General features: G+C 40.1%; 1 protein-coding gene across 4 annotated transcripts; it reads right to left on the minus strand.

Moving 5' to 3' along the window:
- Positions 1–9140: 9140 nt before the first annotated feature.
- On the minus strand, positions 9141–121552 carry RAD18 (RAD18 E3 ubiquitin protein ligase). Of its 4 annotated transcripts, XM_036267266.1 has the most exons (14): positions 121474–121552; positions 115875–115956; positions 107575–107636; positions 106192–106262; positions 96199–96536; positions 93558–93657; positions 89180–89364; positions 71262–71338; positions 69930–69990; positions 59628–59765; positions 50388–50396; positions 50222–50234; positions 23506–23568; positions 9141–9657 (listed from the first exon to the last, which is right to left on the minus strand). In XM_036267266.1, exons 1-14 carry the CDS (start codon positions 121522–121524, stop codon positions 9558–9560), a joined length of 1350 nt encoding a protein of 449 aa, XP_036123159.1. In that variant the 5' UTR covers positions 121525–121552; the 3' UTR covers positions 9141–9557. The 4 variants fall into 4 exon arrangements, with proteins under 4 accessions (XP_036123159.1, XP_036123156.1, XP_036123160.1 ...); XM_036267263.1 differs by having other exon boundaries at positions 9144–9657; positions 50222–50396; XM_036267267.1 differs by lacking the exon at positions 9141–9657 and having other exon boundaries at positions 23533–23568; positions 50222–50278.
- Between the last annotated feature and the right edge of the window lie 14072 nt (positions 121553–135624).

Genomic DNA, 135624 nt, shown 5'->3' on the forward strand with positions numbered 1-135624 from the left:
ATGTACAAACAGAAACTCAAATGTGAAAAACTATACGATTAACTCTTACAATTCAATAATAAAAAGATAACCCAATTTAAAAGATAAAATAATAAATAAAAGAGAACCCATGGCTGCCTGGGACGGGGTGGGGTGGGTATCCTAGAACCAGGAGTGGAGGCGGGGGCAGGGGTGTGGTCCTCAACATGCCCAACACCCAGAGAGAGGAGCCACAGTACTTTTAGGAAATGAAGGGCTGACACACAAGAGCCGTGGTGGAAATGAGCAGCTGGGCAAAGATCTCACTTTAGCTCTACGGAAACCATGGGAGGACAATTCCCTTGAGCTGGAGTCTTACCCACTTGGCTACCTGGAGTCTCCCAGGCAAGCACCTAGCCCGTGGGTGACAGAAGCAGCAATGCCAGGCACGCAGGAGTGATGGAGAGCACTTGCTCCTGCACACCTCCCCGTCCGAGGGCTATGTAGGCAGCAGGATTCTGGCCACCACCTCCTCCCGGGAGCTCAGCAGGAAGTCAGGGGCTGGTCACCCTCAGATGCCAGGACACACCACGGAGGGCCAGGTCCTCCACCTCCTAACCAACATCAGGGTCTCCCGTGCTTAGGGAAGTGACACTGTTGTCACCAGGATGCAAGTCACCCCAGAGCCGCTGGCACCAACCTCGGAGCCCCACAGTCACAGTGGGTCCTCTCTTAGGATTCAGGACTCTCCTCACCTTTGAGCTGCAGTCTCAGAGGCTGTTATTTTCTATTCTGCCTCCGAAGCATCTGGAGCCGGCCTGCCCTTCCCTGCTGACAGCTGTGTGGGAGGGAGCCCTCTGCGCTGCACCCCAGGGGCACATCATCCTTGATCACCATGTCCGAACACACTGTTCGTGAACAGCCATCGGATGACATTCATTTCCCTGACCAAGTGGGGATGTTGATGGAAATGAGGTGAGGAAGAGCTCGGGCAGACCAGGGCGGCCTGTGGTGGTGTTTCTGAAGGGGAAGGCCACGCCAAGCCGCAGGGAGGAGGCACTAGTCGGAGCAATGGCGGGGAGAAGGGAGAGCACCGAATGCCAACTTCTGCACAGCTGGCCCCCAGTTCTCTCCAGATCCCCCCTGAAATGGGGGGGCACACATGGAAGTTTTACTAAGGCATTCATTCTCCCTAATACAAATCGTATCCCTTCTTAGAAGCAAGTCTAAACAAACCCTATTTCTCGTAACAGGTTTTCACTAGTTGATGTGAAATGAAGGGGAAAAAAAGTATGGCTAATTTGTTATAATCATTGTTATATTTAATTAGCTTTGCCTGGAATTTCTCCCTCCCTTTTTACTTTCTGTGTGATTGTTTCTTGTGAACTGCATAAAGCTAGATTGTTCATTTTCTTAAAAAACCAACTTGAGACGCTCCCTCATGCATACTGTGTATTCTTAGAAAATGTCTTATAAATTTCTGTCTGTTTCCTTATCCGTGTAAAATACTATAAAGGGTTTCTAGCCATCCATTGCTCTCAGAGATCCTAAATGCAATCAAATTAGAACACCCAAAGCACTTTTGATTTTTGTTTGCTAATAACCCTACACAACTCTTTCCTCAGCCCCATTCAATTTTAAACGGCTGGTTTTAACACAAGCAAAAAGCTTTTTCCACTGAAGAGTCGCAATAAATTTCTTAACGACCATTATTTAAAAATCCAAGGAACAATGTTCCTTCACTCAGCAGCGGTTCTCAACCTGTGGGTCAGGATCCCTCTGGGGGTCGAACGACCCTTTCATAGGGGTCACCTAAGACATAACAGTAGTAAAATTAGTTATGAGGTAGCAATAAAAATAATTTTATGGTTGGTGGTCACCACAACATGAGGAACTGTATTACAGGGTTGTGGCATTAGGAAGGTTGAGAACCACTGCTTTAGAGTTTAATATCCTGGTGCCTTCTATTTTAAAAACCTGTTCCTGGAGTACTATGCAGCTGTAAGAAAGAAAGATCTTATCTTTTGAGAGGACATGGAGGGACCTGGAAAGTATTATCCTAAGTGAAACAAGCCAAGCAGAAAAAGACAAATACCACATGATCTCACTTATTTGTGGAATATAATGAACATAACAGTCTGACGAATAGGGTAGACCGAGAAACATGAAGTAGGGTACAGACTGACAACCCTCAGAAGAGGGGATGGTGGGGGGAGGGAAGAGATAAACCACAGAACTTATATGCATGTACGCATAACCAATGGACACGGACAACAAAGCTGGGGTTGGGCGGGGGTGATGGGTAGGAGGGTGTCAATGGGGTAAAAAAGGAGAAACATCTGTAACAAAAATAAAAAATAAAAAAAAAACATATAATATTCATTATACAAAAAAAAAGATTAGATATGGACGATGGTTGCACAATATTGAAAAGAACTAAAACCCACTGAAGTGTGTCTTTTAAAATTGTGAATTTTATATTATGTGAATTTTATCTCAATTTTTAAGTTATTGTATAGTTCCTACTAAAAACAATGGGAATTTTAAGCTCTGGGGTGCCATAATAAATACAACTGTAGTATGTTTTATTGGGAAGTGACCAAGTTCTCCAGAATGGGTCTCTCCTAAACACAGACACGCATACACACAAACCCCAAACGTCTTTTCTTTCCTACTATTTCCTTTCTTTCAATTGTGAAAGTAGACAGTTTAAACAAAAAATAACAAAAAGAACTTTCACATAGAAAAGGTTCTGTGGTTAGTGCTTGTTCCAACTGTCCGTGATCAGTTTAGTCTGACAACCTCATGGTCATCTGTCTATTCCTTTCCCCAGACACTAGCTAAATTTTAAGTTGGAGTCATGCATCAACTGGTTTCTCTAAAGCAATTAGGATTGAAAATGACTTAAGATTTTTAACATCATCCCTGCTGGACATGTAAGGTTAGCCACCAGTAGAGTCTAATTCATTTTCCTGTTTCATGAATGTGAGCCAATGAGAATTTTTCTCAGCTCTTCTCTTACCATCACTAAATTCAAGATGATCCCTAAGAAGGGGCTATGCTCTTTTAAATGTCTTTTTTCCTGATTATTAAATATGGTGTATTCAGTTTAAAGATGATCCTGGCCCTGGCCAGTTTGGCTCAGCGGTTAGAGCGTCGGCCTGCGGTCCGGAGAGACCCGGGTTCGGTTCCCGCTAAGAGCACGTACTTCGGTTGCAGTTTGTCCCCGGCCCTGGTCGGTTGTGCGGGTGGCAGCCACTCGATGTGTCCCTTCACGTCAATGTTTCTCACTCTCTCTCCCTTCCTCTCTCTCTCTCCCACTCTATCTGTACAACAACAACAAAAAAAAGATCCTGAATTTAATATTATTTTAGTCATTTCCTTATCATTAAATCCTGAAAAGTTCACAACGTTCTGATTTTAGAAAGGTATCCTTATACAGAAATGTTTGAGGAACTGCTTAGGGGGGATGGCTTTTCTAAACTCCTTTCTGTGTGTGTGTGTGTGTGTGTGTGTGTGTGTGTGTGTGTGTGACACACATAGGTAGCACCCTCAGAGATGCCCTCACAGACACTGATAGATGGATACATCCTACATACACACACAGACACATAGATCCGTATATAGGTGGGCATCCAAAAAAAAACAAAAAACCTGCTCATATATTTTATTAAGAGATTATGTTCCAACAATTCCATTTCTGTGAACTTAACCTAAGGATTATGTTAGGTCTTATTATGTAAAACTGGACAGAAATTGAAAGTGACAAATATCCAAGAACAGCATGATTGCGCTCTTGTGGTACACGATCCAGATGGATCGGTGATGCGGTCATTAACGAGTACTGTGAAAGTACTAGTGATGAATGATGAAAGCACACTGCGCATTTAGTGTGGAGTTGGTCCTGGCAAAGCCATATGAAATTCTGACTTGTGCAGGTTGTCTGACACCTATTTGCATGAGTTGACTTCCACGAGCATTTTATTGTTTGTATTTTGGACCAAAGGAGTCAGGTACATGCACAGGTTCCTGGGGATGGGGACACAGAGGACATGGAGAGAATATGGTTACTAACATTACCACCTTGGACCGACCTTCAAGCTCCCTAGAGTGTACAGGCAAAAACAAAACCCTCCACCGCGCGTCTTCACAGGGCCATGTACCTCCGCTCTGTTGCACTTGTCACAACTGTGATACGTGTGATTATCCGATTCGTGTGTGTCTCCCTTTCTGGTCCACAAGTTCCGTGAGGACAAGGTTTATCTTAGTCTTGCACACTGCTTGACATGGAGTCATGACACTGAGGGAGGCAAGGAAGGGAGGGAGGCAAGGACGGGTGAGGGGGAAGGATGAAAGGGGTAAGGAGAGAGGGGGAGAAGTCCATTTTTATGAGGGACACTGTGGGTCCAGGTGACAGCACACTATCCGTCTGGGAAGTCAGTCTCACTGTTCATACAAGGAGCACTGTAAGCCAGACAGTGAAACCAGCTGAAGGTGCGGACGCCCAGGCACCTGGAGGTCGGTCCCTCGGGGCTACATCCGGAGCCGGCGGCCCAGGCAAGGCGGAATTATCCGGCAGGACAGCAGTGGTGTGTGTGACAGATCACTGGCCAGGGTGGCAGAGCCCGGCAGGGTCTGTCAGGAAAGCAGCAACATAATTCCAGCAAGGACTTATTCCTGTATTCTCAATAGTCTGAGGCCGGGGGTACCGGACACACCAGGACCTGTTTGTAGACTCAGGTGGTTATCGCTAAAGACATGTGAAAACACCCCAAGACTAAAACCAAACACAAGTTATCAAAATGGTAATGAACTTAATGGCTGTGACATTTCCCCCTCTAAATTCATAATTAAATGCACATAACAGGAAAAATGTGTCTCATTTAGAAAAGTATTATTTTCTTCTATCAGATGCTGAGATCTTCTCATCTACTGTTTCTGCCTTCTCCCCGGTTCTAAGAACTCGAGGGCCGTGTTCACCCACAGCAGTTTCAGTGTAGTGGTCTAGACAGCTGCTTTCTCCTCGTTCTGCAGGGCCAAGGGCCACAGGAAAAACAAAATCCTCTACTCACAATCTTGTCTACCTCTGTTGACATGAATCTTTACAAGTTCATTTTCTTCTTTTAAGATAGAGTGGGAGGAAGAGAAACATCAATGTGAGACACATTGACCAGCTTCCCCCTGCACAACTCTGACCAGGGCCAGGGACCGAGCTGTAACTGAGGTTCGTGTCCTTGACCAGAATCGAACCTGCGACTCTGGTCTGCAGGCTGAAACCCTAATCAGCCAGGGCACAAGTTCGTTTTTAAATGCACACCACCCTTCCTATATTACCCACATTGTCTTGTGCGTGTGAATTCCTTTTTCAACAAGACCAGGGATTTTGGGTTTTGTTTTTTTGTTAATCCTCACCTGAGGATATTTTTCCATTTATCTTCAAATAGAGTGGGAAGGAGGGAGGGAGGGAGAGAAAGAAACATTGATGTGACAGAGACAGAGTGATTGGTTGCCTCCCGGACGACCCTGACCAGGGCTGGGGATGAACCACAACCGAGGTATGTGCTCTTGGCCAGAATGGAACCCAAGACTCTTTGGTTCGCGGGCCAACACTCTAACCAGCTGAGCCAACCAGCCAGGGCTAGACCAGGGATTCTCCACGAGGGGCATAAAGAAGAGAGAAGGGATTAGGTGAAAGGATGACCCCGCTGGTGTGGCTCAGTGGCCTGGGCATCGTCCCATGGACGGAGAAGTCCTGGTTCGATTCCAGTCAGGGCACATGTTTGGGTTGTGAGCTCCATCCCCAGTAGGAGGCAGCCAATCAATATTCCTCTCTCTCCCCAAAATAATTAAAAACACATTTTAAAAAAGATGAAAGGATGCCCCGGCCGGTTTTGCTCAGCGGTTAGAGCATCGGCCTGCGGTCCTGAGAGACCCAGGTTCGGTTCCCGCTAAGGGCATGTACCTCGGTTGCAGTTTGACCCCGGCCCTGGTTGATCGTGCAGGTGGAAGCCACTCGATGTGTCCCTTCACATCGATGTTTCTCTCTCTCTCTGTTCCTCTCTCTCCCTCCCACTCTACCTGAACAAAAAATGGAAAAATGTCCTCGGGTGAGGATTGAAAAAAAAAAAAAGATGAAAGGATGGCTCACACCTCAGAACCACCTTCCTAAACGACACAGGGCAGCTTACCTGTGCCCTCTCAGACCATGAGCGGCACGGTCATCGTGAGGTGATATACCCACGGTAGCTGTTACACCCCGGAGGGGAGTTAGGAGGCAATGAGAATTAATAACTAGTGATAAAGATCATATTTTCACTAAAAGGTGAAGTTTGGAATCAGAAGCTTGTCAGTATCAATCCTGGATCTAACAATTACCTTAAATTCCTTATTCTCAAATAAATCTTTAGGCCTTACTTTCCAAGTAGACGCAGGAGTTCCTTCACAGTGTGGGGTTTCTCAACCTCGGCACCAATGACATTTCGAACTAGATCATTCGTTTAAAAAACTTTTTTATTATAGTTGATATTTAATATTATTTTACATTAGCTTCAGATATACAGCATACTGGTTAGACAATTATATAACTTACAAAGTAATCCCCCTGATAATCCAAGTACCAACCTGGCACCATACGTAGTTATTACAATATTATTGACTATATTCCCTATGCTGTACTTTACATCCCTGTGACCATTTTGTAACTGCCAATTTGTACTTCTTAATCCCGTCACCCTTTTTCTTGTTAATCCTCACCCGAGGATATTTTTCCACTGATTTTTAGATAGAGCGAAAGGAGGGAAAGAGAAAGAGAAACACAGATGGGAGAGAGATGCATCGATAGGTTCCTTCCTGCACAACCCCAACTGGGGCCAGGGGTCGAACCTGCAACCCAGGTATGTGCCCTTGACTGGGAATCAAACCCTCAACCCTTTGGTCCGAGGGCCGATGCTCTAACTGCTGAGCCAAGCCGGCCAGGACTCCCTTCACCTTTTCCATCTAGCTCCCCTCCCCCCCGCCCCCCCGGCAACCATCAGTTTGTCCTCTGCATCTATGAGTATGTTTGTTTTGTTTGTTCTTTTATTTAGTTATTTAGATACCACATAAGTGAAATCATATGGTATTTGTCTTTCTCTGTCTGGCTTATTTAACTTAGCATAACACTCTCAAGGTCCATCCATGTTGTTGCAAATGGTAAGATTTCATTCTTTTCTTATGGCTGAGTAATATTCCATTGTATATATGCACCACAACTTTTTAATAAACTGCCTAATTCTTTACTGTGGGGTGTTATGCGCTAAGATGTGGGTCCCCCCAACACCACTCATATGAAGTCCTAACCCACAGCACCTCAGATGTGAATGTGTTTGAACACAGGGTCTTTAAAGTGGTAACTGGGAGAAAGTGAGGCCATGTGGATGGGCCCTGATCCAGTGTGACTGGTGTCCCTATAAAAGGAGATCAGGGCGCAGATGTGAGAACAGAGAGGACACAGTGAGAGGGTGGCCGACCGCAAGCCAAGGGGAGAGCTCTCAGAAGAAACCAGCCCTACCGACGACGTGACCTTGGACTGCTACCCTCCACAACTGTGAGGGGGAAATGTCTCGTTTAAGCCACGCAGCCTGTGGCACTTTGTTGGGGCAGCCCAGCAAACACTTCGTTGGGGTCGTACCCACTGATACCTGTGGAACTCTCCCAGCTGGGGTGGTGACAGCCAAAATGTCTCCATGATATTGCCAAATGTCCCCCAAGGAGCAAAATCTTCCTGCCCTCCCCACCGAGAACCAGTGTTTCGGATGGCCTCTGTCACAGCAGCATTGCCTGTGCTCAGCACGGTGACTGCTACTTAACTAGGTAGATAATCAAATATTACCTGAATGAATTCATTTGCCTGGCTCCCTGTTTTGGGTCTTGCTCCCTTGCAAACTCCTTTTGCTGCAATCATAGTAGTAATTACTTCCAGTTTAATTTATAGCGGACTGTGTACTTCTAAATGAAACAAGCAGTCTTCATTTTAGCATCATTTCTGGAAACTCAAGACGTAAACATCACATCGATGTTAAACCCTGCGTTGACACTGCTCACTCACTGCCCCCCAGACCCTCTGACACATTCAGTGGGTGCTGCTGCTTTGAGTTTCCCTGATGCACCACCCACGGTGTTAGATGACATGACTATGACAGATTCTTATATAACCATTTGAAACTCAGGGAATTCATAAAGAAAACAAATGGCCATTTAAGTGTTAAAGTGCTTAACTATAAGACTCCACACATTGCCCAGAAACCCGAGAGCGGACCAAAATGCCAAAGTGCAAGCAGACACTCTCTGGAAAGCAGAAGTCACAAACATCCTGGCACATTCATAAATTCACTGTCTTAACATCGCTGCATTTGCGATCGTTATTGGAAAGCTGATGTGTTTGGGATGGGTGGTGGCAGGGTGAAGACTGGCTCTGAAATGCCAAAGAGAGGCATGAGGAACTCTGGGAGGAACTGGGGCTGGTGCACATTTCACACAGAAATCATTGCTGACCAACCCTTCAGATAATTTGTAGCTTATACTCAACCATTCACAAGATACTGTTTCAAGCACATGATTTTAAATTGATACAGAGTCTATTCATTTACAAAATCTATTTATTGCAGCATTCTTTTTTTGTTGTTGTTAATCCTCACCCAACGACACTTTTTCCACTGATTTTTAGAGTGGGAGGGAGGGAGAGAAATACTGATGTGAGAGAGACACATCAATTGATTGCTTCCCACTAGCACACCAACTGGGGCCGGGGATCAAAAGTGCAACCCAGGTATGAGCCCTTAACTGAGAATTGAACCCATGACCCTTTAGTGCACGAGCCAACTCTCTAACCATTGAGCAACACTGGCTAGGGTACAAAGTTCTTTTTTAGGGGATTCAAAGTATTATCTGCTTTACCGAAGTGAAAAGACTAACAATAATCATTTTCCATTGCCATCTCTGAAGACTATGCCCAATGTTTTTAATTTACTGTTTGTGACTTTACATTACAATACTAACATCTAAGTAACAAGTGACTACTTTAAACTTGGGCAGCAGCCATCACTAGCTATATGACAGGCATGTTGGCATTCAGGCTCACACGCGCACACTGCACACACGCACACACACGGAGGAGGTGACACACACCAAGGATGTGAGCTACGCCATACTGCTCTTCTAAAAGAGAGGACTTCACTCCTCCACTGCTCCTGTGGTAAGAGGCTGAAAACCCTTTCTGACGTTGGTTTCTCCATGGAAGAGAAGGAGGACAGCTTAAGGACACTCTAAAATTTAAACAAAATCAAACAAAAAACCTTTGTGAGAAAGTCTGTGTACTGTACAAAGCTGGTAGACACACGAAGTCAGTATTTTCAGAGAGATTTCCTAGAGGCAGAAGGTAACTGACCAAATGAGGATGTTTTGTTACTTTTTTCCCAAAGGCAGAAAAGAATGAAAAGTCAGTTTAAAATAATATTTAGAATTGAACACCCTTATTTGGGCATTTATGAGTATGAAATCTATACGGCAACTAGAAGGACTGCACTCGGATCGCTGCACTGGAAAGGGCCCCAAAGCCCACGCTAATTCCTATTCCGCTTATTTCTCGGCTCCGGCTCAGCACTTGCTGGTCTTGTGCGGCGGTTCTGTCTTGGACTTATGTCTGTGTCTTGAAGATCGTTTCTGAAAACAGTAAACAAGAATTAGCACAGAAAGGAACGGTCATTATTATTCCGCAGCAGTTTCTAGTTCACAAGTGCTTTCACAGGCATTTTCACATAAACCCCCAAACGGCCCTCCACTCCACTGACAAACCTGTTAAAATCATGTCATCATTATCGTCCTCCTCATCATCACCCCACTTTACAACCAAGAAAACTGATTAGCAAAGATCAGACGTAGTTGAGCCAGGAATTGAACCCCTTTCTTCTGAATCAAAATCTAACAGTTTGATGCTTCTACTTGACATGTAGAAAGCTGGACAACAACAACAACAAAAAACTGCTCCCATCCTAATAACAAGACAAAGCCAGAGAGTCTAAAATAATCACAACTTTTCTTGATCCTATCAGAGAGCTGAGGCTGTAAGGCAAACCAAAAAAACAAATTTCCGAAGAAAGATAAGCCCCTCCAGAGAGATGGGCCGCACGAATTCGTTCACTGTTGGCAGAGCACTGGAGAAGGAGGCGGCTGTCAACATTTCTTTCCTTTTTACTGAATGTGTTGGGGTGACACTGGTTAACAAAATTATACAGGTTTCAGGTACACGATTCTGCAACGCATCATCTGCACACTGCACTGTGTTGTCACCACCCCCCCCCCCCCCCCCCCCCGGTCGAGTCTCCTCCCATCACCTGTATCCGCCCACACCCTCCTCCCCCAGCAAGCCCCCCACCCCCGGCAGCTGGCAGCCTCCGGCAGCCTGCTCTCTGAGTCTGTCACTATGTTGCTGTTGGTCCAGTTTCATGAGCATGACCAGTGACGAAGGCCCTGCCACAGGGGAGTCCACGAGCACTTGCGAGCATTTTCCAGACACTTCCATCAGGTGCTCGGGAGAAAAACAGGGAGCAAGGCAGGAAGACTGAAGAGAGCCCACTTTGGTGGCACAGGTATAAACAGGCGACTGGAGGTGACGGGACAGGTAGGAAGCCTGCCTCTTCCCGGGCCCTGTCTACTAGGAACCAAAGCTTTACACTGCTGAGGGACGAGCAGGCCCAGACCCACGCCTCTGGGGAGGGAGCACAGGTCAAGTCTGCCTGCCTGAGAGGGAAGGACAGGACACTATTTGCAAGAACACAGTCAGAGAGTCATTACTGCTGGGCAAATAGTCGGAACAAAAACCTCTACCTCTGGAGGAGGGGCACAAAACCACCTTGGGCCAATGTCCTTGCACAACATCGACAGGGGGCTGGTGGCGGCAGTCTGACTACTGGGAGGAGGGGACAGTGCTGGGAAAGCCCTATCCATGAGACCAGGCACACAGGGGCTGGCCAAGACAACAGAGAACCTCCATCGCCCGGGCCCAGCACCAAGGAATGAGCAGGAGCAGTGAACAACCAGCGGAGAGGTGCAGACATGGAGAAGAGATGCCCCTCTGGGCTGCTGGCATGCAGAGATGACTGAGAAGTACACGGGAGCAAAATCAGTGAGCAAAACCCTCCGACAATCCTGCACAATAAGCACAAGGCAAAAGCAGCCCATGCTAAGAGGAACTGGATGCCCCCGATGCACTGAAGGTCAAGTTGGTAACAAGAAAACTCTGACCTGGGTCAACTCCCCCCACAATGGCCTGACAGAACAGCATGCCTGTTCCCAGGTGTAAACACCACTGACCTCATTCCCTCTGCTCCTTCACAGTATGTCTAGCATTCAAGCAAAATGTATATGATACACAAACAAACAAACAAACATACAGAATCCATTGTCAAAAAGACAGACAGAATGACCTACATGTTAGAACAGCAAGACCAGGACCTTAAGCAGCTATGATTAGGCTACTAGAAGCTTGCAGGGTGGTTCTGAAAGACGAAGATAATTCCCATCCCTCTCTCCACACCTCTCAGAGTTGAGAGGTTCCCTCCCCAGCTGTCGGCATTGGCCTTTCTTAACCTCCAGAAAAGCAGTGTGTTCTCTTCCATTAGCAATCACTTTACCTTGTGTTTCAATCATCCTCTACTCACATCCAGTCCTTTGACTCAGAAGGGTCAAGTGCAAGAGGAATAAGGGCATTTTTACAAAACTTACAAAGACTCATGTTCCCCACTTTGACCCATCTGGGCCATGGCCAGTGAGCAGTGTACACAGACGCGTGGTCATTAGCCTTTTGATCTAGGGCAGGCGTTGGCAAAGGGCCAGATATTTGGGGTGTTGAGGGCCATGCAGTGCCTGTCGCAACTATTCAGTTCTGCTGCTATAACATAAAAGAAGACACAGACACAGACAAACAAAGGTGTATGGCTGTGTTCCAATAAAACTATTAATAAAAACAGACCAGATTTGGCCCAGGGGCCCTAGTTGGCCAACCATGTCAATCCAACAAGAAAACCCAGGTGGCTAAACCAGAATTAAATTTGATTCTTCTAGGACCCGCCTAAGCTAAGCTGCCAGTTGGAGTGTACCAATCTGGACACGACAGTTGGTTGCTATTATGAGAAAGAAAGAAGCATAATGCTCAGCAATAGTCATGAAGGAATCCTGAGTTTTTTTAAAAGGTCAATATAACCCCAGCACCCTTTTTGTCCCAATCATTCCCCAGAAAGTGACCAAAAGGAGATGATCCCTTTCTGGGGACAGCAGCATTCAGTAACCAAACTGCCTTACTAAGGTGTGTAACCAGGAGGTGAGGGAGTTGATTTTTTCAAAGAGGTCATTCTTTAAAATGACCGGTAATACTAGATGCCTGTTGACTGTAGGGAGGGTAAAGAATAAAAAGTCCATCAAATCCCTTGGCCATCAGCCCTCTGTTGGTAGCAGTCAATCTCTTTGGATAATGGACCTTACTACCGGTATCTACACGAGTGACCCAAATGGTCTGATCAGCACTCTAGGTTAACAGACCCACACTGGGCGGGGGGCTGAATCTGCCAATGGTGACCTTTCTGAACACTCTTATGACCTAATTTAACCATATTCACCTCCTTAAAGACCATGTCTCCAAATACAGTCAGATTTGGGGTTAGAGTTTCAATATAAGAATTTTATGGGAACACATTTCAGTCCATTACAGACTCCATGATTCAGGCATTCAGTTTTGACAAAAGCCTAGTAGCAAACTAACAGCTGTCATTCAAAAGGGGTATACTTGGTAGCTATGCTAGAATGGAGACAAGTCTAAAACCTCATAGAGTGCTTCCCTTCATAGAGGCCCCAATCAGGAACATCATTAGTCATAAATACTTCTAGCTCAAATGGGTCATCAGGGTGTGGGAACTCAAAGGTATTAGCACTTTTCTATGGGTGGCGCGTCCCTATCAGAAAACTGGCACCTATGGATGGGGAATTGTAAGTATATAACATGCCAATTTCTACACACACTCAGATGTAGGAGCATACAGTACACTAAATTAGCCCAAAAGGTCCCACCTACAAGTTTCCCCTTCCCACTGTGAACCCTGCCCAAACCCCATAAAATCAATTCACGTGCTTCCTCACCACATAGGACAGGGTGGGACGGCAAATCGAATACCTATATCCAACAGAACCATGAAAGTCTGAGTCCCTCCCTTCCCAAAGTTCAATAGCAGGCCCAGACTGTGCAGATAGCCTTTCATAGCCCGTAGGAACAGAGACCTCGGCTACACACCAAGCAACAAAGCTAGACTACCCAAAACAATTCTGCAAAAGAAAAATTTACACTGATAACATCCAATGCTGGTGAGGATGGGGAGCAAGAAAAACTCTCACTCACTGCTGGTGGGAATGCAAAATAATGGTGCAGCCACTGTGGAAGGAAGTTTGTTTCTTACAAAACTAAATGTGCTCTTACACGATTCAGCAATTGCACCCCTTGGTGTTTACCTAAATTAATGGAGAATTTATATCCATACATACCCTGCATTTTGTTCATAATTATAATAATATATATATAGCACTTTATTCATAATTGCCAAAACTTGGAAGCAGCCAAGATATCCTTCAATAGGAGAATGGATAAATGAACTGAACTAATTCATACAATGAAATATATATAGCACTAAAACAATGCTGTATTTGGGGCAACCTCAAAAGAATATTACTAAGGGGAAGAAGCCAATCTGAAGAGACTGCATACTGTATAATTCCAACATTCTGAAAAAGGCAAAACTATGGAGACAGGGAGGGGTGAAGAGGCGGAACGCAAAGGATTTTTAGGATAGAGAAACTATTCTATATGATACTATAATAGTGGATACATTATATATTTGCCCAAACCCATAAAATACACAACACAAAGAGTAAACCCTAACATTAACTGAAAAAGAAAAGTCAGAAGCCTCACACCAGCTGATTTCAAGACTTGTTATAAACCTGTAGTAATCAAGACAATGTGTTATTAGTGAAAAGACAGACATTCGGTATCAATGGAATAGAACAGTGATTCCAGAATAGACCCCTACACATGTATTCAGGCAATCTTCGGTCAGGGTACCGAGGCAGAGAGGACATTTCCTTCCATAAACAGTGCCTGAACAACTGGAGACCCGTATGTAGAACAGAAAAAAATGAACCTCAATCCACATCTTGCACCATTTACAAAAATTAACTTCAAATAGGTCACAGACCTAAATGTAAAACCTAAAATTTCTAGAACATAAGAGAAAATCTTTGTGACCTTGGATTAGGTAAACACTTCCTAGGTAGGTCACAAAAAGCACAAACTACAAAAGAAAAAACTGATGTTAGATTTCATTAAAATTAAAAACTGCTCTTAGAAAAATACTATCAAGAAAATAAAAAGACAAGTCACTGAGTGGAAGAAAATATCTGCAAAACACATAGCTGAACTCTCAAATCTCTATAATAAAAAACCTCAATTTACAAAAATGGCAAAAGATTTGAGGAGGCATTTCATCAAAAGACCTAAGGATGGCAAAATATGCACATGAAAGGAAGTTCAACATCACTAATCCTTAAGGAGATGCAAATTAAAATGACAATAAAATACTACTATATATCTATTAGAATGGTTTAAAAAGACAACAATAACCAAGAACTGGCCAGGATATGAAGCAACAGGAACTCTCATTGCTGGTGGAACACAATTTGGCAGTTTCTTATACAATCCTGTGATGAATGCCACTCCTAGGTATTTATCCAAGAGAAATGAAAACTTATGCCCATGCAAGTTCACAACCCCCCAAACCTGGAAACAACCCAAATGACCACCAACTGTTGAGTGGATAAGCAAATTGTGGCACGTTCATACAACAGAATACCAGTCAGCAATAAAGAGGAGCAGACTACTGACCCATGCAGTAACACGGATGACTCACAAAAGCATTATGCTAACAACTGAAGGAAGGTAGACATAAGAGGCTACATTCTCGAATGATTCCATTTATATAACATTCTGGAAAATAAAACACCACAGGGATAAAAAACAAATCCGTGGTTGCCAAGACTGGTTGTGGGAGAAGATTGATTACAAAATGGGCACCAGACAACTTTTCAGTGTGATAAAAATATTCTATGTATTAATTGTAACTGTGGTTACATTACTGTATGTTTATAGAAATTCACGAAACATCTAAAACGGGTGCTTGTCACTATCAAACCTCAATATATCAAACCTGACATAAAAAGAAACATCTATACCATAGTTTTAAGACATAAATATAGCTATTAAGTTTGCATTCTTTTCATCTTAATCTGTACATTTTATATACTTGCCTTTATGAGATAATTAAAATTTAGAACTTTCTCTCCAATCTATTACAATGATAGTTATAAATGGACTTTTTGTTGTTTCTCTACCAAAGTTTGCAAGGACACTTATTTTTCTCTTAAAAGCAGACTGCAATACAAGCTACATTACACATAAGGTGAGTTTATTTGAGGGATGCTTTACTGCAAGTACACAAACACAGCAATAAAATGCAGCATGTTCTGGTCATCCCACCAAGTCAGGATGGACCCCACCCAAAATTTGGTTTGGTTGTTGAGAATAACAGGATGCACACATCAAGAGGTTATGTGTGATACTGTAATTTAAATAAGAAATATGACCCCGTCGGTGTGGCTCAGTGGTTGAGCATCAACACATGCACCAAGAGATTGCTGACTGATTCCCAATCAGGGCACATGCCCAGGTTGTGGGCCAATCCCAGTAGGGGGAGCTGGACATGCAGGAGGCAGCCAACAGGTGTTCTCTCTCACTGATGTTTCCATCTCTCTCTCCCTCTCCTTTCCTCTCTCTCTAAAATCAATTATAAAAAAAAGAATTAAAAGAAAAAGAAATATGTATTTGGTCCCCCCCTTTCTGACACAGAGCTCCTGTGATAAGAGGGATAAAGGTGTCTTTGTATGTTTATGCGGTGATTTTTGGAAAGCAGCTGAGGATGAGGGCTGGGTGCCAGAGAAACCAACCATGTGATCCAAGGGTTAGAACTTTCAGCCCTCTCTCAGGGAGGGAAGGGGAGCTAGACACAGAGTTCAGTCATCAATGGCCAATGATTTAGTCAGTCGGCCTATGGAATGAAGCCTCCACGAAAACCCAAAGGACTGCTCAGAGCTTCTGTGCTAGTCAACATGTGGAGATTTAAGGAGCGGCACACCTGCAGAGAGCATGGAAACTCAGACCCTTCCCACGCCATGCCCCATGCATCTCCTTCATCTGGCTGTTCCTGAGTTGTATGTCGCTTTATGTTTATAATAAACGAGTGATTTGGTAAGTAAAATATTTCACTGAGTGCTGAGCCGCTATAGCAAATTAACTGAACCCAAGGAGGGGGTAGTTGGAGCCTCCAATCTATACCTGGCAGGTCAGAAGCACAGGTGACAATCTAACTCATGATTGGCATATGAGGGGGTGGAGTTAGTCTTGTAGGACTGAGCTCTGAATCTGTGGAATGTAATGCTGTCTCCCCACAGACAGTGTCAAAATTGAGTTGAATTACAGGACATCCAGCTAGTAAATTAGAATTGCTTGCTGGTTTGGAAAAACATCGCCTCCCTTTAAATCAGAACTGATACTAGAATCACAGTCTGAAAAGTTTACTACTCACACAAAGAGGCTTTTCTGAGGAGATCAGGGCAGGCTTCCTAAGTTAGCCTGAAAATGGAAACTGGCTTGGGTTCTTTCCGGTGGTGGATGGGTGGGGTCAGAGTAAGGGTTCCCATGCACAGATAGGGGTTTGTAAGGTTTGCCAAGGCCAAAGTGGGGAGCACCCTGGATTTCCTATCAGCTTGCCCAGAGGGTGAGTTAAGACCTAAAAGCTGTCAGCAGCACTGGCTGGTTTGGTTCAGCAGTTGGAGTGTCGGCCTGCGGACCGGAGAGGCCCAGGTTCGGTTCCCACTTCAGTGGTTCTCAACCTTCCTGATGCCGCGACCCTTTAACACAGTTCCTCAGGTTGTGGTGACCCCCAACCATAAAATTATTTTTGTTGCTACTTCATAACTGTCATTTTGCTACTGTCAGGTCTTAGGCGACCCCTGTGAAAGGGTCGTTCGACCCCCAAAGAGGTCGCAACCCACAGGTTGAGAACCGCTGCCCAAGGGCACGTACCTCTGTTGCAGTTTGTCCCCGGCCCCGGTTGGGGTCATGTGGGTGGTGACCACTCGATGTGTCTCTCTCTCTCTCTTTTCCCCCCTCTCTCCCTCCCGCTCTATCTCAAGATGAATGCAAAAAATGTCCTCGGGTGAGGATAAAAATAAAATAAATAGATAAATAAATAAATAAAGGCTGTCAGCAAACAACAAAATAATGTAATCAGACTCCTTGTCACAGGGTGTAAACTGATGAAGAACCAGTCCAGAGAATTACTTCCTGGTGCTAGTTCACAGCTGTGGCACAGTGGGGAAGCACTAGACTTGTGCTTTTCCATCTCTCTGGCTCAGATTTCTCATAAAACACAGTGAATCAAGTGTCTTCTCTACCATGCAATCACAGGGATTAAATAATAAAATGAAAATGTAAGTACCTACTTAGATGACTAGCACATATTAGGAATTTCAAAGATATTAATTAAATGATATTTGTCTTCTCTAATAGCCAGCAGTAATTTTTGCTCATTTTATTAGTATTTACTTTCTAGAAAATAATGGCACAAAGAAAAGGCAAACACATCAGGCAACATGCAGCCTTCCTTGGGATAAACCTATTTCTGTCTCTAGATAAAGATCTATTCAGAAGGATGGGTCTCTTTGGTTTTGTCATCAAATGATAAACTCTTTGGTTTCTTTCTATTTAAACAGAAGGGAGAATCAATTTGTGCTATGACAGAACTGGTATCCAAAAAGTTCTTCACAGACAAGAGGCATGAACTGAATCTTAGAAGAGGAAAAGTAGGAAGGATAATAAACGTGTCCCTAGATCATTTCCCAGACCCAGGATGGGAAGCCATAGTTTAATGGCAGTGGAGGGATACTGGGTTCAAAAGGAATGGACTGTGAGAGATGGTTAATAAGCAAACAGATTAAATGTAAGATTTTGTGAAGTGAAATAAGTGACTTGAAGACAAAATTGTAACATTTACTGCATATAGTTCTTGGCACAAAACACTCTAAAAAGGAACATGAACAGACTGGAGCCTGCATAACATGCCTGAGTCTTGCAGAGCCAGGGAGCTCTCCAGGTTCCTTTGTCCCAAGGATTCATCCTTCTTTCCACTGAAGGCCAGGCCACTGATGAATAAGATCATTGTCTGCAGGCAAGCCCACAGGCCCATGCTGCGTTTGGTCTGCCTGGCTCTAAAACCACGAAAGGGAGGGGCCAGGCCCACCATCAATAATTTTTTGATGGACTTTAGCTCCTTGTTTCCCATTCCATCATTTTTCTCATCTAATTTTTAAGGGTTACTTGGGGTTTGTTTACACTGTTTAGGGCTCTGTTGTGAGGAACATATATGCTTATAATTACTGTATCTTCTTAATGGATTGATCGTTTTATCATTATAAAATATATTTGTCTTTACTTTTTTTTTTGTCTTAAAGTCTATTTTCTTTGGTATTAATATAGCCATGTCAGCTCTCTTTGGGTTATTGCTGCATGGCATATCTTTTTCTATCTTTTTACTTTCAACTTATTTGTCTTTGAATCTCTTGCAGAAAGCATGCAGTTGAATCATGCTTGTTAAAAAAAAAAATCCATTCTGCCAATCTCTGCCTTTTAATAGAGTGTTTAATCCATTCATACTTAATGTATTTACTGATAAGGCAGGATTTATGAGTGTCACTTGTTATTTGTTTTCTATAGTGCTTATATCAATTTGGGGGGGGGGGTCCTCTATTAACTGCCTTTTTTGGTGTTAAATATTTTCCAGTGTACCACTTTAATTCCCATTGTCATTTCTTTTACTGTATTTTAAATTTTATTTCCTTAGTGGTTTCCCTGAAGAATTAACATTTATAAATAATCTAGTTCAGATTAACACCAACTTAATTTCAATAGTATATAAAAACATTGTTCTTAACTTGCTTTGCTCCTTTGTCCTTTCTTTTTATTGTCATATAAATTATATCTTTATGTATTGTATGGTCATAAACACAGATTTATAATTTTATAATTATTGTTTTGTGTAAAAGTTGTCTTTTACATCTGATACAGCGTGAGGAGAGTTACAATAAAAAATACATCTATAATGTTTTTTGTCTTTACCTATACTTTTATATTATCTTTACTGGTATTCTTTATTTCTCCATGTGGATTCAAGTTACTGTCTACTGTCCTTTCATTTCAGCCTGAAAGGCTCCCTTTAGTATTTCTTATAGGACAGATTTCTTAGTAACCAAGTCTCCATTTTTTTCCTCTGGAAAGGTCTTAATTTCTCCTTCTTCTTTTTTGTTAATCCTCACCTGAGAATATTTTTCCATTGATTTTTAGATAGATTAGAAGGGGTGGGGGTGGGGGGGGGAGAAATACCAACGTGAGAGGGACACATAGATTAGTTGCCTCCAGCATGACCCTGACCAGGGTGGGGAATCAAACCTGCAACCCAAGCAAGAGCCCTTGACCGAGAATTAAACCCATGGCCCTTTGGTCCACAGGCTGACTCCAACTGCTGAGCCAAACTTGCCAGGGCTCTCCTTCATTTTTGAATACAGTTTTCTAGATACAGAATTCTTGGTTGACAGTATTTTTTTCTTTTAGCATTTTGAAATGTCATCCTGCTGCCTCTGGCCAGCACCTATGGTTTCTAATGAGAAATCACCAGACCTCAGGTAAATGATGAGTTGTTTGTCTCATGCTTCTTTCAAAATTTTCTCTGTCTTTGACCGAGTCTATTGAGCATCTTGCATGGGAAGATTAATGTTTTTCATCAACTTTAGGAAGTTTTCAGGTACTATTCCCTTACATATTCTTTCTATTTCTTTCTCTTTCTCCTCTCCTCATGGGACTTCCATTATATAGACAATGGTATGCTTGCTGATGTCCCACAGGTCTGAGGCTGTTCATTACTCTTCATCCTTTTATCTTTCTGTTCTTCAGACTAAATAATTTCAATTGATCTACCTTCAAATTCACTGCTTCTTTTTCCACCTGCTCAAATCAGGTATTGAGCCTCTCAGTGAATTTTTCATTTCAGCTATTATGCTTTTCAACTCCGAAATTTGCTTTTTCCCCACTGATTTCTGTTTTTTTAATCATTATTCTCTATTTGAAAGACATTGTTCTCACAATTCCCTTTAGCTCTTTAGATAAGGTTTCCTTTAGTTCTTTGAACATATTTAAAACAGCTGATTGTCTGTCTAGTAATGCAATGTCTGAGCTTCCTCTGGGCTATTTTTATTGCCCTGACCCCTCCCCCAACCCTGTGTATGTGTCATATAGAATCTCATTTCTTTGTAAGTCTTATAATTTTTTTGTTGTTGAAAACGAGACATTTGTAACAATATACTGTGGCAACTCTAGAAATCAGATTCTCCTACTTCCCTAGGGTTTGTTGATGTTGCTGTTTGCTGCTGTTGTTTAGTGATTTTCTCAAGTAACCCTGTAAATATGCATTTTTGTTGTATGTTGCCACTGAAGTGTCTGCTTGTTCAGCTTAGTGATCAGCTAATGATTGGATATGTTTCCTTAATCACCTGGAACCAATATAACACAGGACCCCTTGCAAAACCAGTCTTTGCCAAGGGCTATGTGTGTATGCCAGGGCAGGCATTAAATACCCGGTTGACAGTTCTGTCCCAGACCATCCAGACACCTCTGGATGAAGAAGCCACAACTGTGGCTGACCGAGAGCTGGTGCCGTGGGAAAGCAATGGGAGCCGGGGGTCAGCGTGCTCTGCAGGACCGGACACTGAAGAAGTGACGCCTCAGGGGCCTGGCCAGTGAGCTCACGGCAACCAAGAGGCAGAACCTCTTCCCCTTACAATGTTTTCCCAGTGCCCTCCAATAATAAAGCTTGACATCAAGAGAGCTGGCCAAAGAATGATATTTAAAGGGCCCAATTCAATTTTCACAGAGCAGGCAAAAAAAATAAATTTGGAGCTGAGAGGCAATAAACTGAAAATTGTTACTGGAGCCCTGAAACTTCATACAGGAAATCCAGTTATCCTGCTGAAAAAACCATATGGAGAGAAGCCATGTGAAGAACAGACTCCCAGACTACATGGAAAAGTAGAGAAGTCCAGATAGCTCAGCAGAACATGGGCCCCAGTCCCCTGCCTGCGGCCTACATGCCACATAAATGACCAGCAGTCTGAGGCCAGCACGGACTGAGGAATCATCAGGAAATAAAATGGTTGTGGTTTAAGCTCCTAAGGTTTAGGGTGATTTGTTACACATGAACAGAAACTGTTTTGGTTATCTATTGCTGCTTGCCAAACCATTCTCAAATTTAAAAGGCAAAAAACAAAACAATCGTGGATTGGGTCGTGATTCTAGATCTGGGCAGGGCTCAGAAGAGACAGCTTAACTGGGTCTGGAGCCTACTTTCAAGAAGGCTCGCCCTGGCCAGTTTGGCTCAGTGGTTAGAATGTTGGCCTGTCGTCCAGAGAGACCTGGGTTCGGTTCCCACTAAGGGCAGGTACCTCGGGTGTAGTCTGTCCCCGGCCCTGGTTGGGTCATGTGGGTGGCAGCCACTTGACATGTCCCTGTAACATCGATGTTTCTCTCTCTCTCTCTCTCCCTTCTACTCTATCTGAACAAAAAATGGGAAAATGTCCTTGGGTGAAGATAAAAATCTTAAAAAAAAAGAAGGCTCACTTACATGACTGGTAATCTGCCCTGGCTGTTGGCTGGGAGCTCAGCGAGGGAAGGGCTGAGCCTTGGTTCTCCTCCATTTGGCCTTATCCCATGCCTAGACTGGGCTTCTCACAGCGGAGGGGCTGGGCGGAGGGGCTGTTTCAGGAAGAAGCGTCCCAATGAGAGTGTTCCAAACGGACAAAAACCACTGTGCAGGCCCTGGCCGGGTAGCTCAGCTGGTTAGAGCATCGTCCTGATATGACAAGGTTGTGGGCTGGATCTCCAGTCAGGGCACATATAAGAAGCAACCAATGAATGCACAAATGAGTGGAACAACAAACTGATGTTTCTCTGTCTGTCTCTCTCTAAAAAAAAAATTAAAAAAAAAAAAAAAGGCCCACTGTGCAAACGCTCATCAAGCTTCTCATCGCATCCCATGGCCAGGCCCAGAATCAGGGAGGGCTTCACGTGTGAACCCGGAGGGATGGTTCATGGGGGAGGTGGGTGGGAGGGCAGCACCGAAGTAACCCTAACCCAGGTGTATTCAGTTATGAAATTCATCCAGCTGTACACCTAACATCTGTCCACTTTAATGTATATATGCTAAACTTCAATCAAGTTATGCCCCCAAAGAAAGGCAGCCAAATTATTAATAGCCCTCCATTAGAAAATACGACAGGCTTATAAGACATGCAAATGACTTCTCATGTTAGGATAAAATGCAGATCATCAACAGAGAAAATAACTCTTCCTTTTCTGATTTTATAAGAATACTAGAGAAAGCAATTTCCTTTTTAAGGCACTATGAGATAAAAAATTTAAAATAAATGGTAATCTTTATCCACTCACAGGTTCTTGGAGCCATGTAAGCCACATCACGAATGCCTGGAACCTAACAGTGAGCTCACACTGCCTGACACGCATGCACTCAGACACGTGCTGAGTGCCCACGTGGGCTACCCAGGCACTGTGTGTGCTGGATGCCAAGGAGTCGAGGTCCAAAGAACATACTCTCTGGAAAGGGAGTCAGGGTTAAGTGCAGAGGGCTGCAGGAGCAAACAGGGCCTTCTGAACGGAGCTGTGAAGGAATGACAAGTCCTAGCTAGAGGAAGAAAGGGGGGAAGGCAATTCGAGCAAAGCAGCAGCCAGTGTGGCAGCACGGAGACAACGCGGCAGACTCTCGGAGGTGACTGAGAGTCAGTAGTTCAGCTTGGCTGCAACGGAATGGCGGGGTGGTTTCATGCATAAGGAATGACATTCCATGAGACAGCTGATAGCCTAGGGCCACAACAGGGGGGGCCTGGATGCTGGGGAGTCCAAGAAGGACTGGTTGATGAGTGGTACAGGAGAAGTGAAATTGCATATATTCTACACTAAACAAAACTTATGACTAGAAACATCTAGAAAAGGGTTAAACGTTTTCTAAAGACTCTGGAGCCAGTGCTTAAAACCAAACTATTAATCACCCATTGGAACAATTTGTCTTTAGAAAAACTTCTGACAAGGATTCAGAGTTATTACACTGGAGTTCCATTTCTAAGCAGAAATATACAGAAACAATTAGTAAACTGGAAATCTTTACCTTGATGTGTGTGAATTATTACTTTCTTAAATCAGAAAGCACAAATATTACTTTGAAAATCAACTAGATAGAATTATAATTTCTCAGGTCAAAAGCACATGCTTACTTTTCGATGATGAGAACTTACTTATGTGCTGCTTCCCAGGCTTCCTCTTCTTCCAGAAGATCTCTTATGATGTCCGAACTGGAACTAAAAAACATACATCACTATTGCCAGACAATAAAAAGACGGTATGGTTCCATTAATATAAAATTCTAGAAAAGGCACACTAATCTAGCGACAGAAAGCAAACCAGCAGACCAGCGGTTACCTGGGAGGCCGGGGGCGGGGGGGGGGGGGTTGGTTACACAGTGGCAACAGGAAATTCTGGGAGTGAGGGGTAGGCTCACCATCTTGATTGTGGGGATGGTTTCTACATCAAAACTCATCCAACTGTGTGCTTTAAATATCTGAGGTTTATTATACAGCAATTTCAATAAAGCTATTTTTTTTTTCATAAAAGAACCTGTATAAGTTAGCAATAATGAAAAACATTACAAAAGCTTAAGTAAATTGCTAAACATAAAACCTGGATTCAAATGAAATACAATCATGGGCCTTTTCTTTTTTTTGTTTTTATCCTCACCCGAGGACATTTTTTTTCTTTGGCATTTATCTTGAGAGAGAGCAGGAGGGAGAGGGGGAGGAAGAGAGAGAGAGAGAAACAGCGATATGAGTGAGAGAGACATATCAAGTAGTTGCCACCCATACGACTCAAACCCAGGGACAAACTGCAACCGCGGTACGTGCCCTTAGCGAACAGAACCCAGGCCTCTCTGGTCCACAGGCCGATGCTCTAACCACTGAGCAAAACTGGCCAGGGCAGTCACGGGCCTTTTCAATTTCCTGTGGCAACCTGAGATCAAATTGTGCTGGGGTTTTTGTTTTGTTTTTAGAGAGAGAGAAACATCAATGCCAGAGAGAACTATCCATCAGTTGCCTCCCATATGTGCCAGGGATCGAACATGCAACCTTAAGTATATGCCCCGACCAGGAATCAAATCCACAACCTTTTGGTGCTCCAACCAACTGAGCCACCTAGCCAGGGCTCAAATTGTGTTTTAAAAATTGCACTCTAGTTATGAGATCCACAGGAGATATTAAGTTTTGAAGTGGCTTTTAGCCCCTCTGTAAGTAAAATAAAGTAAAATTCAACTAATTTGAACTGTGCTAAAAATGGAATTTGTTATCATGCAACCTGGCTTAAAGTACTGTGTATTTCTGGCTTATCTGTTCAGAGTAAAGAAAATTATAGAAGGCATATTTTATTTCCTTGCAAGAAAAAGGGGATTTAAGGTTTTAGCATCTTGCTCTTACCCAAATAGATTCCTACCAAATAAGGTTTTTTTTAAGGACATATGCATCTATATCAAAGAAGCATTTCTTTAGACATCCAGAGTCACAGAATGTCACAGGCACTGTGGGAATAACTCAGAAGTGGTAGTCACTATCCCAAGGTTGAAAGGCTAAAACAAAGGACTCATTCTCAGGTGAGAAAAAAAAAAGGTTTGGAAATGTTAGTGTCAATCCTATTTCTTTTTAAAAAATTTATCTTTATTGTTGAAAGCATTACAGATGTCCCTCCTTCTCCCCCATTCCTTCACTGTTGTCTGTGTCCATTGATTATGCCTATATGCATACAAGTTCTTTGGTTAATCTCTTCCTGCCCCCGCCCCCCTTCCTCTGAGATTTGCAAATCTGTTCTATGCTTCCATGACACCATATCTATTTTGTTCATTGGATTCCACATATAAACAAGATCATGTGATACTTGTCTTTCTCTGACTGGCTTATTTCACCTAGCACAATACTCTCCAGCTCCCTCCATGCCGTCTCAAAGGGCAGGCGATCCTTCTTCTTTTTTTTCTTTACAGCTGCATAGTATTCCACTGTGTAAATGTACCACAGCACTACTGTTTTCAAAATGTGTGTAGGTGCTGCTATAATGAATAAAATATAAACAAAGTATTACTGAATTTATAATGCTTCATTATTATTATGCATTTTGTCAAGCCACAAATACTAAAAATATTATTACCATATGAGAATCCTTGTTCTGAAAAGCCTGAGAACTACTGTTCTCACAGGGTCACCATACTGAGGTGTGATGGGAATCCCCACACACAGGCCATTATACACATGGACCACAGTCAGAAGGGGCCCCCACAAAGAACTCCTTGATAGTTTCAGGAATTTGGGTGGAAATCCCTTGAGTAAAACATTTGGTACAGAACTGTATTTATTGACTGGTATCGCCCTTTTTTCCAGACACCATAGGCAAACATTGCTTCAAAGTGATTTGTCAGAAGTGGTTGAGAATGATTCATTAACACTTTAAATCTTCATATATTGTAAACCCTTTTATCTGTTAGAATATCATTAGAAATAGAATAGACATCCATGTCAGAGAGAAACATCCATCATTGCCTCCTGCATGCATTCCGACCAGGGATCAAACCCACAACCTGAGTATGTGCCCTGACCAGGAATCAAACCCGCGACCCTTGGGTACACAGGATGATGCTCCAACCAACTGAGCCACATCAGCCAGGGCTACAGTTTTGTTTTTTTTGTTTTTTGGAACAGGAAGGTTACAAAGCCTACTATTCCAGCTAAGTAAGCAGAATGGCAGAGCCTGTCAACTAACTTGGTAATCTGTGATCAATTTACCTAGCGGCTTTCAAATCACCAGTACAAATCACTGGATTGTTAAAAGAAAATATTTGCAGTACATTTATGACATAAATCTAAGAGGTTTCTGCTCTGCTACCTCAGTGAAAACAGATGGTACAGGAGGTTGACAAAAAACGCACTCTCAAAAGTTGCCTGCAATCTCGTCTTCCTGAGATTTCAATCCCATAGACCAGCCAGACTACGCAGCTCCATGACTGGCTCAATTCCTGTTACCCTTCCTTCTGCTCCAGCTCAGTCTCTAACCTAAATAATACAAAGTTTGGGAAGTGTGAAGTTTACCCAAAATGAAGTTTCAGGACTATCTGCTGTATCTGCTGCTTCAATTCTCGTCACCACTGAGAAGCGAAGCGTTGATACTAACACAATTAAAATACCAGACTGAACTGCTCATTCCTTTTTAAAGTTGTGTACTTACTATATTCTACTTAAAATCCACATTCCGGAAATTAAATATCATTTCACAAATAGGATTTTACAGAGAGACTTAGACTACAGGGCATAACAGTCAGTGGAACTAAAAGTATCACGCTCAGATCTCTTCCCTGTGAACAGAAGTAATTAATATCTTTGAAGTCTTTGTCATTTTAATATGCCTTGGAGATAAAATAATTTCTTTAATATACTTACAAAACATCTAAGAAGACCTCCACAGAAGAAAATAACTCTGGTCTACCTAGGGTCAGAGCATGCACAAACCTACACAGCTACAGCTTTTAATTCTTGGACCATGAATGTTTTCAGAGTAAACTGTAGCTTCTCTTTTGGTTTGGAACATACCGGTAAACCAGGTTTTAAGAAGCAAGACGAGCCCTGGCCGGTTTGGCTCAGCGGTTAGAGCATCGGCCCGTGGACCAAAGAGTCAAGGGTACGTACCTCGGTTGCGATTCGTCCCTGGCCCTGGTTGGGATCATATGGGAGGCAACCAATTGATATGTCTCTCTCACATGGATGCTTCTCTCTCTCTCTCCCTCCCACTCTGTCTGAAAATAAATGGAAAACTATCCTCGGGTGAGGATTAAAAAAAAAAAAGTAGCAGCAAGATGAATATGAGGCCTGGTACATGAAAGTTACAGCTCCCTACGGAAGGGTGTTCAGTGTTCATACTGAGCCTCCGTGGACTGGAGTGAATATTATTATACAGATTAAACACATGTGAGAAAGACTCATTGGCAAAAAAAAAAAAATGTGAATCTTGAAGTCCATAAAATTCCCAACCTCTGCTCAGGAAGATTCTATACATCAACCACACTTAATATTTCATACCATTTAGACCTTATTTTCCACTCGAGGTTTCAGAAGCATAAGCTATACTGGTTTTTGTTGGCTGGTTAATTGGTTAGTCTTTGGCCTCATTGGTCTTCCTAAAAGATTTTACTTTGTCATTCTGACCAAAAGTATAGTACATCTTATTGGGCAAAGGAAAACACTATATTTACATATTTCTTTTGTAGCATCTCATTTCATTCCATTAGTCAAGATTTTACCAACAAAGTGGAAACAGCATGCCAAATACCTCTGGCAAAGGTATGACTGGTAACACTATCCAGAGGAAGAAAGCACAAATTCTAGCATCAAAGTTTCAGTCCTGTTTCTGTTTTATTTTATAACCTTGGGCAAGTTGCTTAATCTTTCCAAGTTTCAACAGCCTCACCTATAAAGTCAGGATAACAACACACGTAGTTCACAGGAATACTTTTAAGACTAGTCAGTAGAACACACAGAATGTTTAGCATTAGAGCTCAGCATATAATAAGTGTTCAATAAATGTCAGCTCCATTTTTATCACACACATTTGGGTCTGAATTACCTGAACAATTGCCTCAGCACTAAGCTTCGATTTGGCCTAGGAAACCTGATCACTATTGAGCTCTATTTTAATTTTGATTTCCACTGTTTCTATGGTACCAGGGTGCAAATTCATCAGCACTTGTTTATCCAGCATGGTAGGTACACAGAGTACTGTGCCGTAGGAAAATGCAAGCATCTGCTATAAAAATCCTGTGGGTTAAAGATTACTCACAAGTGAAATTTTTCTGGTATCTAGTAGTTGTTTCCCCCTTCTCTTCTCAGAGTTGCGGCATTAATCTGAAAACACTCCTGCAGGACAGCTCACGGAGCACTGAGGGGTGCGCACAATGCCCACCAATGATACTTGAATGCTGTTGGCTACCATGAATCCTTCCTTGAACCCCCATTTATAGTATCTGTTCTGTGGGGTGAGCAAGAGCTTATATGCCAAAATTTTAGTAGTAGGCTGACAATAACGTACTAGGGTAGTAAACATCCTAGGTTCAAAAAATATGTATATATCACTTGATGACAACAGAAATGATCAATTTGTGAGCAACTACTTCCACAAACTGTGATAATCAGCTATATACACTATCGTTACTTCATGTAAAGACCCTAGGTTCTATCCCCATTATACAGGTGAACAAATGCTTGGAGAAATTTAGTTAAAAACCAGGGAAGTGAATGCAAAGCTCGTCTTCTTTCTACTACATCATGGTGCTTCAACTAGTGCTGGCAGAAAATGCTATTAATCTGCAACCGTTAAGAATAACACCTCCTCTTATGTACTCATTAGTAAGGTTATGTCAGGCACCATCAACAAGTTCAGGATAAAGCAAAGCTAAGAGTTTTCCTGCTCTCCATTAGATTTAGAAAAATCAAATGAAACAATCTTCAAATATGAGAAAAAGGCAATACCAGAAAACTTATTTATCAAGTAATACATGCAAAGCCCTTAAAAAGAGATGAAACCAAAAAACCAACTTAGTTTATATTCTATTCATTAACAATAGTGATTACATCTCATTTGCTTTTCAGAATCACCCAGGAAGGTTATAGGGCAAAAAAACAAACAAACAAAACTCTTTGTATTTTATCAACAAAGAAACTGCAGCCCAAGGAAACTACTTCCACAAAGCAGCACAGCGCATGGCTGAGCTGAACTCCCCAAGTGGAACAAAGCTGACCGACTGCGAGGCGTGCGGATCTCATGGACACACACTATTTCGAGGACTTGATGTCACAGTATCTTACGTGAAGATACATTCCCCCAAAACTGCCCCATTCATGCAAAATACCACTCAGCTGAAGCTCTTTTGAAAATGCAGAAGATATGGAAGAACTATTCCATGTTCCCACATTTTCTCTAAAGAAATGTCAACAAATTTACCACCCGAAACAAGAGTAATCTTAAATTCATAAATGTTTCCAGACAAAAGGCTATAATAATGTTCGTAGAAAACAGTATGTGTATTAGTAGAAAAAGGTTTTGTGGCAACATTAAACTCATTAAATGTTACATTCTTAACAGTTTAAAAACTGAGTATAATGTGTCAACCTTCCTAAAGCAATTATAAAGATTTTTTAAAATTACAAAACTATCACTGAATTATAGAAAGATACTTACAACTTAGGTTACTGGTTCAGTTACTTTGATGTTTTCTTTAGATACTGTTTTCTTTTCATTTGACCAGAAACATAAACACTTACTTAGCAATTTTTCTGATACAGTCAATGCCCCCTACATTTTAAAATCCCATTAATATATTTGTCTTGCCTTACTGCCTGCATCACTAAACTTTATTAACCAATTTATAACAATGACACTGATAAGGATAGTGATGATTTCCAAAACATTATTTTAAAGCACCTCTTCTTTTGTTTAAAGTAGAGTAATACATTTACATGGTTCAAAATCAAAATGACATAAAAAGATGTACACTGAGAAGTGTCACTTCTTCCTCTGTCCCCAGCCAACCTGTTGCCCCTTGTCTCCAATAAATAATCACTTATTAGTTTGTTTATTCTTCTGGTGTTTCTTTATGCAAAACAAATATAAGTATACACCATTTCCTCCTCCTTGAGAAAAACAAAAAAGAATGCTCTCTACGCTGTTCTCAATTTTGGTCTTCTCACTTACAAGCAAATCCTGAAAATCTCTAAATATCAGAAATTTTGCTATTTTAACAATCACATAGTATTTCATTGTGTGGATATACTGTAGTTTAATCAACCAGCCCCTGATAATGAAAACTTGAGTAGTTTCCAGTCTTATGCTGTTATAAACAATGACTTGATGAACAGCCCTATTATATAGGTCATTTTTGTGTGTGTGCAGGGCAGGTGTACCTGTAGGACAAATTCATCAAAATACTGGGTAAAAGACAAAACAACAGTACTTTCAGTTGATCTCATCAGATTTCTCTCTTTAGGGAATGTATCATGTAGCACTCCAACCAGCAATCAATGAGTGTTTCCCAATGGCCTTATGGCAGAGTATATTAGCAAATGTCAAGATTTTTGCCAACCTCAACAAGTGAGAAATGAACTTAATTTGCACTTCTCTTTCAGCAAACTGTTCATGACTTTGCCCATTTTTCTACTGAGTTTGTGGGCCTCTTCTTTCTCAGACTAGGTACACAAAAAGAATATCTAATCTCCGATGTTTTTAAAAGGATCTATTAAACTGCTATAAAGGATAAGAAAATGTATTAGTGTCTTCTATCATTGTCAAACATTTGTAGTAAGTTATATCTGAAACTTAAACATTTTTTAAAGCTACATGTTTGAAATTTTTCTCAGTTGATGAAAAAGAATTCCTAAGCAAGCATCTATTACACTTATCTTAATTTTAATTCTGGTTAACCCAAAATCAAATTTGTCTGATTCTTTCTAGTATCCCACACGATCTCCCATAATCAATGCAGGAACCTTGGCCAACCCCAATCAACTACCTATTCTGAGCTGTACACCAGCAACTAGGGGGGGAAAAAAACATTTATTTATCTGACTTCATCTGCAGACTAATCTCATCTAAAATTCTTGATGGAAAATCTCAAAAGGGCAACTCTCACTACCAGATGATCCTACAACACTTCTCTGGAATGATCTGTTTCTCACTCTCAAAAAGACTCTCAAATTGCCTACCTGCCATCCTCCCCCCACCCTCGGCTGATGAACCAGCCTTAACTACATTAAGGAAATAAAAGCAACCCGGCAGGAACTTGCTGGTCATGCCTGGATCAGATCTCTCACCCTCACATGCTCCCAGTTCCTTTGCCTTCCTTGCTGTTACTAGGGATGAATCAACCCTGCTGCTAGCAAAGGCCAATTCTTCCCCTTGACCCACTTGGTGCCTTATCAGAACTTCATTCATTCGGTTACCTCCCCACCCTGATCAGTTTCCCCATCTAATTCCTCCCTTAGTCCTGTGTACCCCCAGACATGGTCCCAATCTCCACCATCCTACATTCTTCACAGCAAAAGTTACTGAGAGTCATTAGTAGCTGTTCTCTCTCCTCCCTTAACACTCTCCCTTCAACTGATACTAGTCAGTCTTCTACCCGAAACCCACTGGAGACCACACCTGCTAAGACCTGTTTATTGCCTAAATCCATAGTCCCTTCTCTAGCCTTACCTTATTTGACCTCTCCATCTGTTTTTCTTTGTTAGCTTTCATGATTTTGCAATGCCTTGGTTTCCCTCATCCTGCAGTAGTTTATTCTTGCTCGGTCTTTCTAAATGTTGGAGTAAGAGAGGGTACAATCCCAGATGCCTCCTTCTTCTTCTACACTCCTATGCTACATAATCTCTGCCAACACCATGCCTTAATGGGTATCTCTAGCCCTAATTTATCCCTTTACTTCCACCTCCACCTCCTTATTTGACATCTCTATTTGTTTATCTCATAGACCCAAAGCAGACCCCTGATTACCAGTATGACCCACCCCCAACCCCTGGCCAAACTTTCTGCTGTCCTCAAATTTCCCCATCTTACTACTTAGTAAGCAGTACCACCACTTACCCAGTTACTAAAGCCGAAATTTAGGATTCATCCTTGAAGTTGAACTTTTCCTTGTTCACCATATCCAAACCATCTGCAAGGTCTGCCAATCCTATTTCCAAAATATATCCAAACCCCCTCCCCCCTCTATCTTCACTATCACCCTGACCACTCCACCACAAGCCCTGGTTTGGGTCACCACAAAAGCCCGACGAGCCTCACTGCTTCCACTCTTACTTCACCCTCTAGCCTCCATCCACTGTTCAGAGCACCTAAACCCATCATTTTAAAACATTTAAACCAGACCACAATGAATGAATTGACAAGTCAGTTGATCCCCAAATTGGTCTATAAATTCAATGTAATTGCAACCAAAATTCCAGCAGACATTTTATTTTTAGCAACTGGCAAGCTGATTTTAAAGTTACAACAGATGTAGAATAGCCACAACAATTCTGAAGCCCGTGGCCAGCACCTCTGGCTTCACCATCATCTCTTTATGACACACAGATACGACTGTTTTCTATGTGCCAAGGAAAAGAACTGGGAAATACTGTATTAAAGAGAAGCACACCTTTTGGGTCAATCACTTTAAATTCTTGTAAAAAATGAAGAAAAGTACTGTGTGTTTTTTTAAGAAAGAGGAGGAAAAAAGGGGGACATTAGGTGAATTTCAAACACCACAGTCCTCTTGGCTCTCTGGAAAATTTCAATTTTAAGATATAATTAAACATTTGTGCTTATGTTTAACTGACATATTTGAGAAACAAAAGACATCAACTCCGAGAGTGTAATGAAAGGAAATTTTATTTTAATTAGCAAAATTTTCACTGCTAAAACTAGATACTGAATCAAATTCTCAAGTTAAATGGGGAGGGGAATAAAATCATGATGCTTCAGTTTGTTTTATTCTTTAGACTGTTAGCAGTATAAATAATTGATACAAATAAAACCCAAATATTAAAAGAAATGAGAGCATATTAACAGGTTACAATATGCAGCCCATAACAAAAAATGAATTAAGAGACAAGAAACATCTCAGTGATGAAAATTTCCTGAGAATTCACATTCAACTCTGCAGATGTGGGATGCTGGCCAAAACCAACACCCAAATCACAGAAACCGAGCACCAAGTCAGAGTTCAGAACACAAAACTTGAGTCTTATGACCTGTTCACGAAGAATTTTTTTTTTAATCCTCACCCTAGGACCTTTTTTTTGCATTTATCTTCAGAGCAGGAGGGAGAGAGGGAGGAAAAGAGAGAGAGAAACATTGATGTGTGACACATCAAGTGATTGCCACCCACACGACCCCAACTGGGGCCGAGGACAAACTGCAACCGAGGTACGTGCCTTCAGCAGGAACTGAACCTGGGACTCTCTGGTCTGCAGGCTCCAACCGCTGAACCAAACTGGCCAGGGCTCAAGAAGAATTTTTAAACCACCTTATATTGCTGGATTTTAGCCAGTGGGCACTGAACCTCCCTGTGATTCAACTTGCACATAAAATGAAGTGTCTGACTAAATGCTCTAGTGTATAAGAAATAATTATTCCCTCCCAAACTATATTTACTCCAACTTTTAATGTTCTGATACATATATTTAACTTTTTATTTGTGCTATTACCCATACAGGTTATAAATGGATAATAAAATGTACTTACTAGGGCAAGAGAAGCATACTTAAGCACACATTAATGAAATCTTAAAGGCTTCTACAACTGACTGCTGCAAAATTACTTTTAAAAAAATCACTTTTTAATGCTTGAATCTCTCTGAGGTCCAAGAACAGTGTATACTACGATATGTGAAATCAATAGAAGAAAGCAAAGTCAGTGATTTTAATATGTACCCATGTTCCAGAATGTGACTATTTGTGTGGGAGTAAAGAGAACAGAGAAGATGTTCAAATTAATTAATAAGCAAATTAATACTGCTTGTCCTTCTAGCAAGGCAACCATAAAATCATCTAAACCCAGGCTCTCTGGAGAGAAATACAGGGTGCTATCAATAATGATGCCAACACAAAAAAACAAAAACCAGCCTATCTCAGGGAAACCAGAACATATGGTAATTCCATGTCTAATCGATATTTTGAACAATTCCATTAAAATGCTGCTAATAAGAAAGCAATGATGCCTAATACAAAAATTCTAATGTAACTCATGCTGCAGTAGGGAAAAACCTGGGCTGAGATCTATTGGTTTCAGCTCTATTCATTGAATGACTTAAGTCACATCACCTCTCTAGGCCTCCACTTCCTTACCTGTGATATGAAGTTACTATATTTAATGACTTCTTGAGGTACCTTCTAACTTGAAAATGTATGTATCCTAAAATGCCTTTTCCCCAAATTCTAAAGGTCTCCAAGGAGACCTCATAATATCTTTTCCTAATTTAAAAGCAAAGTTTGCACAAAATGAGAAGGCAGAAAAAAAGCTCCGATTTTAACTCCCAAGGTGACTATAACAAATTATAAAAACAAAAAGTTCCAAAGGTATGATATATAAATTATTTATCATTTCTATTTCATTCACCAGAAAAAAGCCAAAAGAATTCTGGGTTTGGCCTTAAAACAAACAAACTAAAATAAAACTAGAGAAAGCTCATAACTGGCTGCCCACATTTGGGGGCCTGGGAGTATTGATCCAAAATAACTACTGATTTTTTTACGTCTAACATTTAGAAGGAACTGGTAGTTCCTTCAAGGTCTCATACTTACTCTTCTCAAAGCATTCCTCTTCTCAAAAATATACTCTTGGCTATTCTTTTTTTTAATAAAGCACTGAATCCTGAACCACTCAAGATTACATCTCAGTTTTATGAATCAAACCAAATATATGCAGAAGCATACGGAACAAGAAATCCTATGTAGTTTGCAAAATGTCTGAAAACTAAAAAGGGAAAACACAGTTTAAAAACCTCAACCTTAAGCAAGGCAACCATAACCATGTCAACCATGTTGTGCCAACCCAAATTCCCAACACTACGGTCATCCTGATACCCTCTTTCCTGATACAGAAAATCGAAGGCTCAAAGTACTTACACAGAGGATCTTTACATCATGGCAGTTCATGAACTTGGTAAAAACAATAACATTTGCCATCTAGGATTGACTCAGGATGGAGAAAAATCAAGAATTATAAAACAACAACAAAAAGCTATTATAAAGATCATCAGATTACCTAACATAAGGCATAAAAAAAACACCCCAAAGGTGCCAACGTGAACTGCCTAAGTGAGAAAGAAAATCTTATTATTTAACAACAAATACTCTTTGGCAATGAGTGCTGGAGAAAAAATAAAACTCTTTGTACTTTCACAGTGCTCTTGGAAGATCACTATTCAAATTACTTTTGCAAGTATTTATATTCACTAATAAAAACATGCTAACGGAAGAGGGTGAGGCGTACTATAAACTGTCTCTTAGAATGAAACGTAAAGGCTAGGTCACATCCTCTGAGGTGAAATCATTCTATAAAGTAAAAATATTAGCAAAGAAAGTAAAACTTATTAAAAAAATAAAAAGGAGGAAAATAAAATTCTTCCCTCATGCTATATATTTAAATTAAATTTTAACACGTATAAGATAATGCATTTTATAGAATGCATTAAAATGAGGCTTATTAAATAATCTGTGACTAAAATGTAACATCTAATATTAAATAAAAAGAAAAAAATTTAATAACTAAACTCCCTACAACCCATAAACAGTGTCCAATGTTAAGAAAATAACATTTTGATGATTTTGGTTTTCCAACATTCAACACACTCTTTTAATACTTTCACACTAATATCCCTTTGTTGTGATATTGTAATATATTTTTTAAAAAGAAAAATACAGAAAAGTGGCAAAAATACTACAGAAAGTGCCCATATGCCCCACACTCAGTTTCTTCCATTGGTGACATCCTATATCAGACTAATAATGTCTGACACATTAGTTACAAGCAATAAAGCAGCAGTAATACATTATCGTCAACTAAATGTCACACTTTATTTGTATTTCTTCAGTCTTTACTTAATGTCCCTTTTCTGTCTCAGGATCCCATTCAGGATACATTACATTTAGTTGTCATATCTCCTCAGGTTCCTCTAGACTGTGTCAGTTTCTCAGACATTCCTCGTTTTTGATGACCCTGACAGTTCTGAGAAGTGCTGGTCAGGTATTTTGTGGAATGACCCTCACTGGACTTTGATGTTTTTTTCACAATTTGACTGAGGTTACTGAGTTTGGGGGAGGAAAACCACAGAGTTAAAATGTCATTCCTATCGGAGCACATCGAGAAAACATGCCATCAATACAGCAGTGCTGTTGATGTTATCTACTGGCTGAGGTGGTGGCTGTCAGGTTTCTATTTTCTCTTTTTCCTTCCTTTCCCTAATTCTTTCCCCTTCCCTTCCTCCTCCCCTTTCTCGTTCTTACTTTTTCTAGCACTTCCTTGCGTCCTGCCCCAGCCGTGGAGTCAGCCATTTCTCCAACAAGCACTGCCCCTCATACTGGAGAAGCTGCCAGAAACCGAGCTCAGAGCGCCAGGTGTGCTCGGTGCAACTGGGGTGCCCCTGCTGCTCGGCCGCGGCAGCTGACAGAGTAAGGAAATGTGTACACTAGCTGACTTACACACACAGGTCTATCAGTATTTCTATATGTATCCATCTGAATCTCTATTAAGCTAAACACCAGTTCCTATGAAAGTCTCCAATCTAGTACCACACACATAGCTTTAGCCTTCTTGTCTGTAATCTCCAACTCCAACTGTGAGAAACTGGATTCTTCCTTGCCAGACTGAACACACAACTAACATGACAGAAGAAGTTATGCTAAGCTACAGACATATAGGAATAGAGAAAAGTCATCTGAAATAAGTCAGTGAGAAACTTCAGCAAATATAAATTAGATAAATATTTAAGGTCCACACATCAGTACAATCAAAAGTATAGATAAATACACTTTAAAATACTACTTTCTAATTCTTAAGCTTAAAGAAGCAATTATGTGTAAATCAAAAAGCTAAATGCATATATGCATTATCCATGGGCACAGACAACAGGGTGGTGAAGGCCTGGGGTGGAACAGGACCCGGGAGGAGGGGGACAATGGGAGAAAGGGGGGGGGAGGAGGGCGCCTGTAATACTCTCAACAATAAAGATTAAAAAATAAAAATAAAAATAATTACCATTAGATGTGCCAAATAGAAGGTTGGCTTTTTAAAATGACGTCCAAGGAGGGTAAGAGTCACACAATGCTGTCACCTATTAATAAGGTACTTCTAAAGTCTTTCCAAAAACCAAGACCAGCAGGCTTATTCTACCACACCCAGCAGAGTAACTCCAGAAGTAGGAGAGGATGTCTACATACACAAGGCCCATTAATAGTGCTCTTATCTCTGTTAAGAGAAACAAAGCAAGATAATAAAAATACATTACTGGCAATCAAAGAACTATGGGTAGATCTATGCTTGTGATTTTCTGCCCAAGGCCAAGATATTTTTATTTAGTAAGTCGATAAACTTCAGTTTGATGATGAATTATATCACACTTTGGTTTATTATCACACAAGTTGAAAAAGTAAACTGTATCTCATCAACAGCACATTTTCTCTCATCAGTTTGTGGACTCATTTGTCTCAGAGGTTTCTGGATAATCTGTCCCTTTCTCCCTCCACCCCACCACGACATTTGCTTGTCTACCACTTCTTCAACAGCCCCAGACATCGTTATCTTCTCCCTCCCTGCCAGCAACAGGCAGTGTGCTTGGCAAGCAGGTGCACAGAGGTGCAAGGAGCTCTGGAATGCCCGCATACATTCCTGCATTCTCTTGGGCTACAGAGAGAAGCAAAAGCCTAAAGCACCGCATCTGTATTAACAAAGCATATAAAACCAAACCATTTTCCTATCTTCAGCTGGAATCACTGTCTTGGCAGATCCCACTGGTGCCCTGCCCCTATCCCCTTGTCCTTACACCTTCAGCAGATCAGGCTTGACTTCCAACTGTCAGTGCCTTTTTCTGAGGTGTCCTTTCCTGCCAGAGTCTGCTCTGCTGTCAGCACGGGAAGCTGGAAGCAGCAGAGAGCAGCTCCCAACCAAATGACTGATCCTTTTGCCCCTTGACCCTTGGGTGAAATAATGCAGGTGCATGTTTTAAACCAGCTCCCAATTCCCAGAAGAATTAAACTCCAACTGCTCACAGTGACATCTGATTTGAAAACATGCCCCTTAAATGCTGTCTCCCCTTTCCTGTCCCCACCCCTCCAGTGGTTCCTTCACCTTCCAAATTAACCACTTTCACTCAACTCCTTGTCTCCGGGTCTGCTTCCGAGGAAACCAAACCATTTCAAGAACTGCCTATTTCTACTCTTTCAAGAATGTCAGAGCAAGCCAGCTTGGCCATAGCATCATTATCAGTCAGGAGAATGAACTTGGGCTCTGAGGTTCAAAACAGAACTAGATCTGGGTTCAAATCCTTGTACTGCCACATACAATGCAACTTATTTAACTCCTTTGACCTTTTACTTCACCTTTCTAAAATGAGCTTTGCCTGTGGACTGAATGGCCTAACACATGTAGCACGCTTAGCACTCCAACAGCATTTGTAGAAAACACGCACCATACTGCCTACAATAGCAAGATGTTACCACCCACTGTTGCATCAATGTAGCTTTACTAATCCAGGATACTCTTACAGGAAGATAACTGTTGAGTCAAAAACTTCCTGAAAGATCCATCAGCTTTTTCAAGAGAAACCATCAAGGGACATACCTACAGGACTCTGACTCCCTCATCTCAAAATTCTCATCTCGTTGTGCCCACCAATTCTGAACTATTAGGCTTACCCAGTCCTAACCAAGACCTGTGCTAAAAGACCTGTCTGAAACCAAACTTCAAAATTGCAACGCACATGTCAACTTTGCTCTTCTGGCACTAGGAGGCTACTCTGATGATAAGGTAGTGCTTCCCCATTCCTTCAATAAGTGATACATTCAGCTTGGTCTTATCAACAGGTGATGGTTCCAGTACCTCAATATTTCTTAAGACGAACGTAACAATGGCACTTTTTCTCTTAAGATTTTCTCATCATTCATCAATTTTCTCAGAACTTAGGAAAGGCTAAAATTTAACTACTTAAATTTTCCGACAAATAGTAATAAGATTTCTTCATGTTTTGTTTTTTTGCTCTCTTGCTCTTAAGAATTCTGGACAGAGAGCTCTTCCAAAAATACTAATAGTGAAGAAAAAATTGTACCAAAACATATCGAATGCATGGCCAGTGGTTAACTAGCCTTTTTGTCCAAGTGCCTGGTATTATGTGCCTGTTCTCATGTTAGACTTCCTATACATGATACTAACTTAGCATCTGAGAAGAGGTAATTGTTTATGCTAGGAATTGTGAAAAGTTAAAATGTATTCATTCACACCTTATCTGACTCAGGTTCTTTTATGACCAACACCTGGCATCTGCAAGAAGGTTCATGATTACCAAGCAATGAAATTATCAGGTTTTTGTTTGAATAGTGAACTCACAGGCCCCATTTCATGAGCCTATTTTCCCCAACACACCAAAGTAGAGATAACTATGTTGGCTCTGTCTTGAACTGATTGACTGAAATAAATGAAAACCATATTCCCGAAACCATGTACACCTCTGGCTACCACTTTTTTTGGTCAGTAAATCATAAGTCTAAATTTTTCCTTTAGAAAATGTCCTAGTATAAACAAACTCCTTTGATTATGACAATGATTCTTTTCAATAAATTTTTAAATTTTAACGTCAAATCTACAAAAAATGACTCTTATCATTCACTCGGATTTTCCAAACGCTATCATATTGTCACATTTTCTATGTGTGTGTGTGTTATAACACACATCGAGAGAGAGTTGACTCACATGCACGTTATACTTTTAACCACTGAAAGGAAGTTGCAGTCATCATGCCCCTTGAACCCTTCAATGTGCATTTCTTTTTCTTTTTTAAATTGATTTTAGAGAGAAAGGAAAGGAGAGAGAGAGGGATAGAAACATCGATGAGAAAGAACATCAATTGGCCACCTCCTGCACGCCCCCTACTGGGGACCAGGCCCACAACCTGGGCATCTCTTGGTGCTAGGGTCGACGCTCAACCATTGAGCCACACCGGCCAGGCGCAGTGTGCATTTCTTAAAAGTACATTCACTCATATGACCATGATAAAATTATCAAAATCAGTAATAATATAAAAACATTATCTAATCTAAGAACCTTATTCAAATTTCTCCAGTTATGCCAAAAAAACAACGTCCCTTTTTAACTTCTTTTGCCTAGAACTAAAGTGCACAAATATTTTTAAAAAATAATAATGATGATGATCTAAAGGTTCTTCCAGGGAAAAGCATAACTATTATTTATCTCTGCATGAAGATAAAGCTTCCTCTCTATGGTCATAATCAAAAGCATCTTTTCTTACAAACTTAACACGCAATAAAATGGAGTTTTTTCTGCTTGCCAAAACTCAGGGAACAAAAGCTCTCTCTTCTTGATTAATAAGAACAATAATTTAATTTACAGAAATTTGGACAAGCCTCTTGGAAATTATCTAGCAAGAAATGGTACAAAAATCTAAAATTCTCATCAATTTGTTAGTAATTCAAATTCTAAAAGAAGTACTTCCTTAAAAGTTAAAAATCAAGTTAGCAACAAAACAATTTCATTCTAATAATTATTTGAATTGGATATTCCTATTACTGGATCTTAAAATAAGATTACTCTTAGTTGTCAGCCTGCCATATTATGTAAGTTTGAATACTGCCTTAAAGAAAACCAACATCTTTATTCAGCAATGTAATAGTAAGATGTATATTCAATATTGCAGTATGACTGCATGAATTAAAAAAAATAATTCACAATAAATCTGTACTCACATTAGACCTAAAACAGCATGACATTTCTCTTAAAAAGAGAAAGGCATAAAAAAAAAAAAAAAAAAGATAAAACACTATGGCCATTCTGTTTAAAAAATGTTCATTTATCTATCCATCCATCCTATCTCCAGAAGGATGTACATATGAATGTGTTAACATGAAGTTATTTCTGATTGATACAATTACAAAATTTTATTTTTTTATTTACTTAAATTTTATATTTTTTTCAAAATAAACATGCATATATTTAAATTTAAAAGTACTTTTGAAAACTTAGGGCTTTACAATGAAACCAACACTTAAAAACTTTTAGAAAACATTTATAGCTCTGGCCAGTTTGGCTCAGTGGTTAGAGAGTCAACCTGCGGTCCAGAGAGACCCGGGTTTGGTTCCCACTAAGGGCATGTACCTCGGTTGCAGTTTGTCCCCGACCAACCGGCCCTGGTTGGTTGTGTGGGAGGCAGCCACTCAATGTGTCCCTTTCACGTTGATGTTTCTCTTTCTCTCTCTCTCTCTCTCTCTTCCTCTCCCTCCCTCCCACTCTATCTGAACAAAAAATGGAAAAATGTCCTTGGGTGAGGATTAAAAAAAAAAAAAAAATTTATAAAAATAAAGGGGATAAAGATAGAACTACTTCAATATACGAGAAATAAACATACTTTTAGAAGGTTGACTGATGATCTGCAGTGACAAGTGGTAAAATAACACAAAAACTTACCAATTATTACACTTGTCAAAAATAACAGGATTACAGAATTTCAGAGTTGGAAAGATCTGAACAAAGCCACTTAGTGTAGTGGCCCATCTCCCTTCCACTGCATGCCCAAATATTATGAAAAATAAGTTGGACCAGATAAATAAAGACAACTTTTCTCTGATATGTTGATTCTACTAAAAGCATTTGGTTGTGATGAGTACCCCCTTCACTTTAAATTCTCTTTCTGATTTCTATATCAATTACCCTAATCAAGTGGGTATCTCTTTTGCCTATTTAGGTTTTAGAGCCATGAAATAACACTGTCACACTAACCAATGATTGCTATACTTTGTGACAGGCTTCTGCCAGGTTAGCATCAACCAGTGTTATAACCTACTTTATACATTTTTAACTAGGGGATGAAATTATGTTTGTAAGGACTTCCTTCATATTCAGATAACTGCATTTCAAAAATTTTAAATAATAATGATGGCAAAATGAACCACTGTTTTATGTCACTAAGAGAGAAAAAAATTGAGGTTAACTATAATATTTCCTTTTTGCTCAGAATCTTTCATTTTAACATATCTATAAAGTTCTTTTAAACGTACATAAATATAGGCTTTTGGCATACACCACTGTTGTACATCTACAAAAGAGAATTTAAATAAATTGGTTCAAGTATTCCTGAAACGTCTATATTCAAAGCCCAACTCTTCGTTGTGTTTTGACTCAATATCTATAATGTCTGAGTTTTCCTTCACAAAGTGCTCATCTAAACCACTGAGAGCACTGGAGATACAGCATTTCCCAAAGGTACTCGGCCACTGTCTCCAGAAATTTCATCTAAGGTACTGACAACTATTTGGCAAACTGCACTCATAATTTTCTTTCCTCAATCACATTGCAAGTGACTGGAAGATAAGCAGCAAGTACCTGACAGACTGATGTGTGACACCCTAACCATAGTCTTTTGCAAGAGGTGAGCCGGTCCTGCTGCTATTACTTAGAAATTTCTTTCATCTCTTCCATTTCTTCAGTCAATTGCATAACAAATAGGCAATCCTGTGCACATAGCTCAGTAATGAAATGTAATGTATCTCCAGATACTTGTAAGTATCTTTCTTATAAATCCCTTGATTGTTTTGCAAGAAAATGTGGAATTGTGGTCATCCCTGCTGCACTTTCTGTGACTCTTTCATACACAATAACTTTTTTGTTTCATGATTTTGTTGAATACACTTTAAATGACAAACGAATGTAATGCTAACAATACATGTAATTCAAATGAAATGATGACAGTGTGGACAGCCATAATGTGCACACACAGGCAAGTACATCACAACACCTGGTTGAGAGCAACTATATGACAAATAGACTATAGTTGTGATTATATTTCTCTTATTGACTATAGGACACATCAAACTTTCAGACATTAAAATGTAAAACAGAAAATGTAGAATCAAAAACTCATGCATCTAATTAAAGTCTTGTAATAAATGTTTGGCAGATTTTAAAAACAATGACTGACAGACTCCATTCTTAAGGGCTGTGATAAATAATAGGAATGACAAAGATAGTCAAATAACTATAATACAAGATAGGATTTGATTTAGATAAACTGCTTTGGAATTCAGGTACACTGCTATAGGAGCTCACAGAGGAAGTGGAAATTACTTTCTGCTTAGTGGGAAGAATAAGAGAAGACAGAGACCAGAGAAAGGGCTGAGAGAAAGGAGCCAACCAAGAGCAAACCTCAGGAATGATTACGACTGACAGAGCAATGTCTTGGAGGAGAATGAGTCAGTCTTAAGAAACAATGTCTTTATCTCATTATGGACAGGAGAGAAGAGTCTTTAGAAATGTCTTAAGAAATACGTCTTTCTCTTGCCCTGGCCGGTTTGGCTCAGTGGTTAGAGCGTCGGCCTGCGGTCTGGAGAGACCCGGGTTCGGTTCCCGCTAGGGGCATGTACCTCGGTTGCGGTTTGTCCCCGGCCCTGGTTGGTCGTGCGGGTGGCAGCCACTCGATGTGTCCCTTTCACGTCGATGTTTCTCTCTGTTCCTCTCTCTCCCTCCCACTCTACCTGAACAAAAATGGAAAAATGTCCTCGGGTGAGGATTGAAAAAAAAAAAAAGAAATACGTCTTTCTCTTACAGTTAAGAGGAAAGAAGAGGTTGGAAATTACAAGAAACTTTAGGATGGGAAGACAGACAGACTTGGAGAAAGGTTGGATTAGCTGGACTTGGTGAACTGGGATGGGAGACAAGATGTCCACTGAAAGAGAGGAAACAGACATAGACAGCTGGTTTGGGATAGGTACGGGAACTGCAACAGGGAGTTAAGCAGAAGACTGTGCCGCAGTAGTAAGCACCCAGCTGAGGCCAAATGAAAAGAATTTTGAATGGAACTAATCAACCAAGGCTCATAACTTTCTCTGGCAAAGTTCAGAATAGAAGTAGGCAACAAAAGATTAACTGTGGGAAATACTCTATAATACAGCTTAATGATTAGAATGAAGGAATGGAGGACTGTAAAGCATTTCTGAAATGTCCAGCCATAAAATCCCAAGTCTTGCAGCATTACTGAAGAAAATGGAATTGATTTGATCTTTATAAATGTAGACTAATAATCCTATATTTATAGAAGATTCTCATATCTATGATCTCATTTCCCCTTTCTAACAGATCTGAGATATTTTCATATGGAAAAAGGCTTCCAAAGACTGAACCCCAAATCACCTAGGAGATTCTGACTTGAAGTCATTCAACTGTGAATCTACTACGATTCCTGTTGCATGGTTCCTGCTACACCAGAGCTGCTTCCTGCTGCATAAACTCCTTGACAGCTCAAATCAGTTGCCAAAGGCTCAAATGCTAGTTAAAGCTCATTTCTTTTTCTTTTTTTTTCTTTATTCCTCACCAAAGGATATTCCTCCATTTATCTTCAGATAGAGAAAGAGAGAGAAAGGGAGAGAGAGAGAAACACTGATGTGAGAGGGACACATCAACCAGTTGCCTCCCGCACGACCCTGACCAGGGTTGGGGATGAACTGCAACTGAGGCACGTGCCCTTGACCGGAATCAAACCCACAGCTCATTTGTCTGCGTGCCTACACTCCAACCACTGAGCCAAACTGGCCAGCGCCAGTTAAGGCTTGTTTCATTCCCACTCTCCCTTTAGCCTAGTTTTTAGGTCGTATATAAGGAAGAGAGTCGCCCTGGCCGGTTTGGCTCAGCGGTTAGAGTGTCAGCCTGCGGTCCTGAGAGACCCGGGTTCGGTTCCCGCTAAGGGCGCATACCTCGGTTGCAGTTTGTCCCCGGCCCTGGTCGGTTGTGCGGGTGGCAGCCACTCGATGTGTCCCTTTCATATCGATGTTTCTCTCTCTCTCTCTGTTCCTCTCTCTCCCTCCCACTCTACCTGAACAAAAAAATGGAAAAATGTCCTCGGGTGAGGATAAAAATAAATAAAAAAAAAAAAAAAAAGGAAGAGAGTCTACCTTTAATTAATTAATTTTTTTTAATCGCCACCCAAGGACATTTTTGCATTTATCTTCAGATAGAGCGGAAGGGAGAGAGGGAGGAAGAGAGAAAGAGACACATCGACGTGAGAGAGACACATCGACTGGCTGCCACCCACACAACCCCAACTGGGCCAGGGACAAACTGCAACCGAGGTACATGCCCTTAGTGGGAACCGAACCCGGGAATCTCTGGTCCGCAGGCCGACACTCTAACCGCTGAGCCAAACCAGTCAGAGCTAATTAATTTATTTTTTATTCCTCACCTGAGAATATTTTTCTACTTATCATCACATAGAGTGAGAAGGAGGGAGAGAGACAGAGAAACATCAATGTGATAGAGCTACATCGACTGGTTGCCTCCCGCATGACCCCACCAGGGCCAGGGACTAACCGCAACCAAGGTATGTGCCCTTGACTGGAATTGAACCCGTGACTCATTGGTCTGTAGACCGACACTCTAACCGCTGAGCCAAACTGACCAGGGCGAGAGTCTCCCTTTTAAACTTAAAAATCTCAGAATGACAAAATAACAGGATAGTAAAAAGGGGAGTATAAAAAAGAACACAAACAAAATAAACAATTTAAAGATTAACATTTAATATTTACAATTTTAAAGGGAAGGAAATGAGGAATGACTGGTAATTTTGGGGTGACGAAAATGTTCTAAAATGGTGATGATGGCAATACAATTCTATGAACATACTAAAAACCATGGAATTGTACACTTAAATGACTGAATCGTACAGTATGTGAATTATCTGAAATTAGTAGGTACTTATACTAATCATGGGTGCATGGGTGTGTGGGTTATAAACATGCACGTATGCATAACTAATTAAAATGTGAAATAAAATTAAAAGCTTATGTTTAAAAAATTTTAATGGTTTAATAATCCTCTCACAGTTCGGTGCTGTCAACAGGTCTGTCTGAAGCCAAGACCTCCTCCAAACTCATCCTGTTTCCAGAGATAAACATCCTGGCTGCCATGTGTTTCCCTTTTAACTCTCCTCCATTCCCACACCAAGTCCATCAAAATGTCCTGTTTCACCCCAGCATTAGAAACGTTCAGGCATCCTGTGACTATGGTTAAAAACTCTTACTCTCTCTACACTCTGGTATTCCTTCACTTTAACCCTGTCATCCTGTAAGTCTTGTGTTTAAAAATACATACTATCCACTGGACATGCAAGAATGGCCTTACCTAGAATAGCTGTGTGGCAGCATGACCACACTCCTAGAGAATACTCAGGCTACCACATGTTTTTCCCTTACTCAACTTGAGATACAGTATAATATTTTGACCTTGAAAACATTAGGGGTGAGGAGAGAAGATATTCCTTTCCTAATACTTGATTCTGGTTCTAGAAACCCTAGGAAGGAAGACAGTCTTTGGGTATGCTCCTCTTATAAAAAAAAAAATGTCTCCTTGTCCTGGCTGGTTTGGCTCAGCGGTTAGAGTGTCAGCCCACAGACCAATGAGTTGCGGGTTCGATTCCGGTCAAGGGCACGTACCTTGGTTGCGGTTTGCCCGCCGCCCTGGTCAGGGTCATGCATTAGGCAACCGGTCAATGTGTACCTCTCACGTCGATGTTTCTCTCTCTCTTCCTCCCTCCCACTCTATCTGAAGATAAATGGAAAAACATCCTCAGGTGAGGATTAAAATAAAAGTCTTCTTTATTTGATGATTCAGATTAGACATAATCTATCATGCTAGAGCAGAGATTTTCAACCAGTGTGTTGTAGTAATTTTTAAAACATGCAATATCTGACCAGTTGGGGGCACTGACCTCTTCTCCCTTGGACTGCAGCACATCCTCTCCCATGCACTGCCTCGCTGTCATTCTGAAAGTGAGTGCAGTAAAAGGGGACTGAAAGGGAAGCCTGAGGAACTGCATCATGCTTAAAAGTTATCTTCTAATTATTTGTGCCTGTCCATCTTAGCTTGCACAGGAAACAGACATTTAAAATTACTACTACGATCTGAGAGGGAAGTTCATAGCACTACAGGCCTACCTCAAAAAAGAAGAAAAATTTCTAATAGACTATCTAACCTCACAACTTAAAGAACTAGAGAGCAAACAAAAAGAAAACCCCAGAGCAAGTAGAAGGAAGGAAATAGGAAAGATCAGAGCAGAAATAAATGACATAGAGACCAAAAAAACAATTCAAAGAATCAATAAAACAAAGAGCTGGTTTTTCAAAAAGATAAACAAGATTGATGGACCCTTAGCTAGACTCACCAGGAAACAAAGAGAGAGAACCCAAATACACAGAATCAGGAATGAAAGAGGAGAGATAACAACTGACACCACAGAAATACAAAAGATTGTTAACAACTACTATGAACAACTATATGGCAACAAATTTGACAATCTAAGCGAAATGGACAAATTTATAGAAACACATAGTCTCCCAAAACTAGATCAGGAAGAGATAGAAAACTTGAACAGACCAATAACAACAGAAGAAATTGAAGATGTAATCAAGACTCTCCCAGCAAATAAAAGCCCAGGCCCAGATGGCTTCATGGGGGAGTTTTACCGAATATTCAAAGAAGAACTAATACCCATTCTCCTCAAACTATTTCAAAAAACTCAAAAAGAAGGAAGATTTCCAAACTCGTTTTATGAAGCCAGCATAATTCTAATTCCAAACCAGAAAAAGACACAACAAAGAAAGAAAACTACAGGCCAATATCCCCGATGAACATAGATGCCAAAATCCTGAACAAAATATTAGCAAATCGGATCCAATAATACACCAAAAAAATTATCCACCATGACCAAGTGGGATTCATCCCAGGGATGCAAGGCTGGTACAATATTCTCAAATCCATAAACGTGATACACCACATAAATAAAATGAAGAATAAAAACCACATGATAATATCAATAGATGCTGAAAAAGCCTTCGACAAAATCCAGCATCCATTTCTGATAAAAACGCTCAGCAGTGTGGAAATAGAGGGATCATATCTAGACATAATAAAGGCCATATATGAAAGACCTACAGCCAACATCATACTCAATGGGCAAAAACTAAAAGCATTTCCCTTAAGAACAGGAACAAGGCAAGGATGCCCACTTTCGCCGCTACTATTTAACATAGTACTGGAAGTCTTAGCTACAGCAATCAGACAGGAAGAAAAAATAAAAGGGATCCAAATTGGAAAGGAGGAAGTGAAATTGTCATTATTTGCAGATGACATGATACTATACATAGAAAACCCCAAAGACTCCATCAAAAGTTTACTAGACTTAATAAATGAATTTGGCAAAGTAGCAGGATACAAAATTAATGTCAAGAAATCGATGGCATTCTTATACACCAATGATGAACTCACAGAAAGAGAAACTAAGCAAAAAATCCCATTTACCATTGCGGAAAAAAAATTAAGATACCTACAAATAAACTTAACCAAAGAAATAAAGGACCTATTGGCAGAAAACTACAGGTCATTGAAAAAAGAAATAGAGGAAGACATAAAAAAGTAGAAGCACAAACCCTGTTCATGGATTGGGAGAATTAACATCATTAAAATGTCCGTATTACCCAAAGCAATCTATAGATTCAACGCAATCCCCATCAAAATACCAACGGCATACTTCACAGAATTAGAACAATTATTTCAAAAGTTCACATGGAACCAAAAAAGGCCTCGAATAGCCACAGCAATCTTAAAAAGGAAGAACAAAGTTGGAGGGATCACAATACCAGATTTCAGGTTATACTACAAAGCCACTGTAATCAAAACAGCCTGGTACTGGCACAAGAACAGACAGATACACCACTGGAACAGAACAGAGAACCCAGAAATGGACCCAAGGCAATATGCTCAATTAATATTTGACAAAGGTGGCAAGAGCATACAGTGGAGTAAGGACAGCCTCTTTAATAAATGGTGCTGGGAAAATTGGACAGCTACTTGGAGAAAAATGAAACTAGACCATCAACTTGCACCATACACAAGAATAAACTCAAAATGGATAAAAGACTTAAATGTAACTCATGAATCCATAAAAATCCTAGAAGAGACTGTAGGCAACAAAATTTCAGACATCATACGCAGCAGAATTTTTACTGATACATCACCTAAGGCAATAGAAACAAAGGAGAAAATGAACACATGGGACTACATCAAACTAAAAAGCTTCTGCACAGCGAAAGATACAATCATCAAAACGGAAAGGCTACCCACTGTATGGGAGAACATCATTGCCAATGATATATCAGATAAGGGGTTAATTTCCAATAAATATAGAGTGCTCATACAACTCCACAAAAGGAAGACAAAGAATCCAATTAAAAAATGGGCAGAGGAACTAAATAGACACCTCTCCAAACAGGACATACAAATGGCTAAGAGACATATGAAGAAATGCTCATCATCACTAATCATCAGAGAGATGCAAATTAAAACAACAATGAGGTATCACCTCACACCTGTCAGAATGGCCGCCATCAACAAATCATCAAACAACAAGTGTTGGCGAGGGTGTGGAGAAAAGGGGATTCTAGTACACTGCTGGTGGGAATGTACACTGGTGCAGCCACTATAAAAAAACAACATGGTGTTACCTCAGAAAGTTAAAAATTGAACTTCCATTTGACCCAGTGATCCATTTTAGGAATATACCCTAAGAAGCCTGAAACACCAATCAGAAAGAATATATGTACCCCCATGTTTGTAGCAGCACTATTTACAATAGCTAAGATCTGGAAACAGCCCAAGTATCCATCAGTAGACGAATGGATAAAAAAGCTGTGGTACATATACACAATGGAGTACTATGCAGCGGTAAGAAAGAAAGATCTCTTATCCTTTGAGGTGACATGGAGGGACCTGGAAAGTATCATCCTAAGTGAAACAATCCAAACAGAGAAAGACAAGTTTCATATGATCTCCCTTATTTGTGGAATATAATGAACATAACAGTCTGAGAAAGGGGGTAGTCCCAGAGATGTGGAAGTGGGATACAGACTGACAGTCCCCTAAATAGGGGGGGTGGTGGGGAAGAGATAAACCGCAGAACTTATATGCATGTATGCATGAACAGTGGACATGGACAACAAACTGGGGAAAGGGCAGGAGGGAGGAGGAGGGGGGAATCAGTGGGGGAAAATGAAGAAACATCTGTAACAAAAATTAATTAATAAATAAATAAATAAACTAAAAAAAAAAAAATTACTACTACGAGTTTCTTACCTATTGCACGAATCTGATTCGGATGAAGAAAGAGCGTCTTCTTGAATATCAGTAGAACTAGAAGAATCATCAGGTCTATCAGGCTCTAATATCCCTGGGGAGCCCAGCTTTGATTGGGGGAAGTGGTTTATTACCAAGGGCATATCTGGGAATTTCATTTGATTACCTTCCTGTTCTAAAATGAAAAAAAATAAGGAAAACAGGAAACAAGTAAGAGTACAGTACCTTAAAACCTACAACCTCTGTATATTTATTATTAACACAACATTTACTATTTGTACTTAGTAAAATAAAAATTTATTTAACTGGTTCTAAAACTCTACTGACAGCCAGAGAATCAGAATCAACATTACAATGGTGCCATCTAATTATATTATCCACCCCATGTATTTCCAGTTCAATTATTTTAAAACAAAATTTCTTTTGAACCAGGAGTGGGGAGAACCTTATAATTCTAAAAATTTTTGTTTGTTTTTTTTTTGAGAGAGAGAGAGAAACATCGATGAGAGAGAACATCAATTGGCCACCTCCTGCATGCCCCTCCACTGGGGACTGGGCCCACAACCTGGGCATGTGCCTTGACCAGGAACTGAACCAGTGACCTCTTGATGCATGGTTTGATGCTCAACCACTGAGTCCTATTGCCCAGGCAAGAACCTTATAATTCTAATGTAGTTTCTATTTACAGTATTGGTAAAGAATTCCTGCATATCCATAGGGCAGAATACACTGATAAACATAGGAAGCATAACAAAAAAGGATTAAAAATTCAACTAATAAAACAATCACAATATTTGTCACTGACTACTGTATGGTAGTGAATCTATCTGGACATTTTTCTAAATCTGTTACAATGAATTTAGTATTCGCTATGAGAAAGAAAAACGAATCACTTGTCACATTTCTATGCATCTCTTTTGATATTCTCGATTTCTGAGCTCTCTTCTTTCAGATAAAGACACAAGGTTTGCAACAATGTCCTATGCAGGTAGAACCACATATCTGCAGATGTGAGTGCAGAAAATATTCCCCGTGAAGACTTCAGTGCTCAGAACTCTCCCTCACACCTGTTTCGGAACTCCGCTGGGATTTCAGTTGTGCTGTCTTCTCGACTCAGGATCTGAGTCAGTACTGTACTTAACATGCAAGCCATAAGTACTACCAGTATGAGCCCCTTTCATGAGTCTCAGAGAAGCAGATTCCACACAGAGGCAAGTGACTTAACAAAGGACAATCAAAAGAACTGTCGAGGTTTGTTAAAAAGAGGAAAATTGTAGAAAAAGAGGAAGAGAAAAAAACTTTCAAAGTCCATATAGTCAGGATTTTTCCAGAAATAATTATATAAGATTTTGTTGTACTGGAGAACAGCATATATCACAATAGAACAATGTCTAAAACTAAGCTCCTAATGTTGTCTAGCTCCTGCCCCCCATTTTCCTTTTGATTTTTAGAGGTTTTATTTTTATTATTTAAATACTTTCATATTGCTTTTAAGAATTATGTATATATACTGAAAATATTAATCCATGGTTACACATGCTATTTATTACTCTCTAATATTCACCTGGGAAAAGGAAGAAAGACGCTAACCAGGAAAACCACCGGGATCTCCTCTTGTAAAGAGACACCCAGGATCATGTTACGAGGACTCAATCACCCACTAAACTCAGTAAATCCAAGCAACTCTATCACTCAACAGGTCACCCAACTCACAATGTCAACCAAGGAACAGAATTCTATTCAACTTAAAACTATCTTTTATTTCTGGCCCTGGCCAGTTTGGCTCAGCGGTTAGAGCGTCGGCCTGCGGTCCAGAGAGACCCGAGTTCGGTTCCCGCTAAGGGCATGTACTTCGGTTGCAGTTTGTCCCCGGCCCTGGTTGGTCGTGCGGGTGGCAGCCACTCGATGTGTCCCTTCACATCGATGTTTTTCTCTCTCTCTCTCCCTTCCTCTCTCTCCCTCCCACTCTATCTGTATAAAAAAATGAAAAAATATCCTCGGGTGAGGATAAAAAAAAACAAAAAAACTATCTTTTATTTCTGCACCTGTTTTACAATCTTCTCTTACTTCTTCCCCTCTTTAATAAGCTTTTATTAGATAAATTCCCTCTTGGGGACAAACATCATACAATTTGTGGGCAATGCAAGTCAGTTATCTATCCTATCTGTCCACAGATGTCAGAAGAGGACTTCAAATTAGAGTCCCAAAACATGAGGCTCTAACATCAAACTTCCCCAAAGACAAGCAACAAAATAAATGAAGGTTTTACTTCACAGAACACACAACTTTTAAAATTTATATTGGCACTTCAATGAGCAAGTTTATTCTAAAGAACAAAAATTACACAGTACATACATGTGTATGATGCCATACAAAATGCAATCTCTCAGTCAGTCTGTGAGTCTGTCTTCCTCCCACACTCCCCACCTCTCCCACACATGTGCATTCATGCACAGCAGTCTATTAGCAGCACTTATCTGCGAACCACAGGGAGAGCAGTATTTATGTGCAATAAACAGACAGGTGGGGCAAAAGTAGGTTTACAGTTATTTATATGGAGAATAGTACAATAATTAATAAAAACTAATATAAGAACAAACTGTTTCATGCACTTACAACTGTAAACCTACTTTTGCCCCACCCTGTATAATACAAAATCCCTGAGTATAAGCAATCAATCATTTTCAAGAGATTCAACCAATAAACAAAAATGTTGTCCTAATCTGAGATAATAAACCAGATTTTCTCAGGAGCTAACTACTTTCTAAGACTATCCTTTAACAACCATATGAACAAATCCAAGTTGTTCACAAAGACCAGCAACCTACTTACTATATGACACCAGAATTCAGGACAAATAAAATACTTAGGAATATATCTAAGGAGGTAAAAGACTTGCATGCTGAAAAATATAAAACATTGTTGAAAGAAATTAAAGAACAGATACATAAATGAATGATGATCCTGCATTCATGACTGGAAAAAAGCTGTTAAGATGTCAAAACTATGTTCTTTACAAGAGATCCACCTCACAACAAAAGACTCACATAGGTTGAAAATGAAGGGATGGAAGAAAATCTTCCAAGCAAATGGAAAGTAAAAAAAAGCTGAAATAGCAATACTCATATCAATAAAATAGATTTCAAAATGAAGGCCATAACCAGAGACAAAGAAGGACACTACATACTATTGAAAGGATCTATCCAACAGGAAGATATAACCATGGTAAACATATATGCACCCAATACAGGAGCACCAAAATATATTAAAAATCTTCTGGAGGACTTCAAAGAAGAAACTGACAGCAATACAATCATAGCAGGGGATATCAACACCTTGCTGACATCACTGGATAGATCCTCTAGACAAAAAATTAGCAAGGAAACAGAGACTCTAAATGAAGCACTAGACCAAATGGATTTAACAGATATCTACAGAGAATTATACCCAAAACTACAGAATTCACATTCTTCTCAAGTGCACATGGGACATTCTCAAAGACAGACCACATGTTAGGACACAAACTAAGTCTCTACAAGTTAAGACTGAAATCATATCAAGCATCTTCTCAGATTACATGGTATGAAACTAGAAATCAATTGCAACAAGAACATGCAAAGACATTTGAACACATGGAGGCTAAATAGCATGTTATTAAACAACGAATGGGTTATCGAAAAGATCAAGAAAGAGATTAAAAACTTCCTGGAAACCAATGAAAATGAACACACAACACAAAATCTAGCAGCAAAAGCAGTTTTGAGAGGGAAGTTCGTAGCACTACAGGCCTACCTCAAGAAACAAAAAAAAATTTCTAATTGACTATCTAACCTTACAACTTAAAGAACTAGAAAGCAAACAAAAAGAAAACCCCAGAGCAAGTAGAAGGAAGGAAATAGTGAAGATCAGAGCAGAAATAAATGACATAGAGACCAAAAAAACAAGTCAAATGATCAATGAAACAAAGAGCTAGTTTTCTGAAAAGATAAACAAGATTGATGGACCCTTAGCTAGACTCATCAAGACAACAAAGAGAGAGAACCCAAATACACAAAATCAGAAATAAAAGAGAAGTAACAACTGACACCACAGAAACACAAAGGATTGTTAACAAATACTATGAACAATTATGGCAACAAATTCGACAATCTAAGCAAAATGGACAAATTTCTAGAAACACAGTCTCCCAAAACTGGACTGGGAATAAATGATAAACTTGAAAAAAAAAAACAATAAAAACTAAGGAAATTGAAGATGTAATCAAGACTCTCCCAGCAAATAAAAGCCCAGGCCCAGATGGCTTCATGGGGGAGTTGTACCAAACATTCAAAGAAAAACTAACATCACAATCTAAGTGAAAAGGACAAATTTCTAGAAACACATAGTCTCCCAAAACTGGACTGGGAATAAATGGGAAACTTGAACAAACCAATAAAAACTAAGAAAATTGAAGATATAATCAAGACTCTCCCAGCAAATAAAAGCCCAGGTCCAGATGGCTTCATGGGGGAGTTGTACCAAACATTCAAAGAAAAACTAATATCCATTCTCCTCAAACTATTCCAAAAATTTCAAGAAGAAGGAAGACTTCCAAACTCGTTTTATGAGGACAGCATAATTCTAATTCCAGAACCAGAAAAAGACACTACAAAGAAAGAAAACTACAGGCCAATATCCCTGATGAACACAGATGCCAAAATCCTTAACAAAATACTAGCAAATCGGATCCAGCAATACATCAAAAAAATTACTCACCATGACCTAGTGGAATTTATCCCAGGGATGCAAGGATGGTACAATATTTGCAAATCGATAAATATGATGCACCACATAAACAAAATGAAAGACAAAAACCACATGATCATATTAATAAATGCTGAAAAAGTATTCGACAAAATCCAGCACCCATGTCTGATAAAAAACACTCAGCAATGTGGAAACAGAGGGATCATATCTTGACATAATAAAGCCCATATATGAAAGACTTACAGCTAACATCATACTCAATGAAGAGAAACTAAAAGCATTTCCCTTAAGAACAGGAACAAGACAGGGATGCCCTCCTTTGCCACTCTTATTTAACATAGTATGGAAGTCTTAGCCACAGCAATCAGAAAGGAAGAAAAAATAAAAGGGATCCAAATTGGAAAGGAGGAAGTGAAACTGTCATTATTCGCAAATGACATATTATACATAGAAAACCCTAAAGACTCCATCAAAAATCTACTAGACTTAATAAATGAATTTGGCAAAGTAGCAGGATACAAAATTAACGTCAAGAAATTGACGGCATTCTTATGCACCAATGATGAAATCACAAAAAAAAGAGAAACTAAAAAAAAAATCCCATTTACCATTGCTGCAAAAAATTTAAGATACCTAGGAATAAACTTAACCAAAGAAGTAAAGGACCTATCTGCCAAAAACTACAGGACATTGGAAAAAAAAAAACAGCCCTGGCCGGTTTGGCTCAGCAGTTAGAGCGTCGACCTGCGGTCCTGAGAGACCCGGGTTCGGTTCCCGCTAAGGGCATGTACCTTGGTTGCAGTTTGTCCCCGGCCCTGGTTGGTTGTGTGGGTGGCAACCACTCGATGTGTCCCTTTCACATCGATGTTTCTCTCTCTCTCTGTTCCTCTCTCTCTCCCTCCCACTCTACCTGAACAAAAAAATGGAGAAATGTCCTCGGTGAGGATGATAAAAAAAAAAAAAAAAAAAAAAAAAAACAGAGGAAGATATAAAAAAGTGGAAGCACATACCTTGTTCATAGATGAGAAGAATTAACATCATTAAAATGTCCATATTACCCAAAGCAATCTATAGATTCAATGCAATCCCCATCAAAACACCAAAGACATATTTCACAGAATTAGAACAAATACTTCAAAAGTTCATATGGAACCAAAACAGACCTCGAATACCCACAGCAATCTTAAAAAAGAAGTACAAAGTGGGTGGGATCACAATACAGAATATCAGGTTACACTATAAAGCTACTATAATCAAAACAGCCTGGTACTGGCACAAGAACAGGCATCTAGGCCAGTAGAACAGAACAGAGAACCCGGAAATTGACCCAAGACATTATGCTCAATAAGTATTTGACAAAGGAGGCAAAAGCATACGATGGAGTAAAGACAGCCTCTTTAATAAATGGTGTTGGGAAAATTGGACAGCTACATGCAAAAAAATGAAACTAGACCATCAACTTACACCATACACAAGAATAAACTCAAAATGGATGAAAGATTTAAATGTGACTCATGAATCCATAAAAATCCTAGAAGAAAATGTAGGCAATAAAATTTCAAACAACATACGCAGCAGAATTTTCACTGATACATCACCTAAGGCAACAGAAACAAAGGAAAAAATGAACACATGGGACACATCAAACTAAAAAGCTTCTGCACAACAAAAGATACAACCATCAAAATGGAAAGGCAACCCACTGTAGGGAGAACATCATTGCCAATGATATATCAGATAAGGGGTTAATTTCTAAAATATATAGAGTACTCATACAACACAACCAAAGGAAGACAAAGAACCCGATTAAAAAATGGGCAGAGGAACTAAATAGACACCTCTCCAAACAGGACATACAAATGGCTAAAAGACATATGAAGAAATGCTCAACATCACTAATCATCAGAGAGATGCAAATTAAAACAACAATGAGTTATCACCTCACACCTGTCAGAATGGCCGCCATCAACAAATCATCAAACAACAAGTGTTGGCGAGGGTGTGGAGAAAAGGGGACTCTAGTACACTGCTGGTGGGAATGCAGACTGGTGCAGCCACTATGGAAAACAATATGGTGTTACCTCAAAAAATTAAAAATTGAATTGCCATTTGACCCAGTGATGCCACTTCTAGGAATATACCCTAAGAAGCCTAAAACACCAATCAGAAAGAATATATGTACCCCCATGTTCATAGCAGCACTATTTACAATAGCTGAGATCTGGAAACAGCCCAAGTGCTCATCAGTAGACAAATGGATAAAAAAGCTTATCTTATCTTTTGAGAGGACATGGAGGGACCTGGAGAGTATTATCCTAAGGGAGACAAGCCGAGCAGAGAAAGACAAATATCACATGATCTCACTTATTTGTGGAATATAATGAACATAACAGTCTGAGGAATAGGGTAGACCCAGAGTCGTGGAAGGTACAGACTGACAAACTTCAGAAAAGGGGGTGAGGGGAAGGGAAGAGATAAACCACAGAACTTATATGCATGTACACATAACCAATGGACATGGACAACAAAGCTGGGGACGGGGTTGAGGGGATGGGGAGGAGGGTGTCAATGGGGAAAAAAGGAGAAACATCTGTAACAAACAAACAAACAAACAAAGATGTCAAAACTAACCACAGCAATCTACAGATTTAATGGAGTCCCTATGACACTTTTTGCAGAAATAGAAAAATCCATCCTAAAATTCACATGGAATCTCAAGGGACCCAAATAGCCAAAATAATCTTGAAAAGGAAGAATAAAGCTGGAGGACTCATATCAATTTCAAAATTCATTACAAAGCTACAATAATTAAAACAGTATACTACTGGCATAATGACAAACAGACCAATAGAATTGAGAGTACAGAAATAAACCCTCACGGATATAATTAACTGATTTTCAACAAGGATGTCAAGAGCATTCAATGGGGAAAGGATGGTTTGTTTTTTTTTAATCCTCACCCGAGGACATTTTTGCATTTATCTTCAGATAGAGTGGGAAGGAGAGAGGGAGGAAGAGAGAGAGAGACACATCGATGTGAGAGAGACACATCAACTGGCTGCCACCCACACAACTCCATGGGGCTGGGGACAAACAACCGAGAATCGCACCCCTAGCGGGAACCAAACCCGGAACTCTGATCCGTGGGCCAATGCTCTAACCGCTGAGCCAAACTGGCCAGGGAGAAAGGACAGTCTTTTAACAAATGGTGCTCAGACTGAATTATCTACATCTGAAAGAATGAACCTGAACCCCTTACATTACACCATATGTAAAAATTAACTCATAGAAAAAATATAAAGGAAAATCTTCATGACACTGACTTGGCAGCAACTTCATCATATAACACCAAAAGTATAAGCAAGAAAAGAAAAATGTGATAAATTGGATTTCATAAAAATCAAGCACACATATGGATCAAAAGATACTATCAAGAAAGCAAAAAGACTACCATGAAAATGTTTACAAACAAAACAACCCAATTTAAAAAATGGACAAGGGAAGGACTTAAGAGACATTCTCCAAAGAAGGCAATAACCATATGAAAAGATGTTCAACGTCACTAGGCAACAAGAAAATGCAAATCAAAACCAAAATGAGATACTACTTCATACCTACCACCGTGGCCATGTACAAAAAGACAAATATTGATGAGGATATAAAGAATCTGAAGTCGTCAAGCATTGCTGGTGGGAATTTAAATGATGCAGCCACTACTGAAAATGATTTGGTGGTTTTTCAAAAGGTAAACACAAAATTACCATATGAACCAGAAATTCCATTCCTATGTATATATTCAAGAGAATGGAAAGCAGAGACTTGAAAAAAAATGTAAAAAGCAATGTTTATAGCAGTATTATTCACAAATGCCAAAAGGTGAAAATAACCCATTATAGATGAATGGTTAAAATGTGGTATATACATACAATGCAATATTATTCAGCCAAAAAAGTAATGAAATTTTAACATATGCTACCACTTAAGGACCTTGAAAACATCATGCTTAATGAAATAAGCTGACACAGAAGAACAAATATTATATGATTCCACCCATATGAGGTACCTAAAATAGCATATTCATAGACACAGAAAGCAGAATTACCAGGGGCTGGAGGAAGTGGGGAGGGGACAGAGTTATTATTATGGGCACAGAGTTTTCAGTGGAGATGAGAAAAAAGGTTTGGGTACAGATAGTGGTGATGGTTACACAACATTATGAATGTATTTAATGCCAGTGAAGTGTACATTTAGGAAAGGTTAAAATAATAAATCTTATGCTGCACCGGCTGGTGAGGCTCAGTTGGCTGGAGCATCACCTTGTACATTAAAAGATGGCAGGTTTGCCCAGCTGGTGGTATACCTCAGTGGCTGAGAATCGACCCATGCACCATGAGGTTACCAGTTTGATTCCTGGTCAGGGCACATGCCCAGCTGTGGGCCAATTCCCCAGTTAGAGCGGCATGCAGGAGGCAGCCAATCAATGTTCTCTCTCCCTCTCCCTTCCTCTCTAAAAAAAAAAAAAAATTGCTCTATGTCTAAAACTATATTTTCCTATTTCAAATATCTACTACATACAAGGTAATTCCTTTGGTTTAACATTTTATATTAAGATGAACAGTGAAATTCAACATAATTTCTGTTTTTAATTAAAGTCTCTTACCCATGCACACAGAGAATAGCTTTTCTGTAGATTCAGCTTCTTTTTTCGTTACTTTTTTTTTGGACATTTCAACAGTTTTCTTGTATCCTTTTTTGGCCTGATCCACCAGAAGCTGAAATTCATTCTGATGCTTTTGACCTGAAATTGAAAAAATCTTCTCAGTAAAGCAAAGACTATAGAAGTTACAGGTCTATAACCAACAAACAGTGAGTACCAAGAAGTGTACAAGCTCGCTCAAGAATACCACCCTAGGGAATCACTTGCAATACATGAACAAGCCGGCAAGCACTAGAATACAAGGGACTGGGAGATTATGGAAACCTTTCCTTTTTATCTTCTCCCTTCCTCAGACACAAACATGGAAACATGACATTCCTAGTTTGTTATTATAGCTCTCTTCCCAAACCCTATACTCTAGAAAGGGTTTTGGTAGAGCATGAAAGATACTACTTTCTTAAATATATCAAAAGACACTTTCTAATTTCTAAGACACCATTCTATAGCAGCACTATTTACAATAGCTAAGATATGGAAACAACCCAAGAGCCCATTAGTAGATGAGTGGATAAAAAAGTTGTGGCATATTTACACAATGGAATACTCTGTAGCTGTAAAAAAGAAGGGTCTCCTACTCTTTGAGACAGCATAGAGGGGCCTGGAGATTATTATGCTAAGCAAAATAAGCCAGTTGGAGAAAGACAAGTATCACATGATCTCACTTATATGTAGAATCTAATGAACCAAGTAAATTAATGAACAAAATAGATCCAGAAATATGGACGCATGGAACAGACCAGTGAATCTCAGAAGGAAGGGGGTGGGGGGGTGGGAAAGAGATTAACCACAGTCACAGACAATAACCCACAGACACAGATAATAGTGTGGTAAAGGCTTTGGGGGGGAGGGAGGGCAGGAGCAGGGTTGAAGGGGGTCAAAGAGGGGAAAAAAGGGGGACATCTGTAACAGTTGCAACAATAAAGAAATTTTTAAAATAATATTAAAATAAAAAGTCATTAGCCCTGGCCGGTTTGGCTCAGCAGTTAGAGCGTCAGCCTGCGGTCCGGAGAGACCCGGGTTCGGTTCCCGCTAAGGGCATGAACCTCGGTTGCAGTTTGTCCCCGCCCCTGGTTGGTTGTGTGGGTGGCAGCCACTCGATGTGTCTCTTTCATGTCGATGTTTCTCTCTCTCTCTCTCTCTCTCTTCCTCTCTCTCCCTCCCACTCTGTCTGAACAAAAGATGGAAAAATGTCCTCGGGTGAGGATTAAAAAAAAAAAAAAAAGAATCACACAAGAAACTTGCTACAGTAATCTCATTAACAGTTAAGGAGGTTTATCGACTTCATCTTCTGAAGTAATAAAATCCCAGGATTAAAACAGATTTTCTTTTTAAAATCTAATTACTCCTCCACCTAGGCTGGAAACCAAAAAATAAATGGCAGCCACTGCTCTGGCTTTGACCCAAGAATTCTAATAATCCCTGCTCAAAAAACAATTTCATAAGATATATAAATGTTGAATCACTAGATTGTACACCTGAAACTAATATAATACTATATGTCCACTATACTTTAAAAAGGAAAAAAGAACAATGCCAAGAGATGACTAATAAACCTGTTCACACTCATCTCTTCACCTCATTTTAGGAGTTCTGCCATTTGGCAAGGAGTACTTCAGAGTTTAAAATCTCAGTTCTGCTGGTTAGATGCCCTGAATTTACCTCTTAAAAGTTTTAAGTGGCTCAGATAGTTGTGGGAGCTGATGAATACGCCCACGTTCAATCAACTCATTTTTTTTTCAAGATTTTTTAATACTTGAATCTGCCTCTCCAAACTGAAATATCTTAATATTTCTAGTACCAAGGCATGCCCTTCACTCTCTGACCACCTTAACTACTCTTTTTTAGACCAACTTTTACAGCCAGAGCATTTCTGGGTCTGCCCATAAACCCAGGGGTATACAAGACCAAAACCAAGCTCTCCCAGGAGTGAACAGACTCACCCCCTCTACCAGGACACCACTGGGATACTGATGCACCCACCACTGAGGGCCTGACAGACTCCCAGTACTTTTCTGATAAGATGAGTGGTGACATTAAGGAATGCTATTTTGTAGAATTATAACATATAAATAAAATATGCAAACATTTGGACCTCAATGAACCAATATTTTCCAAATAACTAACAAATGATATAACAAATTCACAGATAAAAGGTCCATTCAAGTATATGACAGTGTATTTTAATGTAATAAAGTACAAAAAGTTCACTAATATCATTTCAAATTCTACTGTAATTAACCTTTCTGAAACAACACCGCCATATTTTAGTGTAGTAGCAAAAAATATTCACAATTTTCTAAAAAGAACTATTGAAACATTCTTCCTCTTTTTAATTACCTCTCTCACAGGTTGAATATTTTTCATATACTTTAACCAAAATAACACAGGGTGACAGTTTAACTACAGAAGTGGGTGTAAGATCAAGATGTCTTTTATTGAGCAAGACATTAAAGAGATTTGCAAAACTAGAAAAGAATGCCACTCTCCCTAAATTTTTCTTTTTTTTTCCCTCCTCACTTGAGGACATTTTTGCATTTATCTTCAGATAGAGCAGGAGGGAGAAAGGGAGAAAGAAAGAGAAAGAAACATCGATGTGAGAGAGACACATCGACTGGTTGCCACCCACACAACCCCAACTGGGGCCTGGGACAAACTGCAACCAAGGTACATGCCCTTAGCGGGAACCGAACCCGGGTCCCTCTGGTCTGCGGGGGCCACGATCTAACTGCTGAGCCAAACTGACCAAGGCTTCTTCCTAAATTTTTAAAATCAGACTTATTGAGAAATAATTTACACAAAAAATTAATCAATTTTAAGTGAACACTTTGATGTGTGTTTTTTTTTTAATGTATAGTTGTGTAACTACCAACAGAATCATGAAACAAAAGATTTAAGTCACCCAAAAGAGTTTCTTCATGACCCTTTGTGATTAATTCCCCACTCCTCCTTTTTCCATCTACAGCCCCTGGCAGTACCAATCTGCTCTCTGTTCTATATTTTTGTCTTTTCTAGAACTTTCTATAAATGGAATCATAAAGTATTCTCCGTTTTAGTTTGGTTTTCTCTTAGCATAATGTTTCTGAGATTCATCCATGTTGTTTCATGTCAGGAGTTAATCCTTTTATATTGCTAAGTACTGTTCCATTATATATGGATATATCACAATGTGTTTATGAACATGCAGGTTGTTTTCAGGTTAGGATAATATGAATAAACTGCTGTAACATTTGTCTATAACACTCCTTCAACTGTTAATTTAAAACGCATGAATTTTATTTTTGTAAATTACGTCTCAATAAATATGATCTTAAAAGTCTTCATGGACATATGCTTTCAGTTCTCCTGGGTAAATAGCTGGGAACAGAATGTATGGTGGCGGTATGCCTGACTGTATAACAAACTGCTAAACTGTTTACCCAAGCATATGTGTCATTTTGCATTATCACCAGCAATGTATGAGAGTTCCATCTGCTATATATCCTGTCAGCACTTAGCATTTTTTTTTCCTTTTTCTTGTTTTGTTAATCCTCATCTGAGAATATTTTTTCCATGGATTTTTAGAGAATGAAAGGGAGGGAAAGAAACACTGACATGAAAGACACATCAATTTGTTCCCTCCCACATGTCCCTGACTGGGGCAAGGGACTGAACCTGCAAACCAGGTATGTGCCCTTAACCAGGAATCGAACCCAAGACCCTTTGGTACATGGGCTGACTCTCTAACCAGTGAACCACACCATCCAAGGCTGGTTTGTTTGTTTTTTCAATTAAAGTAAGTGTCTAGTATTATTTCACTGTCATCTTAATTTATATTTTCCTAAAAACTAATGACTAATAAGACTAACCGTATCTTCTCATGTAGTTATTTAGTATCTGAGCATCTCCTTTGCTGAAGAATCTGTTTAAATATTTACCCTTTTAAAAAAATATGGCATATGTGTTATTATTGAATTGTAGGAGTTCTTTATATAAATGTCAGTACTGTGTCAAATGTAATTTTTACATTTTCTCACAATCTGTGCCTTGCTTTTTCATTTTCATATTTGTCTTCTGAAGAGGCAAGTATTTTTTATTTTAACAAAATAATTTATCACATCTTCTTTCATCTTTTTCTTTTATGATTCATACTATTTGTGAAAGATGACCATGTCAACTGTGAATAAAAGGTTTTATTTCTTCCTTTAAAACTATATATATATATTTTTTTTTTCTTACCTTATCACAGGCTAGGACTTATAGTACAATATTGAATAAAGTGGTAAGAATGAACATCTCTACTTTCTTCCAAGTTAGAGGAAACCATTCAATATTTCACCATAAATATGATGTTAACTGTAGGTTTTTCATAAATATACTTTATCAGATTGAAGAAATTCTAGTTTAGTGAGAGTTTTATTATTAGTGGGTGCTCAATTTTATCAAATGCTTATTCTGAATCTACTTAGAGAATCACATACTATTTTTTAGTATGTTAACAAAGTATTATTTTTCTTACATTAGGCCCATCTTACATTCTTAGGATAAACACCACTTGTTTATGATGTATTACCCTTTCTATGAATTGCTAGTTTCCATTTACTAAAATTCTGTCAAGGAATTTTGCATCTATGTTCATGAGGAATATTGATTAGAAATTTTATTATATTGTTTTCGTCTGGTTTAGTTTCACGAAAACTCTGGCCTATTAAAATGAAGTAGAAAGTATTCCTTCCTTTTCATTTCCTAGAAGAATTTGTGTAGAATTGGTATTAATTCTTTCCTTACATGTTTCACTGAATTCACCAGTGAAGCCCTTTGGGCCTGGAGCTTCTTCCTAAGAAAACAAATTCAACTTACTTAATAGATACAGGATATAGGGCTATCAGCTTATCTATGTCTTCATAAGTAAGATTCGGTATTTTGTATCTTTCAAGAAATTCCTCCTTTTCATGTATGTTCTCAAATTTAATGGCAAAAGGTTATTCATAATATTCCCTTATTATTCCTTTAATATCAGTAGGATACTTAGTAGTTTCCCCTCTTTTATTGATGATATTGGTAATTTGTATTTTCTGTTTTTGTTCTGAACAGGCTTGCTAGAGGTTTTTCAATTTTATCAATCTTCACAAAGAATCAGCTTTTGGTTTCGTGGACTTCATCATTTTTCTGTCTTTACTTTCACTAATTTCTGCTCTTACCTTTAATATTACCTTTCTTTTGCTTACTTTGGGTGGAATCTGCTATTTATCTAGTTTCTTAAGGTGAAAGCATAGATGACTAATTTAAAATCTCTTTTCTTTTCTAATACAAGTATTTAATGTTATAAATTTCCCTCTACGCACTGCTTTAGCTGCATCCTACACTGATATGAAGTATTTTCTTTCAGTTATGTCTATATATCTATATCTATATTACATATATATCTTAATCTGTTTTTACTTCATCCAGTGTATATTTTAATTCAGGTATGTTTGTCATATAAGGAATTCCATTTAAGTCTTTTTTATACCATCCATTTCTCACCTCAGCAAACCACATTTTATTCTTCCTTCTTGACAAAAGCAGCATATTTGTACATGCTGTTTTAACATTTTGTCTACTAGTTTCATCATCTCTGTCATTCCTGGGTTTGACTCTATTAATTATTTTTTTTCCTTTCCATGGATCGTATTTTTCGGCTTCTTTGAAGTCCTGGTAATTTCAATAGGATACTAAATACTATTAATTTTATCATCTTGGTTGCTAGATTTTGTTCTATCCTTAATATTGTATTTTGTTCTGAAGGATATCAAGCTACTTGGAATCAACTGAATCATTCCAAAGCTTGCTTTCAAGTTTTAATAGTGCAGATTATGAAGATAATGAGAAGACAAGCCACAGACCAGGAGAAAATATTTACAAAAGACATATCTGATAAAGGACAATTATCCAAAATATACAAAGAACTTCTAAAAATCAAGAAAAAAATGAATGACCCAATTAAAAAATGGGCAAAATTTCCGAACAGATACTTCATGGAAAAAGATATACAAATGGCAAATAACCATATCAACATCATGTCATTAGGTAATTGTGCATTAAAAATATAAAAAAGAAGATACCACTATACACATATTAGAATGGCAGAAATCAAAATCATTAACAAGACATATGCCAGTGAGGATGAAAAGCAACAAGAATTCTTATTCATTGCTGGTGGGAATGCAAAATGGTACAGAGATTTTAAAAGACAATTTCTTTAAAAACTAAAGATACCTTATTATCTAGCCCTCGCACTTCTTAGTATTTATCCAAATAAAATGAAAAGATATTCATACCAAAACCTGCACATGAACATAAAGTAACTTTTTTCATAATTGCCAAAATAAGCAACCAAGGTGTTCTTCACTAGGTAAATTGATAAATGAACTATGGTACACACAGAAAACAGAATATTGTTCAAGACTAAAAAGAAATGAGCTATTCAGCCATGAAAAAACATAGGGGAACCTGAAATGCATATTACTGAAAAAGAAGACAATCTGAAAAGGCCACGTACCGTATAATTCCAATTACATGACATTCTAGAAAAGAAAAAAACTATAAAGGCAGCAAAAAGATAAGTGGTTGTCAGGGGTTAGGGAGAAAGGAGGGATCAATAAATAAAGCACAGCTCTGGGTGGTGCGACTAAGTGGTTAGAGCGTCAGCCTATGCACCAAAGAATCTCAGGCTCGCCCAGCCGGTGTGACTCAGTGACTGAGCATCGACTCATGCACCAAAAGATCGCTGATTCTATTCCCGGTCAGGGCGCATGCCCAGGTTGTGGGCCCAATCCCCAGTGGGAGGCATGAAGGAGGCAGCCAATCTATGTTCTCTCTCATCAATGATTCTCTCTCTTCCTCTCCTTTTTTCTCTCTCTAAAATCAGTGGAAAAAATATCCTCAGGAGAGGATTAACCAAAAATAAATAAATAAGTAAATAAATAAAGCACAGAGGACTTTTAAGGCAGTGACTATTCTGTATGATATGATACTGGTATACATGTCATTATATATTTGTTAAAACCCACAGAATATATAACACCAAGAATGAACCTTAGTGTAAACTACAGACTTTGTGATAATGATGTGTCAGTGTGCTACTCTGGTGAGAGATGTTAACAGCAGGAGAAACAGCGCATCTGTGGATCACGAAAGATATAGGAACTCTGTATTTTCCACTAAATTTTGCTACAAACTTGAAAGTACTCTAAAAAGTCTCTTTTAAAAAAAAAATCCTCTTGAGGGTATGTTTTCCATTAATTTTTTTTAGAGAGAGTGGAAGGGGGAGAGGGGGAAAGAGAAAGAAACATCGATATGAGAGAGACTCATCAGTTGGTTGCCTCCCACATGCACACCAACCAATGCCAGGGATAGAACCTGCAACCCAGGCATGTGCCCTTGACCAGAAATCGAACCTGCAACCCTTTGGTCCACAGATAGACACTCTAACCACTGAACCACACCAGCCAGGGAGTAAAGTCTATTCTTTAAAAATCTTTTCATTAGAGAAAATTAGTACGAGCATTAGTCTAAAGAGGTTAGCAAGCAACAGCCCAAAGGCCAAATTCAACATATAACCAGAGCTCTGCTACTCTTCATAAGTATAGTATATACGTTGCCTCGTTCAACCATAAACAAAGTATCTAACTGAATATTAAATTTATAAAATAATTTGACAATAATCAGAGGATGGAAGGGAGGCAAAGGTAGGCAGTCAGAATGTATAAAAGAGCTAAATCTTCATTTTTCGTATTGTGACATCAATCAATAGCTAATGTGAAAAACTGAAACACTTCAAGAAGTAGCAGAAAGAACAATCTATCCATAAGTTGTTATCTCCAGAGAAAGGGAATGAAGAAGACAGGTTAGTGGTGGAGAAAGCAGGTGAGTTTTTTTTTAATAATAAGCCTTGCAGACATATGTAATTTTTTTTTTCTTTATTGGCTTTAGAGAGAGAGGAAGGGAGAGGGAGAGAGACAGAAACATCGATGAGAGAGAACATCGACCAGCTGCCTCCTGCATGACCTCCACTGGGGATTTGGCCCACAACCTGAGCATGTGCCTCCAACCAGGAATCAAACCGGTGACCCCTTGGTACATGGGTCGATGCTCAACCACTGAGCCACACCAGCTGGACAGAAATATGTGATTTTTAAAAAGAAAACTACATGCAGGTAGCCCTGGCCAGTGTGGCTCAGCTGGTTGGAGCACTGTCCCATACACCGAAAGGTCACAAGTTTGCTCCCCAGTCAGGGCACATACCCAGGTTGTGGGTCCAATCCCCCAGTAGGGGTGTGTGTATGACGGGAAAACAATGGATCTATCTCACATCCATGGGTCTCTCTCTCCCTTCCTTCCTCTTTAAAATCAATTAAAAAAAAAAAAAAAAAAAAACTACATGCATGTAAAGCATTAATAAAAATGTTTAAAAGAAAAGAATCAATGGTATATTTGGAATCCAACACTAAATCAAAATGTCTGACTAAACTATAAAGCTAAGCACTTAAAAGCTTTAGAAGTGACTGAAATTTTTGTGTGTGTGTGTTTGTTCTTAAGTACATACTGAGGTTTTGTTTTAGGGCTAAATTAATTTTGTTAAAATGACCTATTTAGTAAAGTTAAGCTTTTCTTAGATATTTAGATATCTGTATATTGTCTTGCCTGCATCTAATCCATTCTTCCTTAGTCTGGCCATATTTGTTAGACACCATTCTTTTAATGATTTAAATTACTTTTTCTCCATGCAAATTGTCTGTTTTCCTACTGTTACAGGCCTCAGTTTTGGCAATCCAGTGGTCATCTGCCTATCTCTATCTCCTGCTCAAGAAAAATCACTTTGACTTCCCAAAGTTGTTTAGAAAAGTCACACCATACTTATCTTTCTAGCAAGAGATGTGATTTTTGATGTTCCACCTATGGTCCGTGAACAGTCTAGGCTCCTGTTCCTTCTCTGTAAGACTCAGGCCATCACACCTACATCTAGTGCCTGTGTACTCCTTCATCCTCCCTCCCCAAATAGATCACTGCTGAATCTGCCCCTTCAAAGCTTAAGAACTGAAAAAAGAAGAAAAATTCTCTTAGCACAATTAAAACATTTCATGTGTGGTATATTCATCCAACAAATATTTATTATCTACCATTTGCCAAGCACTTAAATTTAAATTTAAACTAAAAACAAACCAAAGAATAACAGTATCTCACTAACAAAACAGTAGTGTGCTAGCCCTGGGATATATACAAGGCCATTTAAGCAAAAGAAGTGATAAAGTTAGGAAGTTGTTAATACCTACTAAAATGAAAACTCTTTTTGGCACAAATTTGCAAGCTGTAAGTGCTAGAATTCTTTTTTTTTTTTAATTTTTTTTTTAATCCTCACCGGAGGACATTTTTCCATTTTTTGCACAGATAGAGTGGGAGGGAGAGAGCGGAAGAGAGAGAGAGAGGGAACCATCGATGTGAAAGGGAAACATCGAGTGGCCGCCACCTGCACGACCAACCAGGGCCGGGGACAAACCGCAACCGAGGTACGTGCCCTTAGCGGGAACCGAACCCGGGTCTCTCCGGACCGCAGGCCGACGCTCTAACAGCTGAGCCAAACCGGCCAGGGCTGGAATTCTTTATAGTATTGTTCAGTGGCTTGAGGAGAAGATGGAAAGAAACATTTTTATTTTATTTATTTTATTTTTTTATCCTCACTCGAGGACATTTTTACAGAGAGCTAGAGGGAGAGAGAAAGGAAGAGAGAGAGAGAGAAAAAGAGAAACATCAGTGTGAGAGAGACACATCGAGTGGCTGCCACCCACACGACCCCAACCGGGGAGGGGCCAAACTGCAACCGAGGTATGCGCCCCTAGCGGGAACCGAACCAAACCAAACCTGAGTCTCTCAGGACCGCAGGCCGATGCTCCAAATGCTGAGCCAAACGGGCCAGGGTAGAAACATTTCCATTTTAATCCCATTTTCTTCTCACAGAGATGCTTTGAGAGCAACTAATTAATATTTACAAAGTGCTTAGTGATAAGCTCAAAGCAGAACGTCAGTCACAAATCAAAAAGCAGGCACACTGACCTATAAAAAAGGTCACTGTCTGAGTAAACATAACTAAAATTCAGTCTCTTAAGTAATATTAACAAGATAAGTTTGTACCAAACATTAATATAAAAAAATTTATTTTAAACTTTACTTAAGATAAAAAAAACTACAACCCAAATTCTTTGTGAATAAAGAAAACATCACACAACTTACGATATTTACTGTGAATTTCGTCTATTTCCTTTTCTGTTTGGTCCTTTGTAAAAACCATTATCTAAAATAATCCAAAAATTCTTAATTAAAAATTCAATAAATGACAAAAATAGAAATCAGTACCATAAACTTCAGAATATCTAATGAGGGTATTTAAAATAGAGTAAAATAATCTCTCATCTGTTTCACATAGACCTAGGAAAAATAACTCCTGTGTACTTCCCTTTAAATAGCATAATTAGTATACATTTTATTAATTACTTATTTCTCATCAATAGAAAATACAACATGGATTCCATTAGAATATATAAAGTATTAATACAACAATCAATTAAATTTCCTATTTTCAATATTTAATTTTGCACATTAATACAACAGGTGACACTTTAAACTACAAGACTGGAGACATTTAGTTGATCATTAATAAGACAGATTTTCTCGTTTGCCTTCTATCTTTTCCAACCTAACTTCCACAAATCTATAAGAAATGTAATATATATAAGAAAAAAATAATACTTATATTAAATTTCTAGTTCCACTTTTTAAAATCTTGGACTTAAAAGATCAGAAGCGTACTTACATTCTTCATTACAGTCTCCATCTTACAGTAAGCACAAAGGTAGTAATAAAATCAATGCAGATCTCATTTTTTTCTACTACAGATTATATAAGCTCACTTCCCTAAGGTCGTAGTTTTCCTTACGAACACATTACGGGTGGTCCAGGGAAAAAAGTCTACTTGGGTGAGCCCAAAACACACCTCCAGTGTCATAAGACACATGACTATTTTCTTTGGCATCTTTTCCACAAGTTTTGGGCCATCAAGCTAGAGGAAGGCAGCAGTGAAAAAATTTAGGTCCCTGATTCCCTCAATAAGCTCAATAGATATTCAATTCTCACAAATTCCTACAATTACTTAATTTCTCAATCAGTATACTCATAAAATTGCTGAATGCCAACGCCTGAAGGAGATCTTAGAGATCACAGAGTTCAGCCCCTGAGCTTTACAGGTGAAGATGGTAAGGGCTGCAGAGGTTAAACAGCTTATCAAATGCAACCGACAGAGAAAGGACCAATACAAAGGCTTCCTGATACACAGGCACATGCTTTTTCTAAGGACTATAACTCATTAATATACTCTACTTTAGATTGCATTTTGTGCTAGAAAACTGCTAAATATGATTGAGTTTTGTGCTAAAAATGAGCTGCGAGTAGGTCATAATATATTAAATGGAAATGTGTTCTAGTATTCTGGCTTGCTTTAATTTTAGTAGGCGTTCAACTTTTCTTTCCTTTATTTCTACCCAGACACTGAAATAGATTATAACATACTCTTTCACTGAGTTTACTAGCTTCAAGACGCATCCTGGTCTTCTCCATATTTTCAATTTCTTGAACTATTTCAGCAGCTGTTAAAATAAAGACATATAGCCAATGTTAATTACATGGTTTTGTTCATTGTACTATGGTCATGTAAGTTGTTAAAAATGAATCTGGGTGATGGGTATATGTAAACTCCCTGTCCCATTTTTATTATTTTTCTGTAAGTCTAAAGTTATTACAAGTTAAAAGGTTAAAAATTTTGACTTAAAACACTGAACTCTTATATATGCAAACAGTTTAAAATATAACAAGAAAAATACAATAAACTCACTGTGCTCTTTCCTTTGAGTATATAGGTATAAATAGCAGTCTCAAAGGAATATAAAAATTAATTTATTAGTGTGAATTCAATTCTTAGGGGATATCCACTCAAACTCCAAAACATTAAACATGGTACAATAGGCCACTTTTCAGGGAGAGACAAAGGTCTACAAACACGAGGGAGAAAACGGCCTCGCCTCCATAACTTCTGTTAGCAGGTGTAGTTACGAATCACAAACATCAGAGATCTGGAATATACTGTCACATAAATGCCCTGGAAAAAATTTTAAATCATATGGTATAGAATAAAACTCTACAATCCCCTACACATATTTTTACACAAAAAGATATTATGTCTACAATTTGCTTCAAAAGAATCCATGGGAAGGAGAAATGTAAGTAACAGAGGACACACACTAGGCAGGGGTCAATAAGCTGGATACTAAGTATATGAGGGGAATCACACTCTGTAGCCTACTTTTATGTAAATTTGATATAATGCCCATTTAAAAGTTTTTCACAAACCCCACAGTACCCAAGAGGATCATTTAAGAATGAAATTACCGCCCTGGCCGGTTTGGCTCAGCGGTTAGAGCGTCGGCCTGCGGTCCTGAGAGGCCCGGGTTCGGTTCCCGCTAAGGGCACGTACCTCGGTTGCAGTTTGTCCCCGGCCCTGGTCGGTTGTGCGGGTGGCAGCCACTCGATGTGTCCCTTTCACATCGATGTTTATCTCTCTCTCTGTTCCTCTCTCTCCCTCCCGCTCTACCTGAACAAAAAACAAAAAAATGTCCTCGGGTGAGGATTAAAAAAAAAAAAAAGAATGAAATTACCTCAATTTAAAGTTAAGTAAAAGGCACACTGGGAGGTACCTTTTGCCTCCCTAATATTATACAACTGGTAGAAACAATGTAAACAATATACCTCCATGAACAGGAACAGCTAACATAAATTTAGTGGATCATAGTACAAGAGAAGAAAGGGAACACTTGTGTTCTACCCAATCCACTAACACAAGTATCATTCAAAGACAGGGAACATCTGGTATACTCTCTTCTAAAGTATTAAGAAAATCATATTAGGAATGGATACCATTTAGGGGCTTAAAATCTTTCAGGTAGACTTCTGATACTCTTTATGACATAGAAAGCTGGATATAATATCACTCCCACCCTAACAAGAAAACACTGGGTAATCTTGAAACTGTAACTTTTCTTGAATCTAACAGAGCTAAGTCACAGGGTAACCAACCAGCTTGAGATCTAAGGAAAGACAAGTGCCTTAGAAAACAGAACAGGTTGTAAAAACTGGCTGACTTAAGTCTGCACAGGAGAAAGACTTACCTACCTCTGGGTAAGATTTCATCTTAACCTTTTTTTTTTTTTTAATAATTTTTTTTCTTTACTGATTGTTAGAAAGAGAGGAAGGGAGAGGGAGACATAGAAACATCAATGAAAGAGAACATCAATTGGCCACCTCCTGTATGCCCCCCATTGGGGATCAGGCCCACAACCTGGGCATGTGCCCTGTCCGAAAATCAAACCGACAACCTCTTGATGCATGGGTCAACGCTCAACCACTGAGCTACACTGGCCGGGCTCATCTCAACTTTTTGATGAATTACTGAAATCCAAGGGTGAACCACCATAAAAGTATAGAAATCTTGGGAAGCTTAAGACTCAAGGGGAATCACATGTATTCCAAAGCTATTGTCTACAGATTTTACTGAATACTCAGATCTACTGGGGGAAGGGCAGGAATTAGAAAAGTGACCCTCCAGATCCTGGGAAAAGAGAAGAGCCCCCACTGAAAGAAACACACGAAGCCCGACCAGATCTTTAACCCAGAAGAAACAAAGCATTATGCCACTGAGCGATGGTCAGCATCATTGTAGTCCCAATGTTATTGGAGAAATACACATATGGTCTTTCTCCATTGTTAGTGGGAGTGGAGTCCTTACACGATCTCGAGAAAAAGAATAGTCTGAGACTCGTATGGGAGGATGAGTGATTTTTATTTGTGTGGAATTACATCCTTGGGTTTGCCAAATCCCATTTCCCTTACTCCAGCCCTGGAAGATCTGTAGCTGGGGATTCAATAGAGCTAAAAGCAAAGCCAGTGTCCAAAGTTTCCATTCCATGATAGAGCTGGATCTGGAGTAGCATCGGGCTAGTTGTAGTCCATTAGTCCACTGTGTGTGGAGTCCACATGGCCATAGGCTATGTGGGCAAATGCACGAGTGTGAGAGTCCTGCAAGCCAGGAGCACAAATCAAGAGACAAGAGGGAGAACCAAGAGGCAAGAGAGCAAACTCCTTTGTTTAGGAGCTCAAGTATGTCAAATCTTACCACTTGCAGTGGCCATGCCTACTCTAGCCAATGACCTGTTCCCAAGTGTGACTGAAAGGCAAGTACCTTCCCCATTTCACCCAGACTTTACTGGGCATGCTTCTAATATTTGGCTTTCCCTTTGCTCCTTTCCTCTTATTAATAATCAGGTTTGTTACAATGGTATCACCCAGAGCACAGGTCCATGACCCACTGTTGCTGGTGGAAGGAAACAAAACCTGCAGGAGATTCAGGAAACCACACAGGCCCAGACCACCAGGGGAGAGACTGGATCACTCCTGAGACCCAGGATCCAACAGCCTGCCCAAGACTGAGGCTAGAATAGAATAACTGAAAATGACCCCATGCTCCCTACCAGAGAGCCAAGGACAAATAACAATAATCTACCAACAGGAGAGAAGTGAGCATGGAGAGGACTCTTTGAGGCACAGGCTCACAAGGAAATCCTGTGTGTCCACTATATAAGTACATTTGGAAACCAAGCAAACAAACTTCTAGTAACTCAGCCACCAACTTAAAGCACAAAGGATATAAAACTGGTGGTAAACTGAGGACAATCACAGCAACTCAGCAACTACAAAACCCAAAGCAAGTCAATCCCATATAATTAAGATCTAGCAGAAAAGACATGTCCATTTTTTAGACACAAATACTATTTATTTCAGTGTTTACATTCTTTTTTTGAATGATGGTTGTTCTGTAGTTTATTTTTTTTGTTACAGATGTTTCTCCTTTTTTACCCCATTGACACCCTCCTCCCCATCCCCCCCCCCCGCCCCGTCCCCGGCTTTGTTGTCCATGTTCACTGTTCATGCATACATGCATATAAGTTCTGTGGTTTATCTCTTCCCCACCACCCCCCTATTTAGGGGATTGTCAGTCTGTATCCCACTTCCACGTCTCTGGGACTACCCCCTTCCTCAGACTGTTATGTTCATTATATTCCACAAATAAGGGAGATCATATGAAACTTGTCTTTCTCTGTTTGGATTGTTTCACCTAGGATGATACTTTCCAGGTCCCTCCATGTAGTCTCAAAGGATAAGAGATCTTTCTTTCTTACAGCTGCGTAGTACTCCATTGTATATTTGTACCACAGCTTTTTTATCCGTTCATCTACTGATGGACACTTGGGCTGTTTCCAGATCTTAGCTATTGTAAATAGTGCTGCTATGTACCCATGAGGGTACATATATTCTTTCTGATTGGTGTTTTTTTCAGGCTTCTTAGGGTATATTCCTAGAGGTAAAATCACTGGGTCAAATGGAAGTTCAATTTTTAATTTTCTGAGGTAACACCATATTGTTTTCCATAGTGGCTGCACCAGTCTGCATTCCCACCAGCAGTGTACTAGAGTCCTCTTTTCTCCACACCCTCGTCAACACTTGTTGTTTGATGATTTGTTGATGGCGGCCATTCTGACAGGTGTGAGGTGATACCTCCAGTGTTTACATTCTTAACACAAAAAAATCTGGCTTTCGCCCTGCTGGTGTAGCTCAGTGGTTGAGCGTCAACCCATGTATCAAGAGATTACTGGTTCAATTCCCAGCCAGGGCACATGCCCAGGTTGTGAGCCAAATCCCCAGTGGGGGCATGCAGGAGGCAGCCAATCGATGATCTCTCTCATGGATGTTTCTATCTCCCTCTCCCTCCCTCTCTAAAACCAATAAAGAAAAAACAGTTTAAAAAAAAAGTCTGGCTTTCAACCACAATTTACAAAATACATGAACAAGCACACAAACAACCATAACAAAACAAAACTCAGATATCATCCAGATGTTAGAACTATCATACTAGAGTTTTAAATAAGTATTATGCTAAAATATCTAGTGGAAAAAATGAACAATATGCATAAACAGATGGGACATTATAGGAGAGCGATGAAACTATCAAGAAGAAAATAAAAATGTTAGATATAAAAAAACACATTAACAGAGATAACTTGACACAGCTAAGGAAAGGATCAGTGAACCCGAAAAAGGATTAATGGTATTACTCACACTGAAACAGAGAGAAAAAAAGAATAAGGTAGAACAGAGCTTCTAAGAGCTATAGGACAATAGCAAAAGGTCTAAAATACATGTAATAAACACCCCAGAAAAAGAAAAATATTTGAAGATTTAATGGCTAGAATTTGCCAAATACCAGAAAAGAAATCAAACTACAAATATAAGCTCAAAGAATATCAAACAGGATAAATACAAAACAAAACCACAACATACATACACAGACATGCAAAGAGAAAATCCTGAATTCAGTCAGGAAAAAGTGGTATATTACACACTTACACACACACACACACACAGAAAAGCAGTATATTACACATACACTCAAGCATTATATCATGCTTTTTTTTTTTTCTTTATTGATTCCAGAGAGAGAGGAAGGGAGGGAGAGAGGAAGGGAGAGAGGATGGGAGAAAGGGAGAGAGAGAAACATCAATGAGAGAGAACTTGATTGGCTGCCTCCTGCATACGCCTCACTGGGGATTTGGCCCACAACCTGGAAATGTGCCTTAACCGGGAATCAAACTGGCAACCTCTTGGTGCATAGGTTGACACTCAACCACTGAGCCACACTGGCCAGGCAATCATACTTTTTGTTTGTTTGGTTTTTTTTGTTTTTTTTTATCCTCACCCGAGGATATTTTTCCATTTTTCGTACAGATAGAGTGGGAGGGAGAGAGAGAGAGAGAAACATCGACGTGAAGGGACACATCGAGTGGCTGCCACCCGCACGACCAACCAGGGCCGGGGACAAACTGCAACCGAAGTACGTGCCCTTAGCGGGAACCGAACCCGGGTCTCTCCGGACCGCAGGCCGACGCTCTAACCACTGAGCCAAACTGGCCAGGGCAGGCAATCATACTTTTAATCAAAAACTATTCAAGCCAGAAGATAACGGAGTGACCAATTTCAGTGTTGGAATAAAAATCCCGCCAATCCAGAATTCTATACCAATGAAAATTTTTTTCAAAAGTAAAAGAGAAATAAAGATTTTTCTGAGACAAACAAAAATTGAGAGAATGCATTTAGGAGACCTTTACTACAAAAAGTATTAAAGGAAGTTCTTCAAGCATAAGAAATATAAAACCAGAAACTTGTCTCTGTAAACAAGAAATGAAGAGTGCTAGAAATAGTAAAAATGAAGGTGTTTTTTCTTATTTTTAACTACTAATTATGTTTAAAGAAAACACAATAGCAATGTAATGTTACCAGCCTATGTAAATATGTAAAATCATGACAAGAGTAGTACACAGAATTAGAAACTGGTAGTATACTACTGTAAGGTTCTTACTCTACAAGTGAAGCAGTATATTGTTTGAAGGTAGACAGTGTATATTAAAAGTGCATATTACAAACCGCAGGGTAACCACTAAAACTGTTTGAAAAAGAAGTAAAATAAGCCAATAGTAAAAATAAGATGTAATAAAAAACACTCAATCCAAAAGACAGCAAAAAAAGATAAAAGGAACAAAAAGTATATAAAACATTATAAAAAGTATATAAAAGTATATAAAACTAGCAATATGTTAAGGTTAAAGCCAACTGTAGCAAAATCACATTAAATGTAAAGCACCAACAAGAGACAGAGAATGAAAACTGGATTAAAAAGACCACACTCTATGTTTTCAACAGAGAACACATTTTACACAAAAGGCACAGATAGGTCAAAACAAAGTATGGAAAGAAATATGTCATATAAATACTAATAAAAAAAAAACCAAACAGCCCTAGCTGGTTTGGCTCAGTGGTTGGAGCATCAGCCTGCGGTCCAGGGAGACCCGGGCTGGGTTCGGTTCCCACTAGGGGCACGTGCCTCAGTTGTAGTTTGTCCCTGGCCCTGGTTGGTCGTGAGGGTAGCAGTCACTCGATGTGTCCCTTTCACGTCGATGTTTCTCTCTCTCTCTCCCTCCCACTCTACCTGAACAAAAAAAATGGAAAAATATCCTCGGTGAGGATAAAACAAAACAAAACAAAAAAACAGCCCTGAACAGTTTAGCTCAAGAGTTAAAGCATCGGCCTGTAGACCAAAGAGTCAATTCTGGTCAAGGGCACGTACCTCGGTTGCAGTTCATGCAGGAGGCAACCAATCAAAGTGTCTGTCTCACATCGATGTTTGTTTCTCTCTCTCTCTCTCCCCCCACCTTCCTCCCTCCCTCCCTCTCTATCTGAAGATAAATGAAAAAATATCCTCAGTGAGGACTTAAAAAAAAAAAAAAAAAAACCTACTCTGGAATAGCTATATTAATATGAGGCACAAGAGACTTCAGAACCATGAATGTCAACAGGAATAAAAAAATAAATTACATAAAGGGGTCAATTCACCAAGAAGACATAACACTCCCAAATGTGTTTGCATCTAAAACAGAAATTTAAAATATATGAATAAGAAATTCTGGTTTTAAACAAGATGCACTAGCCTTACTCTCTTCTCATTTCTCATATTCTTCCCCAGTTAAGTATAATATAAGTAAATACCCTGGATATAGTAGAAGAGACAATGATTACAAAAAATTCTGAAAAGTAGAAGGAGGGAAATGAACTAAGAGCTTAATAATTAGAGGAACACCACCATTGTGAGTTCCCCGCATTTGCTTTTGTCTGGTATATATGAGACTGAGCTTTGGTGAAGCATGCAACCCAGAACCACCAACAGGCACAGGGGTGGGAAAAGCCCCAAGAAAAATCTATTCTTTCTAAGCAAAGGGCTACGAAAGGGGGAGATCAGAAACCCTGTTGACAACACCTGATCTACTTCAGCTAAACACTGCTGATGCTCTGCCCCGGGGTAGTATCAGCAGAGAGTAAGTGGGGAGTGTGGCTTTCCATCCCTTCCCCACCATATCCACCCAGCAGTAGCAAGAGGCCTGGGCGGGCTTCTGCCAACACAGTGTCAGTGGAGACCCAGTGAGGAGCCTAGACTTCTACTCCTCACCCAATGGTGGCAGATGGCACCTTCAACCTCTCAACTATTGCTTAGAGGGAGGATCTGAAAAAGAAGAAACCTGGAGAAAAGCATTCTTTAAACCTGCACAGGAAATCCTGAACATACTCATGACCAAATGTCTAGAATACGGCAAAATGTTTGAGAACTGAACCACAGTACAGAATACTAGGTTTTGAGAGTAGACTCCTCCGGGTAGCAAATTAAATGACACAGACTAGAATAACACTACAGGGGCTCTGAAAACTAAACTGTCATTAGAACCACAGCCTACAAAAGAAGGCCAGGATCTGTGTGCTAAACCAAAACAGGGTGACTGCCTGCTAAAATTGAATATTTAAATAGCATCTAGAATCTCATAATATTATACTCAAAATGTCCAGGATACAATAAAAACACTTGTCATAGCAAGAAGCAGGAAAATGACAACTTGAATGAGAAAAGACAATCAACAGATGCCAACAGTAAAGATGACTCAGATGTTGGAATCATCTGACAAGAATTTTGAAACTACCATTATAAAAAGGCTTCAACAAGCAATTAGGAACACTCTTGAAACAAAAGCAAACAAAACTGCTATTGTATGTAATACTTTTATGACAGCAATAGGTCCATTATAAAAATACATTCTTTTAAGTTATGAAGTTCTTGTACTGAAGCAAGGGTTACTAAATATCAGTAACAAAAATTGGAAAAAAAGTAAAATAAATGAGCCCCACTGTGTAAATAACATAACCACAAAGGGAGACAAAAAGGAACTTATCAACACAATTCCTGAGTACATACCTTCAGTCCAGGCCAGGGAGGGGGGAAGAGGGAAGGCTGGGTAGAGAGGAGTTAAAAAAGAAAAAAAATCAGGAATTCATATAGGAAGGTCTGTTTTGCAGGGTACAGTAGTATAGATGGAGCAATTCTGAAAGTATTTCAGAGGTATTACAGAATTGAGCAAATTAGTAAATGTGCTGGTACGATTAGAAGGGAGGATTCTCCCTGTGGAAAAAAGAGAAATACAAATATGGACTAAAGAAAGTTAGTGAAGAACTCTGTGGAGCTGGATTCAAAGTAGAGGTATTAGTATGTTCTCATGAGTTCAAGTGTAAATGGACTTATATGTGTGCATATACATGTATGTGTATGTTTATGTATGAATATATTCCTGAGCTCCATCTGTTAAAGAGCTTAGAAGCAAAGGCACCATATCTTGTTTTCCCTCCCAAAAAGAACCAAAGCTCCTCAGGAAAATGGCTGATTCTAGAACCGGGACAGGGAAGGACAAGATCAGCCTGCACAATCTTGCTGATCTAGAAATAGTAAATAAATAAACACACACACACACACACACACAAAGGAGGCATGTGATGAGGACCAGAAATTAGCATAAAGCAGCTCCCATTGGCCAAGCTAGAAAAACATAAAACCAAAATAATTAAGGGTGACAATAAGTTATAAATTTGTGAATCTACACTGATCACAAACAAAGAAAAAAAAAACAAGGGGGCTCTTGGTTTTAGAATCATGGCAAGTGGCAACTGGCAAATGTGGAAAGAGTGAAGTTAGAAAATCATCACTTTGCAACGATCATGGAAAAGATAAAATTACCAAAGAATGCTAAATTCAGATGTAAAATTTTAATGAGGTATATAATATTTACATCATATTAAAATGTCTGTCTATAGATTTCTTATTAGTATCAAGGGGAAAACTATATAATGGAGAAATTGACAAGGCGATCAAACCTGTAATCACAAATGAGGGCACAAAGCTGTCAAATACCTCTGGATGCAACTGATATTCTGAAAAGGACAGAGCATTACTTATACAGTATTCATACAGGACTGAAACCAGTCAAATACAGGAAGGAGTAGCCAGCAGCTCATCAACATTCAAGAATGCACAACCTGAATGTTATTTTAAGAAAATTTAGACAAAGTCAAAATGAGAAACATTCTCTTTGGAAAAAACAACCCTTAAAAACAAACACTGTATTCTTTTAAAATACCAATGTCATAAAAAGACAAAGAGAGGCTGAGTAATTGTTCCAGATTGAAAGAGATTGGAAAGATATTACAACTAAATGCAGTATGTGATCCAAAACAGAATCACGTACTGGAGGAGAAGAAAATTTACAAAGGTCATTTTTGGGTCCACTGCTGAAACCGGAATAGAGATGATAAAGTACTGTAACAAAGTTAAATTTACTGAAACTGATAATTATACAGTGGGAATAAAAGAGAATATCCTTTTTCTTAGGAAATACACAATGACGTATTTAGATATAAAGAGTTAACACTTATACAACTTATTCTCAGGGTTGTTTTTTTTAAGTGCGTATAAAGATATACAAACACAAATACACATACATTCATTCACAGAGAGAAAAACAGTAATTCATAAAGTAAATGGGGCGAATCTCTTTAAAGGGTATGTATGTGTTCTTTACAACAGTGTTTCAACTTTCCTGTAAGTTGCAAATCATTTCCAAATAAAGATTATTTTAAGAATGCAAAATTATGACTTTTTCAGACAAATAAAAGCTAAGAGAATTTATCTCAACAGCACATCTGCACTACAAGAAATATATTAAACTTTTTCAGGCCAAAAGAAAATGACCTCAGATGGAAACCTGGATCTTAGCAAAGAAATGATGAATACTAGAAATAGTAAATATGTAGGCATGTACAGACTTTCACATTTTTAAATTTTATTTAAAAGAAAACTGACAATTTAAAGCAAAAATGGTAACAGGGTAATATATGGGGTTTTAACAGATACAGAAGAAAAATCTATGACAATAAAACAAAGGATGGGAGTCTAAAGGTGCTTACATTGTACATGTAGCACATTATCTGAAGGGAGACTGTAGTGAGATATGTTAAACTCCAGAATCACTAAAACAAATTAAACAGAGTGTATACCTAATAAGACAACAGTGGAAATAAAATGGAAAACAAAAAAAAATACTCAATCCAAAAGAAAGAAAAACAAAGGCTAGATAGAATAGAAAACAAAGGGCAAGATGGCAGACTTACAACCAACCAAAGAGATTAAATAAAATAATGCTGCCCTGGCTGGTTTGGCTCAGCAGTTAGAGCGTCGGCCTGCGGTCCTGAGAGACCCGGACTCGGTTCCCACTAAGGGCACGTACCTCGGTTGCTGTTTGTCCCCGGCCCGGGTCGGTTGTGCGGGTGGCAGCCACTCGATGTGTTCCTTTCACATCAATGTTTCTCTCTCTCTCTCTGTACCTCTCTCTCCCTCCCACTCTACCTGAACAAAAAAATGGGAAAATGTCCTCGGGTGAGGATAAAAAAACACCAAAAAAACAAATAAATAAAATAATGCTTTAAATCCTACAATTTAATGATATATCTTGTCAAGTTTACTTTAAAAAAGCAAATCCAAACCATATACTTAAAACACATACACACAGTTTAAATAGAATGACACAATAAGTTTAAAGAAAAAGAATGAACTAAGACATTAGAGTGGCTATATTCATAGCAGACAAACTAGATTTTTAGACAAGGAGTATTACCAGAGACAAAGACAAATATTTCATAATAATAAATAGGTTAACTCATCAAGAAGAACCAACAATACCAAACGCACATATACCTAAGTACTGAGATTAAAATGTAATAAAAACTGAAAATATTACAAGGAAAAAAATGGAAAAACCTACAAATATACTTGGAGATTTTGATAATACTCTCAGTGATTGATAGAACAATAAACACAGCTATCAGTAAGGATGTAGAAAACTTGAATATACTACCAAGCAACTTTACATAGTAACATTTATAGATCATTGAACAAAAAAAGCAAAATTTTCAAGTGCTTATGACATATTCACCAAGGAAGATTGAATACTGAGTTATAAAATAAGACTCAATAAAAGATCTGAAATCATACAGAATTTGGTACAATGCAATCAAATTAGAAATAATAAAAAAATATCTGGGACATATCCAAATATTTGGAAATTGAAAACACTTCTAAATAACCTATGGATCAAAGAAGAAATCACAGCAAAATTAGAAAACATTTTAACTGAATGAAAAGGAAAATACAACATATAAACATTTGTGGACACAGGTAAAATAGTGCTTTGAGAAATTTTTGAAGATTTAAATGCCTACATTAAAAAACAATCTGAAATTAATGATCTAGGCCTCCATCATAATAAGCAAAAAAAAAAAAAAAGATCAAATTAAACCTAAAAGAATGTAGATAAAGGAAATAATAAGGATAAAAATGGAATTCAATGAAACACAAAAAGGAAAAAAGTAGAAATCAATAAAACAGACCAAAAAACATGAGGAAAAAAAAAAAAAAATCAATGAAACTGAAAGCTGTTTCTTTGAAAAGATCAGTAAAATTGTTAACCTGTAGGTAAACCAATCAAGGGGGGGGGGGGGGGGGGAGAAGACACATTTCTAATATCAAAATTAAAAAATAGGATGCCCTGGTCTGTGTGGCTCAGTAGGTTGAATGTCATCCCATGTACCAAAAGGTTACTGGTTCAATTCCCAGTTAGGACACATGCCCAAGTTGTGGGCAAAATCCTAGGATGTGCAAGAGGCAGCCAAATGATGTTTCTCTCGCACATCAATGTTTTTCTCTCTCTCGCTCTCTCTCCTATTTTCTCTAAAAGAAGAAAAAGAAAAAAAATCAATAAAAACATATTTAAAAATTTTTTCCCTTTATTGATTTTAGAGAGACAGAAAGGGAGAGGGAGAGAGAGGAGAGAGAGATAGAAACCAATGAGAGAGAATATCGATTGGCCACCTCCTGCATGCCCCCCACTGGGGATCTGGCCTATAACCTGGGTATGTGACCTAATCAGGAATCGAACCGGTGACCTCCTGGTACATGGGGCGACGCTCGACCACTGAGCCACACTGGCTGGGCAACAAAAATGTATTTTTTGAAAATGAAAGGATATCACCACAGATCCCACAGACATGACTAGACTAATGAAGGAATATCATTTCTTTTTAAAGTTGGTAAATTATAAATTCATCAACTTAGATAAAATGGATACATCACTTGTTAAAAATAACTGGTGGGCTTAATATTCAAAAATCAATGTAATGCAGCCCTGGCTGATGTGGCCCAGTGGTCAGAGTGTTGGCCTTCACACTGAAGGCTCGCAGGTTCGATCTCCAGCCCAGGTTGAGGCCCCTGAAGGAGGTAATCAATCGATGTGTGTGTGTGTGTGTGTGTCTCATCCCCTCTCCCCCTTCCTCCCTCCCTCACTCTCCCCCTAAAAATCAATGGAAAAAATATCCTTGGGTGAGGATAGACAACAACAACAAAAAAATCAATGTAATACAAATCAAAACCACAATGACACAGCACTTCACACCCTCTAGGATGGCTGCAATAAGACAGACAGAACAAGTGGTGGCAATGATGTGGAGAAACTGAAACCCTCACACACTCCCAGTGGGATGTAAAATGTTGTAGCCCCATTGGAAGACAGTCTGCAGCTCCTCAAAATGTTCAAGGAGAGTTATCAGTTGACCCAGCAATTCCACTCCTAGGTACATATTCAAGAGAAATGTAAACATGTCCACATAAAAAAGTGTACATGAATGTTCACAGCAGCACTATTCATAACAGCCAAAAAGTAAAAAATCCCAGATGTCAATCAATTGATGAATGGGCAAAAAAAGTGGCATATCAATACCATGAAACATTATTTGGTAATAAAAACAAATGAGGTACTGGCCATGAATAAGCCCTGAAAATATGCTAAGTGAAAGAAGTCAATCACAAAAGGCCACCTACTGCATGATTTCATTTAAATGAAATGAACTTCCATTTTCCAGCTCTGCTTGTAAAGAGTGTGAAGTTGCCACTCAGTCCTAAAAACCAGTTAAAGGCTAAACAGAGCAAATGGACCTCTCACAGAAGACAAAATGAGGTAGCCATATGAAAACAGCAAGGCAATTTTTTATATTTTTAATCACACACTGACCACATGACCCAGCAATTCCACTCCTGGGTATTAATCCAAGAGAAATGTAAAAATCTGTAAGCCCATGTTCTCAGCAGCTTTACCCACAACAGCCAAAACAGGAGACAGTCCGGTTGTCCATTAAAATGCAATACAGTCATAAAATAAAAATGAACGAACTACTGATAAATGGAACAAGAGGGACAAATCTCAAAAGCATTTTGCTAAGTGAAAGCCATACAAAAAAACTATATACTGTACAATTTTTTTTTTAATCCTCACCTGAGGATATTTTTTCAGGTCAAGTGGGAGCAAGAGAGAGAGAGAGAGAGAAACATCAATGTGAGAGAGACACATCGACCAGTTGCCTCCTTCACGACCCTGACCAGGGCCAGGGACGAACTGCAACCGCTGAGCCAAACTGGTCAGGGCCAGTTGTATTTTTATATACTAGCAACAAATAAATACATATTGACATTTTTAAAATAGGACACCACTGCCCTGGCTGGTTTGGCTCAGAGGTTAGAGCGTTGACCTGTGAAACAATGAGTTGTGGGTTCGATTCCAGTCAGGGGCATGTGCCTCAGTTGCGGTTTGTCCCCGGCCCTGGTTGGGGTCCTGTGGGAGGTGACCAGTCGATGTGTCCCTCTCTCTCCCTCCCTCCCTCCCTCCCATTCTGTCTGAAGATAAGTGGAAAAATATCCTCAGGTGAAGATTAAAAAAAAAAATTAAAATACGACACCATTTAAATTGCATCAAAAACATCAAATACCTATGAATAAGTCTTTAAAATGATAAAACCTTGCCTGGTCAGTGTGGCTCAGTGGACTGAGTGTCATCCCATGGACTGAAGGGTCCCAGTTCGATTCCCAGTCAGGACACGTGCCTAGGTTGTGGGCTTGATCCCCAATAGGGGGCATGCAGGAGGCAGCTGATTGATGTTTCTCTCTCATGGACGTTTCTCTCTCTCTCTCTCTCTTTCTCTCTAAAAAATCAATAAAAACATTTTAAAGAAAAGATAAAACCTTCATAATGAAGATTATAAAACATTACTGACAGAAATGAAAAACAAAGGGACACACTTAATTTATGAATTGGAAGATTCAAATACTGTATAGTTATCAACTTTCCCCAAACTGACCTATAGACTCGATGTAATCCCAATCCAAGCAGGTCTTTGTTTCTTGATGAAAACTTGCAAGCTTATTCTAGAAAAACTAAGGCAATCTCAATGAAGAACAGAGTTGAAAGAAGTACATACCAGACAGCAAGATCTAGTATAAATTACTTATAAAGTAACTAAGATGGTACACTGCTAATAAATGACTGAATAAACAATGCTAGACCCACACATATAGAGTTAGCTGATTTCCAATGAAGACATACTGACAATTCAGTAGAGAAAAGAATGGTTTTTCAATAAATGATGCTGTCAATTGGCTCCCTATATGAAAAAAAGAAAGAACTTCACTCCCTACCTCAACATATGCTAAAATCAACTCCAGATAAACTGTAGGTCAAAATGTAAAAACAATAACAATAAAGCTTTCAGAAGAAAACACGAGAAGATCCTCATGATCTTGTGGTAGGCAAGGACATAAGCAGCATTAACCCAAAGGAAAAATGCAACCATCTGGATTATATTAAAATTAAGAACGTCTTCTCAAATGAAGCCATTAAAAGTGAAAAGATGAAATGGAAGGGATTAAATATACACACATCCAGCAAGATTTGTACCCCCAAAATGTCATGTATTCCCACAAAACAAAAAAGAAAATAAATCCACAGCACAAAAAAACGAGGCATGACCTGAATGGGTATTTCACCAAAGAGGATATCCAGATGGCCAATAAGTATGTAAAAATGTGCTGAACACTGTAACTCATTAGGGAAATGTAAATTAAAACCATAATGAAATACTACCATGGATCCATTAGAATAGCCAAAATGGAAAACTGACTATACTAATGTTGTTAAGGATGTGAAAAAACTGGACCTCTCACACCCTTCTGATGAGAATGTACATTGGTACTGAGTTTTTTACTGTATCCACAAAAGCCAAACACTTGCAAAAACATAACTATTCCACACCCAGGTATATATATTCAAAAAATTTGTGTGCCTGTGTACACAGAGACACCCAAAAGAATATTCATAGTAGCACAATTCTTACGAGCCAAAGAGTGGAAAAATACAAATGGCCATCAACCATTGAATACACAGTGAGATATATGCGTACATTAGAATACTCTATAGCAACAATAAGAAAATCACAAGGGGCCTAGCCAGTGTGGCTCACTGGTTGAGCATTGACCCATGCACCAAGAAGTTGCCAGTTAAATTCCCGGTCAGGGCACATGCCCAGGTGGTGGGCCTGATCCCTAGTGGGGGCTGTGCAGGAGGCGGCCAAATGATGTTCTCTCTCATCAATGTTTCCATCTCTCTCTCTCCCTTCCTCTCTCTCTAAAATCAATAAAGGAAAAAAAAAATTAAAATTAAAAAAATCACAGGTGCATACAAAATTACATGGATCATATAAATATAATGTTGCACAAATACAGACACAAAATAATGTACTTAGGCTATTATTCCATTTATAAAGATCAAATACAGGCCAAAACAGGCAAAATGAATATATAGCATTAGAGGTCAAGAGTGTGGTCATCTGTGAGAATGAAGGTGGTAGTAATCGGGAGAGGGAGACAGGGGCTTCTGGGATGCTGGTGGTGATCTGAGTAGTGCTTACAAACACATTTGCCCTTTGTGAAACTTATTTCATGGTAATTCACCAAGCAATACTTGTAATTTGTATACTTTTCTGTTTGAATATTTTAATTTTTTATTTTATTTATTTATTTTTTTATCCTCACCCGAGGACATTTTCCCATTTTTTTGTTCAGGTAGAGTGGGAGGGAGAGAGAGGAACAGAGAGAGAGATAGAAACATCGATGTGAAGGGACACATCGAGTGGTTGCCACCCGCACGACCGACCAGGGCCGGGGACAAACTGCAACCGAGGTACGTGCCCTTAGTGGGATCCGAACCCGGGTCTCTCTGGACCGCAGGTCGACGCTCTAACCGCTGAGCCAAACCGGCCAGGGCTGAATATTTTAATTTTTTAAAAAACTGGCAATTCTATGTATGCTCATAAGTGAAGGAACTCCAAAATGTGTGGTTAAATGAAAAGGACAAATGATTAAATAGTGTGTACAGTCATGCAGTGCCTGACAGGGATACGTTGTGAGAAATGTGTCATTAGGCGATTTTGTTGTGCAAACATCAAAGAGCACATACACAAACCTAGATGGTATAGCCTACTGCACACATAGGCCAGATGGCACAGCCTACTGCTCCAAAGCTACAAGCCTGTACAACATGTTACTAGGTAGTTGTATCATAATGGTAAGTACCGTGTAATGCGTTACACTACAAGGTTATGCTATGACATTACAATGACTACAACATCACTAGGTGACAGGAATTTTTCACCTCCATCATAATCTTAAGAAACCACTGTCCTATCTGCAATCCATCATTAACCAAAATGTTGTTATGTGGTGTATAACTATATAATACTAACAATTTTATAAAACAATAATAATCAAGGACATATGTTTGTGTATAATAATCATAATGGCAACATTTATCAAATACTAACTACTTGCCAAGGTAGGCAAGTAGGCTAGGCATTTTATATGAATTTTTTTCACTTATTCCTCTCAAAAACACTATGAAGTAGGTAGTGTCATAACCCTTATTTTATGGATGAGAAAACTGAGATAAAAGGAACCTAAGGAATTTGCCCAAAGTTACCCAGTCATACAACTGCAAAGATGGGACTGTAACCCAGGCTCTCTAGATCAACTCTTTATCCCACACTATCTCTGGAAAGACACATAAGAAACTGGCAGTGACTGCTTCTGAGCGGAGAACAGGGACTGAGTCTGGCTGAGAGAAAGGCTGGCTTATCAGAGTATATTCCAGTGCAGTGGTTCTCAACCTTCCTAATGCCGCGACCCTTTAACACATCCCTCATGTTGTGGTGACCCCCAACCATAAAATTATTTCCGTCGCTACTTCATAACTATAATTTTGCTACTGTTATGAATCGCCATTGGAACTATGTTTTCCGATGGTCTAAGGCAACACCCGTGAAAGGGTCATTCGACCCCCAAAGGGGTCACGACCCACAGGTTGAGAACCGCTGCTCTCGTGACTTCTAAAGGAATATATTTGCATGTCTTATCTATTTTCAAAAATGTGTCTATTAAAATCTTTATCTGTGGTTTATAATCCTTGAGCTACACAAAGTGATTTTATCCAGGACAAGCACCACTCATTGTTTTATTGCTTTACCTGATTTGGGATGCAAAGCATCACACTGGGCATTGTACATGTGTACAAATTCTTGGTGCCTTTTAATGAGCTGTTGTTTACTTCCTTGAACAGATAATCCATGCTGTTTTAGCTTTTTCTTCAAATCACGATCTGACAGCAAGTTATATACAGTTTTGGGCAGCGGCTTCCTTTTGTGAACAGAACTGAAAAGGGGGAAAAGAGCTCACTGAGGGTTACTGTGAATTATCAAATGCTTTTCATGTAAAATAGTAATTTACCTTCTGACTCAATACCAGGGTGTCTGGGAGAACACAATCATTAAGATAAAAATGGGCACAAGAAGGATGAAATTTGCAAATAAAGTTGACAGTGTTCAACATGATGCATCTGAGGTGTCAGCAGGACATTCAGATAGAGGGTCTATGTGACAGCCAAAACGTAGAGAAAGTGGTCAGGCCTAAAGATGCCAACTTGGGCCTTACACAGAAGGCTTGTGAACTAAATGCTATGAGAACTTCACTGAAAATTACACTTATGCAGACTTATTCAATTCTCCAACTCTTTAAAGCATGCTTTTCCTAAAATTTGCCTATACCTTCCATGCAAAATCTCTGTAAAACCAGTTACAGCAGATGATTAGAGTACAAATGCTATTGAGTATTAAGCTATGAATTTAACAGTATTATCACATAATAGCTTCTACAGAAAAAGTTTTGATCCCCCAGCAAAACTGTCCCTCAAAACCATGGCAATCATTTTGCAAAAGCACTAGGTGAAATAAAAGAACACCTGTTGGGATGACTAACTTTACCCAACTCATTAAAACCAATGAAAAGAGCACAGTTTTGTTATCTTCAACTTAAATTAATTATATTAACAACTATATAAGGCATTACAAGAAGTGTATTAGTAAGATCACCAGATGTCTCTTCATTATATTTTCATAATTAGTATACTGATCAGCAAGCACTATAAGCTACAATTTTAAATTTAACAAAGCCCTATTAAATGACTGTCTTTTACTTCTTCCAAAATACCAATTAATAAACATTATTTGTTAAAATGGAATAGAAGTCAAGCTACCTAAGGATATCAATGACTTGAGACAATTTTATAAATAGGAACTAGTTAGTGAGTTTTAATCTATTCTCTGAGTACATCGCCTCGTCAAAACCACGGTAATTAGGTGCTTTAATAAATATGTATTTAAGGTATATACTGTAATCACTTTTAAATTAGACTATCAAAGGTTCAGGTAAAAATTAACAGAAAGTTGAAAGCAATAAGTTTATTAAAAAAACACAAGATTTTACAAAGAACTTCCATATAACTAGTTCACACAAGGCCATGCTACCCAAACTTCAGTGTATCTCAGAACCACCTGGAGAGCTTATTTGAAATAAGCAGATTCTCTCTTGCCCAGCCATTGTGGCTCAATGGTTGAGCGCTGATCCATGCACTAAGAGGCCACCGGTTTGATTCCCAGTCAGGGCATGTGCCCAGCTTGTAGACCAAATCCCTAGTAGGGGGCAATGCAGAAGGTAGCCAATCAATGTTCTCTCTCTCATCGATGTTTCTATCTCTTTCTCCCTCTCCCTTCCTCTCTCTCTCTCTAAAATCAATAAAGAAAGAAAATAAATAAAATAAATAAATAAAAAGCAGATTCTCATTCACTTCTCCAAACCCCTCCCAACTCTAGGGAGACCTATCTCTATATTAATAAGGTTCCACAGGGTAAATCTGATACAAATAGTAAAGAACATAATAAGAGAAATTATAGTTATATACAGACTTGGAAAAAAAAAAAAAGACATTTCTCTACTAACCAACAGCATCATTTCTGGCTAAATTTTTTCTTTTATGTTCTATCAATAGAGTCTAAAAGCCAGAGATGACTATTTAACTGTAGAAAGACCTGTAAACTCTCAACAGATTACATTTTTCTGAAAATTGCTCTTCTTCTAATGAGAGACAGCCTATTAAACTCAACGAGACCAATACAATTATGGCTAAATAAAAGCACAGTAGATATCCAGAGCTGAAACACTCTGTAGGAGTTTAGACAAGCACATTGTGAGGAACTATCCATTAAGTCTATATATCTAAAATATTTAATTTATCAAGGGCAGATGATTAAATTTATTACTGAAATCTCAATAGAAAACGGTACTGTTCACTGGCACTGACAATGAAAAGCACCAGCACAAATCAACAATTTCTACCAAGAATGTTAAATATGAAGCCTAATAAATGTTTCTCGAAACATGAAAATGACACTGATCTTTCTTCATGATTTAATGAAACTGAATAATGCATTTAAGGGTCCTCAGAATCTGAAGACATCAAAAGAGCGTTTTTTGAATCAACTCTGATCTGAATCTACACAGAATATGTTAAGGGTTGTCATTCATATCGAGGAACTGGACTGTCAGGGTGTTGTGGAAAAAAATTTTAAATCTCACACTATTATTTACTTTTAAAATATTTTTTCTTTATTGATTTTAGAGAGAAGAAGGGAGAGGGAGATAGAAACATTAATGAGAGAACATCGACTGCCCACCTCCTACACGTCCCCCCCTGGGGACTGGGCCCACAACCTGGGCATGTGCCCTGACCGGGAATTTAACCGGCAACCTCTTGGTACATGGGTCGACGCTCAAGCACTGAGCCACACCAGCTGGGCAAACGCCAGATTCTTTTAAGTGACCAGACCCCAGAACCAAGATGTAATTTCTTTAAAAACAAATGTGGCTCGGTGGCTCAGTTGGTTGGACTGTGACCCTAAACACCAAAAGATGGCAGGTTCGATCCCCAGTCAGGGTGCGTATGAGAGGCAGTCGATCAATGTTTCTCTCACGTTGATGTTTTGATGTTTCTCTCTCTCTCTCTCTTCCTCTTTCTAAAAATTAATTAAAAGTTAATTTAAAAAAATATCCTCATGTGAGGATTAAAATAATAATGATAATAATAACAATAAAAGGTCATGCCTTATTAACATGGTTTTTGGAAAATACTCTTCCAAGTCCTTCAAAGCAGACCAAACATAAGAGCCAATCATTCTATTCACCCCCACTCCCAGATACCGTTAATTTCTTCAATTCCCCTCCTCTCCTTTTCCAAATCTCTCTGATTTACTACCTACTGCCAGTGCTTCCCCAACCCCCTGCCGATAGATTTAGGTATCGAAGGGTTCTTTCTATATGCCAAGGATAACTTCATTACTGGACTCTTCATCTCTCATGCTCCCGACCTTGTTCCATCATCTATCATCTGCTTTCTACCTAGAGACTGTCGAAAGAGACTGAAGGCTTAACCAATTTATATTTAAAAAAATTAAATCTTCCTTGCCCTGGCCAGTTTGGCTCAGTGGTTAGAGTGTCAGCCAGAGGACCAAAGTTCGCAGTCAAGGGCACATACCTCAGTTGAAGGTTCAATTCCCGGTCCCGTGAGGGTCGTGTGGGAAGAAACCAATCAATCGGTCTCTCTCACATTGATGTCTGTCTCTGTCTGTCTGTCTGTCTCTCTCTGTCCCCTTCCCTCCCTCCCTCCCAATCTATCTACCTATCAATGGAAAAGTATCCTCAGGTTAGGATTAGAAAAAATAAATATAATAAAAATAAAATCTTCATTGACCTTAATGTTTACTCTTTTCTCAAACTACCATATCATCTTCCTTCTTCCCTTCATCATGACCAGAATCCTCTAATTTGCAGCTTCTGCTTCCTTATTATCTTCATTAACCACTGATTCCTTAACACCCTGCAACATAACTTTGACTAAAATTTCATCCCCAAGCAATTTGTATGTATAACAATAGTGGCCTACATGAACGAATCACTGAGATTTTGATGTATAAGAGAGGCGAAACAGAAGTTTGAGTGCAAACACTGCGTTGACAACTTCTAAGTTATCCACCTGTATGGTTGGGGACTGGGGCAGGAAAACATTTCATTCCACTCATAGCCTTTTGTACCTTTTACTGTCATATATATATAATTGCCTATTTGAAGAAACAAATTTTGTTTTGAAAAAGCTTTATTTAAAATTGTAAAACTTCTGAGCATCCTAAGAACCAAAAAAGATTCTATATGTTCTATATTCAGAGTCTAACCTTACTTTCTTTGGCTAAGGGGTTTCATGGTAGCTCTAAAGTTCTAAGAGAAGAAAACAAGTTAAAAAAAGTCACTAATTTCTTGTTAAGTCAAGTTTTATTGGCAGTTAAATTCAATAGCTAATTCTATTTGGCAAAGGGACTGGAAGAGGTCATTGACAGAGCAAAGGAAAGAGCGAGTGGGAGGGACTCTGACAGCTGGTCATTAGGATGTGCGTTATATGTTTATAAAGCACAAGAGACACCTAGCTAAAGCGGTTCAGTGGTTATGCTTAACTTTCTTACCTTCTGAGGCTTTCTTTCTTCTCTTCACGTGATAAACAGTTGTCCAAATGCTTATTAATGTGATCTTCTAAAATACTAACTCCACAAACAGGACATTCCACTGTATTTTTTTTAAAAAAGAAAGATTTTATTGTTTGCAGAATGGGCAAAAATAATGTAACATGGCATTTTTCAGAGATTATGATAAGAAACGGAATCTCAACATTAACATGTACTTAGAAAAGCAGAAGAGAAAAAGAACAACACCTCTGGGCAACAGGCATTGGGCAGACTGGTTACTGGGTAATGACTGAACTGTGGAAAGTCATCATTCAAATCAGGGCCTAGAAGAAGATACTGCAGAGAAGTTCGGAAATTTGTTTATTGGAAAATGCTTTGGTTAAGTCTTTTCTACCAAGTGTAATCAAACTATAAAACTAATCTTAGGTTTTCCCAAATCTTAGGAGCCATTCCTCCATGTTCAGTTCTGAAGCAATCATAACAACCTGAGTAAGACATACTTAAAGGGTGTGGTGCTGTAACTAGATTAAAGCATTTACTGATGTAGGCCAACTACTGCTCAATTACTCAATGGCTACGAATTAGTTAATTAAGCTTTTGCTTGTAAATTAAAATCAGGAAACAATCACTCCCAAACTGTTTCATGGGTGGCAGGGATCTGTGGAGGTGCCTTGGGGCCCAGAGGCCACCATGGGTGAGACAGGGAAGAAGAGGGAGATCAGGTGGAGCAGCACGGATCTAAGGCAGCGGGGCTTATTCTATCTCTTTTATATGTTATGGTTCATTGTAAGATTTCATTGGAAAAAAATTATTTGCTAGAGGAAAACATTAACTATCAAGCTAAAAACACTACCATGAGAACTGTGAATTGACAGAACAGCCAAATATAAGGAATGTTAGGAAATACAAGTAAAATTCACATATCCTTATAAATTTAAATACTTGAGAACTGAAAAACTAATGTCAATCTAAATGTAATAACCACTAATAGCCCTACACTTGTGTGCTATGAGGGTACCAAGATGTCTAAGACAGTTTCTGCCTAAAAGGTCCTCTAAACTTCACTGGCAAGAACAGACATAAAACAATAGGTCAAGCGAGCTGACCCACTCATCAAAAGTTAAGCAAATTATACACACAGTCCAGAAAACATGTGTTATAATACTTCAGTGATAGGAGCTATCAATATTATCTAACAAAACCAAAGAATGGTTAGATCTGGATAGTCTAGAAGGCAGAATGGGGTTAGTACACATTGTCAGTAAAGGGCCAGGTAGTAAAGGTTCCAGGCTTTGTGAGCCAGGTGGTCTCTGTCCGGACGACTCAATTTTGCCATGTGGCATAAAGGCAGCCATGACAACATGTAAACAAATGGATATGGCTGTGTTCCAGAAAATCTTTATTTACAAAGATAGGTGTGGCCCTGACCAGTCTTGCTCAGTGGTTAGAGCTTCAGCCCTAGGACCAATGAGTTGCAGGTTTTTTTCCGGTCAAGGGCACATACCTCAGTTGCACTTGGTCAGGGTCATGCAGGAGGCAATCGGTGGGTGGATGTTTCCCTCGCTCTTTCCCTCCCTCCCACTTTATCAGAAGATAAATTGAAAAATACCCTCAGGTGAATTAAAAAAAAAAGAAAAAAGATAGGTGTGGCAAGCCAAATCTGGCCTGCAGGTGGTAGGCTGCCAATTGCTGGTTGTATTCAAGGAACAGTGGGGAGATCAGCTTGGCTAGAGCAGAGGGACTTTTGAGAGACAGAAGTGAGAATAATCTGGACAACTAGGGCAGGGGTCAAATTGTTGTAGGCTGTAAATGCCAGTCAGAACATCTTGGAAATGTTCAAGTAGTGGTATAATAAGACACAAAGCATTCTTTAAGATTAAACTAGAAATAATAGGAAGGTGAACTGGGGTATTTTAAAAAAAATCAAACTTCATTCTGTTCAGTTATTCTCATATGTAAACACCCAAGCAGTTTTCTAAAAAACCTGGGACTGAAACCCAGAGAAACCATAAAGATAAGGGGTTAATGATGGCCTTGGGAAACTTGAAGGGACCGTAAAAAAAGAAAGAGATTAATGATTGCCCTGACCCCTGCAACCGCCCTTCTCCTCTGGAGAAGTCTGTATCAGCCCTGATGCCAATTAAGTGGAGCCAGGAGGAACGTAAGTTTTTTCTTTGAATGTAGCTCTTTCTGTTTTTTTAATGTAGATTTTTCTGTACTTTGTTCCTATATAAGCAAAGAACAAAGGAGGCTCAGGGCTGGGATGTGGGAGATCCCCCAGCTCACTGGTGTACAAAAGTGCTCCTTTACAATTCAGCTGTGCATCTCTGGTTATATCGCTGACACCAAAGGATTAGGGGGAATTAAAAGCTGAAAAACAAAGCTACTGCCATACTCGAAGTATGAACTACTTAAAATTGCTTCCTTTTTACAGCAGTCAGCCTGAGCTGTTCTCTGAGAGAAAAGCAGAACCATATTTTGAAGCACCGACTCCACCACTGCGATTGCTATGAGGTGCGATCTGGTTTGCCCTTTCTCATATTCCTCCCCCTCAAAAATGCTGCTCATTTAGTCATATGTTATGTGGGATGAGAAGATTCCCATTAAGTAAGAAAATACACCCGTGAAAGTCATGTCCTACCTTTAGTAACTTGTTTCAAAGTCGATGTAGAAGGTACCTCCGGAACATTAGCATCCGCGATGCCTGAGGCTATCTTTTCTAAAGAAGGTGTCTCTCTGGTCTTTGCAGAAGTGCTCACTTCTTTTTGGGGGCTGAATTTGCTTTCACTCTCATTTATCAACAGCTCTGATGAAGAACCACCAGTTTCTCTAACCAAGAAACTCTCCATTAACCTGCTTGCTTGCTTTAAAGGCTGTCTGAAGGCTAGAGGAGTGTGTAGTTTGGCAGCAAGGCTCTTTGAAGAGGAGGAAGCAGGAGAAATGGGTGGTGACTCTAAGGCAAACTGCAACAAATGGTTCCTTTAAGCACAAAAACACAACAAGTAATTAAGATACCAAGTAATGCATAATAAATTAAATAACATAAGCTGTTTCCCCAATTAACACTTATTTCTATGAAATATAGAGCTTACTCCATAATGACAAACCAAAGTGTTTCTTCTAAAATAAAATAAATACAAAACAGTATATCTGACTTTAAAAATCAGTTAGTCTTGCCCTGGTCGGTTTGGCTCAGCGGTTAGAGCGTCGGCCTGCGGTCCAGAGAGACCCGGGTTCGGTTCCCGCTAAGGGCACGTGCCTCGGTTGCGGTTGGTCCCGGGCCCTGGTTGGGTCATGCGAGTGGCAGCCACTTGATTTGTCCCTTTCACATCAATGTCTGTCTGTCTGTCTGTCTGTCTGTCTCTCTCTCTCTGTCTCTCTCTCTCTCTCTCTCTCCCTCCCTCCCTCCCTCCCTTTCACTCTATCTGAACAAAAAATAGAAAAATGTCCTTGGGTGAGGATAAAAATAATAATAATAATAAAAATCATTATTTAATCTGTCTATTAAAAAAAATGGAGGGAGTTCAGATTCTGGCGATGGAGAATAGCTAGTATGAGAATTAATCTCCAATCATAAATAACTTTAAAATCTGGACAAAATATCTAAAACTACTGTTTGTAAGCATAGGCTATAATCAACATAAGGCTGCAATCCCTGAGGGAAGAGAAACATGAGATGATCCAGTATTTCCCCAAAAAGCATTTTCTGGGAGTTGAATATTAAACAGAAGTCAAAACACAGACCAGTGATCTCACTTGGTAGAAGGAACAGAGACCGGAATTCTAGAAAAAGAGGGCTAGGATTGTAGGGACAGGATGCTGGTTAGGAGTTAGCCATGGAAAAGGAACCTCAGAACCCTGCTTAGAAAATCTGTCAATTCCTGATCACCTCCAGGGCTGCATAAACATAAGATGAAACCAGGAGAACTGGCAGGAAATGGATGCTGGAAAGCTGAAATTCCAAAGGTCAGTGGAAACAGATGCCGAGAAGCTGAGATTCCAAAGGTCAATGCTAGAAAATTATTGGGAGTCTGAGCCCAGCCAAATCTGAGAGATCTTGGTGCAAGACCTCAGACATTCAGTAGTAACCCACAAAGGCCACACCTTAGGAAAGAACAACACCCTAGAAATATAAAAAAAAATTAAAATACACCAAACCTAACAAAACACTAAACCAGGCCTAAACAGAATAAAAGTGGAGAGCTAGTAATTTAACTGCCTTATCAGAATAAAATTCAACATCTTTTAAAGAAAGATAACTCACAACCTCTATTATAGTTTCACCCACAATGTTCAACATACAATTTAAAATTACTAGACATGCAAAGAAGCAAGAAAAGTAGCCAATAATCAAGAGAAAAAAGTCGCCCTGGCCAGTTTGGCTCAGCGGTTAGAGCATCAGCCTACGGTCCCGAGAGACCCGGGTTCGGTTCCCGCTAAGGGCATGTACCTTGGTTGCAGTTTGTCCCCGGCCCTGGTTGGTCGTGCGGGTGGCAGCCACTCGATGTGTCCCTTTCACATCGATGTTTCTCCCTCTCTCTCTCTCTCCCTCCTACTCTATCTGAACAAAAAAAAAAAAAGAGAAAAAAGTCAATGGAAGATCAATAATCATCCAAAGAGTGGTATTAGAAGATAAAAACTTCAAAGTAACTATGATAAGTTAAAGAAAAAAGATAAAAACATAAACAAATGGATAAAAAGACAGTATATCTAAGAAGGAATTAAAATCCATCCTAGGAAGGATAAAAGCATATCATAATCAAACTACTGAAAAATAAAAAATAGAGAGAAAATCTTGTAAATAACCAGAAAAAAACAAGACATGGTTACTCAATCATGGCACTATTTACACTTGAGTCAGATAATTTTTTGTTGTAAAGAACTGTTCTGTGCATTGTGAGAAGCTTAGAAACAACTGCAGCACCCACCAAATAGCAATAGCAGATCTTCCTCCCAACCAGGCTGCAACAACAAAAATATATGCAGACATCAAATGTCCCCTGGAGAGGGGCTAAAAGGAAGGCAGAATCACTCTCAGGTAAGAACAACTGATCTAAGGGAACAATGTAAGAAGTATCATTGACTTCTCAGTATGGAGTTACCTCAAAAAAATTAAAAACGGAACTACCTTATGACCCAGTAATTCTACTTCTGGGAATATATCCAAAAAAATACAAAACACTAACTCAAAAGAATATATGCACACCTATGCTCACTGCAGCGTCTTTATTATTTAATAATCAAGATTTGGAAGCAGCCCAAGTGTCCATCAATAGATGAGTGGATAAAAAAGCTGTGGTACATTTACCAGGGGTGGGGAACATCTGGTCCACAGGCTGTATAAGGCTCTAAGAATCAATGCCAATTAACATTACAGGCCTCACCAAATTAGCCCGACCAAATACAGCAGGCTAATTTTTAAGTTGATAATTTTGTTTGGCACCTGAACGATATTATAAATATCCAAATGGCCCTTGGCAGAAAAAAGGTTCCCCACCCCTGATTTACATAATGGAATACTACTTGGCCATAAAAAAGAAGGGAATCTTAACCTTTGCAACAGCACGGATGGACCTGGGGAGAATTATGTGCTAAGTGAAATAAGCCAGTCAGAGAAAGACAAGAACTATATGATTTCACTCATATGTGGAATCTAATGAACAAAATAAACTATGAGACAGACTCATAGAACTATGGAAGCAAAAAGATAATATAGGGGCATCTTTAAAGTATAGAACAAAAACGAAACTGTCAAGAATTCTATTTCCATTGAAAATATTCATCCAAAATGAAATAAAAATAAAGACATTCTAAAGCAAACAAAAGCTAAGAGAATTCCTCACCAAATGGCAAGAAAGACTACCAGAAATCTTCATGAGGAAGGCAGGAAGGGGGTGGGAGCGGGAAGGCAGGCATCAATGGAGAAAAAAGAGGGGCATCTGTAATACTTTCAACAACAACAAAAAAAAGGAAAGAAATCTTCAGGTTGAAAGAAAATAATCCTATATGAAAGCACATAAACATCAGCAAAAATCAACAGTTCCAGAAAAAGCAAATATGTGGTTAAATACAAGACTACTGACTGTTTTGAAAACACCAATAATGTCTTGTAGGATTTATAACATATATGGAAATAAGACCTTTCAAAACATAGCAAAATGGAGGGATTAAATGATGCAAATATACTGCAAATTTCTTGCATTGTTCAGGATGTGATAAAGGTACTAATTTATGGTACATTATATGTTGAGGGTGTATTTTATAATTTCTTGGGTAATCACTTAAGTGACACTAAGAAGTATAATGCAAAAATTGACAAAGGAAATAAAATAATAAAAATACTATAATATCAACAAAAAGACAAGAAAAGAATAATATTTTCAAAAAAAAATACAAAAACAAATGGACAAACAGAAAACAAAAAGCAACATGATAAACTACAATCATATTAAACGTAATGGACTGCACATTCCAATTAAAAGACAAAAAGTGTCAAACGATTGAAAAATAAGATGCAACTGTATACTGTTTAAAAGAAAACACTTTAAATATAAAGACCCAGGAAGGTTGGAAATAAAAGGATGGAAAAAGATGTACCATGCAAACACTAACCAAAAGAAAGCTGATGTGACCAGGTCGGTGTGGGTCAGTGGTTGAGCACTGGCCCATGCACCAAGAGGTCACTGGTTCAATTCATGGTCAGGGCATATGCCCAGGTTTCGGGCTCAATCCTCAGCTGAGGGCATGCAGGAAGCTGACGATTGATGTTTCTCTCTCATCGATGTTTCTTTCTTTCTCTCTCTCTCACCCCACCTCCTCTCTCTCTAAAATCAATTTAAAAAAAATTTTTTTAAAGCAAGCTGATGCGGCTACATTAATAGCAGACAAAAAATAGACTTTAAGCAATAAGTATTATGATATGATATCTCATTGTGATTAATTTGCATTTCTCTCATAATACTTTCTGCCTTAACCTCTATTTTGTCTGCTATTAAAACCACAATGTTACCATTTCACACCAAATAGAATGTTACAACCAAAAGGACTAAGAGTACCAAATATTAACTAGGATGTGGAGCAATTGAAACTCTCATACACTACTGGCGGGTGTGGTCCAACCCAATTAGAGAACAGTTTGCCAACTTCTTATAAAGTTCAATATCCATCTACCCTATAGGCCAGCAATTTCATTCCTACTTATATACCCAAAAGTAATAAAAATAGATGCCTACACCAAGATTGCACACAAATGCTCATGGCAGCTTTGATAATACTAGCCATAAACTGGAAACAATACTGATTCATCAATGGATGAATAATAAAATTGTATATTTACACAATGAATAGTATTCAGCAATTTAAAAAAACAAATAGTGATACAAGCAACAACACACACAAATAACAGAAACAGTATGTGAAGCAAAGGAAAGAATATATACTGTACGATTCCATCTTTATGAAAGTTAAGAATAATCTATGAGGCCCAGCTGGTGTGGCTCAGTGGTTGAGCACTGACCCATGCGCCAGAAGGTCACCAGTTCGATTCCTGGTCAAGGCACATGCCCAGGTTGTGGGCCAAATCCCTAGTGCGGGGCATGCAGGAGGCAGCCAATCTCTCCCTCTCCCTTCCTCTCTCTCTAAAAAAATTAATTAAAATTTTTTAAAAAAGAATAATCTATGAGGATGGAAACCTAATGTTGACTCTCTATGGTGGGGGGATTGACTACAAGCAGAAAAAGGGAGTTATGGTGATGGAAATGTTCTCTATCCTGACTATGATGATAATTACACAAATGTATGCATTTATCAAAATTAAATAATCAAACTTGCTACATGCATTTCACTACATATTAGACCATAGTTTAAAGACATCAAGAAATAGTAAAAATAAAAACAATAATAATTTCAAAAATCTCACTAACATAAACTAATCAGAAAGGCTAAAATTAGACTGGGAATACCAAGTGTTGGTGAAGATATGGAGCAACTGGAATTCTCATACTTTGCTAGAAGTGTAATTGATTTTAACAATTTGGAAACTATCTTTAAAGATACCGACAAAGCCCTGGCTGGTTTGTCTCAGCAATTAGAGCGTAGGTCCGTGAACCAGAGTCTCCGGTTCGATTCTGGTCAAAGGCACGTACCTCAGTTGCAGTTCGACCCTGGCCCTGGTCAGGGTTGTATGGGAGGCAATGGAGTCGTCCCATACACCAAAAGGCTGCAGGTTCAGTCTCTGCTCTGGGCACGTACAGAAGGCAACCAATCAATGTTTCTCTTTTACACTGATGTTTCTCAATCTCTAAATCTCTCTTACCCCCTTCCACTCTCTCTAAAAATCAATGGAAAAAATATCATCTGGTAAGGATTAACCCAAAAACAAACAAATAAATGAATGCCTACTCTCTTATCAGCAATTACATTCTAGATATACACCAAAAGCCATATACAAGACTCAGCAGTAGTCAAAAGACAAAAATCGGAAACAATCCGGTGTCTATCAATAAGAAAATGAGCCCTGGCCGGTTTGGCTCAGCGGTTGGAGCGTCGGCCTGCGGTACAGAGAGACCCGGGTTCGGTTCCCGCGGCACGTACCTCGCTTGCAGTTTGTCCCCGGCCCTGGTTGGTTGTGCGGGTGGCAGCCCCTCGATGCGTCCCTTCACATCGATGTTTCTCTCTCTCTCTCTTCCTCTCTCTCCCTCCCGCTCTATCTGAACAAAAAATGGAAAAATGTCCTCGGGTGAGGATTAAAAAAAAAAAAAGAAAAGAAAATGAAGGGAAAAGTATCCATATATTACCACCTGAAATCTATAGACTCATAGAAAAAAAACAAATATTTACCCCAATGATACATCATTTGATTGGATTTCCCTTTCTCTATTACTGAAGTCAATAAAACCATTCTATTAACACTCATACCACCTAGGGTCTAGTTACTTCACTGAGTAGGAAATGATAAAAAAAGAAAAAAGCAGCCTGGCCAGTGTGGCTCAATGGATTGAGCATCGTTCCATGGATTGAGAGGTCCCGGTTCAATTCCCCATCAGGGCACATGACCAGGTTGCCAGCTCAGTCCCCACTAGGGGGTGTGCAGGAGGCAGCTGATACATGTTTTTCTCTCAAATTGATGTTTCTATATCTCTCTCTCTAAAAAAATCAATAAAACGTATTTTAAAAATAAAAAAGCAGTAATTATTATATTTTACTTCAGTTTTATAGAAATACACAAAAATTCTATTTACATCAAGATATCCTCCTTCATATCTTATTTAATTGCCAGTCATAATCTTAATGCTTTAACCCTTTTAAATATGTCCAGATACTAATGGGCATATCTAATATTGTAAATATTAACAATCAGGGTTAAGGGAGGGTGAGAAGATGCGTAGGAGAATCAAGATTGTCTATGAGCTCATAAATGTTTAAGTGATGTTCATCTGAGGGATCATTATACTATTTGTTTTACTTTTGTATATGTTTGAACTTTTCCGTAATAAAATGTTCGAAAATAAATAAATAAAAGCTGTAGTGGGAAGAAGGTTAAAAGAAAAACTTAAAAGTCTTTACTTAAAACAGAAATAAAATAAAAATACAGAACCACAATCAGTAAGTCTCTTTTCCTTCCAGGATCTGGATTTGGTACAGAGAAGGTTCTAAGAAAAGCATTCACCTCATTATGACAAAGTAAAACACACTCTTCAATTAATGGATGAAACTGTCACTGACAAACCATTTCCACACTACTATAGGATATGTCTTTTCAGCTTCTGCTTTACTCACAACTGAGATGAATTTTATTTTATGAATCTACTCTCTAACTTCAAAACAGGCCAATAAAGAATGTTAATAGGCAGCTGTGTCACTGCAATGATAAAAGTGTGCCCCATGCTAAAATTTCAATTCACTAATTTCTTTTTTTTTTTTATCCTCACCTGAGGACTTTTTTTTTTTTTTTTTTTTTTTGCATTTATCTTCAGGTGGAGCAAGAGGAAGAGAGAAACATCGATGAGAGACACATCGACTGGTTGCCACCCACACGACTCCAACCAGGTCCAGGGACAAACCGCAACCAAGGTACGTTCCCTTAGGGGGAACCGAACCCGGGTCTCTCTGGTCCGTGGGCCAACGCTCTAACCACTGAGCAAAACTGGCCAGGGCTAAGTTCATTAATTTCTTAATGTGCCTGTCACTCTTGGCAGTGGAAATATAATAGATAACAAAATCGTCTCTGTCCTCATGAAGCTGATACTAGTAAAGGAAGAGAGAGTAGACACATACAACATTAAGAGGAGGGGATGAGCTTCAGACTCACAGAATGATCACAGAAGACCTGACCGAGAAGATGACCCCTGAAAAACAGAATCCAAAGCAAGTAGAGAACTAAACCATGTAGATATCTGAGGAAACTTTGTTTCACCTAGAAAAAACAATAAGTGCAAAGTCTCTAGATCAGAGTATGAATAACACGTCTGAGAAACAGCAGAAGGCCAAAGTGATGGAGCTGAATGAATAGACAAGAGGGAGAGAATCAAAGATGAAGTCGGAGAGGAATCCTACTGTGTGGAGCAGAGGACTGCCATGGAGTGGACTTAGCCTTCCACTCCCACTGAGACGGGAAACCACTGCCCACGACCTGACTTTTTATTATAAAGGACCCCTCTGGTGGCTGCCCTCAGAAGGACTGTAAGAAGGCAAAGAAATCAGAAGAGCATGAAGAAGTGATCACAGTAATCTCGGCTGATGCTGGTATGGACAGAATATTGGTAAAGTGATAAAAAGCTGTTAGATTCTGAAAGTATTTTAAACACAGAGCCAACAGGATTTACTCATGGAATAACAGATAAAATGTGAAAGAGAAGGATCAAAGATGACTCCAAGGTTTTTGGCCTGGGCAAGTGAAAGGATGGAGCTGCCAATTACTGAAATGAGAGACGGTGGGAGCAGCAGATCTGGAGTGGGGTTGGGCAGTGGGATAGAGAATCTGGACCTAGAAAGTATTATCCTAAGCGAAATCAGCCAAGCAGAGAAAGACAAATATCACATGATCTCACTTATTTGTGGAATATAATGAACATAACAGTCTGAGTAATAGGGTAGACCCAGAGACATGGAAGTAGGGTACAGATACACCCACTGTAGTGAATAATTAAATAGCCTATTCCTTTTGGGAGGGAGGGAGGAAAGGGAGAGTTCAATCATTCCAAGGCCTCCCTTTAAGTTACCAAAAGGTCTGTGAACCCAAAGATACTGCCTGTTTCTCTTGCACAAATGGATGCTATTCTTTGTAACACTCCTTTTTTCCTAGCAGGGAGGTTGTTATGTTTTCAGTACTAGCTGAAGAAAAAAATACATAAACCTAAGATACAATTTTACTGTCTCAAAAGTTCCTTTCCTAAGACATGACTCCATCTTTTCTCATGGATTTCAAAATATAACTGACTGAAAGACTAACTGGTGAACGACTTTAAAATAAAAAAGCAGTAACTTTTAATTACGAGAACCAGAGAATCTCAGTGTTTCTTAACCTAGGAAAGCATACCACCTTTTTATGACGTTGCTTATGGAAATAACTAACCAGCCAATCTCTAGAATGTCATATTGGGTAAGTTCAGAGAACTAAACTTGATCATTTTTTAGGATAAATAATTGTGCAATTCTACTGGAAAGAATCTCTTTACGTTTTTAGAAGCAATGTAATGTACCTCTAAGAATGCTCTCCAAAAAGCATTCTTCAGTATGTGGACACCTATCATTAACTAAACACAGTATATACCTAATAACAATTCCTGCTTGACTTGCATGATTAAAACTAAAAATAGCCCTGGCCGGTTCAGCTCAGCAGTTGGAGTGTCGGCCTGAGGACCAGAGAGTCCTGGGTTCAGTTCCCGCTAGGGGCACATACCAAAAAAATTTTAAAAATAAAAAATAAATAAAACTAAAAATAATTCATGATACTGTTTGGTAAAACATACCTTTTTATATCCCTTTGGGTGACCAAACTCACATTCTCCATCATGCATTTGTCAGTTAAGAAGTAAAGCTACATTTCCGAGTTTAATAAAGTGACTACTACGTATTTCACATGGCACATCATTTTATACATGCTAAGTAAATCAGATTAAAATGAATGGATTAACATGTAATAGATACAGAAACAATTATAGATATATGCGTGTACATGGTTAGTAAACACATAAATATACATGCAAATGTCCCCCAGCTGTCCATGAAGAGGGCCTAGAAACAATGCTACCCCAGTAACAATGAGCACAGTCCACTCCAGATCCTGATTTCTAAACACCTTTCTCCAATAAAAGGAACCAGAGCTCCTTGGGGAAATGGCTGACTGTAGGATTAGGTCAGGAAAAATAAAAAATGAAGCTAGAGTATTTTTGTAGTCCAAAAGTACATGCATGCTCAAATCTGCATTTTAACTTGTTTTTCATAACAAGCAGATTTTTGTTAGGTAAAGGGAGAAAATCCCATTCCCACTAAATTGTTCATGTGTGATTAGTTGCTGCTTCCATTCTTTACCCCAAATATGCAACCCTGCATTCCCTAATCCCCACAAGTGCAGAGTACAGAGAGACACAAAAGGTAGAAGTAGTTAGGGATTAGTCACAAAGTCAAATCATACCGTGCAAAATTCAAGCTCTTTACCAGTTCATCTAACACGCGGTTATTTTTCAGGTCTGGCTCTGTGACTGTCTAGAAAAGAAAAACAACAGATGGGAAAAAAGTCAGGAACAATAATTCACTTGTCATAATCTTGTTTTGGAAAATGTGTGACCCATCCTCCTGAGACTCCCCATCCCATTAAGTCTTCCAGGAAAGCCTCAAAATAAAGTTCATTTATCTCATACTAATTCGGTATTTACAAACACTGAATCAGTATCAGCTGACTGGAGGTCTGATAAAAGCTCTCCATAGCATATGGTAAAATTACACTGCACTAAGATAAAACCTAATATGAGCCCTGGCCGGTATGGTTCAGCGGTTGGAGCATCGGCCTGCGGACCAGAGAGTCCGGGTTCAGTTCCTGCTAGGGACACGTACCAAAAAAAAAAACCTAATATGAGCGAGAATGCCAGCCCTTTACCAAACATCTTTCCTGAAGAACAGAAGAGATGCTCTTAGTGATAATGCTGGGAGAAACATTAGGTGTCCACAGAGAGCTTACATATAAGACTGGTTTTCAGGAATGCAAGAAGAAATTGGTAAATCCAGTAGTTATTTCGCATAAATGGTATACTGTTTATCTCCATGATGATACCATCTTGACCAAGACAGTGTGCCTAAAGTTGTAAGAGTTCAGACTTGAGAAACAAATTATCATTTCTTACACAGGGTTTTTACGTAATAGCTCAGAGAAGTTCAATGACATCCTGACACCATGCACCTTCCAGAACTACAACCCAAGCCCTTTAACCAGCCCAACTGTCCTTTTTGTCAGACCTTACCATCTCTTTTACTTCTTTCTTTACTGCTACTTATGTTTACTTTCCCTTTTAACCTACATTTTCATCTACTTCCACCACTTGAAAAGCTTCAGAAACCATGAACAACAAACTTCCTAGTGTTTGTCCCTGAAGGTCTGTTTTGGGAAAGAGGTAAGGGATCAACCAGTCAGGCTGGGTTTAGCCCAATGGCATAAATCTTTGCCTTCTCCACAGATACTTACACCAGTCACCTGCAAATAAATAATCCTACCATCACAGATTTTCTATCCAATGTGAGAAAGAATAAAAAATGAAAAGCCATAAAAACATGGGTCTTGATATTTATGAGCACTACATTCTGACCTTAAAAATTAGTTTTTCTTCCTAAAATATATTTAGGTTATCAGAAATCTCCATAAAAACTTAAAGCCCAGTTCTCCACAGATGTGTCTTAGAGGTCCTTTCTGAAAATGTCTTTTATGTAGCTTAATTCAATAATTATACATCTTCCCTTGCGTACACGAGGCAGAAATATTTGCACCAATGAATAATTTTTAAATAAAAAGGAAGGAACAACTTACCACACAACAAGTTGGACACTGTGTTTTATAGGACAAAAATTTCCTTATACAGAGAGAACAGTCTGCAAAAACATAAATGCAACACAAATTAGTTAAGCTATATTAATAACACAAATTTGACTTCTAACAAAATCTGACTTAAGTTGTAGAGTATTTCTATCATCTAAGGTATAGCATTATAATTTCAAACTTCTAGTACCTCTACTCTACCTATGCACAATTACAAATGTGATTAAATAGCATTTTTAGGAGAGAGAAACATATCAAATAATAATAATCATGAGTCCCTAGGACATCACAACTCCATAGCAACACACATCACTCTCTATATCCTCCATATATCAAACATAGGAAACATACATGTAAGACCTGGGATGATGGATATTGTATAAATATGTCAGATATCACCCTGACTGCTTTGGCTCAGTGGTTGGAGCGTTGATCCTCATACCGAAGGGTCTCAGGTTCGATTCCCGATCAAGGGCACGTACCTGGGTTGCAGGTTAGATCCCTAGGCCCAGTCAGGGTCATGTGGGAAGCAACCAATTGATGTGTCTCTCTCACATCGATGTTTCTTTCTCTTTCTCCCTCTCTCCCTCTCCCTCTCTTACACTCTATCTAAACATTAATGGAACAATATCCTGGGGTGAGGATTAACCAAAAAAATAAAAATAAAAATAGATATATCAGCTATTTCTACTAACATTCTAAAATATAAATTTTGAAAAAAACAAATATACATCCATTAGGATTTCGACATCCTAACTCTATAAAAGATGTCCATCACCCCACATTTAACAGTACAGCCCGGCCAGTGGGGCTCAGTGGCTGAGTGTCCACCCATGCACCAAAAGGTCGCCAGTTCAGTTCGATTTCCAGTCAGGGCACATTCCCAGGTTGTGGGCCCAATCCCCTGTGTGGGTCATGCAGGAGGCAGTCAATCAATGTCCTCTCTCGTCGATGTTTCTCTCTCTCTCTCTCCCCCTCTCCCTCCCTCTCTAAAAAGCAATAAAAAAAGGGGGGGGGGGAGGCACTGGGATTACCAACAGCAAGTTCTTCCTTGTGGGGAAAATTTTTTAAGAAAAGAAAAGAACAATATATAATGGAAGGTCCTTGACCTCAAGAAGCTAACAAAATAGTGAAGCAATTACAATGTAATAAGGCCTATCTATTTAAGCAGGAAATTGATATTAACTAAATTCTTCACACCCAAGGCATTGTAAGATGATCTTCCAAAGAAAAATATAGATATGAACGCGAAGGCCCGCGGCGGGTTTTGATGCTATGTGATTTCTGCCCAGTGCTCTGAATGTCAAAGTGAAGAAATTCAATGAAGCGCGGGTAAATGGCGGGAGTAACTATGATTCTCTTAAGGTAGCCAAATGCCTCGTCATCTAATCAGTGACATGCATGAATGGATGAACGAGATTCCCACTGTCCCCACCTACTATCCAGCCAAACCACAGCCAAGAGAATGGACTTGGCAGAATCAGCGGGGAAAGAAGACCCTGTTGAGCTTGACTCTAGTCTGGCATGGTGAAGAGACATGAGAGGTGTAGCATAAGTGGGAGGCCCCCGGCGCCCCTCCGCCCCCACGATGGGGCAAGACAGGGTTTGTCAGCCTTGCAGAAATGCAAATTAAAACAACAATGAGGTATCACCTCACACCTGTCAGAATGGCCACCATCAACAAATCATCAAAAAACAAGTGTTGGCGAGGGTGTGGAGAAAAGGGGACTCTAATACACTGCTGGTGGGAATGCAGACTGGTGCAGCCACTATGGAAAACAATATGGTGTTACCTCAAAAAATTAAAAATTGAATTGCCATTTGACCCAGTGATCCCACTTCTAGGAATATACCCTAAGAAACCTGAAACACCAATCAAAGAATATATGCACCCCCATGTTCATAGCAGCACTATTTACAATAGCTAAGATCTGGAAACAACCCAAGTGTCCATCAGTAGATGAGTGGATTAAAAAGCTGTAGTACATATACACAATGGAATACTATGCAGCTGTAAGAAAGAAAGATCTCTTATCCTTTGAGATGGCATGGAAGGACCTGGAGAATATTATGCTAAGCGAAACAAGCCAAGCAGAGAAAGAAAAATATCACATGATCTCACTTATTTGTGGAATATAATGAACTTTAAACAAACTGAACAAAATTAACCCAGAGACATGGAGGTGGGGTTCAGGCTGACAAGCCTCAGAGGAGGGGGGGGTTTGTGGGGGAAGAGATAAACCACAGAACTTACATGTATGTATGCATGACCAATGAATATAGACAACAAAGCTGGAGATGGGGCAGGGGGAGAAGGGGAGGAAGGTGTCAATAGGGGAAAAATGAGGAACATCTATAACAAAACCTAACAAAAACTAATAAATAAAAAAATTTTTAAAAAAAAGAAAAATATAGATATGACTAACAGAATGGTATCTTTACTGGTAGACAATGTGCTATTAGCCTAAATTAAGCTTAGTGAAGGGGTTTCATTAAAAAAAGGAATCAGCCCTGGCCAATTTTGCTCAGTGGTTAGAGCATCGGCTCTTGGACCAGTGAGTCGCAAATTCAATTTTGGTCAAGCGCATGTACCTTGGTTGTGATTCATCCCCAGCCCTGGTTGGGGTTGTGCAGGAGGCAGCCACTCGATGTGTCCCTTTCACGTTGATGTTTCTCTCCCTCTCCCCCTTCCTCTCTCTCTCTTTCTTCCTCTCTCTCCCTCCCACTCTATCTGAACAAAATGGAAAAGTGTCCTCAGGAAAGGATTAAAAAAAAGGAATCAGCCCTGGCCAGTTTGGTTCAGCAGTTAGAGCACCGGCCCACGGATCAAAGAGTTCTGAGTTCGATTCTGACCAAGCGTACGTACCTCGATTGTGGTTCATCCCCACCCCGGTTGGGGTCATGCAGGAGGAAACCAACTGATGTGCCTCTCTCATATCAATGTTTCTCTTTCTCTCTCTCTCTGTCTCTCTCTCTCTTCCTCTTTCCCTCCCTCCAACTCTATCTGAAGATAAATAAAAAAATATCCTCGGGTTAAGTTTAAAAAAAAAAAAGGATTCAGTTTAGTGAAGGAGGAAAAGACAATATGATTTCATATACAGATATCCAGTACATGAAAAGTCGTACCAGCCTTAGTAAGAGTACCCAGGAGGAAAAACGAAAGAACAAGTTATAAAAAAGATAAAACAGGCAGCATTAAGTCCTTTGGGAATTTACACTCACAAGTCCAGAGAAGATACATCCACAGAAAAGGTTTAAGACACCTCTAGAATCTCTAGCTGGGCTGACTAGTGGTCTTTCCTTAATGAAGGCAGTCTATAAAATCTGTGAGATCTGAGAAAGTAGTTTTATTTAACTTTAATTAATTTTAATTAAAATGTAAGCAGCCACATGTGGCTAACAGCTATGATACTAAATAGTGTAGGTCTAAATATTCCAAGTAAAAACAGATACTGTCAAACTGCCTTATAGGGCAAAAGCCAAATACATGTTGTTTATAAAAAGCTCAATTTAAATATAAAGAAACACACAGGTTAGAAGTAAAAGACAGAAAAAGCTAAACCATGCAAACACTAAAGTTAAAGAAGTGGGAGCAGCTACATTAATATCAGGAAAAAATGTAGACTTCAGAACAAGGAATATCACCAGGGGTAAAAAGGACCATTTCATGATAAAATGGTAAATTCATCAAGTAGACAAAAAAATCATAAATATGTATGCATCTAGTAAAAGCAATTCAAAATACATAAAGCAAAAAGTGATGGAAGTGAAATAATAAACAAATCCACAATTATAATGGGAGATTTCAACACACCTCTCTCAGCATTGTTAAACTACAGAGTAGGGAGGCTACAGAGATACAGAAGACATAAGAGCACTATCAACAAATTTGCCCTAACTGATATTTATAGAACACTCCACCCAGCTACAGAATAGACATTCTTTTCAAGTATACATGAAACATTAACGAAGAAATACCATATTGCTGTGTCATAAACTAGATAATGTTTGAAGATTATGTTTTCCAACAAGAACTTAATGAAATTACACATTAGCAATAGGGAGATATCAGGAAAACTCCCAAATATTTGGAACAGACTTCTAAATAACTCATGGAGCAAATAAAAAATCACATATTTGGAAAAAAATCTAAATCTTTATATTTAGAATATTTTAAACTGAATAAAAATAAAACATATCAAAATGTGCAGGATGCAGCTAAAGCAGGGTTCAGAGGCAAATGTACAACTTTATTCATTTTTTATTCCTCACCCGAGGGTAGTTTTCTATTTATCATTAGATAGAGGGGGAGGGAGGGAGGGATAAAGAGACAGAGAGAAATACAGATGTGATAGAGACACATCAACTGGTTGGCCTCCCACACGACCCGACCAGAGTCAGGGACAAACCGCACTAACCGCTGAGCCAAAACAGCCAGGGAGAAATTTACAACTTTAAATGCTTACATTAGAAAAGAAGATCTAATATCAATGATCTAAGCTTCTACCTTAAGCTAGAAATAAAAGAGCAAATTAAACTCAAATAAGTAAAAGGAAGAAAATAGAAAAGATAAAAAAGTATAGCTCTGGCCGGTTTGGCTCAGCGGTTAGAACATCAGCCTACAGACTAGAGAATCCCGAGTTCGGTTCCCGCTAAGGGCATGTACCTCAGTTGCAATTTGTCCCTGCCCCAGTTGGGGTCGTGTGGGTGGCAACTAGTTGATGTATCTCTCTCACATTGATGTTTCTCTCTCTCTTTCTCTCTCCCTGCATCTCTCTCTCCCACTCTATCTAAAGATAAATGCAAAAAGTGTCCTCGGGTGAGGATAAAAAAAAAAAAAAGATAAAGTAGAAAGCAGTGGAATAGAAAAAATACAAAATACAAAAACCAATGAACCAAAAGTTGGGACTTTAAAAAGAGCAATAAGCCTGGCAGGTGTGGGTCAGTGGATTGCACATCGTCCCACTAACTGAGAGGTCCCGGTTCGATTCTCAGTCAGGGCACATGCCCAGGCTCTGCTGGCTCAATCCCCAGTGGGGACATTGCAGGAGGCAGCCGATCCATGTTTCTCTCTCACATTGATGTTACTCTCTCTCTCTCTCTCAAAAAAAAAAAAAAAAAAAATCAATAAAAATATATTAAAAAGGCCCTGGCCAGTTGGGCTCAGTGACTGGAATGTCGGCCTGTGGACCAGAAAATCCTGGGTTCGGTTCCCATTAGGAGCACGTACCAAAAAATATATATATTAAAAAGAGAAATAAAATTGACAAACCTCTAACTAGATCAAGGAAAAAAATAAAATACTCATTTCTAGCATATGAAATAAAAAGGGATGTCACTACCAATCCTCCAGACATAAAAGGACAATAGAGAAGAGTATTAAAAACTATGTCAAGAAACTCAAGCACTTAGATTAAATAGACAAATTTCTTTCTTTCTTTCTTTTCTTTTCTCCTCACCCGAGGACATTTTTTTCCATTTTTTGTTCAGATACAGTGGGAGGGAGAGAGAGAAAGAGAGAGAGAGAAATATCAATGTGAAAGGGACACATCGAGTGGCTGCCACCTGCACGACCAACCAGGGCCGGGGACAAACCACAACCGAGGAATGTGCCCTTAGCGGGAACTGAACTGGGGTCTCTCTGGACCGCAGGCCAATGCTCTAACTGCTGAGCTAAACTGGCCAGGGCTGGACAAATTTCTTGAAAGAAATTCAAGGTCATTTTAACATTCCAAAGTCAATCAATGTAATTAATCTAATATAAATAAAGGAAGTAAATCATATGAGTATCTCCATAAGTGCAGAAAAAAATCTTGACAAAATTCAATACCCATTCATTTAAAAAACAAAACCTCTCAGCTAATTAAGAACATAGAGGAACTGCCTCAAACTGATCAACTTATGAAAATGTATTAAGGACGTGATAAAACTTTAGCTAGCGTACTTAGAATACTGAATGCTTTCCCCATAAAACTGGGAATAAGGAAAGGATGTCCACCCACACCACTTCTACTTAACATTGTACTAGAGGCACTAGCCTGTGTAACAAGAAAAAGAAATATTAGGCATACTGATTAGAAAGGAAGAAATAAAACTGTTTTTATTCAGACAATGCATGTGTATGTAAAAATTCCTAAGGAATCAGTAAAAAAAAGTTGCTGGAATTAAAAACGAATTTAGCAAGAACACAAGATAAAAGGTCCATATAAAAATTGTACTTCTATGTGCAAGGCCTGTGCACTGAAAACTAAACAACATTGTGGAAAGAAATTACAGAAAAGCTAAAGAATGGAAGAATATACCATGTTCCTATACCAAACACTCAACACTATTAAAACAATTCTCCCCATATTGAGTTCTAGATTCGGTGCAATTCCAATGCACATCCCAGTAGGCTTTTTTGCAGAAATATGCAATCTGATTCTGAAATTTATATGGAAATGCACGTAAAATGCAAAGATACTAAAAGAACCCAAATAATTTCAATAAAGAAAAACAAAGTTGGAATACTTACAACGCCTGACTTCAAGGCTTACTAAAAGCTGCAGCAATTAAGACAAGATGGTATTGGTACAAGAACAGACATGTAGACCAATGGAACAGAAAAGAGTCCAGAAACCGGCCCACACATGATTGCCTGCAGCCATATTAACGGAGATGGGGAGAACTCAGTCAGATGACAGATGTTCTGTATTTTAACTGTAATGGTTACATAGTATATGCATTTGTCAAAACTCACTAACATCTGTACACTTTATTATGCACTTAAAATGAATGTTATTTTATGTAAATTATACCAAAATAAACATGCTTTTAACACATATTTAGAAACAATCCCCAAAACTTACCTTGGTTATCAATGTTCTGGCCTAGAAAAAAAACTAACATTTATTAAGGGCCTATAATGTGCCAGACACTGGGCTCTACACAGTTAATTCTCACAATCATCTTCTAAGGTAGAAAATGCTCACCAGATGTTTACCTTTGAAGAAATGTTGGGCAAACTCATCAACCTAGTAAGTGGGAGTCAAGAGTCAAGCCTAAGTATCTCTCTCATGCCCATGTTGCTAACACCATCATCCTGTCTTCTCTATAGAAACTTTTCCACCAAAGCTTACAACCCACTAAAACAAACCACTTATTTCAAAGTCAACCCTGTTGGCTGTTGTTTTTTTAACTTTCCAAGACAAATCAACTTAAAAATAGAGGCCAGAAAGATAATGAACTTAAGTAATCCACAAACTAAATAGCCAGCTCTTGAACAATAACAAATTCACCACTATGTGTTAAATACATCAAGTACAAAAAATGCACACTAGACTCATAAAGAGAAGTGCAGACTCTAATATAACAGTCTGTCCAGCATCACATAGCAAGTTAAGTGATAAAACTATACTACTATTCACCCTGGCTAGTTTGGCTCAGCAGTTACAACATCAGCCTGCAAACCAGTCTCGGTTTTGATTCTGCCTGGGGTCCTGCGGGGGGTGGGTAGCCAACTGATGTGCCTGTCTGTATCTCACTCTCCCTCCCTCCCTCCCACTCTAAAGATAAATGGAAAAATATCCTTGGGTGAAGATTAAAAAAAAAAAAAAAAAAAGCCCTGGCTGGTTTGGCTCAATGGTTAGAGCGTCAGCCTCCAGACCAAGTTGTTGCCGGTTTGATTCTGGCAAAGGGCATGTACCTTGGTTGTGGTTTGGCCCCGGCCCTGGTGGAGGTTGTACGGCCCTGGTCGAGGTTGTGCGGGAAGCCATCAGTCGATGTGTCTCTCTCACGTGATGTTTCTCTCTCTCCCTTTCTCTCCCTCTCTTTCCCTCCCACTCTATCTAAAGATAAATGAAAAAATGTCCTCGGGTGAGGATTGAAAAAAAAACAAAAAACTGTAATACTATTCAGTGGCAGAATTCTCCTATTAGGATTTTTAAACTTTGAAACTCTCCACAAACTACTACCTAGTTGAACCATCTATCTGTTATCATGCGAAAAACAAAAATTCTGAAATTTAACATCTAAAAGTACTTGGCAAATAAAGGACCTTAACCAAAATCTTTACTGCCATAAATGTTATAAAAGGCATAAAACAAACTATCCCAGAGGGAGGTGGTAGAAAATATATAAAAGGCTTTATAAAAACTTCAATATTCAAGAGGAAACGGTAGAAAACACCTAAAAACTTCAAGATGAAGCTTAAAGTGAGAAATAAATGTGTACTTATCTTTAGTGTTAAATTAATACTACTTTATATAAAAAAATCTCATTTTTACTAATTCACAAAAACAGTACATACTTACAGTTATGTGAACACTGAGGAATCATCATTGCAATGTTGAAATATTCAAAGCAAATTCCACACCGCAGCAAATCATCTACTGTCTGAAATGCAAATACACATATACATGGATCAGAAAGACACCAAGATTAGAATGTCTGGCACAGAACCCTTTCTCCATCCCCTAAAAAAATAACTTAATAATACTTCTTTGGCCCTCACCGGTTTTGCTCAGCAGTTAGAGCATTGGCCTGTGGACCGGAGAGTCCTGGGTTTGGTTCCCACTGGGGGTGCCTACCTTGGTTGCGGTTTGTCCCGGGCCCTAGTTGGGGTTGTGTAGGTGGCAGCCACTCAGTGTGTGTGTCTCTCTCGCATTGATGTTTCGCTCTCTCTCTTCCCCCTCTTTCCTTCCCACTCTATCTGAAGATGAATGCAAAGATGTCCTCGGGTGAGGATAAAAATAATAATAATAATAATACTTGTCAAATATGCAAACTCCACATAAAGTTCAGGAAATCTTAACAAATAGAGAACCCCCCCCCCCCCCCGTGACTCTTATACATATTCAAATTTTAGATTACCCAAAGCACTTTAGACAGATTAAGCTGACAATGCACAGATTCCTATGCATATTGTTACTTCACCAAAGGACTAGTCTATTCTTGTTCCACTTCCCAAGTGTTTGCAGTTCCTACTCCAAGTCTCCTCCTCTTCAGACCCCACCAAAGTCACTGCTAGGGAAAAGGTACCAATAACCAGTCAGCACACAAGTTAAAAACCAAATCAGGTGCTGGCCAGTTTTGCTCAGCGGTTAGAACATCAGCCCATGAACCAAAAAGTCTCAGGTTCAATTCCGGTCAAGGGCACATACCTCAGATGCAGTTTGGTCCCCAGCCCTGGTCGGGTTGTGAGGGAAGCAACTAGTTGATGTGTCTCTCTCACATCGATGTCTCTGTCTCTGTCTCTGTCTCTCCCCCTCCCTATCTAAAAATAAATGGAAGAATATCCCCAGCTGAGTAATAAAAAACAACAACAAATCAAAGAATATTAAAGCCAAACACCAGAAATTATCTAGTTAAACCTCTTACTTCACAAATGAGGAAACTTGTATCCAGAGCAAGCACACATATGGGGCATGAGTCCAGCCAGGACTAAGCTCCCTGTCTCCCTACTGGCTTCAGCATGGTTCTACAGTGGAGCCAAATGGGAAAGCCCTGAGAAGCCTGGGGCCAGTGACAGCAGAGGGAGGTGAAGAAGTGGACAATGTGGAAAGTCAGATGTGTGTCAACCTGGCCATGGCCGGTTTGGCTCAGCAGTTAAGAGTGTTGGCCCGCAGACCAGAGCTTCCCGGGTTCGGTTGCAGTTTGTCTCTGGCCCTGGTTGGGGTTGTGTGGGTGGCGACCACTCAATGTATCTCTCTCACATCGATGTTTCTCTCTCTCTCTCTAAAAATCAATAAAAATATTTTTTAAAAATGTATTCTATTTTTATCCTGTATATGGGTATAAAGAAATTCTGAAAAGATACACAAGAAAGTAATAAATAATGGTCACAGGGGTTTTGAAACTGTATAGAAGAGGAACAAGCTGGGAGGCAGACTTTTACTTTTCATTTCATGTATTTTTTTAACCATGTGACCATATTACCTAAATCTTAAAAACACAAACAAAAAAAGACTAATGTCATTAATAGTCCATATGATGAGATATAATGTAGCCATGAAAAAAGAAACAAACAAAAAACATGCTTTCAAAGAAGCCATGGGAAAACATTTATGTTTTAATGGAAACTTAAAAAAACTGAGAACAAATCTGTAACAGTACATAATAACAGTGTAACCTCCATAAGGATCCTATAAAGTCTATAGCATCTGTATCCCAGTTTTGTAGACTAAGACTACAGAGCTTAAAAATGACTGGATCGCCCAGGCCAGTTTGGCTCAGCGGTTAGAGCGTCGGCCTGCGGTCCGGAGAGACCGGGGTTCGGTTCCCGCTAAGGGCACGTACTTTGGTTGCAGTTTGTCCCCGGCCCTGGTTGGTCGTGCGGGTGGCAGCCACTCGATGTGTCCCTTCACAATGATGTTTCTCACTCTCTCTCCCTTCCTCTCTCTCCCTCCCATTCTATCTGTACAAAAAATGGAAAAATATCCTCAGGTGAGGATAAAAAAAATAAAAATAAAAAATAGTAATAATAATAAAAATGACTGGATCAGCCTGGGCCAATTTGGCTCAGCATTTAGAGTATCAGCCTGTGTACCAAGGAGTCCTGGGTTCGATTCTGACCAAGGGCACATACCTCGGTTTCTTTTGGTCCTCGGACCTGGTTAAGGTTGTGTGGGAGGCAACCAGTCAATGTGTCTCTCTTACATCGATGTTTCTCTCCCCCCCCCACTCTGTCTGAAGATAAATGTAAAAAAAAATGTGTGTGTGTATGTGTGTGTGTGTGTGTGTGTGTGTGTATATATATATATATATATATATATATATATATATATCTCCCCCCTCGGGTGAGGATTAAAAAAAAAAAAATGACTGGATCAAACCCAAGAAGTTAACTCACTCCAAAGTAATCCCAAATTTTAAATGCATATTCACATTGTGGACACGTGTGTGCATGAACACACAAGATAAAATGAAGGAAAACAAAAGAAAACATCAAACAGTAGTTAGAAGATAGGATGACGGGTAACTTTCATTTAGTCTTTTCTTTTACCCTGAATCTTAATTTTTTTTCTACCGCCCTGGCCGGTTTGGCTCAGCGGTTAGAGCATCCGCCTGCGGTCCGGAGAGACCCGGGTTCGGTTCCCGCTAAGGGCATGTACCTCGGTTGCAGTCTGTCCCCGGCCCTGGTAGGTCGTGCGGGTGGCAGCCACTCGATGTGTCCCTTTCACATCGATGTTTCCCTCTCTCTCTCTTCCTCTCTCCCTCCCACACTGTCTGTACAAAAAATGGAAACATGTCCTCGGATGAGGATTAAAAAAAAAACAAAAAACGGTTAATTTTTTTTCTACCATACACACATACATTTATAACCTGTCAAAGCCAGAAATTTTTGTTATAGTTAAACCAGGGAAATAAACATTAAAATACCAAAACCTTCCATTATGTTTTATGGTAAGCTATCAATGACACAAAAAGCAAGAGGGTTATGCTGAAAATTGATTGAGAGCAGAGGCAGAACTGGAAGACAGAGCCCTGGCATCTTCTATCTAACCATCCTCTTCTGGTGAAGTAGTCTGACAGACCTGCTGAGTGAGATCTATGGAAGGTGACACCCCATCGAATGAGCTATAACATTCTTGGATGAATTTCCAGTCACGCCATTTCAAGAGAGTAACACGCACGCCACATGTGCCTCAACCCAAATAGAAAATGGTCAAGTGGATGCCCCAGGATTTCTTTAGGGGATGGGTGAAAAGACAATAATCAGAGAAAAGATTTTTACGTTTTTGGGGTCACAGGTCCCTTTGAAAAATAGATTAAAACTATGGACTCTCGCCCTGGCCGGTTTGGCTCAGCGGTTAGAGCGTCGGCCTGCGGTACAGAGAGACCCGGGTTCGGTTCCCGCTAAGGGCATGTACCTCGGTTGCAGTTTGTCCCCGGCCCTGGTTGGTCGTGCGGGTGGCAGCCACTCGATGTGTCCCTTCACAATGATGTTTCTTTCTCTCTCTCTTTCTCTCTCTCCCTCCTGCTCTATCTGAACAAAAAATGGAAAAATGTCCTCAGGTGAGGATAAAAAACAAACAAACAAAAAAAAAACTATGGACTTCTTCTCAAAAAAGCACACAAACTGACAAAATTTTTATAAATAATCCAGTTACCAAAGTCTTTCCATGGATCCTAGATTAGAAATCATGGATCTGGAGTCAGATTTCTATTCAATATAAGAAAGAACTTCAAACAGAGCTACTTCTGGGAGTAGCTAATTTTTTGTCCCTGGAAGAGTTCAAGCAAAAACGAGATGAGATATTGGCAGAATACATTATAAAAGGGATTACAACACCAGAAGGGGCTGGCTTCCCAACCTTAAGAATTCATGATTCTAATATGGACCCAGTCAGCTCTATCACTGAACACCCTCTGGTGCTGAACCCTCAATTCAGTGCTGTGATGCGCTATCAAAGCCACAGAAGATGTGGAATCTGCCTCTAAAGAACACTGGAAGATGTAGGAATACATAAAATATGCTTAAATCTACAAACAGGTGGTTTTACAAGTTACAGAGCTTTCACTTCCTTTATCTAATTCAATCTTCACAACAACAAATAAAAAAGTGTTGAAAAATCAACATATGTTAAGAACTAAATAATAAGATGTATCAATTGAATGCTTAACTTCCAGGTACCTTCAATCACCTGGCAAATAATTTTGACCATCCATTATGCGCCACACATTAAGTACAGTGAGTAAGTCAGAAAGGATCCCTATCACACACATCAATTCATTTAACCAACACTATAAACTGTTTATTTTTGCCTCCAGTTTATAGTTGAAGACATTCAGGTTCAGAGTTTTAGTAACTAACTCAAAGTAACATAGTTAGACGAGAGGCAGGGACCAGATTTAACCCAGGATCATCGAAATTCAAATCTATGCTCTTCTCAACTGCACCTTAATGCCAAAGCCACAACTTGAAAACCACAGCTTCCCCGGAGTCCCATGGTGAAAGCAACATTGTAGAAAGGATATTTCTTGAGTCCCCAAGGACTATAGATGACACTGATGATGACAGGAAGAATAAATCCTCTTTAACCTCTCACAAACTCCTTTAGTTAATCCTCAGAGTCAGCCTTAGGAGTCAGTGGGGCAGACACCATAATCCCCAAATTTACAAAACTGAGGAAGAGAATGACAAAGTGGTCTTGCCGGCAAGGAGAAAAACCAAGCAACTGATTCCTACAGCAAAATGTATTTGCTTTTGACCAAACAGAGCAGGAATCCTGGGCTCACCACTAATCCAAGTGGAAACTGAAATGCTTTGCCAAAAAATCAATATTACTTAAGCAAAATAATTCAATTAAATGAAAGGCTGGCTGGTGCTGAGCCTGAGTCCTGACCTCTTTGTTTAAAAGAGAGGCACGCAGAACTGTTAGGAGTTAGGACAAGTTAGGGAGGAGTCAGGGTAAACCAGCACGAAGCTTCTCGAGGTTAATTAGAACAAACGAAAGCGAATGTAAACGAGACCACCTGCTTCGCCAGGTGATTAAATAAATGCTTTCTGATGCAAGGTCTACCCAAAATTATGCCCAGCGTCACTTCGGAAATTCTCAACTACTGTACTGCAAGAGTTTACATAATGCTTAGCACCTAGTAAATGCTCAGAAAGGGTTAGCAGTCTCCGTCGTTTGCACTGTCGAGAGTAACTGTTTCTTCCCGAGGTCATTGTTATTGTTGTGGCTGAACTGCATCATACCAGGCTCCCTAGGACCGCCAACCTCAGCTCACCAAGAGGGACCAAGGCCTGTCCCCAGGAAAAGGAGGCCCAGAGCCACGGGGTGAGCGAGTGGCAGCGCAGAGCCGGGCACCCTGGCCCAACCAAGCCGGCCGCTCGCGCCGGGTGCTCTCAGACGGGCTGCCCTCCCGCTGACACCGGGGCGCCCCCAACCGCCACGAAGCACTCACCTTCATGACTTCCAGGCCCGGAGGCCACCGAGGCTCGACTAGGGAGTCCATAGCCTCTCCAAAGGCGGCTGGGGGTCCCACCGCCCACTGGCCTTCCGCGATCCACCGCCACTCGAAATTCCCCGCGCTACTGCGCTACGACAGCAGTCGGCGACGCGCCCGCGGCGTGCGCGGAGCCTGCCGGGAGTTGTAGTACGTAGGCGGAGCGCAGCCCGCGCTGCTGTCATTGCACACGCGCCAGACCCCCGTTCACAGCAGAAGGTAAATGGTTAGAAGGGCCACGTCCGCTTTATCAGACCCTTAATAAATAAATCCCCGTTGAACGTTGGGACAAGAAAACCAGGAATCAAACCAAATCCAGACCTTACGAAATCTTTCAAGGTGTAGGTTACCGCCTTGTGCTTCGAGATGCCCCCCCTGATTGCTATAATTATCTGTCCCTGCTCTGAGAAGGGTTTTCACATTTATTATTTCATCTAACCCCATCACAATACTGGGAGGTAGGCATTATCATTGCCAGTTTACACAAAAGGAAACTTCCGCTCAAAAGATGGAATAACGTTTTCTTGAGTCACACAGTGTCATTGCCCAGATTATACAAACAGGATCTCTGGGCTTTAAATGGGTGCTCTTTCTTTTTTTTTTTTTTTTTTTTTTTAATCCTCATCCGAGGACATTTTTCCAATTTTTGTACAGACAGAGTGGGAGGGAGAGAGAGGAAGAGAGAGAGAGGGAAACATCGATGTGAAAGGGACACATCGAGTGGCTGCCACCCGCACGACCAACCAGGGCCGGGGACAAACTGCAACCGAGGTACATGCCCTTAGCGGGAACCGAACCCGGGCCTCTCCGGACCGCAGGCGGACGCTCTAACCGCTGAGCCAAACCGGCCAGGGCAGGGTGCTCTTTCTTTTATCAAATTAATTTTTATTTTAAATCCTAACCCTAGGATATGTTTGTTGATTTTGTTGTTGCTGTTGCTGATGCTGTTAGAGGAAGGGAGAGAGAGAGAGAAGCATCAGTGCGAGAGAGAAATATCTATAAGTTGTCCCCCACCCCACCCCTACCCCAGGCGCCGGAGGGATGGAACACACAACCTAGTTATGTGCACTGATGCGGAATGGAACCCGAAGCCTTTTGGTGTAGAGGAAAACGCTCCAGCCAACTGAGACACCCAACCAGGGCTCAAATTATTTTTAATTTTAAGTTATTCTTTTTCTTAACTACCTTAACTTTGTGTAGCTTTCCAGATATTTCCTATACAGATACACAGATAAGTCTCCCCCCCTCTACAAATGTTATTATATTAAATACATAACTCTGTCAACTTGAGTTTTTCTGTTTGTTTACTTAACCATACATCTTGATACCTCTGGATGTTAATATTTATAGCTTTACTTCATTCTTTTTAATAGCTATGTAGTCCATAATATAGATACACCACAATTTATTTATCTACTGCCATACTGAGGAACATTTAAGTTGTTTCCAATTTTCACTATTACCAAGAGTTGCAATGAATACACTATATAAATCTTGGCATATTTGAACTGGGATATCTGGTATATGACTTCCTATAAATGAAACCACTAGGTTAATTTGTTTAACCTTTTAAACTGTGCTATGTGATTTTCCAAAAACGCTGTACCAATACATTTACACTCTCACCAAGTGAGTACAGGAGTACCTATTATACAAATATGAAGAACTGACCAGCACACCACCCAGCCTGTTTGCTCAACTCAGCACTCACCCATTGCCCTAGGTGGGTCTCCATCGTGTCAGGTCTCATGGGCAACAAGTCAACACAGTTATGTTGCTCAGGGAAGCTTGCCACTACCACCCCATGTGATCCACGCATTCATTCATTCAACAAATATTTTTCCAAGTGCTTATCACTGGTTCTCAAGCTTCCCTGTGAAGTAGGCAGAGATGAGGTTGTTATTGCCATTTTATAGACAAAGACATTGAGGCTCAAAGAGGTTAAGGTTTCATTCCTTTGGCCTCTCATCTTAAGGAATATCTCACCCCCAAGCCATAGCTGTACTCAACTGATTTCTCCCAAATACTCACTGGGCAATAATAATATTAATAACAGATGGACAAAGGACTTTAATCTCCATTACAATAATAGCTGACATTTATTTGACACTTGTATGCAAAGCACCGTTCTAGGTATTTTTACACATGTTGACTTATTTCAGACTCACTGCAACCAAATGAGTAGACGGAAATAAACAGGAAACTGGCTCAGGGCATTCCACCGTTAAGTGAAAGAGGAAGGATTTGAACCTGGGCAATCTGGTTTAAGAGTCCATATTATCCACTGCAGAATATTCTCATAAGACCCTCATTATGAGAATTATTCCCACTTTATAGACATGGAAATTGAGTCTCAGAGAGGCAAAGGATCTCATCCAAGATCACATAGTTTGTCAGGGGCAAATGTCCAGCCTTGAGCCTAGGTCTTTTGACCTCAAACCAGAAAGGATCACCCATTGACACTTTATCAAGGAATAATCGAGCAGACAAGGCAGCAGGGCAGAGGTCTGAGGATCTCAGGATGCTGGACCTCGTGGGGCTTCAGCAGGAAGGTGGGGAACATCATGGAAGGGTGGAGGCTGCAGTGCGCTTGGATCAGCCAATCAGAAAAGGGAGTGCATATGAACTCCAGGCTGTTAGATGGCTTTGTCTACCTAGCTCTGGATGCTGGAAGAATGGGGTGGGCTTGGAGAGACAAAGGAATTGAGGCAAGGGCCAGGTCTCTAACCTGAGTGTACCAGTCATTGTTCCTTTATGGTACTAGTTGGTTACAAAGTGATTAGGTTTGTAATTAGGTGACAACGGGCTAAAATGTGAGAGAAGAGGAGATGAGAGAAAAAAATAATAATGGGAAGGGAAGGAGAGAGAATGGAAAGTAATGCATTCTTTTCATTCAACCACGAGGACAGGTTTAGAAGGCATCGCTCGTTGGTCCTGGGGTCCAGATCCATCTCCCTAAGTCTGGAGAACCTCCAGGGAAATAAATATTCATCTATTTATTTCTAAGTTTCTGCCACCAGCTGCTCAGTGAGACTGAATGAATGAGTGAATCACCAGAATAAGCCCACATTCCCATAAATTTTTTCCTCCCGGGCTGAGCAACTCTGTTCCTGCTCTCCTCAACAGAACCCGTTCAGGCCCACCGTGGACCTGGGAAGCAAAGACACAGGCACAGGCAGTTCTGAAGCTACCTCGGGTCAGCACAAGGCATCTTTCTTGCCTTCCCCGTGGTATTTATCCACCCTGGGGCGCCAATCCCCTCTAACATGCTGCTGTTTCTACAGATATTCTCCTTCTGTTAAATCAATAATGAGATTGAACTTCCTTATTTAGGACTAAAAACAAAATGTTCCACATAAAAAAACAGACTAGTACTCAGTGGAATCTCCCATGGCACTCAGCACAAAGTGAGGACCCGGAATAGGGCCACCAGATAAAATACAGGATGCCAAGAAAATGTGAATTTTAGATAAATAGCTAAAAAAGTTAATGTAATTACATCCCGAATATTGCATATGACTCACTTATATTAAAAATGATTCACTGTAGCCCTGGCGGTTTTGCTCAGTGGTTAGAGCGTCAGCCTGTGGACTGACGCGTCTCAGGTTCAATTTCCGGTCAAGGTCATGTAGCTGGGTTGCAGGTTCGATCCCCTGCCCCAGCTGGGGTCATGCAAGAGGCAACCAATTGATGTGTCTCTTTCACACTGATGTTTCTCTCTCTCTCTCTCTCTCTCTCTCTCTCTTTCTCTCTCTCTCTCTCTCTCTCTCTCTCTCTCTCTTCTCCCCTCCCTCCCTTCCACTCTATCTAAAAATCAGTGGGAAAATATCCTCAAGTGAGGATTAACAAAAATAAATAAATAAATAATTCGCTGTTTATCTGATATTTAACTGAGCTTTTATTTGCCAAACATGACAACCCCAATCAGGGGAACATTCTTCCAGCTGAGTGAGGGGCCTGGCCTGGCTGCACCTTGAAGAGTTCCAGGACCCTGAGTTCCTTTCCGAGTCTCTCTTCCTCTCTGGCCTCCATTCTCTCTTCCTCTAGGACCCATTCTCACTCTGGTCATAGGAGGGAGGCTCAGGCCTTCTCCCTTCCCCCCTCCCTTCCCTCTTTCCTCCACTCTTGCCTCCATTTTAACAAATGTTTATTGGCCTGCTATCCACCTGTGCCAGAAGCTGGACTACAAAGGTGAACAAGAGAGGCATGGTCCCTGCTCGCAAGGCACTGTCGCTCTGGGGGGAGAATAGGGCCAGGACAGAAACAAGTCAGTATGTAAGAAAATGAAGGCATAATCTAATAAAATGATAAGCGATGTGAAAAGAAAGGAGGATGTTGTAATAGACAATGGGGACACATTATAAATGAGGTGATCTGGGAAGTCCTCTCTGTGAAGGTGACATTTGTGCTAAGACTCAACTGATAAGGTAGAAGCAGCCATGCAAAGACCTGGGGATGAAAAAGAATTTGGATTATAATCTATGTTGACTCTGGCAACTTACTGACCTTTCTGTGCCTCAGTTTTCTGATCCGTACAATGGGGGTGATAACAATAGTGTGTTTCTTGTAGAGATGTTGTGAGGATTAAATGAGTTATTGTGAGTAAGGTTCCTAGAACAGTGCCTGGCACCTGACAAGCACAATGTGTCAGCTGCCGTTGTTATTATGTTACTATCAGCACAGGGGAAGCCCATGGAGGGTTTAGGCAGGAAGGTGACATGATCTGATTTACATTTTCAAAATGTCACTCCAGCTGCTGGGTGAAGGGGGATTTTAGTGGAGAAAGAGTAGAAGTGCCAACCGGGAGCAGTGGCAGTTGGGGGGCGGGCAGGTTGGCAGCAGTCAGGAGGAGGAGAAGTGCTGGGCACCCCATGCTCGCTGTGGACTCCCCGGTAGAACTTGCTTTGTACCTGTACCAGGCCCATCCTAATTCCTCTGAGACGTGGACCCTGCCCTGTTCTCACCAGTCCCTCCCACCTTGGAGCCCCAGACTGAGGACCAGCAGGACCCGGTTTACACTGACACACTGTGTCCGTTACTGCTCTACCGGGTTCTTAGATCACCGCCTCTGGGAGCTTCTCGCTGAGACTGTGACATGCTGGTTACCACAGCCTCTTCTTGGGAGGGGTCCCAACCCTTCCTATTGATGCTTTCAACAAATATAACTGAGCTTACTATGTGCCCAGGCGGCAGGGGTGACAAGCAGTAAACTAGACAGGATATCCATTCAAATCAATGTCTACAGATGAGAAGAGCTTTGAGATCAGAAAAGAATAAATTTTAAGGGAGGGAGGTGTATTAGTCTGGCTTCTTTTGGTTGCAAGTGTTTAGTTAGCCAACTCAAAATGGCCTGATCAAAAAAGGGTATGCACCAGTTTATATAAGTCCAGGAGTAGGTATTCAGGTGTGGCTTGATCCAGGGTCATCATATTGGTCTCTTTTCCTTCCTCCCAGTCTTTCTTTCTTAATACCTTATATCTGCTCTCCTCAGTGCTGGCTTAATGCGTACCCCACATACACATGGTGGCAAACGGCCCCCAGAAGATCCAGGCCTACAATGTACTAGCACAGCTGCCCTAGCAGAAAGAAAGTACCTCATTCCCAATAGTCCCCAGCAAAAGTGCCAGGGCTGAATCTCATTGGCCAGAATTGGGTCACGTGTTCTATCTCTGAACTAATCACTATGTCTCAGATTGTCTAGGTCTCAGTGTGGGAGTAGGGATGGATGCTCCAAATGAACACTGGAGTACTGTATATAGTAAGTGAGGGAATAAATGACTATAAATATACAGATTGCAAAAATGGTTGCAAATTCTTCCCCTGCCTATATCCACATGTCTTTATGATCTGAGTCCTTCTATCAAGAGGTGGATTCGCCCTGGCCGGTTTGGCTCAGCAGTTGAGTGTTGGCCTGCGGACCAATGAGTTACGGGTTCGATTCCGGCCAAGGGTACGTACCTCAGTTGTTGTTCTTCCACGGCCCTGTTTGGGTCATGGGGGAGACAACCACTCCTTGTGTCCCTCTCACGTCAATGTTTCTCTCTCTCCATTTCTCTCCCTCCCACTCTCTCTGAAGATAAATAGAAAAGAAAAAAAAAAGAGGTGGATTTATTTTTACTCCTTCAGTCTGAATCTGGGCTTGGCCATGTGACTTATTTGGCGAATGTGAGATTAACAAAGGTGATACCAACAGAGGGTTGAAAAGTACCTGCACACTGGAGCTTGCCCTCTCTCTTGCTGCTCTTGGGAAACTTCTAACCACCACCGTGTGAACAAACCCCAACAATCCTCCTGGATGATGACAGACAGTTGGCCAAGTCATCTTTATCCCTGTTGATTATTTTAAACCACCCAATTTGGGTGTGTTTGTTATATAGCAATGGATAACTGCTACAGTGATCAGAAACCATAGTGACCCTCCACGGGAGTCTTCTGTTTGGAGTTGGCTTGGGAGCCCCCAGATACAGAATTGCTGCAACCTCAGTCCTGATGGTCCCTCCCTGCCCTCATAGTAATCTTCTCCCTCTCACTTTGATCCCAATGCTTATCTCTACTCTGCTTCCGATCTGGTGCTAGACTTATGAGTGCCAGGGGCAGGCCAATCCTTCTTGCGAAGAGCAAGTCCTATACAACTCCCTTGTCTCTGTAGGCTCCCAGGCATTTCTCTCACAAGGAGGCAGCCATCTACCTGCAACAAATCGAAGGGTGTGCCGCTGAGCCCTGTGCCAGGAAACCTCTACCATCTGTCTTGATGTCTGGACACCCCTCCCCCATTCAGACTTCAATTCTTTGGCTCTTAAAGGTTGGTTAGATCCTCAGAGCCCCTGGGGGAGTTGAATGTTCCTCTGGGGCTGCCAAATCAGGTTGTACCTCTACATTATAGTACAAATACGTGGCGTGGCAATTACTTAGTCTCCCCGACTAGACCCTCTGTGTCCTTGCACAGCTGTGAACGTAGCAGGGGCCCAGCAAGCGCTCACTAGGTGGATCACCTGGAAAGATACCAAATGATGTCTGGCCCTGGGGCTCTGGGGTCCTGGGACACAGGGAGTGCCTGGGGCTAGGGGAGCAAAGCAATGATCCTTTCAAAGGAGACAGAGTGGAAATCACCAAAGACAGAATTCTCACCGACCAGTATGGTCTTCCAAAGACGAAGGGATGTACAGTCACACAGACCTCAGTTTGCATCCATGCTCTTCCACTTACCAGGTGATCTGGGAGAAGTCACTTACGTTTCAGAGCCTCCATTTCTGCTTCTGTAAGATAAGAATAATAGTGCCTACCTCTGAGGGTTGTCATAATAAATACCTTTTTAAAAGTTGGGAAGTGCCTCTCAGGATGTCTGACACATAATGAGTGGCCAGCTGTGGCACTAGGAGTAATAGTTATAATTATTACTGCTATTATCACTAAGACACATTATTAACCAGAGGGCATCGAGGTTAAGAGCTCTATCTCTAAAGTCAGATTGCTTGAGTTCAAATCTCAGCTCCACTTACTAGCGCATGAATTGTGGAAAGAAATCGGACTCCTTGGAGACGTGGCTGATTTTTTTTTTTTATCCTCATCTGAAGACATTTTTCCATTTTTTGTTCAGATAGATGGGGAGGGAGGAGAGAGAGAGAGAGAGAGAGAGAGAGAAACATCAACATGAAAAGGACATATCGATTGGCTGCCACCCCCATGACCAACCAGGGGCGGGGACAAACTGCAACTGAGGCACACGCACTCTTAGCGGGAACCCAACCCGGGTCTCTCTGGACCACAGGCCAACACTCTAACCGCTGAGCAAAACCAGCCAGGGCGAGACGTGGCTGATTTTAAGCCTGGGGCAGAGGAGGTGCACGAGGAACCTGGAGCAGCTAATCATGCCCAAAATAAGGAAGTTGTCAAAAACTAATGTCAAAAACACAACAGCCAACTTGAAGTTGCTCCCACTGACTTCAGCATCAAACAGATTATTGATTGCAATAGTCTGATAGAACCACACGAAATCTTTTAAAATCCAGGAATTTATAATGAGTCTCAGCAGAAGAAGGGAAATCCCTCACTTGCTACCATTGTGGGTTGTCATTGTATCAGCTTCTCACTCTGAAAGTTGATAAAGAAAGGGAAAGAATTATGCTTTAGGGAACTACTAGCCCTTGTTGCTGAGAATTTGAGCTTATAAATATAGAAGAAATTATACAATTAGAAAATCACCATTTTGCATCTTCCAATGAAACATTGTTCTAGGCCATGATCACCAATGGGGAGAGATTCTCGGGGAATTGGATATTCACCAGGTTCTAAATCATCAAACCACAGTTTAGTTTCTGCTCACAGGGAAAATGCAGCTTTTTAATGGAAGGATGGGGGTGAACCCACCTGAACCTATTGGTCAATCTTATTATCTCTAAAATGGGCACCAAACAGCATGCACCTCCTGCAGTGATGTAATCTGAAGTACACATCATCTGGGGAGCATTCCTGGCAAAAATGGTGCAACTAAATCTAATCAAACATTTAGATCCAACTTCAGTGTGTAAGACATACACGGAGGACAGCAACCAGCGAGTTGACAGCTCAAGGAAGCAACCAGACAAATCCAGACCATGGGCATTGTGCCCGAAAATGAACCAGAGTTCTTCAATCAGTCATGAGGTCACTGTTCAGGAATGAAAAGGATTTAATGTTACAGCCTTGTTTGGATCCTGATTTCAACAAACCAACCTTTAAAAGACATTTTCATTCAAATCAATGAAATTTGAACATGAATTAGGTATGACATTATACTGACAAATTATTGCAAATTCTATGGGGTGTGATAATGGGATTGTCCTTTAGAAAAACATCATTTTGAGAGATGCGTGCTGATGTACATCAGGGTAAAATGTCATAATGTCAGTGATTTATTTGAAATTTTAAAAAGATAAAGCAAGTTTGGAAAAATTTGTTAAATCTAGATGATAGACATAATGGGTTAATTATACTATTCTCTGTATTCTTCTGTAAGTTTGAAATTTTTCACAATAAAAATTGGAGATAACTCATCCCGCCTGCCATTTTACAGATGGCCACATGGGGACAGTAGAGTATCAGGCTGGCTGTGGGCTTATGCTTTCAGGAAGAACTGCTGAAGAGCAATCACCCCATTCATTCTTGATTCATTTATTTCCTCTCATCCTTGAATCTCACTTCCTAAAGGGCCCTGAGCTGGGCCTATTGCGGATGAAGAGTCACATTAATCCCCGGTCCTGGCCCCTGTAGCCACTTGTGTAAATGTTGTAGCTGGGGGTCAAGAAGGGGCGGTCACCAGGAGCCCCGTGGGTGCGTGCAGACACAGGTGTCTCCATGTTTGACGTTACTGGAACGGAGACTTTGGCTGGGCATATCGGAGACAAAGAAATTAACACTGGGGGGAGCTGCCACTTGTGTGAGTTGACCTCCTCTATGTGCATTCAGATGTACATGCTTAGCAACTGTATGATCTTGGGAAAGCCACTTTACCTCTCTGAACCTCACGGGGCATATAATAGTTCATACCTTATAGCTTTTCTGTTAAAGAAGAATGAGAGCCCTGGCCCCCATGGCTCAGTGGTTAGATCCATGCAACGAAGGATCTTGGGATTTGATTCCTGGACAAGGGCACACATATACCTGGGTTGTGGGCTCGATAGGGGCACATGCGGGAAGCAACCAATCGATGTGTCTCCCTCATATCGATGTTTCTATCTCTCCCCCCCTCCCTCCCACTCTCTCTAAAAATCAATGGAAAAAATATCCTCCAGTGAGGAAAAAGAATGAGAGGTGGAGAGAGTGAAGCTTGTTTGCATTATTGTAACACCTGGATCCAGTCCTTCCTGAATCCCATTTTATTTTCATTCAGATGGGGCAGAAATTATTCCTTTCCTTTAAGGCAGGCTGAGTTGGGTTTTTGAGTACTGACTTACTGCATTCTCAACTGCCTGACATAAACTGGAAGGAGCCAAGCTATTCATCAGGGCATCAAAGACTTCTGAGCACTGGTCTAGGTTCAGTTAACAGAACAGGCATTTGAAGAAGGGAACCCTTGTCCCATGGCTGAGAGGACTCTATATAAGTTGCCTGTAAAAAGGTCTGCAGGTATGCTCCATGTGCAGGCCATTGATCTCCATATAGGGAAGAATTCAAATAAGCTCCTTGAGGGATGAGACGGGGGAATGTGTAGATGAAGCAAAACTGGCAATCCAGAAACCAAATGGGGTGGGGGTGCTCAAAGCCCATAAATAACAACAATGATAAAATTCCTCCATCTCCTTTCAGAACTCAGGTACAGAGAAGCAGGTTCATTATAATCTGGGGTTCATGACACTGCATCATAGCCCCTCATACAGTATTGAAATCCTCATCATCACTCAGCCCTCTGTCGTTAAAAAGTAGCTGTAATCCAGAAGCCAGAGAAAATTGTTTAATAGCAATAAACAGGGTTGAGTAATGCCCTGTGAAAACCTTTCAAGGGCTTCTCATTGCTGTTAGAATAAATTCTCACTAGAGGGCGCTGTGTGTGTGCCTTCCTCCTTCAAGCCTGTTTTTACACCTCCAGCCACACTGGCCTTCAGTCCCACACACCAAACTCTGTCTCACCCCAGAGCCTTTGCCTGTGATGTTTGCCCTGCTGGTCCCCTTTCCAGCCTCACCCTCCCTGCTTCACATGATGGGCTCCTTCTCAGGCTTCTGTTCCCAATTTGAACTTCTCAGAGGGGCCGGCCCAACCTCCTAGCCTAAATAAAGCAAGAACCAGTGTCCTTCCTCCCTACACCCTTGGCGTTTCATTGTTTGGTCTCCAGAATTTGACCCATTTTGGACCCAAAGTGGATCTTGGTCCACTTTGCTCATGGCTGCATCCCCAGTACTCACCTGAAGCTTGGCACACAGTAGGTGCTTAAGAATAATTTGTTAAATGAATGAATGACAGCCAAAGATATGACTTTGTTTAAGTACTTAGCCCTCCTCACTCAGAAACGGCATTTCCCCCAATTGTGGACAGCTAGTCATCTTGTTCACAAATACTTCCTGAGCACTAACTATGCTAGGCGCCACAACCCCTAGAGATGGTGTGGACAAGATAGACAGAGACCCTGATTTCCCGGAGCTTACTTTCTAGTTTGGGGGAGAGAGATGATGCATAAGTAAACAAACAAACCAAGTAAATTCCAGTAATGATCAATGCAACAAGAAAATAAAACAAATAAACCGAATGGTGAGCGGGGCGGGGGCAGCTCTAGACAGAATGGTCAGAGGAGGCCCCTCAGAGGCAATGACATTTGAACAGACACTGCAAAGGAGGGGAGGAGGCAGCAAGGAGAGGAGGCTGGGAAGAGCCCTGCAGGTGGAGGACTGAGTGCGGACCAAGGCCTGAGGTAGGAAGCGCTCAGTGGGTTCCAGAAGAGGGGGCTCAGGTGGAGAATGAGGAGGAGGAAGAGGAGATAAGCTGGGTGAGGTGGGCAGGGGCTGGGTCCTGGGGGGAGAGGGGTTGCAGGCCACAGCAAGGGATTCAGATATCTGATTTCAGGTCCTCTGGGGCAGCTGAGGAAGGTTGCAGGTAAGGCCCAGCGCTGATTCTGTAAGACATCCTTCCTTTATCACCTGCTTCTCGAATCCCAGCCTAGACTCTCTGGGGTTGCTGAAAAGGCCTGGGGACTTCTCATCCCCTCTCTGTCTCTTCTTCCAGTGCTTTATTTAGATACAACCTCTCCTCACTGCCAAAAGGAAAGCTGTCACTCCTGCTGCTGCTGCTGCTGCTGCTGGTCTCGTCTTTACTCTGCCCCCCACCCCATCCTTTCCACAACCTTTCACTGGGAAAGCTCTTCTTACGGCCTCTCCAGGGGAGAGTCCCCTTCATGCACTGAGGCCGTAGCAGGGTCATTTCCAGGTTTCTCCCTCTGCCCACACACCCCCTTTCTCTAGGGAATCAATATAAAATGCCTACACGTGTTAGAAGCAGGATGGCCTGGGAGAACACTGAATCCATATTGGTTCCATCTTTTGAGGTTGTCTGAGCAGCAGCGAACAGCAGCAGGTGCCCCATGCCCACCACAGTGGCCCAGGTACGCAGTATTGGAGTCTGAAATCAGCAAGAAGCCTCCACAGAGTGTCAAGTGATTACGGTGGGAATAACAGATTCCCTGAGGCTGGCAGAAGACCTCGTTCTCTTCTGCAAAGGGGGCCCTGCATGAACATCTACCAGAGGATTCATCAGCAAGGAAGGGCTCTGGAGTTTTCCTCGACCGCGGCAGGCAGCAAGCTGTCTTAACCATGACCTCCTGCTGCCAAACTTGGTGTAATGAGCATGCTCAATGCCAGGCAGTACAGTGAACTTGATAGACGAGGCTCAATTTCTGGCTCCTTCACTTCCTAGCCTAACCTTGGGTGAGCCACTTAACCTCTCAGAGCCTCAGTTTCCTCATTTGCAGAATAGGGTTCAAGAAGGGTACTTACCTTCAAAAGCTATTTTGGGAATTTGATGAGAAAATGCATGTAAAGGGCTTAATCTAGAACCTGGGACAGAAATGCGTGATCAGTAAACACTTCACACACTCACACAGTAACATAGGTTAAAAAGGGGGCTGCATCACATGGGTGGAGACAACGCATGCTAAAATGCTGCATTTGCCTTCACACTGGAAATCAGTCTGTGGCCTCCGGTGCTGTCTTCAGCCTCTGAAAGCACTCTGCAGACAGCTCCGGCTTGCCACTGCACCCCAGTTACATCCTTCAGTGAGCTCTGCAATTGAAGCTGTCCTCCTTGAGACCCTGGCCTTCCCCTGGCTGGGTCTGAGCTAAAGGACTTGCAGGGACAGTTCCTGGGAGAAGCACACAGACAGTGTAGACTGGAAGGTAGGGAACCCCCCCACCTCAGACCTCCCCACCCACGATGGGCCACCTCACCCTTTCAAAAAGCCACCGGAGCACATGTTTGAGAAAAGTTAAGCTGTTTTATTTCACAGGATAGCTCCACATCAAACCAGCAGGCACCATCAGAATATGCGACAGAGGATCCAATCAGACACTCTATAGGACGGGCGTTTGGTTGTAAGGTAGAGAAACGACATCCGCAAGAGGGCAGCACTTCTCATCACGTGGGGACAGGCAACCAGCAATTTCCGAGGGTGGTTTTGTTGTGTGTGTGTGTGTGTGTGTGTGTGTGTGTGTGTGGTTTATTATTTTTTTTCCTGACACAGTTTGGGGAGGAGGGAAACCAAAGGAAACAAAACAGACCAGCCACTCTGAAGCAATCAGAACCAAACCTATTGCCAAACCGTGTAAACAGTCACACTGCCGGGAACTAGAGCATGAGCAGAAACTCTAGCAGAATCTTCCGTCTAAGGAAGGCAAAGTGCATTCTGGTTGTTCTAGTTCAAGAAACAGCTTTGTTATTTGCTTGGAACAGTTCACACAGAAAGGAGGTGTCAACAAGGGGCAGCGTTGGCCATTCGGCCAGTCCCAGAGGATGGGACAGCGGGACACTGGCAGATCGACCTCAGAGAGGTCAGGAGCACTCCGACCTGACAGCCAAGTCCCTTCTCTCAGCTCCCCTGGGCAGCTTTGGGTATGTGGGGAATTCTCTACATGGCTGCTCAGGAGAGAGGAGACCCCAGAGAACCGGGGAAGTTGACATGAAACGTCAGCATTAGCTCTGCATAGCAGAAAATCAGCTAAGCAATACCTCGGCTCACCCCTTCCTGCCTTTTCCTCCCCGCAATTCCCCCAAGCCCAACAGGGCCCCCACCATGGTTATGAGCCAGCCACTCTCTTTCTGAGTTTCTCAGGAGAACGAGGCATTTGCTCTAGTGTGGAACCATCTGGATGTGTGAAAAGTTAGGAATAGAAAGACCGAGAGGAAGAACCATTACATTAGTCCTATGGTTTTCTATCAGCTGCGGACGTGCGCTGTGCCAAGTAATGACCAGGTCACAGGAAGTCCTCTGCATTCGTGCCTCCTGAATGAGAAAGAAATACACCCAACAAGGCACTCCAAGGGCCTCCGACAGAGAAGCCAGCCCCACGCCAAGGCCCTTCCCACACTGGCTCCCTCTGTGCCACACACCAGTTCTGAAGGGTTTATAAGGCAGGTCTCTGAACTGCTGG

This window comes from Molossus molossus, unplaced genomic scaffold (genome assembly GCF_014108415.1).
Source record: "Molossus molossus isolate mMolMol1 unplaced genomic scaffold, mMolMol1.p scaffold_m16_p_18, whole genome shotgun sequence".
NCBI classification, from domain to species: Eukaryota; Metazoa; Chordata; class Mammalia; order Chiroptera; family Molossidae; genus Molossus; species Molossus molossus.

Coding starts and splice junctions, on each gene's coding strand:
- RAD18 (XM_036267263.1), bottom strand. CDS start 121,524: ATGGACTCCCTAGTCGAGCCTCGGTGGCCTCCGGGCCTGGAAGTCATG. Junction 71,339..89,179: donor TGCTTTGCATCCCAAATCAG/GTAAAGCAATAA, acceptor TTATTTTAACAG/CTGCTGAAATAGTTCAAGAA. Junction 69,991..71,261: donor CTAGTAAACTCAGTGAAAGA/GTATGTTATAAT, acceptor GGATTATTTTAG/ATAATGGTTTTTACAAAGGA.